The sequence below is a fragment of the Macaca nemestrina genome, chromosome 18 (assembly GCF_043159975.1).
Source record: "Macaca nemestrina isolate mMacNem1 chromosome 18, mMacNem.hap1, whole genome shotgun sequence".
Classification (NCBI taxonomy): domain Eukaryota; kingdom Metazoa; phylum Chordata; class Mammalia; order Primates; family Cercopithecidae; genus Macaca; species Macaca nemestrina.
In genome coordinates, this window is record NC_092142.1 from 21773769 (window position 1) to 21917947 (window position 144179).

Genomic DNA, 144179 nt, shown 5'->3' on the forward strand with positions numbered 1-144179 from the left:
TCATTGATGGACATTTGGGTTGATTCCTTGTCTCTGCTACTGTGAACAGTATAGCACATTTCTTAATTCATTCATTGGTAAGTGAACACTTGGATTGTTTCTTTTATGTACATATTTATTTTGGCTATTATGAATAGTGCTGCCATCTGTGCACAAGTTTTTGTTTGAACACGTTTCCAGTTCTCTTGGGTGTATCTAGGAGTGTAATTGCTGGGTTGTTTCATAACTCTATGTTTAACTTTTTGAGGAACTGCCAGGCTGTTTTCCAAAGCATCATTTTACATTTCCACCAACAGCGTATGAGGGTTCTAATTACTCCATATCCTCTCCAACCCTTGTTATTATCTGCCTTTTTAACTATTTTCATTCTAATGGGTGTGAAATGGTATCTCATTGTGCATTTAATTTGCATTTCCCTAATGGCTAATAATGTTGACATCTTTTCATCTGCTTTACTGGCCATGTGTATATCTTCTTTGGGGAACTGCCTATTCAGACTATTTATCCATTTTTAACTTGGGTTATTTGTCTTTGCAAAATTGGATTGTAAGAGTTGTTTATATAAGAGATAAAAATAGAACTACCATTCAATCCAGCAATCCTACTACTGGGTGTCAACCCAAAGAAAAAGAAATCTTCGTATAAAAAAGACACCTGCACTCGTATGTTTATCGCAGCACTATCCACAATAACAAAGTCATGGAATCAACCTAAGTGTCCATCAATCAATGATAGGATGAAGACAATGTAGTACATATATACACCATGGAATACTACTCAGCCATGAAAAAGAATAAAATCATGCCTTTTGCAGCAACATGGATGGAACTGGAGGCCATTATCCTAAGTGAAATAACTCAAATACCACATGTTCTCACTTATAAGTGGGAGAGACACCGGGTACACATGGACATACAGAGTGTAAGAACAGACACTGAAGACTCCAAAAGGAGTGGTAAGGGATGAAAAAATTACCTATTTGCTACAATGTACAGTATTGAGGTGATGATTACACCAAAAGCCCAGACTTTACCACTGTGCAATATATCCACGTAACAAAGCTTCACTGTACCCCCAAATGTATAAAGAGTTTTTTATATATGCCTATATATAAAGAGTTTTTCATATACAAGTTCTTTATTAGACATGTGACTTGCAAAAACTATGACTATCCCATTTTTGGGATTGCCTTTGCACTTTTTGATGATATCCTTTGAAGCACAAAAGTTGTTAATTTTGATGATTCTCTGATTTATCTGCTTTTTCTTCTGTTGTTTGTGCTTTCAGTGTCATATCTAAGAAACCATTGTCTACATCAAAGTCAAAACACATCTGTTTTCTTCTAAGACATTAATAGTCTTAGCACTTACATTTAGGTATTTAATCCATTCACATTTAATGTTCTTATGGATATAGCTGAAACTATTTTCTGAATATCATGTCTTCCCTTTGTTAAATTACTTGTCTTGATTTTTAGAATTTTTATGGAGAGGCACTTCAAGTAAATTTCTTATATATGGATGGTATCTTTTATGAATTCTTGATTGTCTAAAAATATTTTTTTATCCTTGTGCAAAAACAAAAGTTTGGGAGGGTATGGAATTCTGGGGTCATAGTCCATTTTCTTCAGAACTCTGTAAACCCTTTCCCATCGCCTTCTAACATTTCATGTTGCAGAACAATTCAATGCCAGTCTATTTTTTTTTCCTTTTTTAATAGTTACATTTATACTTATCTGATTTTAATATTTTCTTTTTATATTAGAATTTATTAAAATTCATAACATATGCCCAAGTGCAGTTCTTTTCTCAACTAATCTTGAAAATAGTCAGGGAGCCCTTTTGACATAAGGATTTAAGTATTCAGATTAAGAACATTTTCTTCTTCGATTATTTCTTCTCCTCTATTACTTCATTGTGTATTTCTATAACTCCTTTTACACAAATATTGAATCATTTGACCTAGTCTCATATTTGTCTTTTGTGACTTTTATGTCTTTTTTTACTAAGTTCTAGAAGAATTTCTTGATAAAGCCTTTCATTCATTTGATTATATGATTCAATTTTTTTCCAATAATACTTTGTGTCTCCAAAAATTCTTTTGCATCTCGGATAATACCATGGTCTCTTGCTTTTGCTTATATCATTGCCTTATCCTTTCAAATCTCACTGCAGTCACTTGGCTTTACAACATGTTACTTGTTTTCACAGTAGTTCCCTTCTTTTATTCTGATGGAGATTTTTCTCAGAAATAAGGTCAGGATAGTTCAATGCCAGTAGCTGAGAGTGTGCTTCATTAACAATTCTTCATGTTGATGAATTCTGAGACCAAAGAGAAGGGAATTCTGTGTTGTTTGATCTTTGAATTGTTTATCTAACTGACCTTAGTTGCAGAAAATTGAGATAAACATACTCCTCACTTTATGACATATTATTATCTTCAGTCTGTGAAAAGCCTCCTCCTCTTATTTCACTTATAGATGTATTTCGTTTTTCCCCTGCCGAGTGTTTTCATAACTTCTTCTCGACTGACTGCCTGGAAGGTCCTAATCCTAGCAGGACCCCCATTCTCTGCCTTTACAGCTTGAGTGCAGGTCTAGCTATCACTGTGGAATCCCCACTCCCCCTAGAGCCTCCATCTACTATTGGAAGCTCAGGACTTGTCCTGTTGGTCATTCTGCACTACTGATCCTTACTGATCGGACAGATGCTGTGGGGTTTAGAGAGGTTGGAGGTGAGGGAATCATTTTACCACTTTCTTGGCAAGTATTCAAGTATCTTCTCAAGGGAATGGGTTTCAGTGGGCCATTCCCTCCCCCACAATGAGCTTGCTACTGATGCCTTTTGTGGTTTTAGGCGTGGAAAGACTCCACTTCTATTTCTACTACTGGCTTAGAGCTTTTCCTTTTGTTTAAGCTAGGACACTTCAACGGGAGACTAAAAGAGAGGAAGAGTCAGGTGCATGGCTTGAAGTTATCATCTAGTCTGTAAAATCCTTTTTGCTAGCTTACTTCTTCACTATACCATCAGAGGGGAAAGCCTAAATCATAAAAATAAAAATGATACTAAAATTCCCTCCCCCCTCGTTAAGAGAAAGGCTGCTGATGGCTAATATTCCTCTCTTAGTTTTCTGATAGACCTGAGCAAAGTAGAAAAATACAAATGCTTCTCTGTGAATAATGTGGGTCTGTGGGGTTATTCAATTTATATATTTCTCTTCATCTGACTGTAAGCTACATAAAGGCAAAGAACATGTCAGTTTTTGCTCCACACTATAACATACTGTAGCTGACGCCTAGTAGGTGTTCATGAAATATTTGTTGGATGAATGAGCAAATCACCTTCAGCAAAACCATGGGCAGCCAGGTGAAATCGACAATGAAATGTATGGCATCTGCTGGAACTGCAGTTCCATGTTTTGTCCACAGGAACAGGGCATGGAGTCTGGCTACAAACTGTTTCCTAGAAGCACTGGGACAAAGGGGTCAAGGAATCATGTCCTTTTCCCCCTGCCCTGGCAGGCTTTGGACAACAAACCTAGAACCTGAGCCCACTGGAAGCACACCTGCAGGAGACACAGGGGCCAAAGAAGTGTGTGAGGTGGCAATTGTGATCAATGCTGTAAACCAGGGTGCAGGAAACAAAAAGGCATTTGATAGTGCGGTTGGAGCGGGGGGAATTGACCTGGTTTTTGAGTCAGGGAAAGTTTTCTTGGGACTTGGGATTCAGATCCAATAGGTGACAAAGGGAGGGAAAAGCCTTTCTACTCTTTCCTTCTGGCGTTATTCTCTTCTCTCTCCTCTTTCTACTTTTCCCACCCTCTTCCTAGAATTCGGGAGGGTGACACAATTAGTTCCAAATGGAGTTGGGTATTGACCCAATAATATGATAAATTGAATAAAATAATCGGCTTTTTTTTTTTTTTTTTTTCCTCTCACATGCCCAGACAGAGGTAGTCCAGACCTGGGAGACTGCACTCACCTCCCCAACATGTGGCTTCCATTTCTGGGTCCTGGGCAGCTGATCCAGGCATTGCCATTTCCCCCCAACAGCACGAATGGGGAAAGAGAGGGAGAGAAAGGCGCCCAGCTTCTTTTTAAAGATGTGATCTGGAAGTTGGACATATTAAGTCCTCTCACATCTTCCTGGCCAGAATGTAGTTACATGACCGTACCTATCCACAGCAAGGCTGGGAAATGTGGCCTCTAGCAGGGTAGAAAAGAAGGGATTATGGAGGAAAACCAGCAGTGTCTTCTGCAGTGGACAAGATCTTCAGCAAAACGTGTGTATATATATAATATATACATACACACACACATATATGTTATATATAATCATACATAAAACATTTATTTATATATAAATTATATATTTTACATATAACTAGTTTAGTTATATATATTTATGTTTTTATATGTTATATTTTATATGTACATATATATAATTAAACCAAAGAAACAAATTTATCTCTCAATGCCTCTGATATGGTTTGGCTGTGTCCCCACCCAAATCTTACCTTGAATTGTAATAATCTCCACGTGTGAAGGGTGGGGTCAGATGGAGATAACTGAATCATGGGAGTGGTTTCCCCCATACTGTTCTTGTGATAGTAAATAAGTCTCATGAGATTTGATGGTTTTATAAATGGGAATTCCCCTGCACACGCTCTCTTGCCTGCCACCATGTAAGACATGCCTTTGCTCCTCCTTTACCTTCCACCATGATTGTGAGGCCTCCCCAGCCATGTGGAATTGTGAGTCCATTAAAACTCTTTTCTTTATAAATTACCCAGTCTCAGGTATGTCTTTATTAGCAGTGTGAGAACAGACTCATACAGCCTCTTAACACTTGCCTAAATGTCCGCAGAACTTCCTATTTCTCAGGCTACAGCAGGAAAGCTGATGCCCTATCCAGCCCCAAAGCACAGTGAATGCTCTCCCCAAGTTTTCTCAAACCTCTGCCATTTTGAACCACTTTTGCCATTCCTACCACAGTTTCATCCACGTCCCACGCAAAATCACATCACAGCCCTTATACCAAAGGTGCACACATCCCTCCCGTCAGGCCCACACACCTCCTGCAGATTCTCCTCACTCATTCATTACCTCTTCCCTTGTGTAACAGAAAAAAAATGTATTCCAGAATTAAATATTGCAATAATCAGAGTACCTTAAACCAGAGGTTCTCAACCCCCTCTGAACATCAGAACCACTTGGGGAACCATAAAAATATACTACTATCCAGACCTCATCTTAGAGTAGTCATATCAGAATCTCTAGGTAAGTGTTCTAGACTTCAGCAATTTTTAAAAACTCCTCAGGGATCCTAATGTGCAAGAGGGAAGATATCCAGTGCATTAACATTCAGAAATAATACTACATTTCCACAAAGGGCAGAAAAGGTTTGTTCCTTTCTACTGCCTAAGAAGAGGGTGCCTTGCCTGGCCTGGCTTGTATGGAGGTGGTTCATCTCATAAACCTAACATCACTCTTATGCTGATCCTTGCTAGGGAAGGGAGGCAGGAGGTATCTCTTCTTCAACAGGTCAACAAGACAGAAGAGGATGTCGATTTTTCCCAAAGCCATCTGGCAAGTCAACAAGCTCCTAACTCACACTCCAAAACTCTAGCCACACGACGTTTTCTACATAGCCTAAGGCTAGGTCTCCGAGTCCCACAGCCCTTCCCCATCCACTCACCTTGGATGAAGATTAGGGAAATAATAACCACGAATTCAACTAATACCAAGCACCAAACATTTTTCTACACACTTTACACATATGAGGCTGAGGCACAAAGATGTGAAACAATTTGCCCAAGGTCACACAGTTGAGAAGTGGTGATGCTGGGATTTGAACCCAGGCAGTCTGGCTCCAGAATCCACAGTCTTTATCACTATACCCTTCCTGCTGCAGGAAGAAGGTGACTATTTCCACTGCTGTGACCATGTCAGAAAGAAGCCAGTATTGGATTCAGACTAAACCAAAATTTGTTGAGCATCTACATGTGCTGGGAAACTTCCAATCAATCTACCTCTCAAGAAGGTTCTTTTTTTGTTTTTTGAGATGGGAGTTTTGCTCTTGTTGCCCAGGCTGGAGCATAATGGCACGATCTCGGGTCGCTCACTGCAACCTCCACCTCCCGGGTTCAAGCGATTCTCCTGCCTCAGCCTCCCGAGTAGCTGGGACTACAGGCATGTGCCACCATGCCTGGCTAATTTTGTATTTTTAGCAGAGATGGGGTTTCACCATGTTGGCCAGGCTGGTCTTGAACTCCTGACCTCAGGTGATCCAACTGCCTCAGCCTCCTAAAGTGCTGGGATTACAGGCATGAGCCACTGCACCCGGCTGGCATCTCAAGAAGGTTCTGAAGCAACAGATGCTCAAGTCATCCCAGCCTCTTATCCACCTATCCCCCAGATAATTCTACACATCAGCCTCTCTAGAACATCTCTGCCCTTGCCTACTTTCTGAGAATCCTTGGGGCTGGGAAGGCTGCCTTCTTTCTCCTCTTCTGTGTCCAAGATGGCTCAGCAAAGACTGGTCACCCAACTCTGACCACAGTGACTTCTGCCCTCACTGGGTCGGGAGGCCAAGCAAACTCCTGAAACATGGCCTGAGCTACTGCCCAGAAACAGGCTCTCCACCTTCAGCCTACAGGAAGGGTCTGGCTGCTCCATCAGCCCCAACACGCAGGCTCAAGAGAAGGCATTCAGGGAACATGAGAGTGGCTGTTAAGTAGAAAGGACCATGCATGTTACCCTTTTGTTATTCCCTTTCTGCACTGTCACTCTGACAAGCTCGGCCTGACACGGGGCATTAATTTTTCATGCCACCCTGCTGCAGACACACAGATTTGTTTGGAGTGATGATAAATGAAATGCAAATGTGGCTGGAAGCCCCATGCTGAGATGCTGAAGCTACAGGTCACATCATGCTCCCACCTCATCCCCTGTCCCTGCGACACCTTCAGCCGCTGCTTTACATCTGCTCCCGTGGCTCCGCGAAGCAAAAGCGAATACAATATTCTCAGCTGGAAGCAGGAAAGTTGATGAAGAAAAATTCACTCCCCCAATACGGCTTCTGATCTCCTGTTTATCTTCATTTGAACCATCCTGGGTAGATGTGTTTTCATTGCCAGCCACTTTCATTCTTTTTCTGGAAGCAGGCAGGGCATACATTATAAAATAAATAAATGATTAAGAAACATCTAATTATTGTGATTAGTTTCTTACTTGAAGGTACTTCCAAGCTGCTTCTTATTAAAGTCATTCATCAAGGAGCCACCGTGCCCTTTCCAGAGGCGCCACTCCCGGGACCAGTGCAGGACTTGCTGCCTCACGTAATGTGCACGCTGCTTAATAAACATGGAGAATATTGATGGCTGCAAATTCCTCCCTCAGCCTAAATTCAAGCATGATGGATTGATGTTTCCTAAACATGGCGAATATTTCTCCAGCCATTCATCAGCCCTACCACAAATACAGGTGTCAGCCCAAGCAGACGTCAGACTCTAACTGCCTCCTCCAGAGCATACGTAGAGAAAAGCCCGCATTTCCCACACAGGGACATCAATTTTTCATGCACTGCAGTCCCTTGACTTATTAAATATTTATAACAATGTCATTATTTACCAAACAAGCTACCAGGCTGCGTCTGAGGTCCCCGGTGCAAGAGTCCTGAGTGTACAGAGACCTCCCTTCAGCTCCCCTGTTCCTCCAGGGAAACCTTTTTAGTGGAGAGGGTTGGGTCTAGCAAGCAGGTTCCTTCTAAGGATTTTTCAAGGCTTTGGCACAGGCAGCTTCCAGGCCAGAGGTGCCATGAAGCTAAGGGGGTCCTTGAGCCAGGAACTCTTCCAGGGACCCACCTCTATCACTCAGGGTTGTCACACTGACCTCACCACTCCTCTGATCCACTCTCCAAGTCATTCTCCTCTCTGGATTCCACATTCAAGAGCCCTGATGCTTGCAGGGAATGGCAGATTAGAAGCCTCTAGGCAGATTAGAAGCCTCTGACAACCTCATTCACTCCACAAAGATCTACTGAGTGTTGGCAGGTGCAGGGCACTGCCTCGGGGACTGGGGGTGACACAATGGGGCAGAGCCAGTAGACTGTGTCCCCATCACTCATTCTCTAGTGTCTTCTGGGCCAAAGCCTGTCCTCCACCCCCAGCACTGGCTAGAAATGCCAGATAGTTTGCTTTCCTTGCAACTTGGTCATGAGCAGGTGATCTGAGAGAAGATTTTCAGGGAGCAGAGTTGGTTCTGGGGATATTTTCCTTTCTGGACCTAGGTAGAGAAAGGTCCCATCTTCTTCAGCTGGATGTTGTCATGTTAACAGAATCATGGCAGCCACTGAAGGCCAAATGTGAGAACAAAAGGCCAACATGCTGAGAACAGCAGCAGGAAGGATAAGAGCCTGGGTCCTCGGTGACACTGCTGAAGGACGGAGCCAGCCCCTGCACCTGCCCTGCCTCTGGCCTCCTCATTAAGTGAGGCCTTTAAAATGTCTTTCTCTCACCATTAGAATCCCACAGTCATATAAATTGCTGCAGGCAAGGTCCACTGATGGATGCTAAAATTAGCAGGTCAATGTTTGGGGAGAAACAGGATATTTGTGTGGTCTAAAAATAGAATCTCTGTCAAGATATATATTAATGATGGGAAAAACAGTACCTTTACAGTGGGAAACCCACCTGAACCAAGTGATCAAGGTTAATATTATCAGTATAAGACATATTGATGCCTTGCTGCCTCCTTTGAAGCATGGAGAAGGGCACATTGCTTTCATGATATTCTCCCCCCAAAATGCAAAACTTCAATCTAATCGTGAGAAAACATGAGACAAACCCCAAATTGAGGGACATCCTATATAAGTGGCTAGTGCTCTTCAAAAGTGTCAAGGTTGGCCAGGTACAGCAGTGGCTCATGCCTATAATCCCAGAACTTTGGGAGGCCGAGGTGAACAGATTGCTTGAGCCCAGGAGTTCAAGATCAGCCTGGGCAACATGTGGAGACCCCATCTCTACCTAAAAAAAAAAAAAAATTAGCTGGGTATGGTGGTGCACACCTATGGACCCAGCTAATTAAGGAGGCTGAATTTGAGCCTGGGAGGTCAAGACTGCAGTGAGCTATGACTGCACTACTGTACTCCAACCTGGGCAACAGAGCTAGACCCTGTCTCTAAATAAATAAATAAATAGTCAAGGTCATGAAAAACTGAGCTGTCACAGATTGCGGAAACTGAGGAGACAGGCTAATTAAATGCAATGTGGAATCTGGGATCAACTTCTAGAACAACAAAAAAAATTAGTGGAAAAACTAGTGAAATCCAGATAAAATCTGTAGTTAATAGTATTATACCAATGTTAATTTCTGACTTTGATAATTTTACTACAGTTGTATGAGCTGTTGACATTAGGGGAAGTTGGCTGAAAGGTATATAGGAATTATCTCAACTATCTTTGCAACTCCTTCTATAAGTCTAAAATTATTTTTAAGTTGTAAAAAAACAACCCAAGGAGGCTCTCCTCAATTGTTACCAAAAAGTAGACATTGCATCACTTCCTGAATTTGCTGTAGTAAAAGTCACTCAGGGATTACAAAGAAAATGATATATCGATCTAGAAGAATTCCCCATCTAGTAATTGCATTACAAAATGCAACTGTATATGTTTATTATTAAGTTTTCCTATTTAATATAGTGTAGGGTATTGAAGGAATAAGTGGGAAAAAATAAAAGCTTTGAAATAAAACAGGCCTAGGTTAATATTCAAACCTACCAGTTATTTCCTGTGTGACTTTTAGACAGATTACTTACTCTGTTTGGGACTCAGTATGCAAAAGTATAAAATTAAAATAATAAAGCCTACATTGGTTGGAGATTCTGTTACTTATAGCTGAAAGTATCCAAAATGACCCAAATATCAGAGAAAAGGCAGGTAAACAATTTTTCTCTCATAGTAACTACATTCCAGTTGGGGGAAGACAGATGATAAACCAATGAACTAATAAATACGAATTTCAGAGACTGAGAAATACTATCAAGATAAAAGAGGGTCCTGAGATAGAGAATGACTGTAGAGTGAAAGGGTAACTGTGGTTATAGTGGTCCAAGGAGGCCTTTCTAAGGGTCCATTTGAGATGAGAAAGAATTTGCTCTGTGACCATCCAGGAGAAGAGCATTTCTGGAAGAGGAAAACAGCCAAGGCCCTGTGTTCAAGACACTAAAAGGTGGGTTCTGTGCCCAAAGTGGAATAAAAGTGACATAAGATGGTGCTATAATCTGAATGTTGGTGTCTCGCTCAAATTCACACATCAAATTGTGTTAAGAGGTGAGCCCCTTAGGAGGTGTTAGGTCATGAGGGCAGAGCCCTCATGAGTGGGATAAGTGCCCTTACAGGGAAGGTTCGAGGGAGCTTGTTTGCCCCTTCCACCATATGAGGACACAGCTGGAAGGTGCCATCTATGAGGAACAGGCCCTCCCCAGACACTGAATCTGCTGGCGGCTTGATCTTGGACTTCCCAGCCTCCAGAACCATGAGCAATACATTTTTATTGTTTACATATTACCCAGTCTAAGGTGTTTTGTTATGGGGGCAGGAACAGACTAAAGATGGAATTGAAGAAGTAGACAAATTTAAGAGGCAGATACAGGAGCCCAGTCTCGGTAGGGATCACGTGACTTGGACTTGGTGTTATCAGTGGAGAGAAAGAGAAGTGAGGCAGATTGAGAACATAATTGTGGAAGTAGGACTGGACAGGGCTTGTGAATGGATTCAATGTAAGGAGGGAGTTGAGGGGAAAAGCAGAGTCAAGGATAGATCCTTAGTTTCTGGACTGAGCAGCTGGACTGGATGTTGATGTCATTTACCAACATAGGAAGGCTGGGGTCTGGGAAGAGAGCAGAGAGTCATGTTTTGGTGTGTATTTCCACACTGTTTTAATACCAACTTACCTCCACATTTCTGTTCCTTCTGGAAGCTGGTCCCACTCAGCTAACGTCAATTATCATTATTATTATTAATAATTTCTGGACAGGTGAACTAGAAGATAAACTCCACTTGAGAAAGGGATTTTTTTTCCTGTCTGGTGTACTGATGTACCCCAAGCCCAGACCAGTGCTTGGCATAGCAGGTGATCCACAAATAATTGTTGAATGATTAAATGAATGCTCATTCTTGTTTAAGATGACCTGAAAGCAGCAGAGTCTTAGAACAACCACAGCCCAACTTTGAGTCCACTCAGTCCCTAGCTGCCGACCAGGAAATAGGGTGAATTCTCTCTGGAGGCAAATATCACCAGCCAGAGCCTACACATTTTTTCCTACACACTGCCTAGCATTAATCAAAAAGCACACCAAGAAGTAGAACAAAAGAAAAAAAAAAAAGACAATAGAAAGAAGTTCACATGTGACTAGATACTAGTGTTATCAGATCCAAGCTTTAAAATAACTAATATGTTTAAGAAAATAGACAATCAAATGAAGAATTTAACCAGAGACCTAGAGTCTCTGAAGAGCTAATGCAAATTCTAGAATTGAAAACACTGTAACCAAAATTAAGAATACAATTAGGTGGATTTAATAGCAGATTAGACTTAGCTAAGATGGACAGAACTGGCAAATAAAAACAGATGTCCAGTTAAATTAGAATTTTAGATTAACAACAAATAATTTTTCATATAAGTATGCTCATTCAAAATTTTGGACATGCACTAAAAAATTATTCACAATTTATCTAAAATTCAACTTTAATGAGATGTCCTTTATTTAATCTGGCAAGACTAGACAGAGCTGAAAAGATTCATTCAATAGAAACTATCCAGACTGAGGTATGGGGATCAAAAAGAATAGGAAATGCAAAAAACAGTGAAAGGAATATTTGAGACATGGTGGAAGTCTAAGATACATGAAATTGGAGTCTTAGGAGAGGGCAAAAAAAAAAAAAAAGGGTCAGAAGCAATATTTAAAGCAATAACACCTGAGAAGTTTCAAGTTTGATTTATGAAGTGAAGGATAAAAACAAAACAAAACACCATCCTAATAAAACTGATGGAAACCAATGAGAAGCATCTTGAAAGCAGTCAGAAAAACAACAACAACAACAACAACAAAACATATCTTCAAAGTAACAGCAATAAGACTGATAGCTGACTTATGAACATAAACAGTGAAAGGCAGAAGGCCATGGAGTGAAAATGAAAGAAAGTAATTTCCAACCTAGGATTCTGTTCCCAGTGAAAGCACCCTTCGAGAAGACCAAATAAAGGCATTTCCAATCAAATAAAACGGAGAGAATGCATCGCTGACACAGGCTTAACAAGAAATAAGGGAGTTCTTCAGGCTGAAGGAGAATGGTCTCAGACAGAAGCAATTAAACACTGGACTGAAGGAGTGATGAGCAATGGAAAGTAAATATGTCAGTAAATTTGAGTGAATATTGACTACTCAGCATTACTAATAAAGTTAGGGTAGATAAGCATAGAATTAGAATGCAAGACAAAAATAGCAAAAGGTGGAAATGGGTAAGTGGAATTGTGTCCTAAATAAAGGCCTTCAAGGGGTAAACAAATACAAATGTTTCCTAGAATCTTTTTTTTGGGGGGGCTGGCGGGGGCGGGGGACAGAGTCTCACTCTGTCACCCAGGCTGGAGTGCAGTAGCATGATCTCAGCTCACTGCAACCTCCGCCTCCTGGGTTCAAGCGATTCTCTTGCCTCAGCCTCCCAAGTAGCTAGGATTACAGGTGCCCGCCACCACACCCGGCTAATTTTTGTATTTTTAATAGAGACAGGGTTTCACCATGTTGGTCAGGCTGGTCGTGAACTCCTGACCTCAGGTGATCCACCTGCCTCAGCCTCCCAAAGTGCTGGGATTATAGCAGTGAGCCACCGCGCCTGGCCTTTTTCTTAGAATCTTATAAATCAAAAATGCATGTTGAAATTACAAGGATAACCACAAAAGAAGAGTAAAAAAATCAACAAACTGAAGAGAAAAATTAGAATAAAAAAAATGCTTTGTTCTGTGGGTTAAGAAGAAAAATTTTAAAAATTTAAATAAAAAATGCTTGATATATCTCAAAGAAAAGCTAGTAAGAAGAATAAATATAAAATAAGCAGGACAAATATCCAAGAAACAGTTAATATAGGCACTCCAGTTAAGCCTTGTGATGATCATGTAGACACCTTTATCCACATTTTACAGGTGTGAAGAATTTGAGCTGTAGAGTTGAGTAATCCGCCTAAGATTGTCTAGCTAGCAAGTCGTGGTACCAGGATTCGAACCCCACAGCCTGCTCCTGGACCCTGAGCACGGTGCCTTTCCAAGTGTCTCCCTGTTCTCCAGCCACCTAGCACTGCTTTTGGTCAGCCCTTTAGCACACTCTACCCAGACTCCCGCAACCAGCTCCAAACCAGCTCTCTCATGACACATCTTGTCATGGTGACCATGCGAAGGTGCAAACAGGATCTCTTCTCCCCTAAATTAAAATCTCTTCCTGGATTTTCATTTACTACAGGACAAATGGAGCAGTTCATAAGAGGTTCCTCTAGATGGGATCTCCTGCCCCCTTCATCCAACGCTTCCTGCTTTCCTGCCCTACATTCCAGGAAGATTGGACTCAGGGTTTCCAGAGAGTGCAAGCAGCTTCCCCTGCCCACAAAGTGTGAGTTATGACCCACTGCCCCCTCCTCCGACCCCAGGAGGGTCGGCCCCTCCTCCTCATCCTATTGTTATCTTTATAAAGGGCTTCATTCAGCCAGTGCTTTCTCTGTGCCAGGCACCGTGCTGAGGGCTTCATAGGCATCATTCCCATCTAACTCTCACCACTCTATGATGCAAGTACCAGTATCCTCCATCTTCTGGATAGACTCAGGCAGATTACTAATTCGGCTAGTATGTATTTACTAAGGAACTGCTATCAGCTTGGCACCCTCTTATATGCTGAGACAAAGAGCAGTGTATAGAACAGGCAAACCTCCCTGCTCTATGTAAGCTCACCAATCAGCTCACATATGCCCTATGGTAGTTGTGTAAGTGATATGCAGAAAATAAAATAGGGAGGACAGAGAGTGTGTGAAGCAGGTTGCAGTGTTCTAAAAGGGTAGTAAGGGAAGGTCTCAATAAGGTGATATTTGAGTAAAGATGTGGAGATGAGGGAATGAGCCGGGCGGGCATCTCAGAGAAGAGCATTCTAGGGACAATGGCTTGCGGGAAGAGCAGGAATAAGTGGCAAACTTGCTGAAACATTATCTATTGGCCAACCTGACCTCCTGACTGGCCAGTAAGCCCCTCCAAGTATGGTCACATCCCCGGCAGCTGGGCACACAGAAGACATTGCTAAATGAAGGAACCTGGACTCCGAATCTGAGTGAGACAGTAAAGGGTCACCTTTCTCACTGAAACTTTTGTGGACTTGGAACCCTGAGACTGGCACCATTCATCCTCAGTCCCCACTGCACAATCCCCACACACTGTCCACTCCACACTCTCAGAAAGGAAAGACATATTACACCCTTCTGTGTCTCTGGAACTGGATCTGCGCACTGTGGGCCTCTCTGGAGTCCTCCTAAACAAAGGGAAGGCGTGGGGGTGGTGTGCTGGATGAAAGATCCCTGAGACCCTACCAGGGGCAGGGAGGCCTGATTCCAACAAGGCACTGCAGTCTCACTTGCACCATCTTCTCACATTTCACAAGAAAAATGGAGCTGTTCGACATCCAAAGAGCAAGTCAAACTGATGTCGAATCCCTGAAAGCTCTAAGAAATGGGTGCAAGGCCACTGGGTTACATGACACAATGCAAAAATGTGCCACCAAGGGAGAGGAGAGCCCTGTCCTCTGTGTATAGCAGGTGTTGGCAGGGGGTGAAAAACGTAGCTAAGACCAGACCAAATCTACCTTGTAGACCCACGAATACCCAACCCACCCAGAAAGGTGAAATCTACCAGAAGACCCTCGTGGAGAGGCCTGAGAAGGGAGCAGGGTCGCAGAGAGGAAACCTGAAGCATCCACCTAGGAGAACCCAGGAAGGAGTGAAGAGCAATGGAAAGTAAATGTATTAGTAAATCAAAGTGAATATTAACCGTTCAACATGTTAGATGATGTATACAAAATTAGAATATATGACAGCCGGGAAAGAGAAAGGGGATACTGGGGTGGGGGAGGACCTCAAGCTACATCTCTAGAATCACCCACGGGGCAGTTTAACACACAGGAACATGCAGCCCCAGGCAAGCGGTATAATCACACCTCTACTTTCTTCAGGAAGATTTACAGGGACCCAAAAAGTATTCAGAGACATTGACCATTCAAGTATTGGAAGATAATCTTCCAAATCCTAAGGAGACAGGCAAAATGATCCTTAAATATCTGCATAACTATTAAATCTACATATTTTATGACATGTGAACACTTTGTGGCATAATGAAGCCTCTTGAATAATCAGTGTACTACATGGTTAAACTCTCTAACAGAACCTAAGCGAAATCTTACCATTTCAAATTAGAGAGCTTTAGAAGTGCTGTACCTAGCACGGCATGTGGTTCACACTTGTCAGGAACATCAACCCCCCCAACCCCAACCCTAAACCATAATGTTGTGCTTTAGGAAAACAAGATCTGCCCTGATTTGTATTCGACACTTTCTGGGAACAAATGATGGCTGGTGGCACTCCCCTTAACAGAAACCTCTGCTCACTGACACCGTACTCCCCAACTCATACTGAATAAACATTTCCACACTCAGAGGCTAATAACCTGCAGGCTGGACTTTTAAAATGCATAATAGTAATCTTTAGTGCCCCCACGTGGCCATCGGTGATGTGACATCCTCAGTAGGGAGTTCGTCCTGAAGGGTGGGAAAGACAGCTGGAAAAATGTTGTATCAAAGATACTAAATATCCAAGGTATGAGACAGCCCAGGAAGAATGGTCCCTTTTATATTGCTATTTCTTCCCATCATATAAGTTTGGTAAAAGAGGGAAAAATAATGCGAAATGCTGAAAATCTGTTGGATTGAACTGGAGAGTTTTTGTCCAGTTCCATGGCCCAGGACAAACTGTCTCTGATCCGTCATGGAGGAAATGGGAATAACCATCCTTGATTGTGAAAATTATACAAGCATGGATGTGATTTTTTGTTTTAAACTTTTACATAGAAAACATACGTATACATCTTTCTGTAACTTGTGTCTTAAACACTGCAAATTTTAAGGCATTTGTAAAGACAGATGCAGTACAATTATTATTTTTAGTCAACATCAAAAAGATACCAGTTGGCATGGGGGAGAAAGGAGGAATGTGGCTTGAAGAGGACATCATGTAATAAATTTATTATATTTTGTTACATTTTCCACTTTTCTCTTAATTCCAACTGTATACTATATAATCAACCGCTGTTTCAGAAATAAAATGTTTCAAACATAAAAATATAAATTCTGCTTCTTAAAAGTGCACACACTTTGAATAATAAAACATACAAATAAATAACAGAAATCAGTGACACATCTCATGCACTTGTTCTAAAATAAATTTAAAATGTACGATACACTTTTCTTCCAGCCTCTAGGAAAGACATCCTGCCTTCCGTGTTACTGTACAACAAAAAACAACACAGAAATCACTATCCACGGTGCATGAATAATACCAAAGCACTTTGTGTACAGTGATATGACATGCAGCTTTTAAGACAACTATAGAAATTCCAGTGTAAAAACTGAAGAGTTCAATCAAGAAACGATTTGTGTCAATGGGGCTTGAATTCAATTTTAACCAGTGGTGAGAGGCACAGTTGGTGAGCAAACCTCTATGAAACACAAACACGTATCTGAAAGGCCTACAAAGAGAACTTCAGCTTTGGAAATACTGTAACTGCTTTTGCATTTGGTATGACACCACACCGTTTATAATAGCACCTAGGAAATTTCATATTGCATTTGAACGATTGCAACAGATATCGCTATTCTGGGTGGCCTTTCTAAAGAAACGTTTCCAACTTGCATGTTTACTTGTATCTTTATTCCTTAAAATGTTGAAACCACCAGGTAAACTGTGGTGGTGTTTTGTAGGCAGCATGAGGGTCGACAGAATAAAACCATCTGAGATTACTTTGAAGGTGTTGTAGTGCATTCAGCTCACCACAGATTAAAACTAAATTTTATTTGCCTCCACAGTTAACACAGAGTGCCGAATTCTGGGATGTGTATTATTGATGGTAAAAAAATAAAAATAAAAATAAAAATAAATGAAGAAATAGCAACAAGGGTTTAAAAAAAAATAAGACTCCAAATAAAATGTTTCACATTCATTTTCAAACTGAAAAAAGAATTCCTGAAACTACATTCTGGATAAGAACTATCCTAGAGAACGAGCAAAAGTAGGAAATTCGGCGGCAGCCTGGGGTTTGCTACTGTAATTCCTACAAAAAGGCAATCATTCTATCAAAAGCAGGGACAGGTTTTCCAAGGCTAGGAAAGTTGTTTCTTATTTTCTTCTTCGACAATTTCTAGCTTGGAGTGACTTCCCTATTCCTCCATGGGGAAAAGGCCCTGGGAGACACTCAGCCTGCTCCGGCAACTAAGACCACCAATTCCCAGCAGACTGGCGAGTGCTAGGCCATTCACAACATGCTCCAAGCTCCCAAACTGGGCCTTGAATCAGAAAGGCCCTATTTCAAATGGGAGTTTGGTATCAGTATCTCTCAATTCTTTTTATTATTTTTTTGCCTCTCCTATGCAACTGAGGAATCGGAATCACTCCTGAGTAATTCAAATGGCAGTGATTCTTGCCATAATTCTCAGGAAAGGGATAACATATCATAGTGGTTCTCAATCTGACTGCAAATTAGAAAAACCCAGAAGCTTTTAAAATACATGCTAATTCCTGGAGCCCACCCCTACATGAATTAGATCAAAAGCTAGGGACTGGGACCCAGGCACTGTATTTTTAATAGTTCCCCAGTTGATTCTAGTCAATGTGGGTCTTCACTATCTCAGACAAGTCATTCAGAAGAGGCTTAAAACAATCTTGAGAATACATGTGTGAGATTCAAAATACCTCTTAAGTCTGCTGTGCACCCCTTCTCCCCAAAATTGAGAAACACTAGATTTAAATAAATGTAAGATGGATCTAGAACTGAATCCACTGCACAACACTACCAGAAATTCCATGGGCTTAGTCTAACTGTGATCAGTGGCTGGGAAGCCCCAAAGCTTTTCAAAATAGCTCTAAGTCTCTACAAAAGCATCTTTAAATTCTTAACACTATTAGAAGCCACATTCTTTCCTTGTGACCACAATAGAATCCTTGAAGATATAAAAAATTAAAATCTATAGAAAATGGCAGGTTATTTTTAGAACAAAATACTTTAAGAAAGTCTTCAGGCTAAATACAGTATGTACACCAACGATGTGTGTTCAACATATCCAATTCCACTTCTGCTTAAAAAACACTTTACAATCTCACCAATGATCAGAAAAACAGTAAAGGGAAATATATGCAGAGCAAAACAAGAAGTCACATTCATGCTCTTCCACACAATGACGAGTAACCCATATTTTGAAAATCACAAATTTAAAAATAGAGCTCCATAATCTAAGTGTTGCCTTTTTTTTTTAAGACTTAACATTTCGTGTCTATGTTTTATTGGTTGCTTGCATAGGTAGTAACAGCATGCTTTCTGAGTTATATGGAGGCCATGCACAATTGTTTTTATTACTTGTGGAAAAAAATGGTCACACTCAAAATGCGCCTGCAAAATACTTTGAAAGTTGATCAAAAGGCAGTGTGAGACAGTGTTCATTTAAATAAAAGCACTGGATTTCTCCCCAAAACATGTAGTAGAGTTTAACAATAATGTACCTTTTATGAAATGAAAGTTAAAGACAGCCTGCACAGTAACTACTTTTTGTGTTTATGATAGGCACTGGTTTGTCAGCAAAGTTTGCCTTTCTCAACTACAAATAATACAAAGTTCCACGCACCTCCAGAATACGTGTTTTATTGAAACTGTGCTTATGATTTGCATACTATTTCAAAAATCCAACCCAGAAACACTAGTTACTTTGTATCCAATAATTATAATAACCTACATAGGAAACAAATCACTTCAGCTGTTCAGCAATTTGTCCGAATGAAATGTAACGTCTGATGCTCCTCTATGTGAAATAAAGCAAGTTTATTTCAAATAAATGAACTTTGTTCGCAGCTCTTCTCTACTCCATTTTCCCTAAAGGCTGCCACTCTTGGTCCCTTTACATACTGTTGCTATTTTTCTCATGATAGTTATTTTAGAGGAATGACAATGTTAACCTCAAATCCCATATCCATCTCATACAAACACAGATGACCCAATGTTAACGTAAAGTGACTGTGTAATGGATTTTCAACCCCTAAATAGTAGAGACAGCTCAGTCTGAAAAAGTGGATGGAAGAGTAAAATGTCTCCAAAGATGAAGGGCACTTTTGGTTTCCAGACGGAACAGACTTGCTCAAGAGAACCACAAGCCTTAGCCGATTTGACCAGAATCCACGTGATCTCTTTTTCCAGGAGAACTGTCACTCCATTTAGGACACCATCACATCCCCTGCTTGATGGGCTGTGCTCCCAGGGCTCCTCAGCTACAGCAAATCCCTGAAGCTTTCAGTTTTGCCTCTGTGCTCAAAGCAGGCCCTCCATAAATGTTTGCAGAATGAATGATGAAAACAAGATTGCAAAAGGGTGTCAGGCAGCCTCAAAGATAATTACAATATTTTAGCACACCACAAATACTCCCACATCCGTTTCCACTGGTCCAGCATATTATTACTTACTTTCAGTTCAGCTGCTTTCAGGATGAGAAAATACAAAATGGATGGGAAATGGTCTAAGACGACTGGAGCCTAATGGTTTGAGTTTCCACATTATCTAAGGGATTACCAAGACAAGGTGTAGGGCTGTCTTAAGGAATGATATGGCCTCAGTGCAATGGATGTTTACAAGAAATCAAGAATAAAACTTTTTTAAAAAAGCAAACAAACATTACAGATACAACGTTACTGCTGGTGATTATTTTGTGCCTACTAGGAAATGACCGCTCTAATCAGGCCCATCTAGTTGTCAACCAGAAACCCAGGCCTATCATCCTTAGCAGATAATTCTTAACCCCAAAGCAAATACATGTTCATTGTGCTAAATACCACTGGGAAAATTTTAAAAACAAAAACAAAAACAAAAAAACCACCAAGTCTCCAACCCTACCAATGATCTAAATTGAATCAAGTAACTATTTTCCCACAAGATACTTCTCACCTCAAGGAGCACCTCCAAACTTTTGGGTCAAATAACCTTTTCTGTGGCCTAAAGTTGTACCTAGCAGTTGGAGATAATGAAATTTTCACTGTTTATCAACCACGGAAATAAAATAGCTTCAAGATGTCTAGACATTGCCATGATACTTCCTGATTTTTTCTATTAAACCTGAAACAAGGACTAAACTCCACAGACATATAGTTTATAGACACTGAAATTTTATTCTAGATCCCATGGAAAACCAAAGGGATTTGTAGAAACTTTTTTCCTTTTTTTAAGTCACTAGACATTGTGGAAAATCCATTCCTAGGTAACTCAAGAATAAATAAAAATATTTACCACTGTGAACATTAAACTAGTTTCTATTAATGTTTAATTGACTACAGCAAAAAAGAAGTGTTATTAAAAACCTTTGTCTAATCAAACTATAATTGTTTCAGAGATTCAGATAGGAGACTTCAAATGAAATCTACCTATTAAACAAATATAAGAGATTTGAGTTAGACATTCAATTCCTGATATGGATGATCTCATATTTGGTGCATCTTTTTCAGGTGATAAAAGCGATACAGAAAAACGAGAGTGGTGGCTAAACACTGATGGGGCTGTGATGTGCTGGGCTGAAAGCAATGATAGCATCGAAGGCAGCCAGTTGCCGCAGTTGTACTGAGCAGAAGAGAGTGGTGCTGCTTTGAGAACCCACCAAAATCTGAACAGTAAAACGAGGACAGCGAGTGAAGAGGCGAGTACAGGGCTGTGTGCAATGGACAACAGGCTCACGGTCAATGAATCATGTGGAGCACTGTGGTAACTTTCACGAGGCTGAATATCTAAATCTTAAATACTGCCAAGGGTCTAAAATTCCAGCTACCCTCAACATAAGTGGCCTCCAGACTTGCAAGTTACCAGCTAATGCTCAAATTAGCAGCAAAATAAAGTTAAGTAACCTACTAAAAACTTTTCAAACCCAAGAGATATTCCTGGGGCGGGGTGGGGGCGGGGGGGAAGGCAGTGCAGAATTCATAGCTATGCATGCATATGTCTTGTAGTTACTTCACACACAGCAATACTGAAAAGGGAGGTTATACATGGATCTGTGCACCAAGGGTTCAAGAATAACTTGAAGAGTCTGACGAAAAACGCTAATACTTAAAAGAACATAAAGTTAGCATGCTGTATTTAGCGGCAAAGTGACAAATGCTATGCAGAGAGAATCAAGACCCTCACACTCTTGACATTTAAAAAAAAAAAAGAAAAGCTAAAAATTAAGCAGGAAAGTATCGCCAGAAGACCTCGAAAAAGCTTGCAAAACTACATATTTTGCTTTTCTGTGAGCTTTTTGTGAGGTTCTCCTTTTTCTTAGTAAGAAATGCAATTTGCACTGACACGGCCAGATGGAACACACTCCAAAGCCTGCTTGTGAGTTCTGGGCATGAGATGAAATCTCAAGAACAAAGAAGAAATAATAAATGAGTTACTGAAAAGCAGCCCTAACAGAGACTGACAGACAGGATCTGAAGTGCATATGTAATACTCGATCACACATCGCTTCAACAAACCACCATTGGCTTTTGGCAGAAGGCAACTTCTTTCCTCTCCAAGCTACAAGATGGGGGAACATGAGCCCGCAGACACAGGGCATCGTGGAGCTTCCCACCTCTAACGGAAAAAAGCAACACCTGACAAGGAACATGATGTCCAGTCTTTCACCCAGTTTAGAATCCAGAAGTTTTTTCCAGGAATCTGTCAAAGGTGTTAACTGCTCTACTACAGTGCAAAATTCCAACGGCCTTAGCTAGTAATTTTAGAAGGAAAAAAAATGAAACAAGTGACTAGCTTTCTGGCTATGTGATCTGCCACCTCTTAGGACCTATCCCAAGACAGGTTTTGGTGCACACGTCACTGCAGATATGAAGGTGGTGAAAGGCTTCATTTCTACCTCAAAAACGTCTATCTGTGGCAGTAGGAGAAATGACACAGTCACCCACATGGCACCTTCCTCTTTAATCCATTTACTGGTGTGCATCCATCCTAGACTAGCTGAGTATATACCTGAGAAACATTAGTGTTAAAATATTGCCCTTTACAAAGACTGGTAGATGGGGCGAAAGTGCAGAAAGCAACAGTTTTTCCCTCGATTTGTTTCGTTGTTAGAGTCACAGTTTTTAGAGCTCCTGGTGCCACCCACAATCCACAGCAAGGACAAGTCCTGCTCAGAAGAAACACAAGTCAGCTCCTTCCTCCTTCCACGCACTAATGGTAGCTTTACTGGTTCCCAGGTTTCAAAACCCTCATATCCAAAGAAAGTCATTAGAGTTCTCTAGAAAGAAATATGTACAATTGCTAAAGGGACCGTCCTGGGTATCATCTACAATTATTCCAGTTAGCTTGGTGTCAATGTTTTGCCTATGGCTGTTATTTGGTTCAATGGCAGAATAAGGCGACGCTTTGAACAATTCGCAATTGAATTACACACACACACACACACACACACATACACTCACACACATACATAGAGTCGGGCATGTGACTCAAAAAAATACAAAACAAAAGCACACGGGACTTTGGTGGGAGGGGAGAGGTTCTAAATAAATAAACATCTTTACAGATAAAACACTTTGATTGCAGAAATATCACTGAGGTTTTTGAGAAGGCCGTGCAGAGGTTTGCATGCTAGAAGATAACTTTTTTGAGGATTTCTCTGCAGACTGCCTGCTACCAGGAGACGAGGGAACTCCAGAGTCCAGTTGGGAAGACTTGGATTTGCGAGCGGACAGCAGGGAATGTTTGGCAGAAGCAGGGTCCTTGGAGACAAGCTGCTCTTTTCCCGTTGCATTTGCATTTGGCTGCTGGGAAGCTGGAGGCTGGTGGCCTTTCTCCCCCTTGTCGTCCCCGGTGTTCTTACAGACGGACTTAACAGAGCTCCCACCAGCCTTTTTAGAGAGCAAGGCTGTCTTGCCAAGATCTGTCGAGCGCCGTGTTTCCTTCTGTCTCAAGGCTGACTTGAAGAAGGACAGCCCCTTGTCCTCAGACTTGCTGTCCCTCTTCAAACCAGACTTGATGCTTGCACTGGGGGAGCGCAGGCTGGCCATGGAGGAGCTCCGCACGTGCTTCCCGGCCCCCCTGCCCTCCCCTGCTCGGGCCTGGCTCACCCGAGGGGAGTTGGGTTTGGAGGCAGAGGTGGCGCTGGCTCTGTCGGAACCCAAGCTTTGTCTGGAGCCCTCTCTACTCAAGCTCCGGTCTGAAGTCCTGCTCTTCCCAGGTGGGAAGGGGCTCCTTGTGGCAGGGCCCGAGGCCTTTTTGGCAGACGTGGAGGAAGCAGTGTAGGTGAGGGCCGAGGCTGACTTCTGCTTCTGTGGCGAAGGAGACGACACGGAGTCCTGAGATTTCGGGGATGACTCCTTTCTGGGTTGGGCAGGGGCAGGGGCAGGGGATGAATGCCGTCCACTGCCCCTGGAAGAAGAATCTGCTTTGCTGCGGGAGCGGGAGGGTTTTAGAGAGACTTTTATAGGAAGAGGAGAAGAAGGGGATGTACTTGAAAGGGATGACTCCTGGCTTGCCAAGGCTGGTCTCCCCTTCCGCAAGCTTTTCTCTGGCTCAGAAGTGCCTTTGGAACTGGGGGATTTCTTGGTTGTGCTCTCTGGTTTCTTCGTGAGTGAGCCTGGGTGGCTGGGGGGTTTCACCTCTTTGACTGGAGAGTTGTCTACAGAGTCGCTCTGATCCACATAGGCAATCTGATTATTATTATCAAATGGATCAGAGACCGGGGGCAGGCGGTCCCCTTGTGCTGAATGTTTGCTCTGTGTATCTATGACACTGGAGTTCAATCTGCGGGTGTCCGATTCGTCTTTGAACACACCTTCCATGACAGCCAGAGGGGCCCGGCCCACAGCCTTGTGCTCACGGCGACTATGACTGTCGCTTGGTTCCTGGTAACTGTTAGAAAGGTTCCGCAAGCTACCAAAGCAAGAGATGGAGACCTTGTCATCTGCTGCCTCCCCAATCTTCTCCAAGGTGGAGGCAGAGCTGTGAATTGGCGAGTCCCCTGAAAATCGGGATGGAGAATTGGAGCGCATCTGCAGCTTAGCAGACAGGGACCATGAAGGTCTCATGCAATTTTCATTGACGGCCAAGGGGCTGGTGACAGAAGATCTAGATGACAAACTCTGACGCTGGACACTTCTCACAAATGGTCGAGTTGAAAAGCCTCCTGAACACAGCAAAGAGAATACTGTTAAGCTAAGCCAATGAAGATGTTCTAGCAACACTGTAAGACACTGAAGGTGAAATGAAGGTAAGCCTCATGGGATGAAAGGAGCATGACCTTCAGAGCCAGCCCATCTGGGATCAGGGAGTCCCAGTGTGGCTTTGACTTCTCTGAGCCCAGTTTCCTTATGTATAAAATAGGGACATTCTAACTCAGGATCATTCTAACACAGCAAACTTCTATTCGCCTCCTTGCCCTACATCAGGGCTTGCCATACCTTTTCCTGTGAAGGCCTAGACAGCAGATGTTAGGCTTTACAGGCCAAACATTTAACTCCGCCACTGCCACATGAAAGCAGCGACAGGTGACACAAAAGCAAATGTGTCAGACTGTGTTCCAAAAATCTTTACAAAGAAAGGCAGTAGGCTGTATTTGGCCTGTGGGGCTAGAGTTTGCTGACCTCTGGTCTAACTCACAGGGCAACTGTGAGAATTAAATACAATCTTAGAAGTCCTGTGCCCAACAGAGCACCTGGCACTCCATACATGCTGTGAGCTACTGACCCAACTTCATTACCTTCCTGAAGGTGACCTGGGGCTCACAGAAATGAAGTCCTTGACCAAGATTACACAACTCATTAAAGGAAGTGCTAATACCAGAACCCAGAACCCCTTGACCCCCCAACCCACCGCCGGCACCACTCAATTCCACATGTAAGCTGGCCTGTAACTGTTGACTACAGATGTGTATCAACGGAAAGAACTAAAAAGACTTGGATATCATATACTCTTATTTCCAGTGACTTAAAACTTCCAAAAAAATATTCATAATCAGAACCACATATTCCTATTTGGTGTGGCTCAAAACTTCCTAAGAAAATATTCTAAATTAAATTTTATATACAATGATACTACAGTTGTGATATTTACAAAATTCTGTCTTTATAGAGCCTAAGAAATAGGCTCTATTCTGTGGGCACCACCCAGCACCATTACACAATGATGATGCTTAAAAGGATATTGATTTCACCAACTGCACTGCTTAAAAATAGATCGAGGCAAACCTTATTGAGGCTTATTGTTAAAATGACAGTGAATTCTAAGTTTAAAGGCAGTAATGAAAATAACCTCTGCCTAAACAAGCAAAGGTTCACTAGTCCGTTTTCCATGATATGTGAGGAGCCGGAAGGAGTTTAGGAATTGCCGTCCAGTATTTTTATTTTACAAATAAAGAGGAAGAGGCAACAAGCCAGAGCTAGAGCTATGGTGCAGCTCTCTTCGCCTGGCATTCTTCCTCCAGACTCCTGCAATTTTAACTCAATTTCATTTTCTCAGAATTATCCATCACCACTAGAAGCAGATTACAGTGATCGAAATGCTGGCTGCAGACTGAGACTTGTTGGCAGATTGAGTCACCGTGCTCATTATAGAAGCTGTACTCACTCCTCCTTCCAGTTCCCGGTACTGTGGCTGCCCAGTCCTTCCCACACCACCTGGGTCCCTGTCGGAATTAAGGTCTACCCTGCCATTACTCAAGCAGAAAGTGAAAGTTTAAAAAGAAAAAAAAAAAAGTTCAATTTTTATCAGACTTTTTACTATCTCTATGCAAAGGCAACAACAGCTTTTGTTTTAGATGCTTCTGTACTAAAAAGAACATTCCACAGCTTCCTCCCCGGGGAGCAGCATGGTGGAAAGGTGAGGCACTCCTGGGGCCAAGACAGCAAGGGCCTCCGTGCCAAGCCTGGAGCCGACTCCCCACCAGGTGGCCTGGGCAAAGCAAAACGTCTCTGAGCCTCTTCCCGCTATTCTGCTTTTTAAAACACTTTGAAAAAAAAAAAAGAGTATACATTGGTATATAAAGCTCCAGCCTCCACAAGAGATCTTGAAAGTGGAAAATAATGAAGTGGAAGGAGAAAGTACTGGGACACAGGAAAAGCAAATGACTGTGTTAATACAAAATGCTTCTTAGGATCATAACCCACAGCTACACAGCTCCACTCCCTGTAGCTTCCTTTGCGTTCTCCTACCACCTCCTTCCTAGGAAAAACACGAGGGACTCTGCTGTGTCTATGAGTTACCATTCTGGAAATCTGTCACCAAAACCCACACCCACCATCATCTTCACTCCTTTCTCCAGTCATCTCCACGGACTCAGAGAGCGAGGCCAAGGAAGTGCGTCTGGAGGAAGCTGCAGAGGTCACGCTGGCTGGCTTGCTGCCCGGGAGCCGGCTCACCCAGTGTTCGCACAGGGAAGAACTCGTGGAGCCTGCAGAGAAGAAAACAGGCATGGAGGTCAGGTTGGGGTCCCTCGGCCAGCCTGAGCCACACACACCCTCATGAAGGTGCTACGAGCTGAGCTGGGTGGGTGCTGATGTCCTCACCCCGAGGTCAGCATCAATTCCCAGACCCTGTGTCATGTCGTGCCTGCCTGAATATCCCCAGTTAAGAAGAAAAGATGGAAGGCAGACTTCCGGACACATGAAATTTGTAGTAATAAAACGCAAGGATAGGGATGAATACTTTATAATGTAAGTCTGAGTCTTAAGAATTGGCAAGAGAATGGAAGAGACAAGCATTCATACATTCACTCTACAAATATTTATTAAGCATCCACATGCCAGGCACTGTTCTAAGCAATTGCAGTAATATTTTTTACACAAAGAAAAGAGAGTAAGCGGCAGTGTCCTCTTTTTCTCTCAGCCTCATTGTTTTATGGAAATTTGTAACCATTTCATAATATTAATAATATCCACACACATAGCTATATGTCAATCTGCGCTGTCTGTTCCAGGGATGCCCTTAAATATTTATTAGGGCAAGAGAAATTGCTCTTGAAATGGAGTACATGAAGCAGCATGACTGTCTCAAGTAGACCTCAAGAAGGTGTCATTTCTGAGCACATCTGAGACTGGTGAAAGAGCACTGGAGTTACCGCTCTGTTAAGTGAGTGAGTGGCTGTACACTGGGTGGGCTTGGCCCCCAGCAGTGGGTCACTCTGTTTGGGAGATGCCTTGTTTTCGATGCTTTGAACTCACCCCCTGCAACCTTCAAGAGAAGCAAGGATTCATAGCCCCTAACCTGACTGCACATTACCACATTCCAATCCTCTGTCATGCTCTCTTGAAGTCAAACTCTGCATTCAGGAACGTGTGTCCCACTTGCTTGGATTATGTGTGGCTACATTCATATTGTGTGTGGGTACTGGTCCCTGTGTTTATTAAACACAACAGGCTGGATGTCATCCAGCTAACCCCAAACTATCTAATATTATCACAGCCATCAATCCTTCTCCTAACAGAATAGGCCAATCTTCTCACTGGAAAAGTGGACTATTTGTAATGGTCCTTTACCCTTTACAAAATGTTTTAACACACATTTGCCTAACTGGATGCTACCATGAGGTAGGCATTATTATTACACCTATATTACAGATGACTGCTATGTGGCCCCGATGGGACAGGCTCCAGATAACCCCAGGACAGAGAGGGTAGTATGCCACGCTGCTTTTCAGCTCATCCATGCATTTATCCAAAAGTACACATCATGAACTTTCTTTGCACCAAGTCCAACCCACTGCCCCTGGTGAACTCCGCTGGGCCACAGCTGCTGTTACATTCCTCCCCAACTTCCTTGACTGCAATCATTTTAGTTTCCAGATTAAATGGAAATGTAAGGATTCATCTGATCAAACTAACAGAGTCATGAGACCCTCCAGAGAGGTCCTCTAGACCATTCATTACAATCTTTTGCTCTGAAAAAAACTGCCCAAGAACAAGAGTGGACCTCACCTGCCACTGAGCTGTTGGCTGACCATGACGGGATGGCTGTCCGCCTCTGGTAGAAGAGGATGTATGCTGTCTGCGTGCAGACCTCATCTTCTGATAGCTGCTGCACATCACTGTCGTCGAAGCAGTACCAGAGGCCGTCCACAGAGTTCTTACAGTATGCTGCCAAAGAGAGCCCGCCATCAGCACCAGGGGAGGCTGCACCAGCCACTTCATACGACCCACAGACACCATCTCTTTGGCTCATCTAATTAACTCAAGAACGTTTTAAGGCTGCATGTAGCAACACAGAAAGAGGCTAAAAAAAATTCTAAATTCTATATCACACTCGAGCAAACTGTCTTGAGAAATTCCAAACTATTCCAAGTAGATGCAGTTGTAGTTCATCTTAGAAAACACACACTTATCTAAACCAATGAGTCTGAACCAGGGACCTGTGTGTGTGGTGGGGGGAGTGGGATTTGGCAATGAATGGAGACATTTTTGATTGTCACAACTCAAGGGAGAGGTGTTACTGGCATCTAGTGGGTAGAGGCCATGAATGCTGCTAAACATTCCATAATGCACAGGACAGCCCCCCGCAACACAAAATTGTCTGGTCAAAATGTTAACGATGCTAGGGTGAAGAAACCCTGAGTTCAGTGTGTTGCAACATTTTAGGTCTATTACAAATAGAAAATAATATGAATAGAAATAACAATATAATGATATGACAGCAGATAATATTTAACACTTATTATGTGCCAAGCATCTTATTTAATCCTAAGATTTGTTCTCTTATTACTCCCAATTTCCAGAGGTTGAAAAAGATTAACCTGCTTGCCCAAGGTCGTGCAGCTGGTGAAAGGCAGGAGCCCAGCTCATTTCAGGTTTATCAAGTCCTTGGCTTGCACTTAAAGCCCTACCCTGCCCTGCTTCCCTCAGGGAGGAGCACAAACCATGCTCCATCGAAGTTCCTTGGCAGACTAAGAACACACGAGCTCATGAATGCAGGAGGACTTCTTTCCAGTCCAAATTCTAAGCCTGAGCTGGAAATAAAGAACATTCAAGTAGCAGCAAGAACAGACAAAAACTTAAAGAGTTCACAAAGCCACTCATCCTGCAAGGATATATCAAAGGGTTGGATCAAGTTTATATATCAATATAAGCTTGATCCAGAAAAGTACATTATGATCACATTTTCTAAAAATATGCATTTATTTGGGGTGAGATGAAATGAGTGCTACAATATTTAGCTGAATGCTGGAACAGACTCAGGATGGCCCCAGGGATGTGCCAGATAAGGTCCTGAGAGGTACCAAGAGTGACTCCCTCAATGGGCCGTAACCATTTCCACAAATATGGAGCCTTAAGAGATAAAAGGGACTCAGGTGAGAAAGGGCTACACCAAACAAGTCCCCCAAAAGGAGAGCATGAGTAAGAATCTATGAATGGAGGGAGGGAAGTTATTTGCAGCTGAGAACTTGCCGGAACCAGAAGGGAGAGAAATTAAAATGTAAGCAGCAAATGGAGCTCTAAGAAAACAGCAATTGTTTGGCCAATGGTGTCTGGTCAGGCTTGATGCACACATGACCCAACAGGGGAGCAGCTGCTCTTCTGGAGTGGTGAGTGGGAGCAGAGCTGTGAGGGACATGACCAGGAAGAGGACACAGAACAGGCTTGCACTCCTTTCAGTCTGCTCCTCTTCAGGATGGTCTCTTCTCAGTAACAGTGTGGAAACTGAGGCAGCACAGCAAACTCATTAATTACAAAATAATTCTACTTGCTTTTCTTCCTAGAACTATTTTCTTAAGTATTTTCTAGGCCAGTGCTACTAGAATTACGGCTCAGGGACTGACACAAGCCCACATGAGAGAAGCACCAAAAAGGAGAAAAGCATTTAAAAACTTTTGTAGCAATCTGATACTGCTGTGATGATTTTATTGTATTTTTACAAATGCACTAGGTTCATAAAAGATTGGAAATTTTAAAGTAGAAAAAGACCAAGTTCTTCATCACAGATGGTGTGAGAGGCACTGTTCTAGAATCCTTATACAATCGTTTATATCATTATACCATCAATTATAGCTAGAACCAGTGCAAAATAAAGATTACATCAAAATAAACATTCCAGGCTGGGCATGGTGGCTCATGCCTATAATCCCAACACTTTGGGAGGCTGAGGCAGAGGACTGCTTGAGATCTGGAGTTCAAGACCAGCCTGGACAACACAGTAGGCCATGACTCTACAAAAAAAATTAAAAAATTAGGCCAGCATGGTGGCACACACCTGTAGTCCCAGCTACTTGGGAAGCTGAGGTGGGAGGATCTTGAGCCCAGGAGGTCGGGGCTGCAGTGAGCCATGATCACACCACTGCACTCCAGCCTGGGTGACAAAGTGAGACCCTGTCTCAAAAAATAAAATAAACATTTCAAATGGAAACTTAAAAATGGGGGTGGGGGTGGGAGAGCATCAGGAAGAATAGCTTAATGGATGCTGGGCTTAATACCTAGGTGATGGGATGATCTGTGAAGCAAACCACCATGGCACACATTTACCTAAGTAACCAACCTGCACATCCTGCACACGTACACCTGAACTTAAAAGTTGATGTTAAAAAAAAAAAAGAAAAAACTGAAAAACAGAGTATCTTTAATTCAACAACACTAAGAATATTTAAAACGTTCTCTAAACTAAGACTCTAAACATCTCATATATTAGAAAAGTGGTGGTATGGCCTCAGCATGAGAAAGGGGAAAGAATACAGAAAACATCTGAGCACATCCTGGGTAATGGGTCCCCTGAGGTCAGCACGACCACTTTCTGGCTCACTAACGTGGTAGCCAAGTTAGTGGACAGTTACCTGCCTCAGGACACAGAGCTAGAAAGATGCGTCTGGCTTTTAACCCAAGTTCCTTCCACCAAACTGTACTGCCTCTGAGGTAGTTGGGGGTTTCCAGGCATCTTCCCAAGGTCTGTTCTATTATATAAAGAGCAACATGATGCTAAAGTCTAGGCTGTCTTATTCTTCCCAACAATTTCTTCCTAGAAACTATGTAACAAGTCAGTCCGTATTTTCTTGAGAAACAGTGTTATAAATGGAAAATGCATTCTTTACCAAAGCTGAGCTGGGTGAATGTCAATCCAGGATGCTGGCAAAGGTGTTAAAACACCCGGTGAGTTGTGAAGTTAAATGACCTCCACGTCCACAAGTATAGAATTCCATCACTCAGTACCAAAGAACACAGACATGACTGGTAATGCCACAAAAGCAAAAATCCAACGAGACACAGTATTTGTACACATGGCCCCCATAAAATAGAAATCTAAAATATGTAAGATACCAAATATACTATTATCATCATTGAAATATGGCTTAAACCAAAGTACAAGGCAAAATATATCTAAACACTTAATTCATATTAACTTGTGTCTTCTACGAAGTGAGAGCATCTTTTAAACTTCTCTAGCTTCTTTCTCCCCTTGAAAGTGCTTCCTAGAGCAGGCAGAGGCAATCCAAGCCATTCCATTAGGAGATGCACTCAAAGTTGGGATCATTCCTCTCACCAACAATTGCTGCCTGCAACATTTAAATATTTAAAGAACTTCTGGCAGTAAAATGAGTTTGAAAAAAAGAAAAATACCTATTTAAAGAACTTGAACTAAAAGGGTTTCAAAAGTAAAAGATTATTGTGTCCAGTAATCTTCCCAACCCCTGCCCTCTTGGAAGAGAACAGAGCAGACTGAAAGAGTGAGTGTGAAAGGTAGCAAGGCCACGGACTCCTCTGCCTTGGCTGATGGGGAGGGAGGTTCATGGCTAAATACTAGAGAAAAGAGTCCCAGAGATTTAATAGTACCCAGGACTGGGCAGACCCCACCCCTCCTCCACCTCTCCCTATCTTTATAAATCAATGGTCAGCACTAGCACTCGGGGTCTTGTTGCAGAAACCACTGAATTAATAAAGAAAGTCCCTGAGAAGTATGCATGTATAACACACTGAGTGTGAAGGATGCAGAAATCCAAATCCTAACCACTCACATGGAAAATCAAATTAATCACATCAACCCTCACATCAACAAATAAAGCCCTGAAATCTGCCTGGCTCCCAAAAGGCTCATACAGGCCCGTAGCCCAATGATTCCATTTCTGAGACTCAATCTCAAGGAAATACAGAATTAAAATTCAGAAAAAGTGAAAGAGCATAAAGATATTCATCAGTGTTACATGAAAAGTTAAAAACCAGAAACAATATAGATGTTCAGCAATGGGTAAGGGTTACATAACATTAGAGGTCTATCAACAGAATATTCTGTGGTCATTAAAAAGTATTTAAGGCCGGGCACGGTGGCTCACGCCTGTAATCCCAGCACTTTGGGAGGCCGAGGTGGGCAGATCACGAGGTCAGGAGATCGAGACCATACTGGCTAACACGGTGAAACCCCGTCTCTACTAAAAGTACAAAAAATTAGCCGGGCGTGGTGGCAGGTGCCTGTAGTCCCAGCTACTCGGGAGGCTGAGGCAGGAGAACTGCGTGAACCTGGGAGGCAGAGCTTGCAGTGAGCCAAAATGGCGCCACTGCACTCCAGCATGGGCAACAGAGCAAGACTGCGTCTCCAAAAAAAAAAAAAAAAAAAAAAAAAGTATTCATAGGCCGGGCACAGTGGCTCATGCCTGTAATCCCAGCATGTTAGGAGGCCAAGGCGGGCAGATCACCAGGTCAGGAGATCAAGACCATCCTGGCCAACATGGTGAAACCCTGTCTCTACTAAAAATACAAAAATTAACTGGGTGTGGTGGTGGGTGCCTGTAGTCCCAGCTACTCGGGAGGCTGAGGCAGGAGAATTGCTTGAACCTGGGAGGCGGAGCTTGCAGTGAGCCGAGATTGTGCCACCGCACTCCAGTCTGGTGAAAGAGCGAGACTATGTCACACACACACACAAAAAAAAGTATTTATAAAAAATTAAGTGTCCACATCAAGCTACTTCTGTTACAATACTAGGCGTGAAGATGAGGATGCAGAAGCGCATGTGCCACTCACCCCTCACTGTGCTGCTGTGCTTCTGAATTTGTGACCTGTCTATCCACCCCGCTGGCCCATGAGGTTAGGCAGCAGGTTCCTTTCCCCAACAGCTGACCCTGCCCCTCCAGCACACTATGACCAGTCTATCCTCTGGCTCCGACCTCTGCCCACTGCTCACACCTCCACCACAGAACCCATGATGTGGGACTCCTCTTTTTAAATCATATCTGTACCCACGTTTCCCCCTACTTGATTACACTCTCGGAAGACAGAGGCTGGGGACCTATTGATTTCTGCTGTGATAGAACCCAGGGCAAGCAGGATGTGAGGGGCTCAATAAATGTTCACTTGAACAACAATAACAAAATGCCGGTATAATCCCAACGGTGGAAAATAATGGCAAAAACGTAGAGAAAAACATGCCAAGTATATACTACATACCAAAATATTACCGACATACAGTGGAACATTATTCAGCCCTAAAAAGGCAGGAAATTCTGATACCTGCTACAACGTGGATGAACCTTACAGACATTAAGCTACATAAAATAAGCCAGTCACAAAAGAACGAATATTGAATGATTCAATTTAAAAGGAGGTACCAAGAGTAGTCAAATTCATAGACACAGAAAGTATAGTGCTTGTCACGGCTGAGGGGAGAGAAAACGGGAATTAGTGTTCATTAGGTACAGAGTTTAAGTTTGGGAAGATTAAAAAACTTGTAGAGATGGATAGTGATAATGGTTACACAACAATGTGAGTGTACTTAATGTCACTGAACTGTACACTTAAAAATGTTTAAAATGGTACATTTTGTTATGTATATTTTATCTCAATTAAAAAAATACCAATGGTTATCTCAGTGATAAGCCCATGGATAATGGTATTCTTTCCACCTCTAGCCTCTAAATTTCATGATGAACATAGTTGCTTTTATAAATGACAAGGTCAATTTAACCTTAAAACAAAAAGAAAAACCCTTCTAAGTCACTTTAAAGACACTATAAAAGTGTCATGCACTTGTATCCCAGCTACTCTGGAGAATGAGGCAGGAGAATTGCTTGAGCCCCGAAGTTCAAGGCTGTGGTGTATGATAATCACATCTGCGAATAGCTACTGTACTCCAGCCTGGGCAACACAGCAACAGCTCATCTTTAATTAAAAAAAAAAAAAAAAAAGGAGTTCACAATCATTTAAAATAAGAGAGAAGCTAGAACCTCAAGGAACTCTATCTAGCAAAACCTTAAATGGGGAGTGCAGGTTAGGTAAACAAAGAGCAAATCCTCAGTTCACCAGACTGCTACCTGCACATACCACTCCCCAGTCAGTCAGCTACCTACTGGATGACCCCACTCAGGAAGAGGAGGAAGAATGTTCATTTATTTGCTCTTGGGCAGAGAGCCAGAGGATGGAAACTGCCCTCACAGTTGGCACACTGCCTACCGGAGGGGAAATGAGGCTCTCAAGTCAAGTCATCCTGTCACAAGCAAACCCGTCTGAAGGACTCGCCAGCACAGACACGCGGCCTCTCACACTGCAGACCTGTGTAGTGCCCCCCTTGCATGGTGCCATGGTGATTGCACACAGCATACAGGTCATAGATGTAGTCCTCAGGGTCCCTCCCGAGTCCATAGGGCCGTCTCCACGGGGACCAATGGGATGGCAAACTCCAGCTGCTCTGGCTCCTCTTAACCACATGAGGTGTCATGTCCAGGCCAGTCAAGGGGAACTTGACCATGTTCTGAAGTTTCATGCGCCTGTCTCCTTCCTGTTGCAAGAAGAAAAACAAGTTCTGGTGATATTTTAATGCAAGCAGATGGCAGATCACTTTAGGGGGACAATGTGGATCCTATCAGATAAAGCAGTGTGAGTTACCTATCTGACGTTTCCCAAGACATACAAAACAGGGAAACAGATCATAGTTTTAGCTATCTAGAGGAACAGGTTTTAGTATCAGCTAAGGTGGAACCAGTGAGGATCCATATGGGGGGGTAAATGAGTCTTCCTCTATGAGTCTTCCTTTCCTTATCTGTTAAAGGGCTTTAAAGCGTTTGACTTACAAAAAAATGACAATATCAGGTGGCTCTTCCTGATACCTCTGTCAAAGAGGTATAAAAACTAATGATGTGATGGCTCCGTGAAGGGCAAACCACAGTGCCTGGCTCAGAAGAGCCTCTCGATAAGCAGCGCCTATTCCCCTCCACCTCCTCCAACAGGCACATCACAAGGCAACACTGACTCAGCTTAACATATTCACTCAGTGGCAATCTTTGGTAATCTGTATTTTCCATTAAACCTATAAGGAAATGCTTTGAAATCCATCCATGAGTTGAATAGATATTCACTGCGTGTTTCCTGTGTCTATGGGAACTTTAAAAAATTAACCAGGCATAGATATGCCCACCGTAAGGAGCTACATAAGGGTCTGTGAAGGGAAGAAAAACGTTCATGAGAGGAAGGGACGACGGGTCCTGGGTGGTCAGGAAGGCCAGCCTGAAGAATCTGGATCGTATCCTCTGAGGCTTTTATGGAAAAGGTGATGTCACCAGAGTTGTGGGTGAAGAACTGTGTAAGCAGTGCACAGAACATGTTAGAAATAGGAGTAATGGAGGTGAAGAAATCACTTAAAAGTCATTGCAACAGTGACCAGCTGAAAAGCCACAAAATGTCTAAATCAGCACAGTGACAGCAAGAATGGGGATGGGACACACAAGAGTCGATGAAGAGGCATGGCCATGCCTAGATGAGAGGGACAAGAAACAAGTCAAAGAGGACACTGCAGGTTTATGCCTGGGTTGCTGGAAGGGTGGTGACATGCCTTCAAAAGAAAACAGAAAGCCCAGGAAATTACTCTATGTCTGGGGAAGGAGACACAGCAGGCTGGGATCCAAACCCTCAGTCAGTTTTACACCTGCAAATCCCAACAGAATATACACTGGGTGCCAAATGCCCACTCTTCACTCCCATAGGAGCTGAACCTCGAACCTCTGTGTGAAAGCCCCAGACCTGGGGACCATGTGTGTGTCGCCCGATACCTCCACCTCCTCAGACAGTCCTGAACATCTCTCCATCTCTACTGCCACAACCCATCCCATCCACTAGCAGCCCACCCTGGATGATGGCAAGGGCTTCCTTCAGGTCTCCCCATCTTCATTCTTGTAGCCTCTAATCTGTTATCTACAAAATATCCAGAATAGTATTTTCAAAATACAGATTTGGTAAGGTTGCTTCTCTGCTTATAACCCTTCATCAGAATCCTACTCTGCCCACAAAGGGTTCCTTGGACAACCAGCATCCACCCACGTCTTCCATCAACTCCCACCACTGCCCACCCCTCTAGAGTGCCTGCCCACCTGGCCTGCTGCAGGCTGTGCTTTCCCCACTGCTGGGCTTTGCACACACTGCTCCCTCTGCCCCCGTGTGGGAGATCCCTGCTTCCACCTCACCTAGTAAAAGCTTGCTCATCTTTCAGATACAAACTTAGAGCCAGGCCTCGTGGAGTCCATTAATGTTCACTTCCCATTTACCTCTTACACTGAGACTGTCTAGACAATCCTAACCTCAGGGAATAGACAGCCTTTTTGGAAAAACTGACTCACAAAGCAATACAATTCAAAGCAGATTTTCTTTGTATTTATTTATGACTCATCTCCCCAACCATACAACAGCTCCTCAGGAGCAGAACACCCATTATTACATTAGGTAGAAATAGAATTCTACCTCCCCCAGAAAGGATCTCTACTTAGTTCTTTTTAAATCCCAGAGTACACTTTACAAAATTTAAGCACAACATTTACAAGTCAAGAACAAAGTAAAATATCTGCAATATGAACTAAAATCAAATTTTGCCTTGGGAAAGAACAAAACATTACCCTAAACACAGGGGCAAAAAAAGTGTGTCTATAACATACACAGACAGGACTCACTGGATCAAACAGGTATACCAAAGAGCCCCCACAGAGCCCATCAGCAAGTGTCATAAGAAACTTGTCACAGCTTGTTTGTTCCTGAGGATAGACAATTTCCGTACCTGCCGAAATCTCTTTAGATGTATAATAAGCACATCAGGCAGAGTCCAGAGGCTTAATGTAATGCTTCCCTGCTGCAGCTGCTTACAGTGTGGGCAACGCCAGGCATCATCGGGCGCAAGCTGAAAACAGAAGCATGACTCCCGTTAGGCACCACTTAATGCAAGACTGTGTTACGGCTGGACTAATGCCTTAGCCAGGGCATGGGGCAACTCAAAATCTCTCTGGAAACTACAGATGCTGGGCATCAATGGAATAACACAATCAAAAGTGGCCAGAGCTGGCACCCAAACTCTAAACAGATTCTGGTTTGTTAAATAGATTATCCCTCAAAGAGGAACGACTAAATCAGTAAATACTGTATAAACGTTAAATATGTTACTTTCTTTCTTTCTTTCTTTTTTTGAAACAGAGTCTCACTCTATCACCCAGGTTGGAGTACACTGGCGTGATCTTGGCTCACTGCAACCTCCATCCCTCAGGCTCAAGTGATTCTTCCACCTCAGCCTCTTGAGTAGCTGAGACCACAGGCACACACCACCACGCCCAGCTAATTTTTGTATTTTTGGTAGAGATCGGGTTTTGCCATGTTGCCCAGGTGCTCTTGAACTCCTGGGCTCAGGCGATCCGTCCACCTCAGCCTCCCAAAGTGCTGGGATTACAAGCATGAGCCACTGCGCCTGGCCAGATGTCACTTTCTATGTGCCATGTACTGCTCTGGATACTGGAATTATTTAGTGATCAAGACAGATGGAGTATTTGCTCTCATGGAGCATATACTGTGTCAATTCTGTCCCTCACCTCCTGTCCTCCAGCCATACTGGCTTCATTTCTGTTTGACAGTCTTGCCAAAGGGCCTTTGCTTCCTATTCCAGGACCTCTGCTTCCTTTATTTACTTGTTCCAGTAGACTATAAACAGCATGAAGGCAAAAACGTTGTTTATGTTGCCCCCTGCTACTTCTCCAGTACCAGTATGATACCTAACATGGTATGTACTCAACAAACACCTACTGAATGAATGAGCCCCTGTTAAAAGGTATCTTGCTAGCATTCTAGATCAGTGAGATGTTTTGTGGAATACCAGTGATGCCATCTAGTCGATCTGCTCATCCATTATCTTTGTGCCATTATCAAACATCTCCAAAGTCATTTAAAAAAAAAAAAAAAGCTAAACAGGGCAAGGTGCCATAGAGAACCTATAGTCAACCAATTCCAAAGCCAACTATTTCATAATTGAGTGCAAAACTGGGGGAAATAAAAAAGGAAAAAAACCAAACATGTCTTATGAAAAACTATTATTAAAGGAACTAGCTAAAAACAGTGTGGGGGAGAGAAGACTCAGTGGAAATACAAAAGCTATTTTCAAATATTCGAATAACAGACAAAAATAAAATTAGGACTTCTGAGTCATAACGAATTTAAGAGACAGAACAATTATTAGCTGTAGTAACCAGCAGACATATTTCAGGTTAACTTCAGTTACCATCAGAGCTATCCAGAGAAAACACAGTTTATCGGTCTTAAGGAGGCAAACACCTCATAACAAAAGATATTCAAACTCAGGCTAAGCAATCACCTATTTGAAATTAAGTAGAAGAAGAACCCAATCACTAGAATAAAGGAGTTTTAAAGTCCCCTTCAATCCTGAAATTGCATGACTCCCTCTATTTAAGAGTGAAGAGTTACAACTAGTAGTCATAATTATGATCCTAGATATCAATGCAAGGTTAGATGAACTCCAAGTACTCTGGTCAATGTTTATAAGGTGCATAAAAATCACACAGGCCTGGGCCCCACCCATAGAGGCTTATTTATCCATCTCTCTGTCCATCCATTCATTAAACACTTACTGGGTCCCTACTACCTGCAAAGCCTTGCTGTCTACTTTCTGGTCTATATCTACGCTGTTCAATATGGGAGCCACTAATCACCATGTGTCTGCCGAGCACTTGAAACATGACTAATGCAGTGAAGGAACTGAATTATTTAATTATTTACTTCACTTAATTTTAATTAATTTAAATTTAAATAGGTCCTGGCACCTATGTTCTTAGTATCAAAAAGTCAAGAATCACTGTTTAAGTTACTAAGGAAAAGATCTTGAAACTTCTAAATTGAGAAAGAAAATCATCAAAACTTGATCATTAACCATGAAAAAGAACTAACTATGAAGGTTCATTTCCAGAGTATTTCAATTAATCAAGGTTTTCTAGAAACTTACGACTTGTTGTTGAAGTCCTAAAAGCAATAGCACTAAGATGCTCATTACATGTGCAGACTTACATATATGCAAAATCCTGCGGCGACTTCTGGGGCATGATTTGTTTCTCCACTGTCATCTTGCCATGCCCCACTCCCCACTGCCCTGAGCAACCAAGAAATGCTGCCCAGCCTCTTACCCGCTCCTCTTTGGTGTAGAGTTGGAAACACTGGGATAAAGTACAGGTTTGAGGCTGATGATGACGCTCCCTTTGCAGACGAACACTTTCTGCATCAGGGATATACTCATCTTCAGTATTTGCAAACAAGCTGCAATTAGGGGGAGAAGCATCTATCAGAGAATGTATTGCAAAACAGAAGGAAAAATACAATTATGGCTTCCTGAAGTGACTACAAACTTATAACTAAAGGGAAAAAAAAAAATCAATGTGTAAGAAAACAAAAGTAGTGACCAAATTTTTCTATATTCCAAAATGTTCTTGAAAAGTTCTCTGTATACAAAGTTATTTCCAGAACTAACTTGATTTTTCTGGGTTTGGCCATGAACTGTACTGGTTAAATCACATATTCCTGTCCTTTACATCTAAGAACATGCATCTAACATCGCTTCCTAGAATTAATGGGCCTGTAATAAAAAATCAAAGTAAATTGAACCTATATAGTAATGAGTATACAGTTTCTCTTTCAGCAGTGAACAAATGTTCTAAGGTTCTGGGATTGAGAAGAGAGAATGTACAGGAAAGGAATAATAAACTGCTTAAATAAAGGGTTAACAACGCACCTGGATACTTAGCTAAAGAGAAGAGAGATTTAGGTTTCGGCTCATTTAACATATCAAAGGTGTGCTATAAAAATGATAATTAAAACAATGTTTCTATAAATACTAACTTTAAAAATACTCACAAATCTCTTGTTTCCTTGTCCCACTCGACTACTAATTTCACATGAGCGGTGCCACCTGGTCCACAAGATTTTAATGCCCTGTAGAACCGGGGAAGTGAAGAGGGAAGCCACATATTATTTTCTAAACAAATGATTTTACTTAATGTGATTATGTCCTACCTGAAATCATAATGTGATTAATGAAAATCTTCATCATAGTTCCCCATCAGAAAAAAGTTTTTGGCAAGACCGCTATAACCACTGATTTAGTAACTACATGACAACTAAACTGAAAAACCCTTAAATTAAAAAGCCCAATATACTATTAATAATAAAGAGGTGGGAGAAATTTAGTGTCATTTATGAGGCTGCTGCTGATCACACTCAGATAGTCATTGTGACCTTCCCAACTTCTTGCCCAATTTTTTACCCACCCAAATAGACACTGGACGGTAGTCCCCCGGGAACAAAGTTGCCCCTTGCACCTTTCCACCTCTCCACCAACATGCCACGCCTGCTCTAGACTGCACCCTTCTTCCTCCTTCCTCCAAATCTACCCCCCTCGCAAGTTCACTGGCTCCTTGCCATCTCCTGGGAAATCCAGAACTCAGTTATTACCCATCTTATCTTGTTTATGTTGTGCAATATTTTGGATTGTTGTCTAATCTATTAACTCTCATCTCTAAACCCAAACAGTGAGCTTTCAAGCAGGACCATGTTGTATGCTTTTTTAGAATGCTGAAATACAGGCACTACAATATTTGTTGAAAAAATCATTTTATTATAATAATTTTTATTATAAAAAATGTGTTTTCATATGTATATTATATATTCATAGACACACAGTGTGTATAGATGTATATTATTTTATTAATACAATAGAGTATTATAAATATAACAGATTTAGCCAGCACAGAGGTAGCAGAGTAGAGTGTCTAATTCTGCGGGGCAGGTTGCGGGGGTGAGAGGAGGAAGAGTATAAAAAAGGGCTTAAAGGAAAGGGATTACAGACAGAAGAAACCACACATGCAAAGCACGCGTATAAAATAGTATCGCCTGTTCAAACAATCGTCAGTACTTTAATGCTGCTGAAAGTTTGGGATAGTGGGGAGAGGAAGAGCAAGGCCTGACAAAAGTGAAGTAAGCGGAATTCAAACTGTGAAGAACTTCTTACATTGTGGAACACGGGGTTTATCTTTTATGCCACAAGTTGCCATATAAGGGTTTTAAGGAAGAATGTAGCCTGATTAGAACGTTACTTTACAAAACTTCATTCCTGGTGAATATGAAAGCGTCATTTATCTGCAGTCCTAGGACATACGTTAATTTGCTTTCCTAACGCAAGTCCTCCAGGGCTTTTCTTATTTCAAGAAAGATCACTAAACATATACCCAAGCATGAATCAAAAGTAAAATAAGTACTTAATTTCAAAATGAGCCTAAAGAACCTTGCACACTTATGTGGAAATTATATCAGACATCACTTGAAATCACAAATGAACATGTGTGAGATTCTAAAAGGTAATTAAAAAAAATTTTTTTTTTTACCTTTCTACTGTCGGGTGGCACAAGGGCTGCTCCTCCTGGGGCAGCAAGTATGTTATTCCAACAACACTGACCACACGCAAGCTGAATGGACACACCTGCATCAGATGTTAGATGAGAATTAAGCCAAATTTTTCTTCAAGGGCATCTGTTTCACAGTGGCATTTCCAAAACAGATTAGAGTTTCAGTAAACTGTTTATTCTGCAAAATGCTTCTCTATAAGATTCTATAAGGTTGTTGAGCCACTCTAATACACTTTAAATATGATTTACCCAAATGCGATTTACATATCAAATAAGTCATGCAAGACAAGTAACACATTGCTTTTACTAAACATCAGCTTAATGGTCTTCCACGGATACCTTAACATAGTAATAATTTTTAAAATATACAGATAGACATTCTACTAAACCCTTCCAAGCTGATCATGTATTAACGTTTTTAGATAAATATTATAAAGGAATACACGGCAGTTCAAGGAAAACCTTGCAGTGACTAGCTCTTTCATAAAATGAGGGATAAATTCTCAGTCCTGGAAATCCAAACACAAGAAACTCAAATTTCATTGTAATGCTTGTTTCTTCACTGAGTATACACCCATGCTATGCTGGAATATCAAAATGCTTACAAACCTGAATGCAAGCCGTGGGCCTCAAGAAATACTTCATCTTCTCCAAGATTTCCTTCTGCAGAAGGTCCCAAGCTATTGTCTTCTCTAAGTGCAGCACAAAAGGCAGTCCAAATCTAACATACATCAACAATGTAATGACCTTAAAAGTACGGTAATTCCTTTAACACTGTTATCTTTTGTTCTTGATCTCTTAAAATGGAATCACGATATAATTGGCTTTAGGACAGTTCTCAAAATAAAACAAACAGGAAATGTAATGGTAACTCTTCATAATGAGATGAACAGCTTAGATTTCTAAATTAAATTTAATAGCCAATACACCAAAATGGCTTCTAGGGGCATATGGTACTAGGACAGCAGGTGGCAATGGGGCAGGATCAGTGAAGATGGGGAGCAGAGGGGGTGGGAGTGGACATGAGCCTGGCAAACAGCACACGTCAAACCCATAAGGGGTTGGGTGCCAGAGGACTAGATAGGGCTGGAAGGTCTCACAGACAGGCAGCCACATTCTTGAGTCTCTGACAACAAGGGAGGCACTGGCAAGCAAGTGACAGTGAAAGTCAGTTCCAGAGCTGTCTATGTCCCACAGAGTCCAAGCAGTACTGTGGTTCTTGGCCTCAGCTGCATAGACCGAAGACCAAAATCACCAGAGGAGCTTTAGAAAATAATGATGCCCAAGTCCAGCCCCCAGAGATTCTGATGAAATCAGTTCGGAATGTGATCTGAACACTGAGATGTTTTTAGGGGCTCCCTGGGTGGTTCTAATATGCAGCCAATGTTGAAGACCACTAGCCTACCCTCAACTCTCATCCATGCCCAGTCATTCAAACCCGAATTCCCTGAATGTGTCCTACTCTCACACATGCATGTCTTTTTGTCAGGGAACTCGCTCTGCTTGGAATACCCTCCCCATCCTTCTGAGTCTAGGCTGTCACCTGCTCACTCATGTGAAGACCCAGTGGAGGTATTCTTTTCCAGGAGGCACCCTGTTGGCTTGTTTCCTGTGTATACTGTGCTATAAACAATGCCTGCTTATTGTTCTGCCTCCACCAATAGGCTGTGAGTTATTTGATAGCAAGCACTGTGATGTATTTATCTTAGTAGCACAGACAGACAATGTCTAGAAAATAGAAGATGAATGAATGAATGAACAAATGATCTAACAGATTAACTCTGACTCAGGCCCAGAGGGAAGTAGAGGTGCTAAGATCACCAAGAAACCAGTTTCCAAGAACTATCAAACTATTTGCTTGTAGTGGTGCTTAACAGTGAACCAATCTGCCTAAAAACTACTGTGATGCGAAATGAGTTACAAGCACATGTAAATCACCCAACCATATTTTTTAAAAATAATGACTTCCCTCTTTGAGAGACTAGCATCATGAAGGGAATTCCACAGGTTCTTTACTTCATTCCTTCTGTGCCTGACACACACCAACCTCCTCCTAGTCTTGTGTGCATGTACTGGGTGTTCCCTCTGCATGGGATCCTTTCTCCTCATGTTCACACAGCTCACTGGGGCTCAGCTTGGCTGCAGTCTCTACAGGGACGCCTTCCCTGACCTCCCTTCCTAATGTAGTCTTGCCAGCCTCCCACCATCAAACTCTATCATTCTAGTCTGTTTTAATGCCTTCAACATGGTACAGACTGTCTGAAGTTAATGATGTCTGCTTGTTCATAGCCGGTCTGTCCTAGCTAGGACGGAAGCTTCATGAGGACACAGACCCTGCCTGTCTTGTTCCCTGCTGAATCCCCAGTGTTTAGAACCATGCCCAACACACTGTAAACACTAAAATACCTGTCAATGAATAGCATAAATATGCATATCAACACATTTTACATTTATGTTATTTACTATGCAAGGAACTTATTTCAAAGCAAAAATTTCAAAGGCTAACATAAAGGTTCCCCTAACAAATGTTAAGAAACACCAAGTCATTTCTCCTTGAAACATATCTGTCTTTTGTTAATACTCAGGTTACGTTCCTACTGTGACACAGTTACTTTAAAAGATAGTATAAAACACCCATACACTCTTACAGAGGGCATTAGACAAATTTCTGACTTACAAAGCTGAATGAATGTGTGGTGCCATTTCTCAAGATGGGGGGGAGAAATACTGGAGAGCCAGTTTTAAAAGGAAAGAAAATGAGTTCAATTTGGGACATAAGACTGAGGGACATGCACCATCCAAGTAGACATGTTAAGAATTAAAAAAATAAAAATAAAAAAGCTGTCAGGAAAGCAGCTGGAAATGGGTCTAGAGTCCCAAGAGGAGCCTGAACTGAAAATACACATATGAAATGGGCCTTTAAAAACTAGATTCCTGGCCAGATGCGGTGGCTCACGCCTATAATCCTAGCACTTTGGGAGGCCAAGGCGGGTGGGATTGTCTGAGGTCAGGAGTTTGAGACCAGCCTGACCAACATGGTGAAACCTCGTTTCTACTAAAAATATTAAAAATCTGCTGGGTGTGGTGGCTGGTGCCTACAATCCCAGCTACTCAGGAGGCTGAGGCAAGAGAATCGCTTAAACCTGGGAGGCGGAGGTTGCAGTGAACCGAGACCACACAACTGCGCTCCAGCCTGGGTGACAGAACGAAACTCTGTATCAAAAAAAAAAAAAAAAACACACACACACACACACAAACAACAACAAAAAGAAATCCAGATTCCTAACTTTACTCTCCCGCAACCAATGCCCCAAATCAGGTCAACTTGTACATGTATTCTTTCTAAATATCAGAATAAAAAATTAAGTACTAAAAGTAAGAACTTTTTGCCCATGCTTTTAAAAATGTTTGAAAATACTGAACTTTTCCAGTCTAGCTACTTACTGGGAAATAATCTGGTTCTCACCTTTTCCCTTGTTGCCCAGTGCAGGCTCGGTTACACACCAACAGGACAATCTTGTCGCTGCCTGCTCTTGAGGTGGACGAATCCATTTTCCCTTGCTTTGCTGCTGTTTGTGTAGGAGAAGACAGTCTATGATAATCCAAGCCAAATTTCAAGTGGTTTAGGTTGTTGTTTAAATGAATTCCTGAAATAGAATAAAAACAACTCATTTTATCTCTTCAAAATTATTTTTATTCACTCATTACGAAGAAATTTACCCAACAGAGAAAATTTTTTTTAAAATTGTCATTATGTAAATTAAACCGCAATCAAAAAAAGAAACATCCTACTTAGATTACTCATCTAGCCGTGAGAGAATTTCTTTAGCATCCATTATTATTTCCTTTAAACTAGTCTTACCTACCTTAAAAACTGAAAACTAAAACTGCACTTCAGTGAATGTTAGATACAGTTTTAGAAGCGCATGTGTGCTGAGATGATTCACCAAGAAAATTTAGTGAGGTCATGCAACCAGTAATCAAACAAATTTTTAAAAAATAAAGATGAGAATATGTGGAATGCTCTTCAATATTCAATAGATCAATAGATTCAATGATTAAAGAGTCAGACTTACAAGAAATAAAAGGTAAATTACACACTACACCTACTAGACTCAGAGCCATCAGGAGAATCTTCCAACTTGGAATACAATCTACTAGACTGGATCAATCCACATTAAAGTTAACAAAAATATATGTTTGACAGGCACAGTACTGATCCTCCCAAATGCCCCAAAGCAGAGCTCCCTGTCAATCCAAGTACCCAGCAATTCAGCACCCAGCACAACCTCAATAAATGCCTGACTAAATACCTGTCCCTTCCTCTAATCCTTTGGAAGTACAGCCTAGGGAAATGACACCCCAGCTAGAGAATAAAAGAAACCCCTCCTACCACCACCATAAATAATAACACCACCAGAAAGAGAATAAAATACAAATGGCCTACACAAAAGTATTTATAGCAGAATGCTGGCAATAACCTCAATACTCAGCAATCTAAGACTCACTGAACCTATTAAGATACCTCAACATTATAACAATTTAAAATGACAAGTACACAGTTAATACCAATATAAATTCCAGATAGAGTTTAAAAAAACAACACACACAAACTAGAAATGAGAAAAAAGCTGACTCTTTGTCAAGCCATTAGAGGGAAGAAGACTTTTTAAGCTTAAACACCATAAAGAAATCAAAAGGAACAGGAGTAGATCTCACTTCATAACCATTTTAAACTCTGGTATGAGAAAATAAAAATAATAGATATCTGAAGTTGAGATAATAAACTCGTTTCCCAGGTTCTTGGCAGAGGTAAGGGTAGGAAGACCTGTTCTCCTAGAATTGATGAGGACTCCTGACAAGATGAGGGGATGCCACGTTGTCAACTGCACAGAAATCAAGCTCTGTGTTCAAATTGTGGACCCGTTTACTGCCAGCTGTGTGAGCTGGGAGTGGTTACTTCATCTCTAAGTCTCAGCTTCCTCGCTGGTAATGTGGGGAAAGCAGTAGCCTCATTACGTATTGAACAAAACATCTGAGAAGGCCTTAGGATAGAGGCTAACGCACACTCAATAAGGCAGTCTCTGGCTAGAATACAAATAACCTTTGAATTCACCGAATTCACTTATAAATAGAAGCTCAGTGTTAACTCTAAGCAACTAGAGTGGGAACAGGATTTTGAGAAACTTTCAGTTGAACAAACATTACCTGGGCTCTTGCTGCATATTAAGAACTATACTGCACTGCTTGGTATAGTAAGATAAAGCAAAATGTGGTCCCAGCTCCAGAGAACTTCACAGTGTGGTGGGAAGGACAGAAAGGAAAATAGATCATTTCCACATTACATGCTGGTATGAGAGATTAACAGAAGTTACTATAATTGAAGCCCAGAAGAGCAGGAGTTTGCCAGCCAGCCTGCAGGTAAAGGGAGTGAGGAAAGGCTCTCTGGACAAGATAATAGGTATTTTTTACTATAATGCAATAAAATTAGGAAACAATCCAAACAAAAACACATACAGGGAAACGCAACAACTGGAAAAGAAAGAAAAACAAGCACCTGAGTCAAAGAAGAATAAGTGAAATAATAGACTATCTAGAAAATATTGTAAATATGAGTAGACCAGAGAAAACTGAATTGTAAGCTGGCATTGTAGAAAGCTGGCCAACCCAATATACAGGATCACCAAAAGAATCAGAAACTGGAGCTGCCAGAGGCCTCTGGAAGTAAAGGGTGAAGTAAAAGAGGAATTAAAATAAGGACTTTCAACAAGAGCACCAAGATCATTCAATGAGGACAGTACAATCTCTTCATCAAATGGTGCTGGGACAAGTAAATATTTACTTGCCCCAGAATGGAGTTTGGTCCCTACCTCATACAATTTATAAAAATTAACTTAAAATGTATCAACAACCTAAATGTAAGAGCTAAAACTACACAACTCAGAAGAAAACACAAGGGTAAATCTTTATGACCTTGGATGTGGTGACGGATTCTTAGATATGACAACAAAATTATGAGCAATAGAAGAAAAAATAGATTTCATCAAAATGAAAAACTTTTGAACATCAAAAAACACTATCAAGAAAGAGAAAAAACCCAGAGAATGGAATAAAATACTTGCAAGTCATATATCCCATAAGGGTCTAGTATTATACAACCTTACAAAGAATTCTTACAACTCAACAAAAAGTGCAATTTAAAATGGGAAAAAGACTTGAATAGACATTTCTCCAGAATATATAAATGGCCAACAAGCACATGACAAGATGTTCATCATCATTTACTACTAGAGAAATGCAAGCCAAAATCTTAATGAAGTAACACTTCACATCCACCAGGATGGCTAAAATCAAAAAGATGAAAAATAAATGTTGGCAAAGATGTGGAGAAATTAGAACTCTCATCTATTGCTGGTGGAAATGTAAAACAATCCAGCTCCTATGGAAAACAGTTTGGCAATTCCCAAAAAAGATAACCATAGAATTATGATATGATCCATCAATTCCATATACCCAAAAGAACTGAAAACAGGTATTCAAACAAATACTTGTACACAAATGTTCATAGTAGGACTATTCATAATAGACAAAAGGTAGGGAAAAAACAAAAGCCCATCAATGGATTAATGGATAAAGAAAACGTGGTACATGCATATGTATGTATGGAATAATGTTCAGCCATTAAAAAGGAATGAAGTGGATCCGTTCCAAGATGGTCAAAGAGGAACAGCTCTGGTCTGCAGCTCGCAGCATGATGGATGCAGAAGATGGGTGATTTCTGCAATTCCAACTGAGGTACCTGGTTCATCTCATTGGGACAGTTGGACAGTGGGTACAGCCCACGGAGGGCAAGCTGAAGCAGGGCAGGGTGTCACCTCACCCAGGAAGTTCAAGGGGTTGGGGGATTTCCCTTTCCTAGCCAAGGGAAGCTGTGACAGACTCTACCTGGAAAAACAGGACACTTCCACCCAAATACTGCACTTTTCCCAAGGTCTCAGCAACCAGCAGACAAGGAGATTTGGGTCCCACGCCCATGGAGCCTTGCTCACTGCTAGTGCAGCAGTCTGACAATGAACTGTGTGGCAGCAGCCTGGCTGGGGGAGGGGCATCCACTATTGCTGAGGCTTGAGTAGGTAAACAAAGCAGCCAGGAAGCTTGAACTGGGCAGAGCTCCCCACAGCTCAGCAAGGCCTGCTGCCTCTATAGACTCCACCTCTGTGGGTAGGGCATAGCTGAACAAAAGGCAGCAGACAGTTTCTGCAGACTTAAAGGTCCTTGTCTGACAGCTCTGAAGACAGCAGTGGTTCTCCATCCACAGCGTTTGAGCTCTGAGAACGGACAGATTGCCTCCTCAAGTGGGTCCCTGACTCCCATGTAGCCTAACTGGGAGATACCTCCCAGGAGGAGGCAACAGACACCTCATGCAGGCGGGTGCCCGTCTGGGACGAAGGTTTCAGAGGAAGGATCAGGCTGCAATATCTGCTGTTCTGCAGCCTCTGCTGGTGATACCAGGCAAACAGGGTCTGGAGTGGACCTCCAGCAAACTCCAACAAACCTGCAGCTGAGGGACCTGACTGTTACAAGGAAAACTAACAAACAGAAAGGAATAGCACGAACATCAACAAAAAGGACATCTACACCAAAACCCCACCTGTAGGTCACCAACATCAAACACCAAAGGTAGACAAAACCACAAAGAGGGGGAGAAATCAGAGCAGAAAGACTGAAAATTCTAAAAACCAGAGCACCTCTTCTCCTCCAAAGGATCACAGCTCCTCACCAGCAATGGAACGAAGCTGGATGGAGAATGACTTTGATGAGATGACAGAAGTAGGCTTCAGAAGGTTGGTAATAACAAACTTCTCTGAGCTAAAGAAGCATGTTTGAACACATCGCAAGGAAGCTAAAACCCTTGAGAAAAAGGTTAGACAAATGGCTAACTAGAACAAACAGTGTAAAGAAGAGCTTAAATGACCTGATGGAGCTGAAAACCATGGCATGAAAACTTTGTGATGCATGCACAAACTTCAACAGCCGATTTGATCAAGTAGAAGAAAGGGTATCGGTGATTGAAGTAAAGCAAGAAGACAAGGTTAGAGAAAAAAGAGTAAAAAGAAATGAACAAAGCCTCCAAGAAATATGGGGCTATGTGAAAAGACCAAATCTACGTTTGATTGGTGTACCTGAAAGCGATGGGAAGAATGAAACCAAGTTGGAAAACACTCTTCAGGATTATCCAGGAGAACTTCCCCAACCTAGCAAGGCAGGCCAACATTCAAATTCAGGAAATACAGAGAATACCACAAAGATATTCCTCGAGAAGAGCAACCCCAAGACACATAATTGTCAGATTCAGCAAGGTTGAAATGAAGGAAAAAATGGTAAAGTCAGCCAGAGAGAAAGGTCAGGTTACCCACAAAGGGAAGTCCATCAGACTAACAGCAGATCTCTCGGCAGAAACCTTACAAGCCAGAAGAGAGTGGGGGCCAATATTCAGCATTCTTAAAGAAAAGAATTTTCAGCCCAGAATTTATAGCCAGCCAAACTAAGCTTCATAAGTGAAGGAGAAATAAAATCCTTTACAAACAAGCAAATGCTTGTCACTACCAGGCTGCCTTATAAGAGGTCCTGAAGGAAGCACTAAACATGGAAAGAAACAACTGGTACCAGCCACTGCAAAAACATGCCAAATTACAAAGACCATCAATGCTAGGAAGAAACTGCATCAATTAACGGGCAGAATAACCAACTAACATCATAATGACAGGATCAAATTCACACATAACAATATTAACCTTAAATGTAAATGGGTTAAATGCCCCAATTAAAAGACACAGACTGGCAAATTGGATAAAGAGTCAAGACCCATCAGTGTGCTGTATTCAGGAGACCCATCTCACGTGCAGAGACACACATAGGCTCAAAATAAAGGCATGGAGGAAGATCTACCAAGCAAATGGAAAGCAAAAAAAAGCAGGGGCTGCAATCCTAGTCTCTGATAAAACAGACTTTAAACCAACAAAGATCAAAAGAGACAAAGAAGGCCATTACTTAATGGTATAGGGATCAATTCAACAAGAAGAGCTAACTATCCTAAATATATATGCACCCAATACAGGAGCACCCAGATTCATAAAGCAAGTCCTTAGAGACCTACAAAGACACTTAGACTCCCACACAATAATAATGGGAGACATTAACACCCCACTGTCAATATTAGACAGATCAACGAGACAGAAGGTTAACAAGGATATCCAGGACTTGAACTCAGCTCTGCACCAAGCAGACGTAATAGACATCTACAGAACTCTCCACCCACAATCAACAGAATGTATATTCTTCTCAGTACCACATCGCACTTATTCTAAAACTGACCACATAGTTAGAAGCACTCCTCAGCAAATGTAAAAGAACAGAGATCACAACAAACTATCTCTCAGACCACAGTGCAATCAAATTAGAACTCAGGATTAAGAAACTCACTCAAAATTGCACAACTACATGGAAACTGAAGAACCTGCTCCTGAATGACTACTGGGTAAATAACGAAATGAAGGCAGAAATAAAGATGTTCTTTGAAACCAATGAGAACAAAAACACAACGTACCAGAATCTCTGGGACACATTTAAAGCAGTGTGTAGAGGGAAATTTATAGCACTAAATGCCCACAAGAGAAAGCAGGAAAAATCTAAAATCAACACCCTAACATCACAATTAAAAGAACTAGAGAAGCAAGAGCAAACAAATTCAAAAGCTAGCAGAAGGCAAGAAATAACTAAAATCAGAGCAGAACTGAAAGAGATAGAGACACAAAAAAACCTTCAAAAAAATAAAAGAATCCAGGAGCTGGTTTTTTGAAAAGATCAACAAAATTGATAGACTGCTAGCAAGACTAATGAAGAAAAGAGAGAAGAATCAAAGAGACGCAATAAAAAATGATAAAGGAGATATCACCACTGATGCCACAGAAATACAAACTACCATCAGAGAATACTATAAACGCCTCTACACAAATAAACTAGAAAATCCAGAAGAAATGGATAAATTCCTGGACACATACACCTTTCCAAGACTAAACCAGGAAGAAGTTGAATCTCTGAATAGACCAATAACAGGCTCTGAAATTGAGGCAATAATTAATAGCCTACTAACCAAAAAGAGTCCAGGACCAGATGGATTCACAGCCGAATTCTAGGAGCTGGTACCATTCCTCTGAAACCATCCCAATCAATAGAAAAAGAGGGAATCCTCCCTAAGTCATTTTATGAGGCCAGCATCACCCTGATACCAAAGCCTGGCAGAGACACAACAAATAAAAGAATTTTAGACCAATATCCCTGGTGAACATCGATGTGAAAATCCTCAATAAAATACTGGCGAACCGAATCCAGCAGCACATCAAAAAGCTTATCCACCACGATCAAGTTGGCTTCATCCCTAGGATGCAAGGCTGGTTCAACATACGCAAATCAATAAACATAATCCATCACAAAAACAGAACCAATGACAAAAACCATATGATTATCTCAATAGATGCAGAAAAGGCCGTTGACAAAATTCAAGCTAAAAATTCAAGTTTTTAGCCCTTCATGCTAAAAACTCTCAATAAACTAGGCATTGAAGGGACGTAACTCTAAATAGTAAGAGCTATTTATGACAAACCTACAGCAATATCATACTGAATGGGCAAAACATGGAAGCATTCCCTTTGAAAACCGGCACAAGACAAGGATGCCCTCTCTCACCACTCCTATTAAATATAGTGTTGGAAGCTCTGGCCAGGGCAATCAGGCAAGAGAAAGAAATAAAGGGTATTCAATTAGGAAAAGAAGAAATCAAATTGTCTCTGTTTGCAGATGACATGATTGTATATTTAGAAAACTCCATCGTCTCAGCCCAAAATCTCCTTAAGCTGATAAGCGACTTCAGCAAAGTCTCAGGATACAATGTGCAAAAAAATCACAAGCATTCCTATACACCAATAACAGACAAACAGCTAAATCATGAGTGAACTCCCATTCACAACTGCTTCAAACAGAATAAAATACCTAGGAATTCAACTTACAAGGGATGTGCAGGACCTCTTCAAGGAGAACTACAAACCATTGTTCAATGAAATAAAAGAGGACACAAACAAATGGAACATTCCATGCTCATGGATAGGAAGAATCAATATCATAAAAATGGCCATACTGCCCAGGGAAATTTACAGATTCAATGTCATCCCCATGAAGCTACCAATGACTTTCTTCACAGAATTGGAAAAAACGACTTTAAAGTTCAGATGGAACCAAAAAAGAGCCCGCACTGCCAAGACAATCCTAAGCAAAAAGAACAAAGTTGGAGGCATCACGCTACCTAACTTCAAACTATACTACAAGGCTACAGTAACCAAAACAGCATGGTACTGGTACCAAAACAGATATATAGACCAATGGAACAGAACAGAGGCCTCAGAAATAACACCACACATCTACAACCATCTGATCTTTGACAAACCTGACAAAAACAAGAAATGGGAAAAGGATTCCCTATTTAATAAACGGTACTGGGAAAACTGGCTAGCCATATGTAGAAAGCTGAAACTGGATACCTTCCTTATGCCTTATTCAAAAATTAATTCAAGGTGGATTAAAGACTTATATCTTAGACCTAGAACCATAAAAACCCTAGAAGAAAACCTAAGCAATACCCTTAGGGACATAGGCATGAGCAAGGACTTCACGACTAAAACACCAAAAGCAAAGGCAACAAAAGCCAAAATTGACAAATGGGATCTAATTAAACTAAAGAGTTTCTGCATGGCAAAAGAAATACCATCAGAGTGAACAGCAACCTACAGAATGGGAGAAAATTTTTGCAATCTATCCATCTGACAAAGGGCTAATATCCAGAATCTACAAAGAACTCAAACAAATTTACAAGAAAAAAACAAACAACCCCATCACAAAGTGGGCAAAGGATATGAACAGACATTTCTCAAAAGAAGACATTTATGCAGCCAACAGACACATGAAAAAATGCTCATCATCACTGGTCATCAGAGAAATGCAAATCAAAACCACAATGAGATACCATCTCACACCAATTAGAATGGCAATCATTAAAAAGTCAGGAAACAACAGATGCTGGAGAGGCTGTGGAGAAACAGGAACACTTTTACACTGCTGGTGGGAATGTACATTAGTTTAACCATTGTGGAAGACAGTGTAGCAATTCCTCAAGGATCTAGAACTAGAATTACCATTTGACCCAGCAATCCCATTGCTGAGTATACACCCAAAGGATTATAAATCATGCTGCTATAAAGACACATGCACATGTATGTTTATTGTGGCACTATTCACAATAGCAAAGACTTGGAACCAACCTAAATGTCCATCAATGATAGACTGGATTAAGAAAATGTGGCACATATATACCATGGAATACTATGCAGCCATAAAAAAGGATGAGTTCATAACCTTTGCAGAGACAGGGATGAAGCTGGAAACCATCATTCTCAGCAAACTATTACAAAGGCAGAAAACCAAACACTGCATGTTCTCATTCATAGCTGGGAATCAAACAGTAAGAACACTTGGACACAGGGTGGGGAACATCACACACTGGGGCCTATCGGGGGATGGGGGGATGGGGGAGGGATAGCATTAGGAGAAATACCTAATCTAAATGACAAGTTGATGGGTGCAGCAAACCAACATGGCATATGTATACCTATGTATCAAACCTGCACACTGCGTGCACATTTACCCTAGAACTTAGAGTATAATAATAAATAAAGAAAAGGAATGAAGTACTGTCTCATGCTACAACATGGATGAACATTGAAACATTATGCTAAGTGAAAGAAGCCAGACATAAAAGGTCCCATATTGTATTTTATTTATATGATTTTATTTATTGATTTTATTTATATGAAATAGCTAGAATAGGTCAACCCAGAGAAAAGAATGCAGATTAGTGGCTGTCAGGGCCTGGCGGGAGGGGAGAATGAGAAGCAACTGCTTAATGGTCATGGGGTTTTCTTTTGGTGTGATGGAACTGTTTTAGAACTACATAGAGGTAGTATTTGCCTGACACTGTTAATGTACTAATACCATGGAAGTGACCACTTAAAAGTGGTTATTATGTTAAGTAAATTTCACTGAAATTTTTTAAAAACGAGAAAATGACTACCAACATGATACGCCAAAATACCCCTCCCACTCCAGCAAAGACAGGGATGTCTGGACAGGGAGGCAATCCAGGAGAAGGTGAGGGCACTGTATTAAAACAAAGGGGTAAGCGAACATCTCAGCTCTTTCCCATCACTCAGCACCTAGGGTGCTGGCAACCAGGCCCCACCTTCCAACAAGGAGTGTAGAAAGGTCTCCTTCAGGAATTTAACCTGCCCCAGAAGAATATATGAGGCCAGGAGTTCAAGACCAGCCTAGACAACATAGCTAGACCCTGTCTCCACAAAAAAATTAGCCAGGCAGATGGCACACACCTGTAGTCCCAGCTACTCGAGAAATTGAGGCAGGAGAATCACCTGAGCCCAGGAGATGGAGACTGAAGTAAGTTATGATTGTGCCATTGCACTCCAGCCTGGGTGACAGAGTGAGACCGTCTCTAAAAATCAAAAACAAAATACATAATGGGAGTGGGAAGGGGGTCACTACTCACAACAGCAATAAAACACCTAGGAATAACTTTGAAATAGGTGCAGAAAATCACAACTTTCCCAGGAATAAAAAAGGCGAGTAAATGCAGATATCACGTTCCTGAGTAAGCAAGTGCAATCCTGTAAAAATGCCACCCTCTCCCAGTTAATTCTATACATTTACCCCAACCTTAAAATTATGATTATAGGAACTTGACAAAACTATTATCAAATGTATCTTAAAAGTATAAGTAAACAAGGGGAGCCATAAAACATCAAAAACTGAATAATGAAGAAGAGGACTGCACTGACAGTAATGTTTTTCTGCTCTCCCCTAAACCAGTGGTTAACAGTCCTGGTAGCACATTAAAATCACCAGGAAGGCCGGGCACAGTGGCTCACACCTGTAATCCCAGCACTTTGGGAGGCCAAGGTGGGAGGATCACCCGAGGTCAGGAGTTTAAGACAAGCCTGGCAAACATGGTGAAACCCCATCTCTACTAAAAACACAAAAAATTAGCCAGACGTGGTGGCAGGTGCCTGTAATCCCAGCTACTCAGGAGGATGAGGCAGGAGAATTGCTTGAACCCGAGAGGTGAAGGTTGCAGTGAGCTGAGATTGCACTGCTACACTCCAGCCTGCGCAAGGCGAGACTCCATTTAAAAAAAAAAGAAGTTTGAGAAAAGACAGGATATTTACATATTGTCAAAGTGTCTCACCACAAGATGCTTATTAATTACAAGGGGAAAACAGTAGCTTAGTACTAGGGGAAACCTGGCAGACATCACCTTAGTTATCAAAGTTACTGACAGCAATAGGACACATAGGTGTCACGTACCTCCTGCTATGATGCCATGAGAAGGACAAAACAACACTTCATGGTATTCCTGCCAGAAATACATAACCGGAATCTACCGATGACGAAATGTCAGTCAAACCCAAAATAAGGATGTTCTACAAAACAAAGGGCCCATACTCTTCAAAAATGCCAAAGTCATGAAAGACTAAAGAACTGTTCCTGACACATGAAATCAAAGAGAAACGACAACCAAGCAAACCATGATATTCGATCCTGCATAAGAATTTTTTTTTAATTTTGCTATGAAGTACAATAGTGAGACAAATGGCAAAATTTCAATAAAGTCTGTAGGTAAAATGATAGTATTTCAAATCTGGAATTCGGGAGAGAAGTCCAAGATAATATAATCAATATGCCTCGTATGTTTCTGATGCTCACTCCATCTGGAAGTGGATCATGCAGTAACAACTTGACAACTAGTAAAAAATTGTCAGGCTAAAAAAATTGTAGTATTGTACCAGTCTTAATTTCCTGATTTTCATAACTATACTTAGATTATGTAAGATAATATCCTTGTTTTTAGGAAATACATAAGGTATTTGGGCACAAAGAGTTAATATATCTGCAATTCACTCTCAAATGGTTCAGAAAAAGATTATAAACACACACATATTACAGAGAGAGAACAAATGTGATAAAACAGTAAAACGTTAACACATTGAGGCATCTGGGTGAAGGATATATGGAAATTCTTGGTACTATTTTTGCAACTTTTCTCTAAGTCTGAAATTATTTCAAAATGAAAAGTTAACAATAGGCATCAGTTTTTTCAAGAAGCACTGTTTTTCTTCTTTGCTTCTTTAATAGGAAGAACTGTGCTTGAATTCTGTCATTCACTGATCTCTTTGGCCCAAACCATCATTCACTTATCCAATCAACATTCATTAAGTCCCTACCATATGACAGGTATTAAGGAGGCTAATGAAAGGCAGATGAAAGATAACCCATAGCCTTCTCAGTCTAGTAGGGGACACACACATACAAATAAATATTAGGAACTATGTGATGTCATAATATTCGTATGCACAGAAGGTCTGTGTCAGCTGATGAAGCCAAGTCTGTTAGTAGAGGTCACAGAAGATTCCGGGGCTCCAGATAAGATTGAAAGGAGTTCCTCAGGCCAAAAGGGATGAGGAGTACATTTCAGAAAGAGTAACCAGTATGTACCCCAAAAGCCCCACAGGTGTGAAAACACATGCATTATTGCTTTAAATCCTCCTAACACCTATGGAACAGGCACAACTCCTCCCCAGACTGTACCTGTGCCCTTAATCATGAGGGTTTGATAGCAGACACATGATGGACTGGCAGAGGGACCGAAATAAGGGCAGACAGGAGACTCTGCTCTAAGAAAGAATGATGGTCTAAAATAAGAACAACAGGGCAAGTGGAGCAGAAGAAATGAGTATAAAATATTTAGGAGGCAAAATGAACAATAAGGGTTCAGGTGTGAACAGGGTGAGGTTGAAAGAGAAGTTTGATTCTCAAGCATCTGTCTTGGGAGACTAGATGGATCACGGTGTCATTCACTACAATAAGGATGTGAGAAAGGAGCCAGTCTGAAAAGAAAAAACAGAACCCTATGTTTTAAAATTTGAGGAGTCTGTGGACAATCGAGGTGAAAGTAGTAAGCATCTGGACGTGAAGTGAGATTTCGCATCACTTCTGGATATGAAAGTAATAAGTAAAGATAGATGGTATACAAGAATGGCAGTTCAAACCGTGAGTGCTCAACAGACAGGCCAAAGAGAGGGTCAAGACCAAGACAAAGGATGACAGCAGGACCCTTGCGAACTCCAAACTTTAAGGGTGGCCAGAAGAAAGGCCCCAGCAAAAACACCAAGGAGGGAGGGTCAGGTGGGTCCTTGAACACAGGTGGTGTTGTGTTCAAGGTCAAGCCCAGGCTCAGCGCAGCAGCTGCACTCCTCCCTGATCCACACGCCTCCGTTCTGTTCAAGTGCCCAAACTCATCAGCCACTCTGTCGACCTTGCCTCCTCCTTTGCTGGGATGAAGTCTTCCTGATCCAAATCACTTTGCCTTCCCTCTGCTCCACCTTGAATGTCTCCATCTTCACCCACAGTCCCCCTTCTTCCTGTCTCAGAAAAAAATGCCCCTTCACCTCTTAAAGGTTGAGCACAATCTACGACCTGCGTTTTACACTAAGGTCAAAAGAGGAAAACACACCCTGACTCCCTGTCTGGCCTTCTGCTTATTCCTTAGCCCATCTCACTCTCGCCTCTGCCCCTCCCTCCTACTGAAACTGCAAGCCCTTTCTTCCACACTTCTTTGCCTTGGATAGCCCACCCATCCTTTACATTCAAATCTGTCCCCTCCCCTGTGGCACCACCCTGATCCAGCCCAAGCAGTCTAGTGGCTCCCTCTAACATTTTCCAATACTTCCATTTATACTTTACTTGGAACATGGATAATACTCCTACATAAACTGACCAAGGCTAAACTATTACTAAGAGGTCACTAAATGGTGAAATTTTTGAAGGCCAGAGTTTGGTCTTAGTCTTTTTTGTGGTCATCAGTACCTCCCACATTATCTTCACTAAATAACTTCAATAAATCTCTGTTTGGATAGTACCAAAAACCTAAAATACACTTATTTTATATTTACCACTCATGCTAATTACAGCAGAAGTTATCTACAGGTGCACAAAAATATTTGTAATTGACTGATTCATTTATTGCTGGAGCAAAGACGGTCACCTCAACGTTGGCTTACCAGTAACGAACACTGGAAGCAATAACCAGAAATATGAAAGTAGCTTTCATTTATTGAAGACTTAGTATAGTCAGTCCCTGTGGAATGTCTGACGTGCCTGATCTCATACAGTCTTGACATCAACACTATAGTGATTATTCCTCTGCACTTCATGTAAAGAAACTAAAATTTTAAAAAACTGGGTAAGCTAGGAAGCAGCAGTCTCCCCAGGTCTGACACAAAGCCCAGGTGCTAGTCTCCCTTACGCTAACACAACTACTAAGGTGAACACGGTTCTGGTTTGGACCCTTACAGAAAAATCCAATGAGGCTTCTACCATTTCTATTACTCTATTCATGGAAGTTTACCCATCTGCTCGAAAAGTCTGTTAACTGGAACAACTTGACAGCCACCATGAAAGAATAATGTTGGGCCCTTACCTTACACAACACAAAAAATTAACTCAAAATAGTTCAAAAAACTATAATATAAGAGCTAAAACTAAAAAACTCTTAAAAGAAATTATGGGGTAAATCTTTATGACTTTGGATTTGATAAAGTGTTAGATATGACAACAAAAGCACAAGCAACAACAACAAAAAAAGATAAACTGGACTTCAACAAAACTAAGAACTTTTGTGTTTCAAAGGACATCAGGTAGTTAAAAGATCACTCACAGAATGGGAGAAAATATTTGCAAATCATATATCTGATAAGGGTCTAGTATTCAGCACATGTGAAAATTCCTAAAACTCAACAACAAAAAGCAAACAATGCAATTTTAAAATGGGCAAAATATTTGAATAGACATTTTCCCAAATATGATATACAAACGGCCAACAAGCACAAGAAAAGATGCTCAACATCATGTCAGTCACAAACACAAATCAAAACCATAATGAGATACCACTTCATATCCACTACGACGGTTAAAACTAAAGAGTCAGATAATAATCAAGTATTGGCGAGGATGTAGAGAAACTGGACCCTCAAACACTACTGATAAAAATGTAACACGGCGCAGCACTTTGGAAAACAGTCTGTAAGTTCCCCCAAATGATTAAACATAGAGTTACCACACGACACAGCAGTTCTATTCCCAGGTATGAAGAGAAATGAAAACATAAGTCCACACAAAAACTTGTGTGGAATGGTTCACAGGAGCATTATTCATACTAGCCAGAAGGTGGAAACAACCCAAATGTTCATGAACAATGAATAAACAAAATGTGATCTATTCAAACAATAAAATATTATTTGGCCATAAAAAGGAATTAAGTGTGATATATGCTACAACATGAATGAATCTTGAAAACATCACACTAAGTAAAGCCAGTCACAAAATATCATATTATTTTATGATTCCATTTATATAGAAGTCTAGACTCAGGGAATCTGTAGAAACAGAAAGCAGAATAGTGGGCCGGATGTGGTGGCTCATGCCTGTAATCCCAGCACTTTGGGAGGCTGAGGCAGGCGGATCACTTGAGGTCAGGAGTTCAAGACCAGCCTGGCCAACATGGTGAAACCCCATCTCTACTAAAAATATAAAAATTAGCCAGGCTTTGTGGCATGTGCCTGTGATCCCAGCTACTCGGGAGGCTAAGGCTGCAGTGAGCTGAGATCGCACCACTGCACTCCAGCCTGAGCGACAGAGCAAGACTCTGTCTGAAAAATGAAAAACAAAAAACATACAACTACGGCATAGTATATCTTCCTGAATGCCATAAGATGCCAAAAAGGCTACTTAAAGGAGGTCACAGTCAGTCCTGAATCTCAATATAAGGTTTTCCCAACTAAACTATGAACATATCTTTGCCTAAAACAGTAAGAGTTGCCTTCTTCTAGGAAAATATTACTATAAGAGTTTTACCATTATACCATCAAAAAAATACATATGTGCATTTTACCACAATTTTTAAAAAATGTGTATCATTATATAATAGACATCTAAAAAGGTAGACTATAGTTAAACCTGCAAACCCAGGTGGCATTATGAAAACAGGAGCTCACTTACCTCTTTGACTGAGAATTCCTTCAGGCCTAAATATTTCGGGAGTCTCAAAGGCAAAAATGCAGTCGCTTTCATGGACTGTTTCCAGGTCGTCTGTATCACAAAAGGAACGATGGAACCCATCATAGTACATTTCTGTTAACACAATCTAAAAATAGGAAAAATGTAAACAGTTGGGTAACTGGAAATTCAATACTAATTGATCTCCCAATTCTAGGAACTTCTCCAGACCATCAGGACTGGCAGTGGTCTGAGAGAGCTCTGAAACATCTCGCAGAGCCCACTTTATTTGCCTTTAATGAGAGAATCTTGGAAGCACAATATCCTCTGTAACTATATTAACAATATACAGTCACCCCTCCATATCTGTAGGTGCTACATATGTGGATTCAACTAATTGCAGATCAAAAATATTCAGAAGAAAAAAAAAGGATGATTGAATGTATACTGAACAGTCTTTTACTTGTCATTATTCCCTAAACAATATAGCAGAACAACTATTTACATAACATTTACACTGCATTAAATATTATAAGTTATCTGGAGATGATTTAAAGTATATTGGAGGTACAACTATTATGTATCCATAAAATAAAAAGTAAAAATAAAGTATACAGGATGATATGCTTAGGCTCTATGCAAATACTGTGCCATGTTATAAAAGGGATTAAAGCACCGTGGATTTTGGTATCCTAATGCAAGGGTTCCTACAACCAATCCCATGGACACTGAGGGACACCTGTACTCTGATGTCAGAACTCTATGACTCTAACTCCAGGGTTCCTCTAAGTTTTGGTATAGAAGAGAACCAGGAGATCATAACGTCTAACCCCCATTTTCACTGAAAGGAGAGAAGTCAAGAGACTTGCCTCAAGTTCTACAACGATTCAGCCTCATGTCGAGGACGGAGTCCACATCTGACTCTGAGGCTTTCTCCTATATCATTTTATTTTCTATTTTTCAAGCCTAAACCATGGATATTTGTATTGAAAAAAAAATCAACTCAAATGTCAAAAATACTAACTAGTTAAATATAGTATAGCCTTACTGGAATTATAAAGCTACTAAAAAGAATGAACTATATATATTTGCACTAACATGCAAAGATCTAAGTAAATACAAAGCAAGGTAAAAACAGTAAGTGTAAATGATTCTTATATAAAATCATTAATGTATATATGCATGGAAAAAATCTAAATGAATACTATATAACATAGTATTAAAGTTAGTAACCCTTAGCATTAAGATACCTAGTATGAGATACTTTCTCTTTCTGTTATATTTCTGAAATGGTTGAATATTTTACAATAAAACAGAAAAACAGGACAGGCATGGTAGCTCAAGCCTGTAATCCCAGCACTTTGGGAGGCCAAGACAGAAGGACTGCTTGAGGCCAGGAGTTCAAGACCAGCCTGGGCAACATGCCAAAACCTCGTCTCTATGAAAAATACAAAACTCAGCTGGGCGTGGTGGCATGCGCCCGTATTCCCCACTATTTGGGAGGCTGAGGTGGGAGGATCGCTTGAGTCTACAAGGTTGAGGCTACAGTGAGCCATGATTGCACCAATGCACTCCAGCCTGGGCAACAGAGTGAGACCCTGTCTCAATCAATCAATACATACATACGTACATATATACATACATACAAACAAACAAATGAACAAAAGAAACAAAAGATGGAGAGGAGAACACTGGAGACATTTAAAGACTTTATTACATGCTCAGCCACGCTGTCTACTGAAAAAGCACTGGACTGGGCATGCAGGTTCCAGTCCAGCCTATCACCAACCAGCCCTGCAAACCTGAACAAGTCACACGTCTTCTCTGAGCCTCTTTCAAATAAGAGAGTTGGACTGGACCCCTGAGGTCCCCTCTACCAGCACTAACATTCTGCAGATCTACCAGGTAAAAGAGGTTGGTGGCATATTCCACAAATAGTCCAGCAAAAATGTTCCTGGCACATTTTCCTTTTAATGAATTTAATGACCATGTTTTTTTTCTGCCAGTGAACATGCAAGTAAAATTCACTCTATTCAGCAAACTGAGGTCAACAGCAAACTTGTAATTATTTCACCAATTTAAACCACATGCAAAAGGAGCCAGACGGTGCTGGAAGCTGTAAAGATGCAACCAGATTTGCCCTGGACACCACCAAAGCCTCGCTCCCTCTCTTTCTGCCTTTCCCTCATCCTGAGAGGAAGAAAGAGCCAATGGGCTTTTCAGAGTAGGAAAGAATATGAACATTTTATCAACATGCCAGGACTTGGCCTACAAAAATATGAGATATTTGCCATATTAGGGTAACACTGCTGGTTGTATCTGTTTTACTGTGGTAACTTCCCAAATAAGGCCACATAAGGCCAAAGTACAAAACACCTTTATTATTCCAGGGATTACATAGTAGCTTCCAGAAGCTACTATCTAGGGAAAGCAATTTAGCTACTGAGTCATCTTTCCTTAATAAATCTTAAATAAGGAATGTTTTTCCAAATAAAATAATAATAGCAAATTGAGTAAAAGCTATATGCAGAAACATGTCAAGTCCAAACAGGTCAAAAGTATTTTTGGTCAATTTCAACATAACTGCTTATCAAACATGCATCCCAAAAGGGAAGCGGCATGGGCACAACTTTCCTTTCTCTTCTCTAAACAAGGTAAGAGACTCTGATCCAGCCATAATGAGAAAACAAAACATATTGAGCATCTATTACGTATAGAACACTGTACTAGCAAGATATCCACTCTTATCACCACAAGGGGTTTTCTAGCGTCACTGCTCAAGTTTTCAAAGCCTCTTTGACTATCAAACGCTGCGAGGACGCTCCACTGCCCACATACACATCCATGGGAATGATTTAAGAAGGGTTAAGTAATTATACCTTATGAACGAAGCTACAAGAAGGTCCTGGTACACAGCTTCTCCTTTTCTTTTTTGAGAAGAGTCTCGCTCTGTTGCCCAGGCTGGAGTGCAGTGGCGCGATCTCAGCTCACAGCAAGCTCCACCTCCGGGTTCACACTATTCTCCTGCCTCAGCCTCCTGAATAGCTGGGACTATAGGCACCCGCCACCACACCCAGCTAATTTTTTGTATTTTTAGTAGAGACAGGGTTTCGCCGTGTTAGCCAGGATGGTCTTGATCTCCTGACCTCGTGATCCACCTGCCTCGGCCTCTCAAAATGGTGGGATTACAGGCGTGAGCCACCGTGCCCAGCCTCCTTTTAAAATTATATATACAATTACATGAAACATGAAAAGTTTCTCTATATATTTTACTCTTTGGGGTCTTGATTTTTTTTCCCCTCAACTCTAAATGCAACTGGTTTTAAATCTCTAATCATACTCGGCAAAGAACTATAAAAAATTCTAAGAGAACAGAAAGCAATACTTTTGTGGCTCATGTGTAACTTGCCTTAGCAGACTTATTACCTGATCAGTGGGGATCTTTGTTTCCATAGACACTGCTTCCCGAAGTCTGGCAACAGTCCCAGACAGAGGCACGGCCACACCAATCCTCATGCAGTGAGAACATTTCCCTTGATACACTACAGTGACATAGAGAGGCCTGTACAGATCAAAGTCAGATCTTCTCATTAGTCACTTATTTCAACTAAAACATAGAAATGCAAAATAAACCTGAGTTGAAATCAACAAAAATCTAAAGCTAACCCACAGTGTTACTCTGAAGCCAAATGGAAAAATTTCACTTGGCTCTAAGCAGAACTATCAAACAATCATCAAGATCTTTGGAAAAGGCAATCGTCACAAAATGAACACTTTATGAAGCAAACAAAAATATATCTACACTTGATTCTGTGCTTTGTATTTTCTTTAGAACAGCATAACTCCTGGAAATGTTGAGAAATTATTCAAAATAAAGCAACTAAGAAACAAGAAATGTAAAGTAAGGTCTCTAGAGAATCCTGAAGCCACTCAACAGCCCTCCCCCTCCCCCGATACTATGTGAGGATGACAAACCGGGTCAGACTAAACAGCCCCTGCTTGCCTCATGTGCCTGCTTACCCTGCAAACTCAGGAGGGCATTTATTCTTGTAAGGTTGTAGCAATGACTGTATTCAATCCCATTATTAATCCCATTACCTGTCTAAATAAGTAAGAAGATCTAATAGGAGCCTACAGAGGAAAAGGAATACAGTAAGAAAATACAGTCTTCATTTTACTAAATCCATTCTTACCTTGTGTGGGGTAGAGGAATTGGCAAAGAAATGCAAAGGAAAGGATCAAAAGTGTTGCTCTGTTTCTGACAATGAGGACACGTCAAAGAAGATCTTTAAAACAAAAGGTAAGACACTCAACATTAAAATCACCCAGAACTATGTCAGGTAAACAAAATAAGTGGGAACATCTGATTTGCTCATACCGGTATTGGGCTTGAAAGAGTTCTTGTACAAAAGTGCTACAGACAGGAAAAGGTCCCTCAGGCATCATATCAGTCTCTGACGGTGGCTAAAAAAAAAAGAAAGTACAATTTCACAGACTGGGAAGACCAATTCTTGGCTGAAGATGAAGTCAGAGAATCACAAATGTCCTTGACTTCCTTTACAAGCTATGCATCAAGTGCAGATACTTCAGTGACGGGCACCTGCTAAAGGAGCCAGAACACAGCAGGCAGGATGTGGGTCACGTGGACTCATCCCCTCACACAGACTCTGCCAGCGATCGTCTCTGCATGGCACTCAGCCAGGCAGCTCCCCTTCCCCAGGATGCTCCAGTTTCCCTCCAATTCTCCAAACTCCTCTAAGAAGTAATCCTCAACCACTTTAAAAGTACTAATGGTAGCCGGGCACGGTGGGTCATGCCTGTAATCCCAGCACTTTGAGAGGCCGAGGCGGGTGGATCACTTGAGCTCGGGAGTTCGAGATCAGCCTGATCAACATGGAGAAACCTCGTCTCTACTAAAAATACAAAATTAGCTGGCTGTGGTGGCGCATGCCTGTAATCCCAGTTACTCAGGAGGCTGAGGCAGGAGAATCACTTGAACCCAGGAGGCAGAGGTTGTGGTGAGCCGAGATTGCGCCATTGCACTCCAGCCTGGGCAACAAGAGTGAAAGTCCATCTCAAAAAAAAAGTACCTATTAGCTGTGCTGTGTATGTTAGTGCCTAATCACACTCTACTTCATGTTGTATTTAACTTTTCATGTCCCTCCACCTAACAATTAATTACTAAGCACCATATGCAGAGAGAACTGTACAGAACGTTAGGATACAAAGATAATAAGATCCAGTGCCTGACCTTGAGGATGTCTCAATTTGGTGGGAGAATCAGCCACATGCATATAGTCATATGACAGAAGAGAGTGTTCAGGCACAAAAGGATCTTGAATTAGAATAATTTAACAACTTACCAAACCTAGAAATTTAAAATTTGAAGTACAGAGCAGAATCATCAAAAACTTTAAAAACTGCCCAAGGGAAGCAACTCTTTAGTCTTAATTTTTTCCATTATATAAGTCATTTTATCCATATTTGTAAGACTACATGTATACAATTAAAAATTAATCATTATGTTTCTCAATGAGAACATTCTGGGGCTTCTATAGTCAAATCCAATCCTAACAGCAGAGAAAATCCATGTTTCCTTTGTGATTGTGTATTCATTCGAGTGAACTACAGAGTATGTGTCTTACTAGAATAGAAAGCAAACACATTCTGCTTTAAAAACAGTTTAGTGAAATGGAATCACTTTTTTTAATCTGAAGTTCATCATACATGCAAATGTTTCCCCTCTCATTAGACTATAAATTCCTTGGGGACAACAGTTCTTGTATCTCACACTGCCAGCACAGTAGCAAACAAAATGAAATGTCCTTTAAGTAGCCATTGAATCTTCTACTCACTCAGAGCTTATTCAATTTCATTGTATTAATGCAATGCAACAAGTCCTCAGTAGAAGAATCTACACGCTCTCATGACTAGCTGACTGCCCTAGGGGAGCGTGCGTCCTTACCTTCAGAGGCGGCTGGCCACTCTGCTTCACTGAATGGTTGAGGTCTTCGTGAACTCGGTCCAAAAGCCACAGTAGAAACTCCTGAGCATCATGCTGGGAATTTCCCCGGTACTGCAGTGCATTCTTTGACACAATAGTCTATGCAGGTAAATAAATCAGCATGAACAGTTGTGAGTTCCTGGCTTTAAAGAAAAACTATTTAGTCATAATCCCAAAAGGGATGCAAGACCTCAAGCATGTTAGAGAGTACTTCCCAGAAGGAGTGCAAAGTAAAAACAGATGCTGGTGTAAAAACCTCACCCCTAGAAACATGTACCAGAACCCTTAAAATACACTTAATCCAGCAATTCTACTTTTAGGAGTGTATCTAAGGAAATTATCAGAACAGCCTGTCAAGACTTCTAAGAAAATATTAATCAGGGTTTATGAAAGCAAATAATTGGTAATAACTTGGACATCTTAAAAAAGAGAATTGGTTAAGAATAGGAGGAGATGAAACAGTAAAGACAGTTAAATTAGGATACAACTACATGACATCCTTAAGAAATACTATATTAAGTGAAAAAAGTTATAAATAACTCGTGTGAAATGTGAATGTATTCTTGTAAAAATTGTTTGGGGGGGGTGTAGACATGTACATACAAAGAAAAGTTCTAAAATAACACATACCTACATATTAAGTATTATCTCTGGGTGATAGAATTACAGGTGCTTTTTTTCCTTCTCACTTTTCATATTTTCTACAATGAGCATGTTACATAACAAAGCAGGTAAAAGTTTTGTTTCAAACTTTACGAGATTGATTTACATTGCTTTTGCTAAAATGTTGGACTTTTATTATGTAAGATACATAACAGCTTCAAGATTCATCACTCATCAACAGAGATTTAATAAGTGTCTAAGATACAAACAGCCTAGTGAAGGGGACAGGGGGAAAGTCCATCTTACAGTGTAGCATGATGGGATAGTGGTAATGGATGCCAAGTTTCTCACAGAGAGGGAAGTTACAGATAAGCAAGGAGGGAAGGCAATGAATCAGCTGAAGTCAGTATAAACTCCTATTTAGCTTAATATAAAGTGAACAGATAAATAAATACAGATATTTATATAAACTTGGGTTCATATCCATATATGTACACTGAAAGGCAAAGAAGTAGTGACACCCCAGTAACAATGTGCACATCCAGTGCCCATATCTTGGTTTCTAATACCATTTTCCACTATAAAACTAGGGCTCCTTGGAGAAATGCCGATTCTAGGGTTGGGACAGGAGACATATCAAAAAGACACAGGAACCAACCTAAAAGAACTCCCAACAGCCAAAGCTAGAACAATCTGATCAAAAGAATAAATAATATTAGGTTATAACCCAATGTATAAAAAAGTATAAATTGATATAATGACTGAATGAATAAATGAGGGAGAAGAGGTAAATCTTCCTTACAGAGGAATTCCAAATAAGTTATATCAATAATCCCCCCTCCAGGAGGTAGAGCTTACCACCCCTACACCTTGAGTGTGGGTTGTGATAATGACTTACTTCCAAAGACAGGAGATTGGAAAGAGGAGTAGAAAGTAACTTACAGTTACTAACACAGTAACTAACACTGCTTTAGAGAGCTGGGCAAGGTTGACATCATCAGTAGTAAGTCATGTTGCTAGCATGTGCACTTGATATGTGACAAAAAGAACATTTTACCTCTGGTCTTCCTCCCAAAAACCCATGGCCTCAGTCTAATCATAAGGAAAACATCAAACAAAACCCAAACTGAGGAACATTCTGCAAAAAAAAAAAAAAAAAAAAAATGTGACTGGTGCTTCCCAAAACTATCAAGGTCATCAAGGATAAGGAAAGTCTGAGAAATAATCACAGACCAGAAGAGACTAAGACGACGTGACGACTAAATGTAATGTGTGATTCCATGGGAGCCTGGAACAGAAAAAAGGCACAAGAGAATAACTGGGGATATCTGAATAAAGTGTCAGATTTAGTCAATAGTAACGTACCAATGTTAGCTTCTTAGTTATAACAAATGCACTATGGTGACATAGGATATTAACAAAAGGGAAACTGAGTATGGGCTTCGTGGAAACTCTATGCTACCTTTGCCACTTTTCTGTAAATCTAAAACTATCCTAAAATTAAAAGTTTATTTAAAGGCGAATATATATATTTACAAACTTTCTATAAATATAAATATGGCAGTTGTATATAGGCATATCATGGGAAAAGAATAGAAGCTAATTAAGAAGTAGGAGGATAGTGGTGTTAACTAATAGACAAGAAACCCTTTCAGGAGATGTCATTTGAGCTGGACCTTGAAGATAAAGAGGCAGGGATTCAAGGCTGAGGAAGCAACATGCACAAACACACAAAGGTACAGTATGACACCTTCAAGGAAGACCAAAAAGGTCAACAGGCCTGAAATTCCAGGTCTATTAGACAGAATGGAAGGAGATGAAACAGTAGACAGATTAGGCAGAGTAGGAGGAGATGAAACAGTAAAGTCAGAGGCCAGTTCAGGAAAGACATTCAAGACCACTCAAACATGGCAAAGGGAGCTGTAAGTGAACTGGTAAATTAAGATCATGGGCTCTGGAGCATACAGCCTGAGATCAGATCCCCATTCCCCGACTTCCTATTTGTGAGGCCTGGGACTACTCTCCTCCAAAGCAAAATGGATAATAATGACTCAGTATGATGATTAGATTTTGAGAATGCATGCCAAACATTTCACATGTAAATGAGATATAATCAGCACTCAAATTTTAGCCATATTATATATGGGAGTAAAGAAAAAGCAGGGGGCCGGGTGCAGTGGCTCACGCCTGTAATCCCAGCACCTTGGGAAGCCAAGGTGGGTGGATCACGAGGTCAGGAGATCGAGACCATCCTGGCTAACACAGTGAAACCCCGTCTCTACTAAAAATACAAAAAATTAGCCAGGCGTGGTGGTGGGAGCCTGTAGTCCCAGCAACTTGGGAGGCTGAGGCAGGAGAATGGCGTGAACCTGGGAGGCGGAGCTTGCAGTGAGCCGAGATCACACCAGTGCACTCCAGCCTGGATGACAGAGCGAGACTCCATCTCAAATAAATAAATAAATAAATAAGAAAGCAGGGGAGATAACTGCACAATGGGAGAGTAGTTAGGAAACAAACTAAAGAGGCAAGAAATAATGACAGTTTAAGCTAAAGCAGTGAGGACAGAATGGGAAGGCAGATTTAGGAGAGATTTAGGAATTTGAGTGGTAGAATCATTAGGATTTGTGATCTAATGAATGTGGAGAGGGAGGAAGGAGGCATTAATGTCACTCACTCAGGGGTCTTACCTAGATGATGAGCAACTGGTATCATCAAGACAGAAAATAAAAAAGGAAGAAGTCTGGGAAAGAGTTCCCAGAATTGGTCCCCACTTTCGAATCCATTGTAGCTAAAGTTCTATGGAACCTCTGAATGGAAGTTATCTGGTAAACAACTGGAAACTACAGATCTGTGGGTTCACTGCAGGAGTCTGTGCTAAGGACAAAGATTTGGAATTCAACAGATGGGTGGTGGTAGAAACCTCAACTAAGGCTGAGAGTGCCCAGACATCATCTATGGGAGATTGAGTCAGAGGACAGAATGCAGAGGTAATCTATATTTAGGTGGGGGGCTCAAAGAAGACCAAGAAAAAAACCATCAAAGATGTAGTGAGAAAATCAGGAGAATGGTGTCCAAGAGTCAAATGAAGAGAGCTTCATGAAGAAAAGGTTGATTGACAGTGTGAAATGTTGAAGAATGATAAAGGAGGCCAGAGAACTAAAAAGTGTCTGCTATATTGCAATTAAGACAACAATAACAGAGGTGAAAAGAAGGAAGAGATTTGCAATTTGCATCACAATCTGATGATCAGTTTGATGTGAATCAACAAGAAAATGTTCATTTATAGATCTTGAGATTCAGATTTGGGAGGAAAATAACAGGGATATTACAGAGAATATGGAGGTGTCACTGACACAACTTACTGAATAAAATGAGCACAGGAGAAGGATCCTGATAACGACAAAGTTTCAAATACCTGGAAGGGACCACTGAATGCCATCTCAGAAACAGGTACACAAGGAGGAACAGGCATGATAGGAAGTCTTCACCACACTACAAAACCTCCCCACTAAATCATCAAATCCAAGGGCTTTTTTCTCAGTCTTCACATCTGTCTCCCTTTAGCATTTTGTATATATATAAACGTCCTGTACGTGGTGGCTCATGCCTGTAATCCCAGCACTTTAGGAGGCTGAGACAGGTGGATCACCTGAGGTCGAGTTCAAAACCAGCCTGACCAACAGTAGTTAGCCCATCTCTACTAACACAGAATTAGTCAGGCGTGGTGGCACATGCCTGTAATCCCAGCTACTTGGGAGGCTGAAGCAGGAGAAATGCTTGAAGCTGGGAGGCGGAGGCTGCAGTGAGCTGAGAATGCGCCATTGCACTCCAGCTTGGGCGAGAAGAGCAAAACTCCGTCTCAATAAAAAGAAGAATAATAATTTTTTTTTAAAAAAAACCCTTATTCCATCTTGAAATGGTTTGGCTTGTGGCCTTATGTTCCCCTCATTTAGAAGAATCAAAACCAAAGGCATTAGTATGTATAACGGAAGAATGTGAGCTACAGAAGAGAAGATTTCCTAATTTAAAAAAAAAAAAAATGAATAGCCAGGCGCAGTAGCTCACACCTGTAATCCCAGCACTTTGGGAGGTTGAGGCGGGTGGATCACCTGAGGTCGGGAGTTCAAGACCAGTCTGACCAACATGGAGAAACCCCGTCTCTACTAAAAATACAAAAAATTAGCCAGGCGCGGTGGCAGGCACCTGTAGTCCCAGCTACTCAGGAGGCTGAGGCAGGAGAATTACTTGAACCCGGGAGGAGGAGGTTGCAGTGAGCCGAGATCATGCCATTGCACTCCAGGCTAGGCAACAAGAGCGAAACTCCGCCTCAAAAAAAAACACAAAAAAGAATGGATTAAAAACATCATTAGCACTAATGAAACCTTGGTTGACTCGGGATGGAAGACAAACATGTAGATGTCACTATACTGACGGATTGAAAGAGGAAAGCAGATGACACAAGGTCTCCCACTTCTGACTTAGGTAGATAATGAAACCAAGAACAGAGGAAGAGATTAGGGGACCACAGTTTTGAACAAGCTGCATTTGAGGTATAAACATGATCCCAAGTGAGGTTAAATCTGGTGCTCAGGAAAGAGATCTAAGCTGGAAATCTGAATCAGAGCAGCACACGCCTATCATATAAGACAGAACCCAGAGAACATCTGGTGAGAAAAGGAAGCAGCTGGGACAGAATCTTGAACACTGGAAAAGGTCACAGAAAAGCTGCCTGTGAAGAAGCAAAGAGGTGGCAGCCAGGAGAGAGAGAGTGGCATCACAAGTGAGGACAGACAAACCTCCACGGAGGCAGAAGCCACAATGAAAACTACCGCAGAAAAGGCAAGTCAGACAGGCTCTGAGGCAGATCCTCTGGAATAGCAAATTAAGAGGTTGCATGCTCATGTAATCTCAATGAAGCAGAATATTTATCAGAGAGGGTTAAAAGAAACAAGGTAAGGATTTGAATGACTGCCAGAGACCATTCTTCATCACCAACGAGCTCAGTTATAAAAGGATGGAGGAAAGATGCTGTGACCATCTGGAGGGGACCTTCAGGAGCAGAGGGACCCACATCCTAAGGGAAGGAGCTAACAGAAAGGAGATATCTGAATAAAGATGATTCTTCAGGCTGGGTGCAGTGGCTCACACCTGTAATCCCAGCACTTTGGGAGGCTGAGGCGGGCAGATGACCTGAGGTCGGGAGTTCAAGATCAGCCTGGCCAACATGGCAAAACCCCATCTCTACTAAAAATACAGAAATTAGCCAGCCGTGGTGGTGGGCATCTGTAATCCCAGCTACTCAGGAAACTGAGGCAGGAGAGTTGCTTGAATCTGGGAGGTGGAGACTGCAGTGAGTCAAGATCGCATTACTGCACTCCAGCCTGGGCAACAGAGCAAGACTCTTACTCAAAAAAAAAAAAAAAAAAGGTGATTCTTTGGTAAGGGGAAAAGGAGAGATTGATTTAACAGAGGCTGTAGAGGTACTGGCCTTAAACAGAAGATAGGTAGGAGAGATGGAAGAGCAGGGGGTAAAGATAGTCCTGGATGCAGATAAGCTAAAGACAGGAAGGCAGGGAACCTGGTTGAGTTTGTTTTGTAAAAAAAGTAGACGACAACTGCTAAGAGGAGCTCTTAGGTGTAACAGGGGTAATGACAATCTCATGGCATATGGTTGGGCCACAGAAACTGTCAGAAGTACAGCAAGCTTCTCTTCCGAATCCTCTCTCTTATGGACTCCCAATGGGGAAATAAAAGGAAAAAAAAAAAGTTTTCAACATAGACATTCCAAACAAATTAACTGAAATCAAACTCTTCATTATGTTTCAAAGCAGATAATTTATACACAGCATCCATTCAGATTTCAGGGTGGAGATGACATTCAATTATCAAGACTGCATTAAATTTATTTATGCTTCTGTCCACTATCACTTCAACTCATCCACACTTATCCACCAGTTGCTGTGTTCTAATGCAGACTGCCAAGGCTGCTCAACAACATGTTTGTTGGGCATGACCAAACAGGTAACAGGACGTCCACAACCCTCGTAACTACGGCAAAAACCATTCTGGGTCAACTCCACCCTAAATCACTACATCACACCCTAAAGGAAATTTAAGGAAAAGAAAATCTCAATACACAAACACAAAAGGTCCTCTTTCTGCCTTTTTACCCCTCACAATGGTAACTTATTCCCACTGCAGATACCCAGGGGACTATTTATCTTACCTCTTCCCCAGACAAAACAAAACATAGAAGAATCTAATGGCCAATCCTTTAGTATGTGTCAAAGAAAAAAGAAAAATAGCAGGAGTCAGGAATCCTAAGTTCAAGCTCTGGCTCTGCCACAAACCACTGGTTATCAGAGGCAACTCACTGAACCTGTGATTCGAATCCTCGTTTATCAAATGAGCAGATGAGACCCCTGCATCCCAAATCTTCACCCAAGCTCTTCCCTAGGAGTCCTAGAAAGTGATCTGGTTTACATTTTTGGTCACATCTGATGCTGCTTTGATTTGTCTTTACAATTTTTTTTTCATAATTAAACCTTAGTTTATTTGATGTCAAATTAATCTTTCTGTATGTTTGCAGTTTTGAAAAAGTGGATTATCAATGTCCTCTGTAAACAGAAGCATTGCTACAATCTGAGAAATCATTTAAGTATGTCATTTCTATAGAAAATAGAATGTGGGCCGGGTGTGTTGGCTTATGCCTATAATCTCAGCTCTTCGGAAGGCCAAGGCAGGAGGATGGCTTGAGCCCAGTTCAAGACCAACCTGGGCAACATATCAAGATCCCATCTCTACTTAAAATAAATAAAAATAAAATAGAAAAGAAAAAATAGAACATGGTCCTTCTTAAAATTAGTCTTACATATTTGTGTCTATTTTACAGAATTTGGGTACAGTGCTTCTGTTTGGAAAAAATATTAAACTGAGTCTCTTGATCTCCTGGCTTAAACCCTATACATCCTACTATAAACAAGTTTGACCACTGCTTCAATTTTCCCCTCATTTGGGATGATCCTTAGCATATAGTTACTAAAAAATAAAGTAAAAGGCAAAACACTTAGCAAGTTTTCAAGTTTCACAAAATTTCTCCTTACCCTTCAAAGAGAGAATGTTTTTATTTTTTTCCCTTAAAGAAAAAAAAAAAAATGAGTTGGAAACATGGGTCAGAAAAGCAAAGAGCCATAAAATTAGACATGAGGGTCTTTCCTTCTGTAGAGCCCTAGTAAAGAGGCCGAAGCATCCCAGGCTCCAGGGAAAAGGTACTGACTGGTCCAAGACATCCTTCACCTAACACCAGGAAGAAGAAGAAAAAGCAATAGTCGGTCACTGGTGATTTCCACCCATGGGAAACGGATGTGGCAATACTGGTCTGACATGAATGATCGGGAACTGGGCTCCTCTTTTGGGAAGAAGGGTAGCTTGCAAGACTCATCAAACCCAATCATTGCCCACTTTCTTTGATTATATGCCAGAAGAAACACAAAATTTGTTTCCAGTGATCAGGGACAAAAAAAAAAACAAAAACAACAACAACAAAAAAAACCCACACACAGAAGAACTCAGGAGGACAATAGTATTTACATTTTTAGAAAAAGAAATAGACAAAATGCAAACAGCTGGGTTTATAGATGGTATTTAAAAGTGAAATCTGGTTTCTGGGCTGCTGCTAGAAATAAAATAATAAGCAGTTGTCTTAAGAAAAGTTCCATCTTTTGAATTTTACTTTCAGGACACCTACTAAGTTGATGAAGAATAATTAGCTAAAACATGAGGGATAAAATTTGTACAAATAAATGAACACTGTAAAAACAGATATGAGCCATGAAAAAATGGTAATATAGTGTCCATGCAATAGTATGACATACTAGGACACAGAATAAATAGGGCCTTCTGTGCCCCTCATCCATTCTTCCTCCATATCTTCTCCTCTGAGGGAAGGTCTTTTAACAGAAGGCACAAATAAGACTGAGAGACTCCTACTATTTGCTGGCTGGGGCAAAAGGCCCTTGAAAGGGACCCTAAGGCCTCTAGGTTTTCATATGTACTTCCCCTAGGGCTGGAATGCCCTCCACCACACTCCTCAAACCACTCTCCCTCCTCAGAAGGATAAGCAGGGGACTCTGGTGGGAGAGGAGAGAGAGATAAATGAGGCACAGGGAAAGGGGGCTTCCACGCAGGATGGAAAGACAACCTGATGAGGACAAGAGCAAATGCCACACACATTCTTTGGACTCTGTTCACATTTGGTCACAGAGCAAAGCATGTTATTCCTGGTACAGGTTGAGTATCCCTCATCCAAAATGCTCAGAACCAGAGGTATTTTCAAGTTCATATTTTTTTTCAGATTTCTGATTATTTGCATTATATTTACCAGCTGAGCATCCCAAATTCGAAAAGTCAAAATCCAAAATGCTCCCATGAGCATTTCTTCTGAACATCATGTGAGTGCTCACAAAGTTTCAAATTTTGGAGCATTTCAGATTTCAGATGTCAGATTTAGGATGCTCAACCTGTACAGAGCTCCTGATCCTTCCAGGCATAAGGGCCAAGCATAGGATAACTCAAGAATCGGTGTCCCTCATATCCAAGTTCTCAGGATCCAAACTCAGGAACCAAACAGATTTGGATAGCAAAGAATATCTGCACTGCTATAAGATTAGTGTCAGATTTTAGGCCGGGTGCGGTGGCTCACGCCTGTAATCCCAGCACTTTGGGAGGCTGAGGCGGGCGGATCACAAGGTCAGGAGATCGAGACCACGGTGAAACCCCATCTCTACTAAAAATACAAAAAATTAGCCGGGCACGGTGGTGGGCACCTGTAGTCCCAGCTACTCAGGAGGCTGAGGCAGGAGAATGGCGTGAACCCAGGAGGCGGAGCTTGCAGTGAGCCGAGATCGCACCACTGCACTCCAGCCTGGGCGACAGAGCGAGACTCCGTCTCAAAAAAAAAAAAAAAAAAAAAAAAAGATTAGTATCAGATTTTAAGCAAATTCATATGTACCAGAAAGACCCGGTGGCAAGGACTCACTGCTGAATAATGACTAGTAAAGTATACATTCCTCACCTAAAAGAAAAGGCTATAATAAAGGGGTTGAGAAATGGTTACTGCATTTCAAGAAATTATAACTGACTCGTGAAACCACAAAACTAAGGGTTGAAGTATGGTCAATAGCCAGGATAAAAGGGAGAAAAAGTGAAGTGGATTCAGCCAGATGAACAAGAAGCAACAGCTGTCCCAACAGATTATACAAGTAACAAGAGAAGACCTCCAAGTAAGTATTTACACAATGGCTAAAACTTTCTGCTAGAAATGCAGTAGAAAAAGGCTGGATTATGAATACCAGGGTTCAAGTTCTCTTCCTACTACTTCTGATTTCTTTTTCTTTTCTTTTCTTTTTTTTTTTGTTATTGTTGTTGTTGAGATGGAGTCTCTCTCTGTTATTGTTGTTGTCGTTGAGATGGAGTCTCTCTCTGTCTGCCCAGGCTCGGGTACAGTAGTGCAATCTCAGCTCACTGTAACCTCCGCCTCCTGGATTCAAGCGATTCTCCTGCCTCAGCCTCCAAGTAGCTGGGACTACAGGTGCACGCCATCACATCCTGCTAATTTTTGTATTTTTAGTAGAGATGGGGTTTCACCATGTTGCCCAGGCTGGTCTTGAACTCCTGACTTCAAGTGATCCTCCCATTTCAGCCTCCCAAAGTGCTGGGATTATAGGTGTCAGTCACTGTGCCTGAACTTTCTACCATTTTTTACTTAACATGTGTTTTCTCTGAGCCTCAGTCATCTTTTCTGCAAAATGGAAATGGTGAGAGTAATGCTTTTCTAAAAGGATTACTGTAAGGCTTTAATGAGATCATAAAAGCATTGTATAAAGTTTAAAACTCTGTACCGATGCTATTATGCAGTTTTGAAAAAAAAAAAAAAAAAGAATAGAATCACCCTATAATACTACATGATCCTTAAAAATGCCAAAGAGAAGGAGAAAACATCTAAAGCACTGGTTCTCAATCCTGGCTGCATATTAGAATTACCTGGGGAAAGTTAAAAATAAAAACCACATCCTGGCAGCAGCCCACTGCTAATTTTTTCTCAAGTGTGACGTATTTTTAATGACTATTTCTAATGTGAAGCCAAGTCTGAGAATGAACACAGCCACACTGGAAAAGCTCTGGAGTTTCACTTCCAAAAGCACCAAAACTTACAGGAGGCTCCTTTGTCATAAGTGCATTATATGACCTCTTACATTATGTTTTATTCATATCTCCAGGACATACCATCTCACATGCATCCCTAGACAGTGAACAGGAATAATGTCTTACTCAATATTACTTCCCCAATACCTGGCAAATACAATGCTTGGTGCAAAGGGTAACAGTAACAGTTAATATTTATTGAGCGCTTATACTGTATCAGGCATTACGCTTATTGCTTATAGACGTTGTTTTCTATAAAATTCACCCTTAACGGCTAGGTGCAGTGGCTCATGCCTGTAATCCCAGCTACTCTAGAGGCTGAGGCAGGAGGATCGCTTGAACCTAGGAGGCGGAGGTTGCAGTCAACTGAGATCGCACCACTGCACTCCAGTCTGGGCGACACTGTGAGGCTCTGTCTCAAAAAAATAATAAAATAAAATAAATAAATTCACTCTTGGGAAATTCCCTATGCTGTATTCTTATTTATAGATGAAAAAACTTAGCCTCAGAGAAACAAAGTAACTGTTCCAAGTTATCACTCTTCTTTTTATTTTGAGACAGTCTCGCTTTGTCCCCCAGGCTGGATCGCAGTGGCGGGATCTCGGCTCACTGCAACCTCTGCCTCCCGAGTTCAAGCGATTCTCCTGCATCAGCCACCCAAGTAGCTGGGATTACAGGCGCATATCACCACGCCCAGCTAATTTTTGTATTTTTTGTAGAGAAGGGGTTTCACCATGTTGGCCAGGCTGGTCTCAAACTCCTGACCTCAAGTGATCCACCTGCCTTGGCCTCCCAAAGTGCTGTGATTATAGGCATGAGCCACTGTGCCCGGCCAGTAACCACTATTCTTCAACCTCATCTGATTAAAATAAAATATTTTTGCCTATAATCCTTTTTCAACAAAGTCCCTTAAAATGCTTTGTCCCCATATAGGATTCAGCATCACACAGGGCTCAGGTTCTTCATTCTAAATGTCAATTTTCAATTAGACATAAAGCATGACTGAACTACAGCTGCACCAACCCTGAGGCTTCGGGGAATTTATTTGCTTTTAAATAAATCCTTGTTAAGCAATTTTTGTTTTGTTGCAATTTGTATTTCCTCCTATGACTGAAATATGGCCCAGAAACAAAAATGCAGTTTATCTAATTGGGATGTTATTATTTGAGGAGTAAGGAGGAATGCAGATGATGTAGAAAGATCAAGTTGCAGCATGTGAAGAACTACGTCCTGCCCAAGTGTCCCAGGATGCTAGAGAAAGCAAACACACCAGCGACAAAGATCTGGCTTTGGGGAACTCCATCTGTCTCTCATCAGTAACGTAAAGGGGGTGTTCTTCACCTTACAATGCTCAAGCTGCTCTTCTGGTGGAGATTAATTCCACCAACAGTCCATCCTTCCCCGTACAACTTAAGTGGCCAAACATTGCTGACTTCAAGTTTAGAGTCAGCTCAGGTCACCAAAATGTATTTAACTACCCAATTAACTAACTCAAGTAACTCAAGATACTTTTGAAAGCATCTTCTTTCTGGACTCTTTTTGTCATTTTCCAACACAATCTACAATTATTTTCAACCATAGTAAAACAAACCCTTTTTTTAAGGAGGAAGGGGGGAAATTTTGACTTACAATCAACACAAAAAAGCAAACGTGCAGTCCCAATGCAACTTGGTCATCATACAGAAAGAATGGTAATCTGAAAGAGTTAAAAGTTAAAACTGGGCCGGGGACGGCAGCTCACACCTGTAATCTCAGCACTTTGGGAGGCCAAGGCAGGCGGATCACGATGTCAGGAGATCGAGACCACAGGGAAACCCCATCTCTACTAAAAATACAAAAAATTAGCCAGGCACAGTGGCGGGCGCCTGTAGTCCCAGCTACTCAGGAGGCTGAAGCAGGAGAATGGCGTGAACCGGCAGGTGGAGTTTGCAGTGAGCTGAGATCGCACCAGTGCACTCCAGCCTGGGCAACAGAGCGAGACTCCATCTCAAAAAAAAAAAAAAAAGTTAAAACTGAAAAGTCATCTAAATATCTAATAATTATTATATGTTCCTATCATGAAACATTATAAATGGTTAAGGGTTTAAAAAGCACCAAGTTGTACACTTTAAATACACACAATTTTTATATGCCAATGATATCTCAGGCTGTTTAAAAACAAGAGAGACCTATGGAGCTTTAAACAAAAGTTTTCCACTTATAGTAACTCTAAACCCAAAGCCCAGACCAACCTCTGGATCTTAACCACTGGGGAAAGAGACAAGAGCCAGCATCAAAGAAAAATGAGAGAAAGAGGGAAAAAGAATGTATCCCTACGGCTATATCCAGGGGCCTTTTCAGGCCATCCTGGCTTGCCAGGTGGTGGGAGATGAATGCTTAACCCTATGAAGAGAAAAAAGGAATGGCAGTGGCAGCTTTTTGAGCAAGTAAAAGAAAGTACAGGAAGAACATACAGACTTACGAACTCAGCACAATGGCCCTGCACACAGCACAAGAGCCAATCAACGTTCTTTGCTGAGTGGCGCTCCTCTCCGAAGTGGAAGTAAAGCGACCTATACATCCCAGGAGGCAGAATAAGGTGGGAAAGGCAAGGAGTAGAGGAAAAATGAAATAAGGCCTTGAACTACCCCTAAGCCAAACATGAATATATTTCTTCTATAAACACAGACAGATTATATATACACACACAAGAGGCAAAATCCTCTTGATTTTGAATATATTGACATTTGATTATAACAGACCTAAAATGTTTTTGACTGAACAGCCGATTTTATAAGGGGATCCAAAAATATTCTGGAAATAACCTTGCATTGACTCATTGTTCTGCTATTGCATCTTTATAACTGCAACATCACTTAGTAGTAACTAAGGGAGATTATTCATAAGCAGATCCAGCAAGTTTCACTATAAATTATGCATTCACATCACCATAAACTCAGAGTACTCCCAGTAAATTTTAACTGCCTGAGATACTTGCAAGTCATAGACCTGCTGTGGTACTCTACACAGCCAAGCCTATGGATACTTGACAGGCAAACCAGGCTGACTCTTAGGCCTCCAATCAATCACAGCCTCCACCCATTCTTTCAATCCTGGCCACAAGAATTAGATCTCCTAAAAACCAACAAAGACACCTCCAGCTCATCCTGGCTCCAGTCTTCTCCTAGCAAAGTAAAATTTAGAACCTTCCCAGCCTAGGCCTGGCCTGGCCCAATCTTGACCAATTCTAGTCAGTCCAGGCCTTGGTCATCTGCCTGTCTTATGTGGATGCTAAATGGATGTGTGTGTGTGAACATACGGACAGTAAAAAAAAAGACAACGGTGTGAAATAAAAATAGGGCAATTCCCTAGTATCAAAATGTTACTATCATATAGTAACTTCAAAGAATAGATCAAGCTGTTCTCCCTCACTACTAACCAAAGAAATGCAAATTAAAACAATGAAATGCTATTTTCTACTTAGCAACTTAAAGATTTCTTTTCTAATTGCAACAGTGGGGTACCACACATTCTTAATAATGCTAGTGGTAAAATCCTTCTGTAAATAAGGTAATAATATGATTTAAGAGCCTTTGAAATATATAACTACTGAAAGGAATTTCCTCATTTTATATAGCCTCAAGAAATAATCAAAAGTGAAAGGTTTATAGCAGATCCAAAAACTGAAAAGTTTTTATGATGAAAATTACTGATAAGACCATACGAAATAAAGATCACATGATGAAAATCTGGATATATGGTTTGATATCAATTATGTTATACACACACAGGGGAGGGGAAGGCAAGTAAGTCAATTTTATTATTTCAACTTGCATATATTTTCCATGTTTTCTACAATAATTTAGGCACTACTCTTACAGAAATAGATGTTATCTCATATCAAATTTTAGCAAAAGAACCCAGACACAAAAGAATATAAACTTACTGCAAACCAAAACCACAATGAGATACCACTTCACGCCTACTCAAATGGCTATAACGAAAAAGACAGACGTTAACAAGTGTTGATGAGGATATGGAAAAACTGGAACCCTCACACAGTGCTCGTGGGAATAAAATGGTGTAGCAACATTGGAAAAGAGCCTGACAGCTCCTCAAACAATTAAACACAGTTACCATATAACCCAGCAATTACATCTCTAAAATATACCCAAGAGGAACAAAAACATATGTCCACATAAAAATCTGTATGTGAATGTTCACAGCAGCATTATTTATAATAGCCAAAGTAGAAACAACTCAAATGTCCATCAGCAGATGAATGGATAAACAAACTGTGAAATATTCATATAACATTTTGCAGCTATAAAAAGGAATGTAGTATGATATATACTACAACATGATTAATCTTGAAAATATGCTAAGTGAAAAAGGCCAGATGCAAAAGGCCACATATATGATTCCTTTTATCTGAAATGTCCAGACTAGATAGAGACACAATGTAGCTTAGTGTTCATGCAGGGCTGGAACGTTACAGGGAAATAGGGAGTGACTGCTAATGAGTATGGGGTTTCTTTGGGGGATAATTAAAAATACTCTAAAATGGATTGTGATGATGTTTGCACAACTCCAAGAATATAACCTAACTGTACACTAAATGGGTGAATTAAATGGTAGGTGAACTGTATCTCAATAAAGCTGTTTTCAAAAAAACATATACTTATTTCACTCCTAATAAAGTCCAGCAACAGACAAAACTAATCAATGGTGTTAGAAGACAGTCTAACTGTCTGTTTAATCAATGGTGTTAGAAGACGGTCTAATCGATGGTGTCTGGAGTGTTAGAGATGTCCTATTTCTTGATCTGGGTGACGAATTATCACTTTAAGATAATACATCAAGTTGTACACTAACAACATATATATTTTTCTGTATGTACGCTATACTTCATTTAAAAAGTTGACATCAGGCTAGGCACGGCAGCTCACGCCTGTAATCCTAGCACTCTGGGAGGCCGAGGTGGGTGGATCACCTGAGGTCAGGAGTTTGAGACCAGCCTGGCCAACATGGTGAAACCCTGTCTCTACTAAAAATACAAAAATCAGCCAGGTGTGGTGGCACATGCCTGTAATTCCAGCTACTTATGAGGCTGAAGCAGGAGAATCACTTGAACTGTAGCAGGACAAGCCGCAGACAAAACTCCTCAGACATTGAGTTAAAGAAGGAAGGGGTTTACTCGGCCGGGGGCATCAGCAAGACTCCTGTCTCAAGAGCCGAGTTCCCCGAGTGAGCAATTCCTGTCCCTTTTAAGGGTTCACAACCCTAAGGCGGTGAGCGTGAGAGGGTCGTGATCTATTGAGCAAGCAGGGCGTACGTGACTGGGGGCTGCATGCACCGGTAATTAGATCGCAACAAAACAGGATAGGGATGTTCACAGTGCTTTTCTAATACAATGTCTGTAATCTATAGATAACACAACCGATTAGGTCAGGGGTTGATCTTTAACTACCAGGCCCAGGGTGTGGAGCCGGGCTGTCTGCTTGTGGATTTCATTTCTGCCTTTTAGTTTATACTTTTTCTCTCTTTGGAGGCAGAAATTGGGCATAAGACAATATGAGGGAGGGTCTCCTCCCTTATTCCCCACCTTTGAGACTCTCACTCAAAAGTGGGAGTTCTCACTTTCATTTTTACTACCCATGTCTTCTTGCAAGACAGACTGACAGTGATTCATACAGTACACTTGTGCTGAAGCATTCTGGTGAACTAAGGTAGTGATGAAGTTTTTTATCATTTGAAGAAATACAGGTAGCAAACAAGGGAGCAGTAAGTAGGTTCCTATTACTATTATAACTCTTATTAATAGTTTTAAATCCTCCTAGCACTGGGAACCATTTTCTAAACATGGCCCCAGGATCAAATCCATGTCACACTTGCACGGGCACATGTGCCAGTTTTATCATATCTCTAACTGTCTTCAACTACTTGCCCTTGATACTCTATGTGTAGGCAGCAATTAGTAAAGTTAAATTTCCTACAGCCCTCTCCTTCAGCTGATAGCAAGTAGTCAAGAGCTAATCTATTTTGATAGATAGCATTTCTCATCTGAGTTTCTTGCCAGGCCAGAATAGTCAAGGTTCTGCCAGTTTTATTAGTGATTATGTTTAAGACAGCTTGTAACCGTATGATTCGGTTGATCATGTAAATGGCGGTCTGGTATGCCCACAAGTCGTCTTGTGCCTAAGTAGCAGGCCTATAATATTGTATGATTCTCTCAGGGGGCCATTTATCATTTTTTTAATTTCCTATAGCTATGCTTCTCTTTTCGTGGGAAGCATAGACAGGGAAGCCCAGGAGTTCGCCTATTTTTATGGGCAGTAGGAAGAAAGATGGTTTAATAGTGCCAATAACACAACTACTTGTCTGCTGGTCAGGCAGCTTAGCGTAGGCTCTATGTCCAGATATCCAATATAGCCCAGTGGGGGGCCATCCAGACCCGGTGGGACTCTGGGTGGGCCTGAAATGTCTGCAACTTTGGAAATTTACTGAATGGATTTTTCCCTGTGTGGTTTGAACTCCACCATGTAGTCTTCCTACAGGAAGGGTGAAGTCCTTCTCCACTCTTGCTATGCAGTATTGTCTAATGATTGAGGCTTTTAGGACCTAGAAGTGATCAGGGTGATTCTTTTGGGCCGGGAATTCATCAGGAACTGGGTCTGTAGGTACTAATTATCGGGCTTCCTATGGCCATTGATCTCCTATTACAGTTCCTCCACATACATAACATGAAGTGACATTGAGAGACTGGGCTACATGCTCAGCTAATTGCAAAAACAAATATCTTGTTTTACCTGGAATTTCTGGTACTGGCACATTTAGTTTATCACAGAAGGTTTGAAATACTGGCTCAGGACAGCGTTTATAAACTTTTTCTCAAACCATGATATTTACTTGAAGATCCAGTCCAGCTCCATCAATTTTTAGGGTTACACGTTCCCCTTTTTTCCAGCGAGGTTCAAGGGGATTGGTTATTACTAGCTCCAAGAGGTTACATTGTACCTTAGTACAGGAAGGGTCATTTTTTCCTTTCTGAAGGTGGACTGGATCCTTTTCATTTTTTTTTTTTTAATCCAAGTAGCCTAAATGACACAAGACCGGTATTTACATTTATTTCCACACAGTCCTAATTTACGACAGATGTACTTATTTTCTGCCATATAGCCTCTTTTCTAATTAAGAGAACTACACCTTATTCCTAACTTAATACTATTCATTTGATTACTATTAATTTGATGCACAGGCATCAAATTTTAAGGTGACTTGTTTGGGCACCCCTTTTTTTCTGTTTTGGCTAACACTTTACTCGTATCATTTATGAACCCCTACCAGTCTTCAGTTCTTAATCTTATTTTAAAAACTGTGGTCATGGGAGGCTCAGATGGGTCATAACATACATCAGGTTGGTCATTTCCTGGGCTACATATCTTGTATAGAATAACATTATACAAACAAGTTCTTTTTAGAGTTCCAGTACACTTAAAATAACTATAAAATAATAGGATCATAGCAACCTTTTGTCCTACCTCACTGACTTGATGTATACACTGCGAACAGCCCTCAGTTGAGGAAGGTCAGTTGAAGTCCTTACTGTACAAGTCCAAATTTTAAGGAAAATGAGTCCCACGATGAATTTCCTTATGCTTCTGCCATGCGTGGACCAGTCAGTCAGCTTCCGGGTGTGACTGGAGCAGGGCTTGTCGTCTTCTTTAGAGTCACTTTGCAGGGGTTGGTGAAGCTGCTCCCATCCATGTACTGCTGTCTACTGATGTTTAAGGATGGTCTCAGAGGTTGGGCCTGCTAGAATAAACTGAGTCCAACAGCTCTACACAGTATGTTCAACTGGGCTCTCTGATACCAGGAGCAAGGTGGTGGGTTTTAGGGTGTTGCAAACTTCAACAGTTATGTGGGGATTTTCACATAGCAAGCTTTGGTACTTGGTTAATCTAGCATTTGTTAACCAATGCTGACTTTGGTATTTATTAAAGTTACCATGCACGGGTGGCCTTTATATTCAGGTTTTGCCTAAGGGTTTGTTTATCTGCTTTTTGTGCTACCAGTGCTGTTGCTGCTAGGGCCCTTAGACCTGGGGGCCAGCCTTTGGAAATCCTGTCTAGTTGTTTTGAGAGATAGGCCACTGGCCTTGGCCAGGTCCCCACAGTCTGGGTTAAAACTCCAACTGCCAATTTTTCTCTTTCTGACACATAGAGTGGAAGGAGTTTTGTCAGGTCAGGTAGCCTCAGCGCTGGGGACTGACATGAGTTTTTCTTTTAACTCATGAAAAGCTCATTGCTGTTGGTTGTAACAGATGTAGTTTATCTAATCTATATTTTTATTAACTGTCACCCCCAAAATATTGACTTAAAGCCTGCAGCTATTTGATTTCAAGCTTTAAATTGATCTAGTATTCCTTGTGGGACTCCAATTATGTCTCAATAGACATGAGAGTCAAAGGACCCATAAGGGGCTTCTCTCGCTTTATGATGTCTTATTTTTTTTCCTTCTTGTTGATGAAATGCCAAGGTGAAAGGCATAGCCAACTGGACTAAAGTACAAGTGCCACTCCAGTTATTCAGCAGAGTGCCCAGTAAAGGTCCACCACAATACCACCACACATCCGCTCAGAGATGAACAAGGGCTGACTGATAAGCTCTTGAAAATTCTTAAGCTCATCGCATCCCTTCAGGTCTCCAAGGAATGCTAAGTTTCCTCCCTGTCGTGAGAGACACGAAGTGAACTTAGTGTTGGGAGACGGAAGCTGGATGGCCCTCGGGGGCTGAACCGCAGGGTGCCGGACTTCCGGATATAGCAGAGAGAGCTTGGCATGACTTATTACTCCAGGCTGCAGAATCCCGTGAAAGAGCTACCATGCAGCCTACGCCTGGTCGACTGGAGGACCACCTTAGTGGAAGGGGGACAATCAGGGCCTCTGGCCTGCCATGTACACAAGCATAACAACTGCTTTTGTTTAACGTGCAGATGGAATATTTGATCCATTTTAACCAGGCATTTGCATCTTGGTATCCTGTCTTAATTGCTAAAGTTTAAGTCTTTAACTTCTATGGTCCTGTAGTAAAATGAATGTATGGTTTTAGGAAATTACAAAAACTGGTTGGGGCAGTCCATCCTTGCTCTTTAGTGGTCCACAGAACGGTGGACCAACCATGGCATGAAAGCTCTACGTCGGGGGGCAAGACTCCTCGTTGGCACTGGGGTCTTTATCGAAATCTCCCCAGATTAAATGGTCCTAGTTTACTAATGCCCAGGCTGAGGAGAGTCAGGAGGAACAGAAATACTTTTCTGAAGTAGAAAGCTGTCTTTGACTTGGCAAGTCCTCACAGGGTATAAAAAGGCAAGCATTAAATGCAATAGTTTGAGGCGAAATTGACTTGGTTATGTTAATAACTAGTGGTCAGCAATAAAGCGTGGAACGAAGAAAGGGTAATAGAATAGATGAAAAGAGATTTTTCTTAGCTTTAGTTTGGTAGGATTTTCCTCTGGGACTATGGCCCATAGCTCTGGAGCGGGTGGCGCTTTCTTGACTTGGGTGTGATGAGTCCATCCTTTTTTGCTGTACGAACAGCAGTCTTGGTGGTTAGCAGCACAAGGTAGGGTCCTTCCCAGGCTGGCTCGAGTTTCCGGTTAGGGAAACTCACTTTCCGGTTAGGGAACCAAGAAATGTAACAGGATGTGCCGCAGACAAAACTCCTCAGACGCTGACTTAAAGAAGGAAGGGGTTTATTCGGCTGGGAGCATCGGCAAGACTCCTGTCTCAAGAGCCGAGTTCCCTGAGCGAGCAATTCCTGTCCCTTTTAAGGGCTCACAACTCTACGAAGGTAAGCATGAGAGGGTTGTGATCCACTGAGGAAGCAGGGGGTACGTGACTGGGGGCTATATGCACTGGTAATTAGATGGGACCGAAACAGGATAGGGATTTTCACAGTGCTTTTCTATACAATGTCTATAATCTATAGATAACATAACCAATTAGGTCAGGGGTCAATCTTTAACTACCAGGCCAAGGGTGTGACGCCGGGCTGTCTGCTTGTGGATTTCATTTCTGCCTTTTAGTTTTTACTTTTTCTTTCTTTGGAGGCAGAAATTGGGCATAAGACAATATGAGGGGTGGTCTCCTCCCTAAGAACCTGGAAGGCAGAGGTTGCAGTGAGCCGAGATCATGCCACTGCACTCCAGCCTGGACAACAGAACAAGACTCCATCTCAAAAAAAAAAAAAAAAAAATGTTGATATTAAAAAGGAAAAACACTAAAGTTTCTTAATTTAGTCAGACTCTCAGGCCCTAACTCAGTTTAGTTAGTCTTATTTAGAGTCGATTCTATTTATCTAGTTACTTAACTAAAAAGCAGATTAGAAACTGCAAAAGAGTAGGGCATGGTATCTCATGCCTATAATCCCAACACTTTGGGAGGCCAAGGCAGAAAGATCGCTTGTGGCCAAGAGTTTGAGACCAGCCCAGGTAACAAAGAGAGACCTGGTTTCTACCAAAATTTTAAAAATTAGCCAGGCATGGTGGTGCACACCTGTGGTCCCAGCTACTGGGGAGCTGAGGTGAGAAGATCACTTGAGCCGGGGAGATCAAGGCTACAGTGAGCCATGATCACACCACTGCACTCCAGGCTGGGAGACAGAGTGAGATTCTGTCTCAAAAAAAAGAAGAAAACTACAGGAGGAAGTAGGAGGTACAGGATCCCAGAAATAGGATAAAGCAAGAGAAAACTAGCATGAAGGAAGACAGTAGGGAGCAATGAAAGGAAATATCATAACAGAAATAAGAATTCGAACAACATAGCAATCCAGAATCACTCAATAGGGCCTATGTAGTCCCACTAGCCCCAAAAGAAACCTCCATATTACCTAAGAGGAGATCAATCAATGATGTTCACAACAACCCTAAATTGCCAAGGAACAACTGAGTATGTCTGGGATTCTCACCCTGGCAATGAGTCCAGGATAATATGATGAAGCCATCTAATCAAAAGAAAAGGTTAAAATTGTAAGGATCTGATGTTCAAATAAGTAATTACTTCAGAAGTCACTTACGTAAAAGACTCATTCCCCAAAATGCCAGGCACATGGGTTATCATTGTGTTATTCAATGATGATACAATGGCACAGAATGTATCATACTGAGAAGTGAGTGCCCTCTCGGGGACAGACTCCTCAGTGAGTCATCTGGCACTACGACACTGGAGATATAAATAAATACCACCTCTTCAAAAACAGTCTGAAATTCAAGGGGTCATAACCTAGAGCATCATGGCCGGGCACAGTGGCTCACGCCTTTAATCCCAGCACGAGGCTGAGGCAGGTGGATCACCTGAGGTCAGGAGTTCAAGACCAGCCTAGCCAACATGGTGAAACTCTGTCTCTGCTAAAAATACAAGTTACTTGGGAGGCTGAGGCAGAAGAATTGCTTGAACCCAGGAGGTGGAGGTTGCAATGAGCCAAGATCATGCCACTGCACTCCAACCTGGGTGACAGAGCAAGACTCTGTCTCACACACACACACCAAAAAAAAAAAAACCTACAGCATCTACGCATCAAGGGTAAGCTATAAAACAATCAGACTTGCAAAGCTAGACCCACAGAAAGTGTGGAGGTGGAGCATACTTCTCTTCAGCACTTAACTACGGTGATATTTTGCAATCTCCTCTCTACACCTCCGTCCTACCAGCATCCCTTTCCTATGTCCCAGAACTGCTGTCACAGGCTGGGTTGGTTGGTGTGCTGGTTGGTTGTTCTTGCTAAAATGTTTTCACCACTCAAGTGTAAAGGAGCCAATGGTTGTTAAACACCATGATCTGTGAGGCTGGTATTACTATGTGGCAATGAAAAGGAAAATATGGAAACTGAGGCTCAGTGACCTGTCCAAGATCTCAGCTGCACCAGGAGTCTCACTACATTCAAAACTCATAGGCTCACAGATTTTCAACAGGAAAGGAGTAGCCTCTGACCCTGGCTGCCCTCCTCCTCCCCCAGCTCTACCCTCTGAAGCTTGAGAGAATCCAGGAAGGGGTGGGGACAGCTACAACAGCTTAACCAGCTGCCTGACATCACAATAGAGCCTGAAGGGTAACTAACCCCTTCCTCCAGCTGGATATAAAATAAAAAGCAGCCAAATACTCCTTTCTTTCCCATCTGTAGGGAAATGAAGCTACTGTCCTTTCTTCCTGTCACTATTAAAATTGTGAAATCATTAACTAGTAGGTATTTTCCATGAGCTGTTGCTTTTAAAGGAGTCTGTCCTTTTCCTTAGCTACCCTAGTTTATTATAACTTCCATGACACAAAGACTCTAAAATGAGGAAGATTTACCAAGTTGTCACTGTACTGTTAAAAAGGAACTCTTATTTTAGAAGATTAAAGAACTTTCCAACTTAATGTATCTGTGCAACTACTGGGAGCAACTCTGGTCAAGGAACAAGTTCTTACTATTATTCTCTTCCAGCTACAGAGAGCCATAACCTTCAAATAAAGAAAGCGTTGAATTTCCTTCTCTAGAGTTTGGAAACAGCCTTTCTCTGCTCCCATTCATTGCTCAAAGTAAAGTAAATAGAGAAGTTCATTCCCTGCTCACTCATTTGCTCATGAATATGCACACGACGGACACGACTAGTTACTATCGGGGTTAAAGGGAATCATAACAACCACACACAGTGCCTCATGCCTATAATCTCAGCACTTGGGGAGGCTGAGACAAGAGGATAAGTTGAGGCCAGGAATTCAAGACCAGCCTAGGCCATATACCACGAATCTATCTCTACAAGAAAAAAAAAGGCCGGGCGCGGTGGCTCAAGCCTGTAATCCCAGCACTTTGGGAGGCCGAGACGGGCGGATCACGAGGCCAGGAGATTGAGACCATCCTGGCTAACACGGTGAAACCCCGTCTCTACTAAAAAATACAAAAAACTAGCCGGGCGCGGTGGCAGGCGCCTGTAGTCCCAACTACTTGGGAGGCTGAGGCAGGAGAATGGCGTGAACCCGGGAGGCGGAGCTTGCAGTGAGCTGAGATCCGGCCACTGCACTCCAGCCTGGGCGGCAGAGCGAGACTCCGTCTCAAAAAAAAAAAAAGAAAAAAGAAAAAAGAAAAAAAAAAAGTTTTAATTAGCTGAGAGTGGTGGCAGGCACCTGTCGTCCCAGCTACTCCAGAGGCTGAGGTGGGAGGACTGCTTGAGCCCAAGTTTGAGGCTGCAGTAAGCTATGACTGCACCCCTAAACTGTAACCTGGGTGCAGAGTGACACTGTCTCCTTTAAAAAAAAAAAAAAAAAAAAAAGGCTGGGCATGGTAGCTCACGCCTATAATCCTAGCACTTTGGGAAGCTGAGGTGGGTGGATCACGAGGTCAGGAGATGGAGACCATCCTGGCTAACACAGTGAAACCTCGTCTCTACTTAAAAAAAAAAAAAAAAATTAGCTGGGCATGGTGGTGGGCACCTGTAGTCCCAGCTACTTGGGTGGCTGAGGCAGGAGAATGGTGTGAACCCGGGAAGTGGTACTTGCAGTGAACCAAGATCACGCCACTGCATTCCAGCCTGGGCAGTAGAGCAAGACTTCATCTTAAATAAATAAATAAATAAATAAGGGACTCAGAGAAGTAAAGGTCTACACAGAAATACCTCTGTCTCCAACTATAAAACAGAAATTGTAACACATGCATCTTACATTATAAGCAGCAAATAAAATAATCCACGGTGCAGGGCATGTGATAAGCACTCGTACATCAGCGATATGAAAAAACCAAGAGGATAAAATTATCCATAGTGTGCTACAACTTATCTAACTAAGAGAGAACATGAATACACACCCATATATGAATACACACATATATTAATATATACCTACACATACTGCCTTGTATTTAAATACTGAAAGAATAAATCATAAAATTTAGGCAGAAAGGCAACAGAGTGGAAGGATCAGAGACAGAGCTAGATTTCCAAATAGATGTTGTTTTGCAGATTTGACTTGAGGCCATATATTGCATTTTTTAACATAATTATGATGCAACAAAACCAAATTTCAAGAACCAATCTATCAAAATGAAAAGCAAAAAAAGAAACAAATGGGCCAGTGTGGTGGCTCACTCCTGTAATCTCAGCACCTTGGGAGGCCAAGGCAGGAGGACTGCTTGAGCCCAGGAGTTCGAGACCAGCCTGGGCAACATAGTGAAACAGTATCTCTACAAAAAATAAAAAATTAGCTTGGCATGGTGGTGAGCACCTGTGGTCCCAGCTACTCCAGGGACTGAGGATCACTTGAGCATGGGAGGTAGGCTGCAGTGAGCTATGATCGCATCACTGAACTCCAGCCTGGGCAACACAGCAAAATTCTGTCTCAAAGGAAAAAAAAAAAGAAAACCTTATTTTTAAAAAAAAGATTAAAAAAGAAACAACTGAATTTTTTTTTTTTTAGATGGAGTCTCACTCTGTCGCCCAGGCTGGAGTGTAGTGGCGTGATCTCAGCTCACTGCAACCTCTGCCGCCTGGGTTCATGTGATTCTCCTGCCTCAGCCTCCCAAGTAGCTGGGATTACAGGCACTTATCACTGCGCCCAACTAGTTTTTGTAGCTTTTTTTTTTTTTTTTCCCAGTAGAGACGGGGTTTCACCATGTTAGCCAGGTTGGTCTCAAACTCCTGACCTCGTGATCCAGCTGCCTTGGCCTCCCAAAGTGCTGGGATTACAGGCATGAGCCAATGCACCTGGTCAAAACGACTGATATTAACTACATATCCTGTTGACAACAAAACCACACAGAGAACTATTCCAAGTAACTTTAAAACACAGTAATTTGTACTATACAGTCCTAGTAGAATATATGCTATGGACAAAAAACTACCAAATAAGTCTTAAGCCATTTTCAAATACTAACCCTGCTGGTGGTAGTATTGGGATTATTATTCTAAGACTTAGGAGCATACTGTGGGATAAGGCAAACAAGAATTTACGCTGGTGTTACAAATAGGATTTTCAGCATGGGAGGAAGGAGCCACAGATATAAGACCAATGAGGGTCAATAAAACCCCGAAACCCTGTATTGGAACAATTAGTGTGAATTCGTGATTTAGCTTTAAAAGAAATCACCCCTTTCTTAGAAACCATGTGCATTCCTTATGCCTCAACTGTGGTCTCTCAATATCACTGTACCAAAGAAACCTGATTCCAGTATCTGGAAACCACTGATTCCCAATCTGGCACAAGAAATGATGAGCCTGGAACATCTTAACATCCTTGCATTCTCATTTGACATCCCAGGCTACTAGTACAGCGTCAAAAGGACTTGACGGTCAACTTGTCCCACTGGCCAAAAATGGGACAACTTTGAGCATCAATAAGTATAACTGACTGAACACATCAAATATGCTTAAACCCATGAGTTCATAAGGTTACAAAAATTCACTAAACACAACTGGAAATCAAGTATTTTGAAAACTGGAAAATAAAGGAGGGGGAAGAAATCAAGCTTTTATCTAGCCTTTCTTCTGCAAAATTTACTTCAGGGAAACCAAATAACTGGACAAAAGTCTCTGCAGAAGTGTTCCAGCTAACAAGTAAAAAAGGAATGTCAGAATTATAATTTCACCATTTTAAACCCTTAACAAATTAATGTACCAGGGAACAATCATCAGTGACTCTTGGCACCACAAGAGATAGAACCAAACAGCGCAGACTTTCTGATGGAAGTTTGTAACACTGCGCACAGAAAGTTTTGCCAAAAAGAGGAGAAAAAAAACCTCAAATGTGAGTCTCTAAACCTCTGGCTCTAACCACCATTTTACAGGAAATACATGGACAGAGGAACATCTTATTTGACGCTACTGGAATATAATACAAAACATCAAGACTATGAAGTTTTTGTTGCCAGTCCATGATGACATTATAGAAGTTGAGAATAAGCATTTAGAAGTATTTACAAATTAAACCATAACTTTATGTCTACTGATTTTAACAATTTTTTAATGGGGCTGGTCTTACATACACCTTTTTTATGTCACTTTTCTATTAATTCATTTGTATTGTATTTTACAAACAGTCCACAATAGATTGGAAATTTTAAAAATTAGTCCTAAATCACAAATAATATGAAAAGTTTTGCTCTACCAGACAAACATGCATTCAACAAATAAACTGCCAGAGGAAAAATAAATAAGAGACAGAACGTGAGAGACAACAGATTCATCAATCCATTGAAACTTTGGAAACTTACCTGGATTCTTATACAAAGTGTAGGAAATACATATGCACAGTTGTACACATATATGTGTATGTACACGTGTGTGAGAGACAGAGAAACAATATCAGAGAAATATGAACACTGGTGGATATCTGATGATATTAAGGAATATTAGTTTTCCTTAGGCAGATAATGGCATTATGATTTTTCTAAAGCATCCTTATCTTTTAGAGATATATACTTAAATATTTATGGATGAAATGCATTTGGAATTTGCTTCAAAAGTTTGGGGGAAGTACAGGCAAAGGTTATACAGATGAAATAAGATTGTCCACAAATTGGTAGTTGTTGAAGCTGGGTGACAGGGAAATGCAGGTTCATCGTACTGATCTCCCCTCTCAGTTATATAGTTGAAATGTTCACAAAGAAAGGTTTTCTGAACATTTGGCTATTACTACTATTAAACATAACTAAGAGGGAAGTGTATAAGTACTTTAACACGGTTCCATGTAAAATGTGATCTGCTTTCAAATGAGGGAGCCATAACGTTCAAATATAGGGGTGAGAGGAACTTTAATGTAGTAAGAGTAACTTCTAAAACGAGTAATTTTGGGGGTATGCTCTGGACCCAGGAAGGAGAAAACAGAAAAAACATGACAGGTGGGAGAGTATAGGGCACAAACAATAGCCAGCAAGGTAGTCAGGGGACTGTGAAATAATAATGCTAACAGATTTCTCTATACCAGGTACTGTATTAGGCACTTTACAGACATTTCTCACCTATTCCTGGTTATCAATCCTATGAAGAATGCATCACTTGCCTCAGGTCTCAGAATCTGAACCAAAGTCTCTGATGCTACAACTCTTTCCCTATGTTCCTCTGCCTTTCCAGGACAGGGGGAAGATAAGGTTTCATCATGGGGAAGCTTAAATACCAAGCTAAGAAATTTACATGGTACTTTGTGTATAAAAAAGCAATGGTAATTTTTGAAAAGAAAAATACTGTAATTTCAAGTAAACTTTAATAAGATTCATCTGGCAGCAATCAAAACTATCAATTAGGCCAGGCATGGTGGCTCAATCCCATAATCCCAGCATTTGGGGAGGCCAAGATGGGAGTATCACTTGAGGCCGGGAGTTCGAGTCCAGCCTGGTCAACAAAGTGACACCCCATCTCTAATATTTTTTAATGTAATAAATAAAATTTTAACAAAGAAAAACTACCAACCAGAAAGGACAGAATTTAGCAATAGCAGGGGGGCTAGAAGGCTACTGCAATTGTGTGACTGAGACATAATGAGGGCCGGAATTACAAGAGTTGAAATTATGTGCAAAGACAAATGCTTTCTCTCACAGTAATCCCCTCTCTCTGCTGACAGACTCCCCAGGGAGTCTTCCACCACCAACTCTAGACACACTACAGTTTGTCAGCCCAGAAATTACATGATAGCCTAGGTTTCCAGAATGACACATAAACATAAAATCCTAGGTGTGGTCTGACAGGAACAGCACTATCACCCACTACCCCAGATCAAGATACTTCTCCGAAGGCAGCATAAAAACCTTAAACATTTTTGGCAGACACATGAGCATAAGTCACATGCTAGTAACACACCCAGGTCCTTTCACATAGGTGCTATGGGGTAGTTACTTCATTTTTGGATCCAAATGCAAGATGCAGGATTCTATTCCATGTTAGCTGTTAATTTTAATTAAAGATCTTAATGGACCTGCATTTTCTAACTTGGAGTATATGCTATATCCGTCAAGACATTTACAAATTCAGCTGGGTGCTGTGGCTCATGCTTGTAATCCCAGCACTTTAGAAGGGCAAGGTGGGAGGATCACTCAAGGCCAGGAATTCGAGACCAGTCTGGGCAACATACCCCATCTCACAAAAAAATACAAAAATTATCCAGGCATGGTAGTGTGCACCTGCAGTCCTAGCTACTCAGGAGGGTGAGGCAAGAGGATCTCAAGCCCTGCAATTCAAGGCTGCAGTGAGCTATGATCATGCCACTGCACTCCAGCCTGGGCAACAGAGCAAGACTCTCTAAAAATAATAACAATTTAAAGTTGTATTTTATTTTAGTTTTGTAGACACAGGATCTTGTTATGGTGCCCTGGCTGGTCTTGAATTCCTGGGCTCAAGCAATCCTCCACCCTCAGCCTCCCAAAGTGCTGGGATTACTATCATAAGCCACTATGCCCAGCCGAATTTTTTTAGAAGACATTTATAAATTCAATTAATATACCTAGGTTAAGTCCTCATCCAACTCACTGGCAAAAATGTTGTTGGACACAGGATCAAACACAGAAACCTGTTGTGTCACTAGAGTACTAAAGGACTGAAATGTGCAAGCAATAAAATGAGTGTAGCAATGAATGGGAGGGCATTTGATGCTGAAGAACTCTATTTTTATTTATTTATTTATTTATTTTTTTTTGAGACGGAGTCTCGCTCTGTCGCCCAGGCTGGAGTGCAGTGGCGCAATCTCGTCTCACTGCAAGCTCCGCCTCCCGGGTTCACGCCATTCTCCGGCCTCAGCCTCCCGAGTAGCTGGGACTACAGGCGCCCGCCACTGCGCCCGGCTAATTTTTTTCTATTTTTAGTAGAGACGGGGTTTCACCATGGTCTCGATCTCCTGACCTTGTGATCCGCCCGCCTCGGCCTTCCAAAGTGCTGGGATTACAGGCGTGAGCCACCGCGCCCGGCCTTGAAGAACTCTAATGAACCATAAAAGGCACATAGAACGTGCCATCATCAGCTTGCTTTTCTCTCTGGGCTTGAGAAAGCCAGAAAGAATGGATGATGAATTCATCCATTGCACATGAATTCACTTTGTAAATGATATGGCCCTACACAAATAAGCGGCATTTTCATTACTGTAATTATTATTGTTTCTTAAATCTCCTGACAAGCAGATGGCTCTCTGCCTTGCTCTTCAAGATTAGAAGAATACCAAGAATTAAAGCCAAAACATGTACTGAGCTGGTGATGGGTTTACAAAGAAGGGTTCTTTCCAGTAGAAGCAGATACCAACAAAGGCATTTCCTGACCAGTCCTACGAAATCTTCTAAAGCGTGAACTGTTTGTTTGTGGACACATTGTTTGCTACCATCCGAACCCAACAGCTGGAGGGAAGAAGCAACAGATGTTCAGTGACTGGCCAATTGCTCTAGGAACTGCCACAGTCCATGGTTTAAAACAATGATTTCTAAATAGAGAAAGATCACAATCAAATCAAAGACAAGAGATCCCCATGTGCTCCACTGCAAAAATGTTTGTTACACATAAAAGGTCATCTGAGGAACAGCCAATGAACAATTAATTAGCAGAGCAAACAAGAATATTTTTGAAGGAAGAAGCAACAGAGGACAGAACTTTAAATTACTGAATTTTGAATGATTTATTTTCCCCTACTAAATATAAAAGGGTTTTTTTTGCGGAAACTATGAGGTCATTGTTTTCCAGAGTCTTTACTATAGGAAACAGCTGTGGGGACTACACAAACAGAGAACACTGCCCTATTTAGTAGCCCCTCATTGTGACCAGTGTATAGATGGGGACAGGAAAAATCCATCAAGCCGCACACAAATAAAACAAAAGTAGCAGAGTCAAACTAAAAACTTTAAGTCACACAAAGGAAGATGTAAAACAACTAACCTAGGAAAAGCATCTATATGATTACAATTGTATCTTGATTTAAGAGACAGTTCCATGTTTAGACTAGATCAGTTCCTTTCTACATGGGTCACCAAAAACTTACATGATTCACATTGCACAGTACCTGAAAATGGTAATATTCAATAAATATAGCTTTTAAAAAAGTTTTCTTGGGATTCTTATGTTCAAATACTATATGACCCAATCAAAATGAAACTTATCCACCCACATCCAGAATGGCTTTCCATTTTATTTTTCCAGTCGTCAAGAGTGCCATCCCCAAACACCCTGTTTCAAAACCTCTATGTTATTTTCATCTCCTCCTCCTTATCCACTCTTCACACACCCATAAAGCTGCCAAACACTGTCAACACTGCTTCTAACATACATTTTACATAAGCTCAAAAGTCAGAAGAAAGGAGCAAGAGACAAAGAGAAGAAAGTAAGTGATCTTACAGAGCCAAACCATATCATTCCACCCTGGCCCCTCCCAAATCTCATGTCCTTTTCACATTTCAAAATCAAAAAAAAAAAGAAAGTAAGTAAGGTGAATCCAGCCCAGTCCACTAGGAGGCATGTGACTGCCCTCCTACAGTATCACCCAAGACTCTGCTTAAGCTTGTGCAGTGATAGGAAAAATACTATTATGTGAGGCAGCTCATCCTATTTTCAGACAATCTGCTCATAAATCCTATATACAAGGCCCGCCATTCCCTTTTCTAATTTCTCCTCTCCCCTCTCAAAGCTTCAAGCCCAAGAGTAATCACAGTCCTCAAGTGAGGTCTGACCCAAGCCCACAACAGAACTGGCCCACCACCAGCACATCTACATTTATAACATCAGAGGCTGGGGCTGGCTGCTCTGCAAGCTGTCTTTGGTTGTGGCATGTTCCTCTCAGATTAACCAACACGTTGTGCACCTCCTACAAACCAGGCACAGAGATTCGATGTTGAATAAGACATAAGCACTGCACGGGAGGGAGTGGAGGGGAGATGGCAATGGATTTAGGAAACAGAATCCTTTTGCCTCTGAGAGTGATTTTTCTATGTTTTTAAACAGTTCATACAACATGGGGATTATCTGATCCTTGGAAGAATGTATGAATAAATCCATCAAATCCTGCTACCCTTTAAGGGAACAGGCAGTTCTTTAAGAGCCTTCCATTTCTTCCTCAGTTATCAGTCAATTCAGGCTCTCCTACTGTAACATTTTTAGTTGATATTTTGTGAAGAGTTACTGATTGTATCAGTGACAGGCAGGCATTCAGTAAACATGGTTACCTGCCCCAAATTAATACACATATTTAACATTAAAATTCACACAGATTGGCCAGGCGCAGTGGCTCATGCCTATAATCTCAGCACTTTAGGAGGAACAGATGGGCAAATCACTCAAGCCCAGAAGTTCAAGGCCAGCCTGGACAACATGGGAAAACCTATCTCTACAAAAAAATACAAAAGTTAGCCAGGCATGGTGGTATGCACCTGTAGTCCAAGCTACTCAGGAGGCTGAGGTGGGAGGACCACTTGAGCCCAGGAGGTCAAGGCTGCACTGAGCCAATATCATGCCACTGCACTCCAGCCTGGCCAACACAGTGAAACCCTGTCTCACAAAAAAAAAAAAAAAAAAAAAAAAAAAAAAAAATTGAACAGATGACTGTTTTTGAAACTTGACAAAACGATTCTAAAATTTGAAGGAACTTTAAATAGCATGAGAAAGAAGACTAAGCAACAATAACACTATACAGCACCAGCAAAAGAATTGATGAAACAGAATACAAAATTCAGGAATAAACTAAAACTCTAAATATACAGAGAAACCTTTCGTAAATAAGCAGGATGATCGTAAGGTCGGAGTAACCAATGGTAACAACATCAGTTAGCTCTCAGTGAGCCCTGGCGGTATGCCAGACCCCCTGCCAAGTTTTTCTCTCATTTGTTTTCAAAACAGCCTTATGAAATAGATATACTCTTATCTAAACTTTACAGATGACGAAATTAAGCCCAAAGAGTTAAGTGCCAAATGTCCCGAGGCTAGCAAGTGGTGCAGCCAGGATTTGAACGCAGGCAGTCTGGACCCCCAGTCAAGCTCTTAACTACTCACTATACTACACAAGAACACAAGATGGAAAATACCAAACCTTAAAATAAATCCTCACTGTATGCATGCACCAAAGTAAACTCCATATTCTGAAGAGATAAATATTTTAGAACACAATAGAAAAAAAGCTAAAAAAAAAAAAGAAAGAAAGAAAAATTATCCTATATGCAAGAACACCATTTTCAGCTATATAATAACAAAAGCAATAAGGGAAAAGGTCAGGTTAAAAAATATAAATTAAAACTTTCTGTAATATACAAAAGTACCAAACTAAAAGAGCAAGAAAATGAAGAAAATATTTTTATCAAATATACCAAACGTTTAAAGTTGTTACCTTATATAAACATACACACACACATACACATATATTCTATAGAAAGCTCTTATAAAGTTTAAAAATCAAAAACAGTCTTCAGAATCTAAATAGACACCATAACCAAATGGGATTTATTTCTGGAATGAAAGGAGGTTCAACATATGAAAATTGATTAACAACAACATTAACAAAATAATGAGAAAAAAGCAAACCATGATCATCTGACGCAGAAGAAAGCATTTGACAAAATTCAACACTCTTTCATGATAAAAAATACTCAACAAATTGGGAATAGAAGGAAACTTCCTCAACATGATAGAAGCACCATATTAAAAAGCCCTCAGCTAACATCATACTCAATGGTCAAAGACTAAAAGCTTTTCCTCTAAGTTCAAGAAACAAGACAAGGATGCCTACTTTTACGACTTCTATTCAACATAGTATGAGAAGTTCTAGGCAGAGCAATTAGGCAAGAAAAAGAAACAAAAGCCATTGAAAATGAAAAGGAAGAAGAAAAATGATCTCTTTTCACAAATGACATGATCTTGTATGTAGAAACACCTAAAGATTCCATACCAAAATCTGTTAGCACTAATAAATAAATTCAGCAAAGTTGCAGGATACAAAATCAACATGCAAAAATCAATTGCATTTTTATATACTAGTAATGAACAATACAAAAATAAAATAATTCCATTTACAATAGTATCAATAAGAAAAAAATACTTAGGAATAAATTTAACCAAGGAAGGAAAAAAACAGTACACTGAAAACCACAAAACACAGTTGAAAGGAATTAAAGACATAAATACATGGAAAGACATCCCATCTTCAAGGCTTTGAAGACTTAATATTGTTAAGATGGCAATATTACCCAAATCGATCTACATATTCAAGGCAATCTCTGTCAAAATCCTAACAGTGTCTTTTTGAAGAAATAGAAAAGTCCGTCCCAAAATTAATATGGAATAATCTCAAGACACTGAAGCAAAACAATCTCGAAAAAGACAAAATTGAAGGACTCACACTTCTGATTTCAAAACTTACTACTGTACACAGCTACAGTAATGAGAACAGTGAGGTAAAGATACATAAAGATAAAGCCTAATAAAAACAGACATATAAATCAATGGAATAGAACACAGAGTCAAGAAATAAACCCTCACATATATGATCAATTGATTTTCAACAAGGGTACCAAGATCATTCAATAGGGAAAGGATAATTTTGTTAACCATGGTATGGTCCTGGGAAAACTGGACAGCCACATGCAAAAGAATAAAGTTGGACCCTTACCTAAAAATTTAATTCAAAATGGATGAAAAACCTAAACATAAGAACTAAAACTATAAAACTTTCAGAAGAAAACAGAGGCTTTATGACACTGGATTTGGCAATGATTTCTTGAATATGACCAAAAGCACAGGCAACAAAAGAAAAACTAGAAAAAGTGGATGTCATCAAAATTAAAAACTTGGCTGGGCACGGCGGCTCACACCTGTAATCCCAGCACTCTGGGAGGCCGAGGTGGGCAGATCACTTGAGGTCAGGAGTTCGAGACCAGTCTGGCCAACACGGTGAAACCCCGTCTCTTCTAAAAATACAAAACACTAGTCAGGCGTGGTGGCGGATGCCTGTAATCCTAGTTACCCAGGAGGCTGAAGCAGGAAAATTGCCTGAGCCTGGGAGCCGGAAGCTGCAGTGAGCCGAGATCGTGCCACTGCACTCCAGCCTGGGCAACAACAAAGCAAAACTCCATCTCAAAAAAAAAACAAAAAACAAAAAAACACTTTTGTGCCTGAAAAGGCACTACCAAGGGATTGAATGACAGAATGGAAGGTAATAGCTGCTATTCATATATCTGATAAGAAATTAACATCTAGAATATATAAAGAACTCTCACAATTCATCACCACCACTAACAAAAAACTAATTCAAAAATTAGCAAAGACCTGAATAGACATTTCTCCAAAGATATACAAATGACCAAGATGCACTTGAAAAGGTGCTCATCATTAGTCATTAGGAGAATGTAAAACAAAACCACAATGAGGCCTGGTGTGGTGGCTCATGCCTATAATCCCAGCATTTTGGAGGCCAAGGCGGGTGGATCAGTTGAGCCCAGGAGTTCAAGACCAGCCTAGGAAACATGGTAAAACCCCATCTCTACAAAAACACAAAAATTAGCCAGGCATAGTGGCATGCACCTGTAGTCTGAGCTACTCAGAGGAACTCAGGCAGGAGGATCCCTTGATCCCAGGAGGTTGAGGCTGCAGTGAGCCATGACTGAACCACTGCACTCCAACCTGAGTGACAGAGCAAGACCCTGTTTCAAAAAGTAAAAAAAAAAAAAACACACACACACACAATAAGATACCACTTTACACCCACTAGGATGGCTATAATCAAAAGCAAATGGAAACTAACGAATGTTGGTGAAGATGCAGAAAAATCAGAACCCTCATCCATTATCGGTGAGAATGTAAAATGGTGCAGTTAGTGGAAGACAGTTTGACAGTCCCTCAAAAAGTTAAACATAGAATTACATGATCTGAAAAAACTGAAAACAAGAACTCAAACAGATACTAGTACATCAATATTCACAGAATCATTATTCACAATAACCTAAAGGGGGAAACGATCCAAGTGTCTACTGACAGATAAAAGAATAAAAACCTGTTACATACAAATGATGGAACAGTATTCAGCCATAAAAAGAAATGAAATTCTGATACATGCTATAACATGCATGTATAGAGCCTTGAAAACATTATGTTAAGTGAAACAAGCCAGACAAAAAATTTTTGCATACTATAGAATTCCCTTTTTATACGGTACCTAGAATAGGCAAATTCATAGAAACAGAAGAAAAATAGAGGTTACTGAGGACTAGAGAAGAGTTACTGTTTAATGCATACAAAGTTTCTGTTTGGGATGATGAAAAAGTTTTTGAAATGGAAAGATGGTTGTACCACACTGTCTGTACTTAACGCCACTGGATTGTGGTTTTTTTCGTTTTTTGTTTTTGTTTTTGTTTTGAGACAGAGTTTCACTCTTGTTGCCCAGGCTGGAGTGTAATGGCTCAATCTCAGCTCACTGCAACCTCCGCCTCCCAGGTTCAAGAGATTCTCCTGCTTTAACCTCCCTAGTAGCTGGGATTACAGGCATGTGCCACCACGCCTAGCTAATTTTGTATTTTTAGTAGAGACGGGGTTTCTCCATGTTGGTCAGGAGGCTGGTCTCAAACTCCCAACGTCAGGTGATCCACCCTCCTCGGCCTCCCAAAGTGCTGGGATTACAGGCATGAACCACTGCACCCAGTCCAATTATATACATAAAATGGTACATTTTATGTTGTGTATATTTTACTACAATAAAAAAAGTTTTTAAATGCTAAGAGATAAATGAGCAAAGAAAGGACATAACAAATTTAAATTACAAAACCAAACTCATTCTACAAGTGGCTTCTGGGTACCCAACATGTACCATTTACTGTGCTGGGTGAAGTTTATTATCAACTAGCAGCACTGTAATTTTTGTAATTTCTTTTCTTTGCAATGTAATATAACACATGAGAAATCAAAAAGATGTCCATACGTTTTTGATGTTCTAAGGATATGTCTGGAAATGTATCCTAAAGAAATAACCCAACAAAGCAAAAAGCTATTAACACAATTCATGTTCATTATAGTTAAAAAAAAAAAAAAAAAGAGTAGGGAAGAAAATGTACAAAGGAAGAGGACAGGATAAGCAAATTATCACTTAGCAATGTGATGATACCACATAAATCATTAAACACTAAACAGTATTACAAATGTTCTTTAGAAACATTAAAAAATGTTTTACAGCCGGGCGCGGTGGCTCAAGCCTGTAATCCCAGCACTTTGGGAGGCCAAGACGGGTGGATCACGAGGTCAGGAGATCGAGACTATCCTGGCTAACACGGTGAAACCCCGTCTCTACTAAAAAATACAAAAAACTAGCCGGGCGAGGTGGCGGGCGCCTGTAGTCCCAGCTACTCGGGAGGCTGAGGCAGGAGAATGGCGTGAACCCGGGAGGCGGAGCTTGCAGTGAGCTGAGATCCGGCCACTGCACTCCAGCCCAGGCGACAGAGCGAGACTCCGTCTCAAAAAAAAAAAAAAAAAAAAAAAATGTTTTACAAGTTGCATTTATTTTATTTTATTTTTTTTTTTTGAGACGGAGTCTTGTTCTGTCGCCCAGGCTGGAGCGCAGTGGCCGGATCTCAGCTCACTGCAAGCTCCGCCTCCCGGGTTCACGCCATTCTCCTGCCTCAGCCTCCCGAGCAGCTGGGACTACAGGCGACTGCCACCACGCCCGGCTAGTTTTTTGTATTTTTTAGTAGAGACGGGGTTTCACCGTGTTAGCCAGGATAGTCTCAATCTCCTGACCTCGTGATCCGCCCGTCTCGGCCTCCCAAAGTGCTGGGATTACAGGCTTGAGCCACCGTGCCCGGCCTACAAGTTGCATTTAAAACTCATAATCCGAAGTGGTCTGACCAGAATAACAACTATATAAAATATCTTAAGTGGACAAGAAGTACAAAAATGTAAATCAATGGCACCTTAGGGCAGTGCGTTCCACAGAGTAAGAGCATGTATGTCACACTGCCCTAAGTTCAAGTTGAAGCTCTGCCCCTGCAAACGTGTAAAGAACCAAACTAGGTCAAATCAGAATGACAGATTCAGTGCTAGTTTACATCGTTGGTTGGGAAGACATTTTTTAAAAACCTCAGAATTGGAGTTTAATAACAAATAGAAATATCTAGCCAAAACTCTATCTTAAACTACCAAATATTTCCCCTCATGAATTACCATGGGACCACAAATATAACATGTCTAAAATAGAATTTATCATCTTTGAAAAGTTCTAAATTGCTTCAGTTTCCCAAATGTTACCAGTTTCAAAGAGGCTAAAGTATATATATATACTGTTTGTCCTGAATCAGTTTCTGTCCTTTCCCCTCTTTCATCATCACTCAACCCATCCTCAATGCACCTAGCCTCATGAGTGAACATTCTTTTAAAAATAAAAGAAAAAAGACAATCATACCACAAGCTTGTCTAAAATTATTTGGTTTCTGCCTTTGCAGAATGCCATTCTGCAACATGGCACCCAAGGACTTCCAGAGCCAGCCCTGCTCAAACCATCACTCAGTGGGCCTCCTCCCATTCTACCTTGTCAACCACTACCCTTCTGCTACAACCACCCTAGACCTTGACATTTTCTGAAGAAGCCATGTTGTTTGAGGTTCCAAACCTTTGCACTTACGGGCTTTGCTACCCTGCAAAGGACTTTCCCACCCTTCCCCTATCTACCTAGAAAATTCCTACCAAATCCTTCAAGACACGGAGCAGGTATTGTTTCTTCAGTCACCCCGCAGGCCCCATTCCTCCCTCAGGTGACCTCACCCCTAGGTTTGCACAGCACTTTTGTACGTAACTCTGTCCCAGTACTCGTCCTGTCCTATTGCAATTATTTTTATACCCATTTGTCTTCCCTTCTAAACCCTGAATTCCTTGAGGACATGGGCCACTTCACTCATTGCCATATCTCCAGTGCCTTCTAATGCAGGACCACCACAGTATATGTGCTCAATAAATCTGTGGACTTAATAAATCTATACCCTGTCTGCAAAATACCAACCTGATTTGTTTCTTAATGGGCATAAATTGATATTTCAGGCTAGGCGCGGTGGCTCACGCCTGTTAATCCCAGAACTTTGGGAGGCTGAAGTGGGTGGACCACCTGAGGTCAGGAGTTCGAGACCAGCCTGGCCAACATGGTGAAACCCCATCTCTACTAAAATACAAAAATGAGCTGGCCACAGTGATGTGCACCTGTAATCCCAGTTACTCGGGAGGCTGAGGCAGGAGAATTGCTTGAACCCGGGAGGCAGAAGTTGCAGTGAGCTGAGATCACACTGATCATGCCACTGCACTGCAGCCTGGGCAACAGAGCAAGACTCCATCTCGAAATAAAAAATAAAATAAAATAAATTGATATTTCTGCAGCTCTACACTGTATTCAGCGCTAAGAGCAGGTCGTCAAACTGTAAAGCAAACCAGGTGTCATGACTCTGCCTTCCTGGTTTTGCTGCTACCTCTCTGACTGCCCCTTAAGAGGTCCTCTTTCTCCTCCTGTCCTCTCAGTTTTAGTTTCCCTCAAAGGCTTTGTCATGTGCCTCAGACCTTCTAAATATGCTCCTGGCTTCAATTATCACCTCTATGCAGCTGAATCCAAGTCTATACAGCTAGTCCTAAATTGCACCTGATTTCCAACTGTCTATTAAGACTTCATCTCTTAAGTGGGAAGGTCATATCCTATGACTCCCAACCCCACATATTCAAATTAAATGCACAATCTTTCTGCTCCTCATGCTCCACAAACCACTTCCCTTTCTAAGTGCTCAATTTTTATCAGCTATTAAATTTATATCAAATATCCCTATTATTTCTTTATCACCTTGGCCTGAAATCTCAGTATTCCCTTTACCACTCCGCGTCTTGTAGTTTCCTTAATAATGTCCAATGTCCTCCAAAATGTCTCTTGGATTCACCTTTCCTCCCCCTTTTCCTCACTTCATTCCTGTGATTGTTTTCTCCCTGTATTTATTTTCTCCTCCATTTGATTCATTTTCGCTCACCATGAGACCCATTTTTCTAAAATAGTTTTCATCAAATCAATCTCTCTGCACAACTCAAGAAGCCTCAGTTGAATCACTACTGATTGCAGCCTCAAGGCTAAACTGTTGTGACAGACTCTCAAAGTCATCCATAATGTGCCCCCTCTCCTCTCCCCAGTCATCTAAATTTATCTCCCCTTCATTCCAAATCAGTGGTTCTCAATTTTGCTGCCCAGGGACATTTGGCAGTATCTGGAGACATTTTTAATTGCCATGCCTTGGAGTAGCGGGGAGGGAGTACAATCACATCTAGTGGGTGAAGGCCAGGGATTCTGCTAAACATCCTACAGTGCCAGGACAGCCCCCAACAACAAAGAATTATCCAGCCCAAAATAGCAACAGTGCCAAGGCCGAGAATCTGCTCCAAATCAAGGCTCTCTGTCCCCAGACCATGCTATATCTGTATCTCTGCTCAGAATATTTCCTTAGCAACCTAGAATGTCGTCTCTCTTCCCCTTAACTATCAATGTTTTATTTATCTTCAAATCCCATTCTAAGTCTATAGCCCATGGCTTTAAATACGTCATCTACTGGGGACGACTCCAAAATGTTTATCTTATCTTCTGAGTTCCTTACTGCCTACTAGACATCTCATGAGTGTACTATTTAACATATCTGAACCTGAATTCCTGACTCCCCCAAAACTGCTTCTCCTCAAATAGGTACACAGTCCCAGTTGCTCAGGAAAACAGGTGGGAGTTATTCTGGATGCTCTCCTCGATGTCCTCTGCTCCAGTGTCTGGCCACAAATCAATCCATTAGCAAGTTCTGTCAAAAGTCTACCTCCAGACACATCTTAAATCCATCCACTTCTCCACCTCCCTCCATCATCCCTTTTACCTAGTTCATCACAAAAGCCTCCTGACTGGTCTCTGCCTCCATTCTACTCACTATTCAGTGCCCGGAATGGCCACTTCACATTTTCCCAAAATCATACCAGGACTCTGTTTAAAGCCTACAACAGCCCCCATGTGTCTTGGAATAAAATCTAAAACCCCTTACCTTGGTCTATAAGACACTATAGCTACACAAGGCAGACTCGGCCTCTGCCTACCTGGCCCCTGCCTCTCTTTCGACCTCCTCCACCCCACTTTCTCCTGGCTCTCTAGCCGCAAATAAGATCCGTCAGACTTTTAAGTGTACCCTCAGCTCTTTCCAACTATAGCGCATTCTGCATTTTATTCCTCCTGCCTGGTCACACCCACTACTCCCTCTCATACACCTATTTCTCTTTAGCACTTATACAATATTTTTTTTTTTAATTTTTATCTTTTGGACACAGGGTCTCACTCTGTAGCCCAGGCCAGAGGGCAGTGGTGCAATCTCAGCTCACTACAGCCTTGACCTCCCAGGCTCAGGTGATCTTCCCACCTCAGCCTCCAAAGTAGCTGGAACCACAGGTGTGTGCCACCACACCCAGCTGATTTTTGTACTTTTTGGAGAGACAGGGTTTCACCTGTTGCCCAGGCTGGTCTCGAACTCCTGGGCTCAAGCTATCTGCCTGCCTCAGCCTCCCAAAGTGCTGGGATTACAGGCGCATGCCACCATGTCTGGCCTACTGTAATTCTTAATTTCATATTTACCAGTGTTTATTGAATAATATCTGCCTCCTCTGTAGCAATAAAAGTTCCATGAAGGAAGGGACCACACAGTCTTTTACAGTTTTTTTACCATTATCATATCACCTTGTTTTCCACTATATAACAAATGACCTGTACAATATGTGGCATGGAGTTAGAAACTCAAATTTGTAGATGCTTAATTGCTGACAACAAATAAAAGGATGAATAGGCCGGGCGCGGTGGCTCAAGCCTGTAATCCCAGCACTTTGGGAGGCCGAGACGGGCGGATCACGAGGTCAGGAGATCGAGACCATCCTGGTTAACACGGTGAAACCCCGTCTCTACTAAAAAATACAAAAAATTAGCCGGGCGCGGTGGTGGGCGCCTGTAGTCCCAGCTACTCGGGAGGCTGAGGCAGGAGAATGGCGTAAACCCGGGGGGCGGAGCTTGCAGTGAGCTGAGATCCGGCCACTGCACTCCAGCCCGGGCGACAGAGCCAGACTCCGTCTCAAAAAAAAAAAATAAAAATAAATAAATAAATAAATAAAAGGATGAATAAATCAATCTTTCTACTTACACTTTCGTACACAATGATCTCACCTCTCTCTGAGCTCCCAGTGAACTTTCCTCACCAGTACAACTTGAAACAGCTTCTCTATAAGCAGCTAAGTTCTCTGAGGGCATGAACGTAGTCCTATAACCTTTGTACTTAATCCTCTATTCCCAGCCCAACACCTAAACTAACAATAACTGCGCAGCAAATGTGATTCAGGTCCACAAATATGGAGTTCATAATTATCACATGTATTTTTATTCCTCAATTAGTCCTCTTGGAAAATTTACTGTAATTCTTAACACTTTACTTTTACCAAACTTGGTAAGATGTGGCAAACATCAGCTTAAAGCTTACTGGAGAGAGATCCACACGTGTTGATATATGTGTTGAAACAGTCTGAAAGGAATGTGTTTTAAGAAAGACTTCCAAAAACACCTAAGCCTGAGGAGCAATCGCACAAACGTGAAGCCAGCTGCAGATGACCTTATTTTCACTCCAATTCAGCACCACAGTCTCAGAGGAAAAAATGTTACACGTTTCAGCATGTCCCCTCTGCCCGTGTATGTGTTATGTTGAGACCTGTCGTTTCATTGCTTGTACTGATAAGGTCACCCCAGGCCCAGGACCATTTGTGCACCAGCAGCGCAGGGGTACACAGAGTTGACAGTCAGTGGAAGTCAGAACTCTGGTTCTGCTCCCTCAACATCTAGCCAGCAGGTGAACTCAGTTCCCTCATCCTGAAAGGCTACGGACTACTCACACCACATGAGTCTCCTTCCGAGTCTAAAATTTCATGATTCTATCAACTTTCTCCCTCAGAGATTTGGAGCTTTGCTAAAACTCAAGTGATGGCATTTGATGGACCAGAGAACTGACCAGGAAGGGATGTAGTTTCTATTTTATACTCTGTCACAAAACTAAATGTGACCTACACAATTTCATTTTTTCCCCCAAGGGACACCCTGAAGTCAGTGTGCTTTGTGGAAAACACTGAAATAACAGTATACTAAAAGAGCTTGACACAAACCAGAAAAAAACTGTGTACCATGGGTGTGCAGCATAGCACCAGAACCCCCAGCATGGGTGCATGGAAAAGCAGGCTGGGAAACTCAGCAAGTGTGAGCCTCCAATTGCCAGGTTGTTCCCCACTAGTCTCTTATGCATGTTTATTCCTTTAGTGACTTGAGAATTCTCACTAATAAATAAGCACTACAAGGCACCAAAGTTCAAGGAAAAAAAAATATGTGAGAGAGAATTCTATTCATCAATTACTATTTGTTTCACTGCAAATTTGGAAGGAGTCCCCACAATTCTTTTATCAATAGATCACTCTGTTCTAGCTGTTCTTCGCCAGCACAATTTAAAAACTGCTGCCATAAAATTTATCTTTCTTGCTTGAAAGATGACCATCCATCTTTTTACTTGTTGCAAAACGGCTCTGAACACTAAAACTCAGAAAGCATTAGTGAGAATCTGGGGCACCCATGCTCCTATGAAAGCAATAAGCTGATTTCCCTTTAAAACAGCATATTATGTATTCAAAGTGATTTATTTACTCTCACTATTTTACTAAGAAAGTGATGCAAGGGTCCTGCCAGTGAAGTCTAAGTTTTACCCTAGTGCTGCTGCAAACACATATACACACTCAGAGACAGGGGAGACAGAGAAGGAGAAAGAGAGAGGGAGAGGTTGCGGGGAAGAGAGTGAGACAGAGCAAGAGACAGTGAGAGAGAGCGAGAACACAGAGACAGAAAGAGAGAGAGAGAGAGAGACAACAAGGTAACCATTTTAAAGGTTAGGGAAGTAAGGGGAAACTTGTGCTGAGTCTCCAAACATTCCTCCAAAGTTTCTCAGCCTCAGCAATATTGACACTTGGGGGTGAAAATCCTTTATTAAGGGGGGCTGTCCTGCACATTGTGTGACATTTAGCAGCATCCCTGGAATCTACCCACCACATGCCAGTAGCATCCTGATCCCAGCTGTGACAACCAAGTAGGGTTCCAGACATTGACAAATGTCCCAGGGGGTGGGAGCAGGGTGGGGTGAGGACAGGCAAAAGTGCCCGTGTTGAAAACCAGTGGTCTAAGAGTAGGAAACAAACAAACAAAAAAGTGTAAAAAGAGAAAGGATAAAGGTAATGACTAGAGACGTTTTTTAAAGCGTATCAAGTTTCAGCTAGTCAATTCATTTCATCCTGGGAAACGAAAACCCAACTTTAACAACCATCTAGCCCATCCAAAACCAAAAACCATCTACTGGGCAGGCTCCTAAAACTCAAATCAATATGGTTAGAAAGGAAGAAAGAATTCTAATTGAAAAACTTACAAGAAAAACATTAGTAACTTAAAGTTTTAAGATAATAAAAGCACAAAGACGTAGTAAGTGCTTTTCTAACCTCAAGGCAAACCATCTCAAGATGGCAAATTGGTTTTATCTCCTCTGCCAACTTCAACCAACTGATGGTGGCTGCCTAGAGCCCTTCTAGAACTGAGCAGGATTCTACGGCTGAATATGTACGATCTGAGAGTGAAGGACATCTGAATGAAATAACAATGTCCACCCCAAGCAGGCGAAGCAAGAGTGAGCCCTCAGGTCCATCTTCTGGTGTTTAACTTTGTTTTGTTTTGTTTTGGCGGGGGCGGGGGGGACAGAGCCTTGCTCTGTCACCCAGACTGGAGCGCAGTGGCGTGGTCTCTGCTCACTGCAACCTCCACCTCCTGCGTTCAAGAGATTTTCGTGCCTCAAACTCCCGAGTAGCTGGGATTACAGGTGTGCGCCACCATGCTCGGCTACTTTTTGTATTTTTTTTAGTAGGGACGTGATTTCACCATGTTGTCCAGGCTGGTCTGGAACTCTTGGTCTCAAGTGATCCACCCACCCTGGCCTCCCAAAGGGATTACACCTCCCACCTGGGATTACAGACATGAGCCACTGTGTCCTGCCTTAGCATTCAACTTTCTTTATACTCAAAATAATATCCATCAAATTTAGCTAAAATAAAACATTTTTTAAAAAAGTAATCAATTTGCCAGAGTTACCTAACTTGGGGGAATAAAAAGGGGAAAAGAATCTAATTATACCACTTCCTTGCTTAAAAATCAGCTCTGGATTCTCAACTTGCAGAGGATGAAATCCAAACCAGCATAGATCACGAAGCCCTTCACAGTGCGTTTCCAACACACTTCTCCCAGGCTTCCTGCACCCCCACTGCTCTCAGTGGTGCAGCCAGCCACTAAGTGTCTATTCCCCAAAACCACACGCCCTTTCATGCCACTCTGCTACTTCCTCGCCCTGCAAATTTCTATTCATCTTCCAGAACACTGCTCAGGAGCCACCTTTTCGGTAATGCTTTCCTTGTTCCTTGGTGCCTGCTACACACAGGATGGTCCTTGAGCCAAAAGCACCAGCATCACCAGGGAGTTTGTTAGAAATGCAGAATTTTGGGCACCACTCCAGCTCTACCGAATCTCCATTTGCTTTGTAGCAAGATCCCCAGGTGAATTATGTGCACACTGACGCGTGAGAAGCGCTGTCTCTGGGAACTTCCTAGATCCCACTAGACTCAGCACTTCATAGCTGCCTGGGAGGTAAACCCCTCCTTTACTCATCTCCTCTATGGAGACAAGAAAACCCAAATACCCACCCTCCAGCCGCCATGACAGCCAACTGACATGGTTATAGCCACTGAGATGTCAGCAGAAGCCTGCTGAGGGGGCTTCTGGAAGAATTTTTATTTCCCTAATGACTTCCTGCCCTCCTGGGTAGAATGCTAGGTGCTGTGGCTGCCATCATTGGACAACCATGAGGTGACAAACATAGGAACAAAAAGTCAATGATAGCTAAAAAGACAACAGGGTGGAAATACAGAAATGGTCTGGATTCTTGTTGGGCCCAACAAGCCACTGAACCATAGAACCATTCAACTCCGGAATCACTGTGTGTGCCAACTGCAACGTTTTTATTGCTTAAGGCACTATCATTAGGGCTTTTCCTTTCTTGGGCTGAAGGCATTCCTAACTGATTAAGTAAGCCTTCAATAAATGGGAGGTGAATGAATGAATGTAGAGTGAAACCTACTAAAGGTTCAGGAGATTACATTTTTTAAAAAGTCAGGCCTCTAAGAATCTTTCATGTCTGCCAAAACATGCCTATAAATCAGTCTCTGCACTTCTAGAATTATTGACCCATTTCTGTTCACAGCTTAATGGATAAAAAAGTGAACACAAACTCATAAAAAGCAATGGAAATGTTCACATACAAAGATGCTGTAGAAATTGATTTTCACATTTTGGAAAAGAGGAGAAAACCGAACTTAAATACTAGGCTCTGACCTCGAAAAGTTTACAAATGCTGTGGCTACTTACAGGCAATTGTAAGCAAAGAGAGGCAGGATGGGGGGTGGGGGGTGGACCTACAGTAGCCAGTTCTCCTGATCATTCTCCCTTTCTAATTTTGAGATCTCAGCTGGGCACGGTGGCTCACACCTGTAATCTCAGCACTTGGGGAGGCCGAGGAAAGTGGATCAAAAATTAACTGGGCATGAGGTGGGCGCCTGTAGTCCCAGCAACTCGGGAGGCTGAGACAGGAGAATTGCTTGATTGAACACAGGAGGCAGAGGCTGCAGTGGGCTGAGATTAGGCCACTGCCCTCCAGCCTGGGCGATAGAGCGAGACTCCATCTCAATAATAATAATAATAATAATAATAATTATTATTTTGAGATCTCTGACATAGATCTCATTTTTTTCCAGTCCCTATCTCATTCAAGTACTTCCATTCAAGTCAAGATCAAACAGCAACGATTTTTTTCCAAGAAAAACAGCACTGAGCAGCATAAACTATAAGGAAAAGGTATTAAACGGGGAGAGATGCACACTGGCCATGTAGTTCGTCAGCAAGAAAGCAGGATCTTAACCAAGTGCAGATCCTCGGCTAGTTCACCTTTTTATATTTTAACAAAATCATCTCCTTTTACTTAAATAAATGTATGTTATAAAGAAGTTTTATAGCACCAATGGGAAACCAGTACCTTTTGCCAAGAATTGAAGACAAATGGAAACCCAATAAAAGCATAACCTTATTAAATTCTAGCTACTGTTGCCTGCCAACGCTTCTAGACTTGAAGCTTGTTCTCTCTGTTTAAAAAAAAATGGGTGGGGGGTGAACAAGAGGTGTTAAAAACAGGCTAACATCAAGCTGAGACTTTGTCCTGGGCAAGATCAGGATAGGAAAAAAAAAGGAATTAACTTTTTCCCTGTGTGATTTCACACTGTTTTTTGTTTTGTTTTGTTTTCTTTTTAGAGACAGAGTTTCTTGTTGCCCAGGCTGGAGAGCAATGGCGCGATCTCGGCTCACCGCAACCTCCGCCTCCAGGGTTCAAGCGATTCTCCTGCGTCGGCCTCCTGAGTAGCCAGGATAACAGGCATGCACCACCACGCCCGTCTAATTTTGTATTTTTAGTAGAGATGGAGTTTCTCCATGTTGGTCAGGCTGGTCTCGAACTCCTGACCTCATGATCTGCCCGCCGTGGCCTCCCAAAGTGCTGGGATTACAGGCATGAGCCACTGCGCCCGGCCCGATTTCACGCTGTTTAATACCATATTCACGTCCCACCTAAAAGTATCCCTTACACAATCTCACATCATGTTCCCCCTCTGCTTAGAGTAACAGCCCAATTTCTTAGTGCATCCTAAATGGTCCCATACCATCCAGCCCCAGCCCACCACGCGGCTCTCAAATCTCACCCTCTCATTACACTTGCAGCCCCACCAGCAGACAGCAAAGGAGGGCTTGGTCAAGGGCCATACATATCCCTCATGGATGTAGAGCTCACCCTTGTAATCTCAGCACTTTGGGAGGCCAAAGCTGGGAGGGTGGCTTGAGGACAAGAGTTCAAGACCAGCGTGGGCAACACAGCAAAACCCTGGTCTCTACAAAAGTGTTTTAAAAATAAAAAATAGCCAGGTATGGTGGTGTGTGTCTGCAGTCCCAGCTATTAAATACTCAGGAGGCTGAGGCAGGAGGATCGCTTGAGCCCAGGAGTTTGAGGCTATGTGAGCACTGCACTCCAGCCTGGGCAACAGAGCAAGATCCTGTCTCTACAAATAAAATAAAAATAAAAAGTAGCCTGTCAGCACATCAATCACATCAGCAGGTTTTTCTTTCTTCAAACCACTATCTGATATTATCTCGTTAACTTCTTCAAATGTTTAATAACAAAAATAATAACAACAAATACACATGATATTGCAGTATTTTACTTATCAGGTCGAACCCTATAAAAGTGCCAATCTGTAAATAAAAAACGGTGAAATATGGGTAATTCCACTGTGTTCGACCTAATATATCAACTTGTTTGCAGCTCACAACCACCTTATGAAGTAGGTCCCAGATGAAGAAACGGTAAGCACAGACAGGCTGCTTAACTTGCCCGAGGTCACACTGCTAGTAAGTGGCAGAACCAGGATTTGAACCCATGCTCAACACTCCCATCCCACAAAAATGCAAGTTCCATGAAGGCAAACAGTTGTTCATTGCAACGTCACTCCCACTGCCTTATATCACAGAGTACAGGCACGTATGTAGCAAGCTCTCAATAAATACATGTTGAGTGAGTGAGTGCGTGAGTGAGTGCATGAATGAATGAATGAATGAATGAATGAATGAATGAATGAATCTCCTTACAATCACTGGTAGATTGCCCAGACCACTCAGAGCAACCAATGCAGAAGCCTGCCGGGCCAAGAGGAACAGAGGGAAGGAAGACATGAGCGGGCAGGTGCCCCAGGGACTCGGGGTGCAGTTGGGGCGTGGCGGCACGCAGGCTCACCTTAAAGTCGCGGCTATGCTGCGGGGTGTACTCCAGGGTCCAGAGGGCCCGCACCAGGTGCGCCAGCTGCTCGGTGACCTCGCCCTGGCCCTGCGCGCCGCGGCCCGCAGGCTGCTCGGGGTCAGGCGAGGGCTCGGGTCGCCCCGCCCGGTACTGGCCCAGCGCCAGGTACTCGGCGAAGAGCTCGGTGTTGCTGAGGCACTGCAGCGTGGCGTTCATGAAGCACGTGTTGCCATGGTTGCGGAGTCCCGCCACGCCGGGCACTGGCTCGGCGGCGCAAGCCGGCGGCGCGGGAGAGGCGGGCGGCGGCGGGCACGGCGGCGGCGTGGGCGCGGCGGCCGGCCCGGGCGGGAAGCAGCTGCGGAGGCCGCCGCGGTCCGGGGCGGCGCCCTCAGAGCTAAGGTGCGAAAGCGTGGACAGCGTCTTGAGAACGCGGCTCATGAAGCTGCCCACCGAGCGTGCCGAGGAGGGCGAGGAGGGCGAGGAGGGCGAGGAGGGCGCGGCCGGCCCAGACGCCCCGGGGCCCCCGGCGCCGCCGCCAGCGCGGCCGCTCCGGAATAGCCGCTTGCTGAAGGAGCGCTTCTCCTTCCCGCCCGCCGCCGCCGGCGGCCCGGACCCGGGCGCCGTTACCTTGGACATGGCGGCGGCCGCAGACACTCATCACCGCGCCCGCCCGCCCGGCCCGCGGCCCCGCCACGGCCGCCGCCGCATCCCGCAGCGCCGCGCCTCACCGGGCCCGGGGGCTCGACGCCCCACACACCTCAGAGCGCCGCCGAGCCAGCGAGCGAGCGGCGGCCGGCGGGGCGAGCGGGCGCGCGCGCGGTCCGCCCAGCTGGGCCACTCACGTGACGCGCCTCCCAGCGCCGCCCGCCCCGCGCTGAAGCCGCCTCGACCGCCATATTCACTGTGGGAAGGTAGTTGCCTCCCCAGCTGGACGGGATGCCTGCCGGCTGCGGGCGCGGTCCTGCTGCGTGAAGCCCGAGGGAGGCCATGTCTAGTGTGGGCGCGGTCCAGGCTTGGAGGAAAAGGCTGGGCTCGCGCTAGAAGGTGGATCCCATGGGTGGGTCTCCGTCTTTGCTGATCAGATGGCAGAGGCGGGAACGTGCAGGAATCAGGATGCTGTCAGTTGCCAGACCGTGCAAGAGCTGGTGGACATGGCCCCGACAGGTACCGGGCAAGTCAGCCCCGCCTGGCTCCCAAGGGACGTTGCAGATGCCTACCGTCTGTGTGCCACCGGAGCGCGGTCACAGAGCCTGGCACGTCCCAGCGGGCTTTTCTTCCCGGCTGCACCTTGGAGTCCCAGCGAAACGATGTTATCATAACTACTTTCCTTTTCATTCCAGCCTTTAAAACCCCGCCGGGCTCTCCCATCATTCATCCATCCATTCATTCATTCACTCACTCATTCATTCAACAATTACTGGGGATATTATAAAGAATTAAATCTATTAAATTAGAATTAAATGTCATATCCCCAGCGGATCAAACTAACACGGTTTCTACCTGCCCTCTTGCAGCTTACATTCCTAGTGGATGTTTACAATAGCTGTTGTGTTCCACACATTATGCCAAGCATGCAATATTTTCTTTAATCTTTAATTCACCGTCTTTGAGCGTGGTACAATTCTTACCTGATTCAAATCCAAGTTTTATTCACAACCCTATACTTGACCTCTAAACCAAAGGTCACGAATCCACAAATATCACAGGTCACAAACCTACAAATGAGTGAAGAACCTGGTGTTTGAATCATCATATTGACTTTCAAGTGACTTGGCTCTCAGTGTTGGGGGAAATACAGGGAATGATGGGGACTATAGTAAACTTCAAATTAACATCTTTCTAAAGAGGTGGCTGCCACTCAGCTACAGCCGGTTGTTCCCATGTGAGAACAGGAGCTCAGCGTTACCAGATCATCTGATGTTTTAAGAGAAGGCAGAAATCCTATTTTTAAACGTTGGTTCTATTAAAAAAAAAAAAAATAGTGCAGGGAGCAAAAAATAGTACATCTTTGGGATGTCTTTAGTCCAAAATCAACTAGTATATGACCTCCTCTCTGTAGGCTCCCCTCTGCTAAAAGGGCTAGTCTGAGTCCTGAGGCAGAAGAGAGAAATCAGGGAAGAGAGAGCCCTTCCTCCTTTTTAAAACATGAAGGCCACCTTACACCACGTTTCAAAGTAAATGGTTTTTACCTCTGACCTCCCTCCCCATTGTAAGTAGGGCTCTACGATGACATCTCCAGGGTGCTCTGCACTGTCCCTAATCGCCTCCACTCTCCTCTTAGTCAAAATTCTTATCTGGACACCAGGAAGAAAGCCATCTGATTATTCATACTAAAATGTGAAGGCAATGGCTCTCAACTTTTTTGATCCAGACTCAAGTTTGATCCAGACTCAAGTTTGATCCAGACTCAAGTTTGATCCAGACTCAAAGGCCTTTGCCAGAGCTGTTCCCTCTCCTTTGAACCTTTCCTTAGCTAACTTAGAATCTTTCTACTTAGCTAACTTCCCTTCATCCTTAAAGTCTCACCTTAGATATCACCCCCTTCAGGAGATGTTCCTTCCACAGGCTCTCTTGGCACCTCTCATTCATGACACTGAGTTGACGATACTGCAATTCAGTTTACAATCATCACTTTCACTAATATGTGGGCTTCAACCCAGCAGAGACCCATCTTACTCATTATTGGGTACCCAATAAGGTAGCCATCATATAACAGGTTATTTGGCAACTTTATACCTAAACAATGTTGTGTGTGTGCGTGTGCCTGTGTGTGTGTGTATCTGTGATGGAGTCTCACTCTATCACCCAGGCTGGAATGCAGTGACAGGATCTCGGCTCACTGCAACCTCCATCTCCTGGGTTCAAGCAATTCTCCTGCCTCAGCCTCCTGAGTAGCTGGGATTACAGGCGTGAGGCACCGCACCTGGCTTCTAAACAATATCTGAACTCTCTGGTGAGATACCTAAGAACTGCCTTTCTAATCTGGGCCCCTCCCACTATTCTAAGCTTACAGGTCTCCACCGAGCCTCAAAGCTTGATGCAGGCTTGAAAAAATTTCTCGTTGGAATGTTCAGATGATCATTCTTAAAGACTCACCTTGAACATTCTGTAGTGAATCTTTCATTGCCCCTCTCTGTACCACCCCTTACCCCCAAGCTCGGGAAACATAAATTAGAAACAACAGTGCAGTGAATATCATCATGACCTATACCTTGTCCATCCTGCAGCTATCTCCTTAGGCTGAAACCTTGGATCAAAGGGTATGCGTATTCCATATTTGACACCTATTGTCAAGCTGACGCCCAGAAAGGTTTTATCCTGCCAGCAATGAATGGGAAACACACATTTCCTAATCCCAAGATACTGTTGAGTTTTCCAGTCTTTTTCACATTGACAAGTTTGATGAACAAAAGATGGCATATCAATGCCCTTTTTGTTTGTATGAGTGAGCTTGAACATCTTGTGCCAGTCTCTCTGCTATCCAACATCTAAACCAACTTCCTTTCTGCAAGGGATGCCAAATTAGGCAGGAAAACTCAAATTCCCATTATGAAAACTGGGTAAGGTGGTGGGGAGCAGGTATTCCCCTTCCTACCCCTGGAAGCTAGAGCCCAGGAAAATGATCTGAAAAAGACCACCGCTGGGTGCAGTGGCTCATGTCTGTAATCTCATCACAGGCAGACAGAGAAAGGAAGAGTTTGAGACCGGGCTGGGCAACATCGCGAGATCCCGTCTCTAAAAAAAATAAATAAATAAGCCTGCTGTGGTGGTGCACTTCTGTAGTCCCAGCTACTCAGGAGGCTGAGGTGCACTTCTTTTTTTTTTTTTTTTTTTTTTTTTTTTTTTTTTTTGAGACGGAGTCTTGCTCTGTCACCCAGGCTGGAGTGCAGTGGCCGGATCTCAGCTCACTGCAAGCTCCACCTCCCGGGTTCACGCCATTCTCCTGCCTCAGCCTCCCAAGTAGCTGGGACTACAGACGCCCGCCACCTCGCCCGGCTAGTTTTTTTTTGTATTTTTTAGTAGAGACGGGGTTTCACCGTGTTAGCCAGGATGGTCTCGATCTCCTGACCTCGTGATCCGCCCGTCTCGGCCTCCCAAAGTGCTGGGATTACAGGCTTGAGCCACCGCGCCCGGCCTGAGGTGCACTTCTGTATGCATTTCTGGGTGAACTTCTGTAGTCCCAGCTACTGAGGAGGCTGAGGCGGGAGGATTACTTGAGCCTAGGAGGTGGAGGCTGCAATGAGCTATAATCGTGCCACTGCCCTCCAGCCTGGGTAACAGAGCAAGACCAACTATATGTTCCTACCTAGACTTTGGCTTTAGAAGTATTGATACAAGGTTCGTTGGAGATAATGCAGTGAATTAATGAATCTAGCAGCTATATATTTAGCAGTGTGACAGTACGGTGGTGTACAGTATGGGAGTGGTAGCAGCAAGTGTCCAGCTGCTACTCTAGTGGCAAGTTCTTACTGGTGTCTCCCTCCCTGGGTTTCTGCCCAAGCCTGTTTCTCTGGCTCTGTTCTTTCTGTGAGCTAACCTGATAGGTTTCCTGTAAATTCCTTTATTGGTGAAACAACCAGTGTCAGTTTCTGCTGTTTGCAATCAAGAAAACAACTAGGAATACCTTTTAATTAGCGATTTTATTTTTACTGGTGTGATTTACCTGCACACACCATTTGCCCATTATCCTTTTTCGTGTATTCCTTTATAGATGTTATCTCATAAAGTTTTTTGTTTGTTTTGTTTTGTTTAGTTTTGTTTTTGAGACAGCGTCTCACTCCATCGCCCAGGCTAGAGTGCAGTGGTGCGCTCTCAGTTTACTGTAACCTCTGCCTCTCGGGTTCAGGCCATTCTCATGCCTCAGCCTCCCAAGTAGCTGGGATTACAGGCATATACCACCACGCCAGGCTAATTTTGTATTATTATTATCATCATTATTATTATTTTGAGACAAAGTCTTGTTCTGTTGCCAGGCTGGAGTGCGGTGGTACGATCTCAGCTCACTGCAACCTCTGCCTCCCAGGTTCAAGCGATTCTCCTGCCTCAGCCTCCCGAGTAGCTGCGACTACAGGCACGTGCCACCACGCCCAGCTAATTTTTGTATTTTTACTAGAGACAGAGTTTCACCATGTTGGCCAGGATGGTCTCGATCTCTTGACCTCGTGATCCGCCCACCTCGGCCTCCCAAAGTGCTGGGATTACAGTTGTGAGCCACTGCGCCTGGCCAAATTTTTGTATTTTTAATAGAGACAGGGTTTCACCATTTTGACCAGGCTGGTCTCGAGCTCCTGACCTCATATGATCCGCCCGCCTTGGCCTCCGAAAGTGCTGGGATTACAGGCATGAGCCACCATACCAGGTCCATAACATTATTTTCTATACAAATTATTTATCAGTCTATACCATTCCCTGCTTTCAACCATGTTTACAGTGTTTTCATATCATATAGAGAACCTGAATTATTATTATTTTTATTTTATTATTATTTTTGAGACAGGGTCTCACTCCCTCATCCAGACTGGAGTGCAATGGTGCGATCATGGCTCACTGCAGCCTTGACTTCCTGGGCTCAAGCAATCCTCCCACCTGAGCCTCCTCAGTAGCTGGGCTTACAGGTGCATGCCACTATGCCCAGCTAACTTTTTGTATTTTTAGCAGAGATGGGGTTTCACCACATTCCCTAGGCTGGTTGCAAACTCCTAGGCTCAAGCCATCCACCTGCCTCAGCCTCCCAAAGTGCTAGGATTACAGGTGTAAGCCACTAAGCCCAGCCTAAATTATTTTATATAGTGAAATAGATGAGTCCTTTTCATAAAGATTTACAATCTTTTTGACATACTTAGCCTTCTCCCACTTTGAGATCATAAGAATATTCATCTGAGGCCGGGCGCGGTGGCTCAAGCCTGTAATCCCAGCACTTTGGGAGGCCGAGACGGGTGGATCACGAGGTCAGGAGATCGAGACCATCCTGGATAACACGGTGAAACCCCGTCTCTACTAAGAAATACAAAAAACTAGCCGGGCGAGGTGGCGGGCGCCTGTAGTCCCAGCTACTCGGGAGGCTGAGGCAGGAGAATGGCGTGAACCCGGGAGGCGGAGCTTGCAGTGAGCTGAGATCCGGCCACTGCACTCCAGCCTGGGCTACAGAGCGAGACTCCGTCTCAAAAAAAAAAAAAAAAAAAAGAATATTCATCTGTATTTTAGTTCAGTGCAGTTCTTGTTTTTTTTTTTCTTATTAATATGCTCTCCATCTGGAATTTATTTTTGCATGAGAAATGAGATAGGGATCTTGCCTCTTCCCCACCCTACATGGCTAGCCAATTGTCTCAGCACTATTTTTAAATATAATTTTCCTACTACTTTAAAATGTTGCTTTTATCACCTATTAAATGCCCCATACATTTAAGATTTTTAAAAATTCTGTTGTATTCCATTGATAAGTCTCTGTATTCCAGGATAACATAGGTTTAGAATATGCTGAAATGTTTGATAGAGCATTATCTCCTAGTATTTTATTATCTATCTGTTTGCTTAATCTCTCAAATGAATTTAATCTTTTAGGGGTGTTAATTTGTATAGATTAAGTTAGGGAAAACTGGCATCACCAGAATATTTATCTTCTTATCCGAGAAAAAAGTATGTCTCCAAAAAATTATACAAGGGCTTTTAGTGCCCCTCTGAGTACTACAGTTTCCTCCCGGAGGTCTTGCATAATACTAAGTTTATTCCTATTGGTTGCTATTATGAATGGGATATTTTATGTCATTACATTTTCTGTTGTTTGTTTGTCTACAGGAAAAAAGTTATTTTTGTAACCAGTCACCTTGATGTACTTTAGTTCTTTCTCATAATTTTCAGTTGATTCTGTTGAGTTTTTCAGGAATTTATATCAACATATGAGATAAAAACCTTGCCACTTTGTTTATAATACTTGTACCTCATCTTTTTTTTCTCTTGTTTAATTGCCCTTCCAGAATTTTGTCTGTAATAATAAGGAGAGTAGGAAAGCCTGCATTGTTTCTGCCATTAATCACATTTCATCCAGTGCTTTACCATCAAGCATGCTTGCTTTTGGCTTGAGATATATATTATTTATTGCATCAAAGTGGTATCCATTTATTCCTACTTCAGGAAGGGTTATTATCAGGAATTGGTCTTGAATTTTATCAGATGCCTTCTGGACATCAACAGAGATGAGCCTTTGCATTTTTCTTCTTTGACTTTTATATCCATCGTAATTTCTTAGTTGCAAACAACACAAATGACTTTTGCTAACTTAAGCAGAAAAGGAGATCATTAGAAGGATATCAACAGCTCACATAACTGTTAGAAAAGCTTCAGAATCAGACTTAGGAAACCAAGGAAGCCAGTACATAGCCAGAACTCTGCTCCAGAAAATACTGCTTAAGATGTCACCACTGGCGCCATCGGTGAAGCTGGCACCACCTTCAGACAGTGGTAGCTGCACCACTTGCCTCTTAGTTCTGCTGTAGCCACTATGCAACCTTGAAGAACTTCCAAATGTCTCTGAACTTTTGCTTTCCTACCTGATATAGTTTAGATATTTTTCCCCTCCAAATCTTATGTTAAAATGTGATCCCTGGCCGGGTGCGGTGGCAGACGCCTGTAATCCCAACACTTTGGAGACCAAAGGTGGGAAGATTGCTTGAGCCCAGGAATTTAAGACCGGCCTGGGCAACATAGAGGGACCCCATCTGTACAAAAAAATAAAAAATAAAAAATAGCCAGGCATGGTGGTGCACACCTGTAGTCCCAGCTACTTGGGAGGCTGAGGTGGGAGAATCACCTGAGCTCAGGTAGTCAAGGCTGCAGTGAACAGTGATCATGCTGCTGTACTCCAGCCTGGGTGACAGAGCAAGACCCTGTCTCAAAAAAGAAGAGAATCGAAGAGATGAGAAGGGAAGGGAAGATGGGAAGGGAAAGGAAGGAAAAGGAAAGGGGGGGAGGGGGAGGGGGAGGGGAGGGGGAGGGGAAGGGAAGGGCAGAGGGAAGGGGAGGAGAGGGAAAAGAGAAGAGAAGAGAAAAGGAAAGAAAGAAAAGAAAAGAAAAAAGAAAAGAAAAGAAAGGAAAGGCGAGGAAAGAAAGGGAAAAGAAAGGAGAGATGAGGAGAGGAGAGGAGAGGAGAGGAGAGGAGAGGAGAGGAGAGGAGAGGAGAGGAGAGGAGAGGAGAGGAGAGAAGAGAAGAGAAGAGAAGAGAAGAGAAGAGAAGAGATCCAGGAAAGGAAAGGAGAGGAGTGAGGAGGGGAAGGGAGAGGAGAGGAAGGGAGGGGAGGGGAGGGGAGGGGAAGGAGGGGAGGGGAAGGGAAGGGAGGGGAGGGGAGGGGAAGGGAGGGGAGGGGAGGGGAGGGGAGGGTCCCTGATGTTGAAGGTGGGTCCTAGTGGGAGGTGTTTGGGTCGTGGGAGCAGACCCTCATGAATGGCTTGGTGCAGTCCTCGAAGTAATAAGTGAGTTCTCCCTCTGTTGGTTCACAGGAGATCCAATTGTAAAAAGAGGCTGGCACCTCCTCCCTTCCTTCTTGCTCCCTCTCTCGCCATGTGACACGGCTGAGTCCCTTTAACTTCAGCCATAAGTGGAAGCACCAGACTGGCGTGGTGCTTCTTGTACAGCCTGCAGAACCATGAGCCAAAAGAAACTATTTTCTTTGTAAATTACCCAGTTTTGGGTATTCCTTTATAACAATGCAAAATGGGCCAATATAATACCTTCAGCGTTCTAAGTTCAAAATGAAGCATCCATTTGGTTGGGCTAGGTCCTAGGTCTGTCACCAGCAGCTGGAAGGTAGGGAAGGAACCACCATCTTCCTCCAGCTCCCATAGTGGGAGACAAAGCTGCCTCTCATCTATCTTGAGGTTCCCCCAAAACGGGAGATTACTCAATGCAGGACAGTCAAAATAGACAAACGTCCACTACATCTCATTAATGTGGTATGTCATATTGATAACATTAAATTGTTGCTTTATCTATTTACTAAAGTTATGTTTTGAAACAGGGTCTTGTTCTATTGCCCAAGCTGGAGTGCAGTGGCACAATCATAGCTCATAATAACCTCAAACTCCTCCTGGGCTCAAGTGATCCTGCCATCTCAGCCTCCCAAATAGCTGGGACTACAGGTGTGTACCAGCCTGGGCAACATGGCCAAACCCTGCCTCTATTAAAAATAAAAAATAAAAATTAGCTGGGTATAGTGGTGCATGCCTATAATCCTAGGTACTCAGGAGGCTGAGGCATGAAAATTGCCTGAACCTGGGAGGTGAAGCTTACAGTGAGCCAAGATCATGTCACTATACTCCAGCCTGGGCAGCAGAGTGAGATTCCGTCCCAAAATAAATAAATAAATAAAAATAAATGAATAAATTTTGGAGGAACACAATTCAGTCTGTAACACTGACATGTTAGGGACTCTGTGAAGAGTTAAAGAAAGAGGAAAGAGTGGCCGGGCGCGGTGGCTCAAGCCTGTAATCCCAGCACTTTGGGAGGCCGAGACGGGCGGATCACAAGGTCAGGAGATCGAGACCATCCTGGCTAACACAATGAAACCCCGTCTCCACTAAAAATACAAAAAAATTAGCCGGGCGTGGTGGCGGCGCCTGTAGTCCCAGCTACTCGGGAGGCTGAGGCAGGAGAATGGCGGGAACCCGGGAGGCGGAGCTTGCAGTGAGCCAAGATCGCGCCACTGCACTCCAGCCTGGGCGACAGAGCGAGACTCCGCCTCAAAAAAAAAAAAAAAAAAAAAAAGAAAGAGGAAAGAAACACGAAAAGTGGCTCAACAAAGACAGGTTTATTTTGGAGAATAAATCTAAGAGGGGCTTCTGGTTGATTTCTGTCAGGAGCGCTCTCTCTTACAGACTAAGAGTATTTTTCGGTTTTAGGGTGAGAGAGCTTATTACAGGTTTGCAGGGCAGAAGTTTATGGTGGGGTTGGAATGTCTCTGGTTGGGGGGAGGTTATCTTGGGGCTAACATCTCTCTGGTCAGAGGGGAGGTTATCTCGGGGCTGGCATGTCTCCGGTCGAGGAGGGGTTTGGAATGTTTCTGGTCAGAGATGTCATTTGTGGTTTATGTTCATGCTGACCTTAGCCATTAGGTTGATGCCCTTTAGAATAAGGCAGTTTTTGATCAAGGGGAACTATAGAATGGCAGTGCTTATCCAAGATGGTGATGTTCCTGCTCTGTCAATGTGCATGCTGCTGGCTTCCTCTCTGCAAGTATTTGAGAGCTACAGTTCTCAATACTGCTAATATCTTCACCTGACTTCCAGCTTTTTGAAACCTCTTGACATCTCTCTGCTGGATTGTCTGTTATTAACCTGACAGCATTCCCTCCCTCTTCTACAGTGTTCTCTGCATCACAGAATTACATTTTCAAGAATCTCTTTCTTAGAGATTGCCAATGAGAGGTACTTGCAAAGATTTGGAAGACAAAAGAAAAAGCTGTTCTTTGGCAGCAGCTGTGGGCAGACTGGATGAATAGAACTGCAGACCTGAGGTCTTATTGGCTTCCAGGTACGCTGTTGCAAATGACGCATCTCAGGGCTGTGGGTCGCCAAGAAGACAGTAACTTAGTCCTCACAGAGCTCTTGAGCAGAGATGAGATGAGGGAGACGTGAGTGAGAGAGGGTTGTGCAAGTGCAGGATTGGATGTTGTTTTTTTTAAAAATTCAGACATTTTGTTGATCATGGGGTTTTTTTTTCACATTGTTTGTTTTTAAAAAATATTGCATTGAAATGTTAATTAGCTGGATTGGTTCTTTCTGCAATGCGTGCATAGATCAAAACATCACATGGTACTCCGTAAACACATAATTATTCCTTGTCAATGAAAAAAAATTTTTGTTTGATGGGCATGGTGGCTTGAGCCTACAGTCCCAGCTACTTGGGAGGTTAAAGTGGGAGGATTGCTTAAGGCCAGGAGTTGGAGACCAGCTTGGGCAACATAGCAAGACCCCTCACCTCTATAAATAAATAAATAATGCTTAAAAATATACTCCATGGCTGGATGCAGTGGTTCATGCCTGTAATCCTAGCACTTTGGGAGGCCGAGATGGGTGGATCACTTGAGGTCAGAAGTTCGAGACCAGCCTGGCCAACATGGTGAGACCCTGACTCTACTAAAAATGCAAAAATTAGCTAGGTGTGGTGGTGGGTGCCTGTAATTCCAGCTACTTGGGAGGCTTAGGCAGGAGAATCACTTGAATTCGAGAGGCGGAGGTTGCAGTGAGCCAAGATCATGCCACTGCACTCCAACCTGGGGGACAGAGTAAGACTCTGTCTCCAAAAAATATACACATATATATATTTTACATATATATATGTATGTGTATATATATTGCACTAAAATATTCTTTGATGCCCCCTTCAAACTTGTACCTGAGAAGACTGCCTCACTAGTCCTACTCCAGTCCCAGCCCAGCCCTTAAAAGATCCACAGAGTTTCCATGGGAGGTGGTGAGATTCACTCACTTCAGTGCTATCGTCTAAGACTGGTGGCAGTGGCTTGCCTGCCCTTCATTTCCCCAGCCTTCCAATGGTGGGGTAAGCCTGAAATTCCCCATATTCAAACCTTTCCTACTTGAAATATACAAGTTGGTTTCTGCTTTTCCAACGGAACCTTGACTTACACAATCCCTCATTGACTGGGTTCTCCTCTTCTGAGCTCTCTGTTGTGGATCTACATCTTTTTTACTCTTTTACTCTGATTTTAGTAAACTTCTGGTGTGGAGCAGAAGAAAACTGATATGTTTAACTGACACCAGCTTTCTAAAAATCCCTCCTCTACCCTCAAATTTCGTTTCTAAAGTTTTGAATTCAATTACACATTATCCATTGCATTATAAACATGATCACTGACAGCATCTTCTAAATTTTTGTTTTTGTCCAGGTAATCTTCAGCACTCTATACCAAGTCCCCATGAGGTCCTTTTATTTATTTATTTATTTTTTTTTTTTAAGACAGAGTCTCACCCTGTCGACCAGGCTGGAGTGCAACGTAATGATCTCGGCTCACTGCAACTTCTACCTCCCAGGTTCAAGCTATTCTTCTGTCTCAGCCCCCCAAGTAACTGGGATTACAGGTGTGTGCCACCATGCCTGGCTAATTTTTTGTATTGTTAGTAGAGACGGGGTTTGCCATGTTGACCAGACTGGTCTTGAACTCCTGAGCCCAGGCTCAGGTGATCCGCCTGTCTTGGCCTCCCCAAGTGCTTGGATTACAGGCATGAGCCACCGTGCCCAGACTAAAGATTTGATAGAAGAAGTTTAAATTGAAGAGTTGGAAAATAAACTTGTAGAAATCTCCTAAAAAGTAGAATAAAAAAGCAAACAGATGCAAAGAAAAGAGAAAATCATAATAAAATTAGACAATTAATTCATTGAACGTTAATAATCACCTGACAGGAGTTATGCAAGAAGAGCGGTAATCTCCATCAGAAAATAATAGAAAAAAATGTCCAGAACTGAAGAACATGAGTGTCCAGATTAAAAGCATCCAGCACAATGTGTTTTTGAAAGACCCATGCCAAAGCATGTCATTGTTAGGTTGGTGCTATAGTAATGGCAAAACCGCAATTCATTTTGCACCAACATAATAGGAAATTTTAGATCACCAAAAACAGATATATCTTTGAAATGTCTATAATGAAAAAGCACAGGCCACAGAGTTACATTAAAAAGTAACATTGGGAGGCTGAGGTAGGTGGATCACTTGAGGCCAGGAGTTTGAGACCAGCCTAGCCAACATGGTGAAACCCTGTCTTTACAAAAATAAACAAAAAATCAGCCGGGCATGGTGGCACGCCTGTAGTCCCAGCTGCTTAGGAAACTGAAGCATGAGAATCACTTGAACCCGGAAAGCAGAGGTTGCTGTGAGCCGAGATGGCTCCACTGCACTCTAACTCAGAGTAAGACTGTCTCAAAATAAATAAATAAGTAAATAAATAAATAAATAAATAAATAAATAAATAAATAAATGTGACAATCAGAAAAAAGACAATCAGAATGTCCTCAGACTTTTAAAAGCAACACAAGAAGCAAAACACAATGAAGTAATGCTTTCAAAATAAGAAGGAAATATTATTTCCAATACGGAATTCTATTCCCAAACTATCAATCAAGTGTGAGGGTGGAATAAAGGCATTTTCATGCATTGTCTCAAAAAATGTACTTCTTATGACTTCTTTGTCAGGAAGCTATTGGAAAATATGGTCAACCAAAATGAAAGATTAAGCCATAAAGATTGGCAGGAGAGCCAGGATACAGAAAACATAACACAGAGAGAGGCCACAGAAAATTCCAGAATGCTTGGAGAACAACCAGTTCAGACTGAGTAAACTTATAGGAGGCCCTAGGAGAGATATGTCCAGGGAGGGAATTAAAAGAGAAATTTGATGTGCCTGACCACATGAAAAAAATATTTTTAGCAGAATTTTGCAATTCTGTTGGAGAGCTTAGAAAAAATTAGAGACAGCAGCCAGGCACGGTGGCTCACGCCTGTAATCCCAGCACTCTGGGAGGCTGAGATGGGCAGATCACCTGAGGTCAGGAGTTCGAGACCAGCCTGACCAACATGGAGAAATCCCGTCTCCACTAAAAATACAAAATTAATCAGGCTTGGTGGCACATGCCTGTAATCCCAGCTACTTGAGGTGGAGGCAGAATTGCTTGAACCTGGGAGGTGAAGGTTGCGGTGAGCCAAGATTATGCCATTGCACTCCAGCCTGTGCAACAAGAGCAAAATTTCATCTCAAAAAAAAAAAAAAAAAAAAAAGAAAAAGAAAAAGAAAAAGAAAAGAAAAGAAAAGAAAGAATTAGAGATAGTGACAGAGAAAACTGAGCATACAAAAACAAGAAGCCGTAATTCCAAGGAAAATACAGAAGCTGACCAAAAGAGAAAATGTAATCATAGTACTTGGCACGGATCAGTAGGGAATAATATTTGCATAGTCATAATAACGTAGAACATTAAATAAAAACTGTGCTTTAACCATATTGAGAGAATGGTAGGAGTACATGGTGCCATGAAACTGCTAAATCCTTTTCTATGTTGTGGCTGACATTGCTGGTTTCCCACCTAATATCTTTTCTCCTCTTATGATTTACCAATAGAACGTTGATTCTGTTTGGAGCAGCAATGTACCTAATTTTAAAATCTCATTTTCAGCCAGGCACAGTGGCTCACACCTGTAATTCCAGTACTCTGGGAACCCCAAGCAGGAAGATGACTGGAGGCCAGGAATTCAGGACCAGCCTAGGCAACATAGTGAGACCCTGTCTCTATTTAAAAAAAAAAAAAAAAAAAAAAAGCTGGGTGTGGTGGCACATGCCTGTAGTTCCAGCTACTTAGGAGGCCGAGGCAAGAGGATCACTTGAATCCCAGAGTTAGAGGCTGCAGTGAGCCAGTCACTCAAACCCAGTGATTGCACCACTGCACTCCAGCCTGAATGATGGAGTGAGCCCCTGTCTAAAAATTAAATTAAATTAAATTAAAAATTTAAAAATCCCAGTTTGCCTTCTAATGACTGAAATAGAACAGAAATCTGTAGTGACTTCTGAGAAAGTTTTTCTTTCTTGATCTCAGTGCTATCTTTTCCACCTTGTCACTTGCTGCTTCTTCCTCTTGGGAAAGGGTATTCCAGGCTTGGGGATGCAGTAGTCATTTTGTGACCCTGACGATGAAAACCACATGCTGAAGATGGAGAAGCCACGGAAAACAAGAGGCTGATTCTTGATGACATCCTTGAACAGCTGCACTAATTCCAATGTATTAGTAACACACAAGTAGAAAATAAAATTAAAGACTGGGTGTGATAAGTCACACCTGAAATTCCAATAATTTGGGAGTCCAGAGAGGGAGGACTGCTTGAGGCCAGGAGTTCGAGACCAGCCTGGGCAACATAGCGAGACTCCTATCTCAACAACAACAACAACAAAAATTAAAAATCAGTGAGGCGTGGTGGCTGGTGCCTGTAATCCCAGCTACTTGAGAGGCTGAGATGGGAGGATCATCTGAGCCCAGGAATTCAAGGCTGCAATGAGCCATGATTGTGCCACCACACTCCAGCATGGGTGACAGGGCAAGATCCCATCTCTAAAAGAAAAAGAAAAAGAAAAAGAAATGGAAAGCACAATCATTTGTAACAATAGCAAAACTCATCAAATACCTAGAAATAAATCTGACAGGAAACATGTAAGACTCTTGCACTGAAAACTACAAAACATTGCTGATAGAAATTAAGAAGCCCTAAATAAATGGAAAGATATACCATGTTCATGGTTAGATGACTCAATATTGTAAAAATGTCGGTTCTCACAAAATTGATCTGTAGATTCAGCACATTCTCTATCAAAATAGCAGCAAGCTCATTTTTTATGTATGGAATTTGACAAGCTAATTCTAAATTTTATGAGGACATGCAAGATACCTAGAATAGACAAAATAATCTTGAAGAATGAGAACTTACACTACCAGAGATCAAAACTTTATATTAAAAAACTTATCTTCATTACTTTGTTGATCTCTACTCTTTATTATTTTCTTCATTCCAACTGATTTGGGTTTAATTTACTGTTCTTGTTCTAGCTTGAGATGGAAGCTTAGATCATTGGTTTTCAATTTTTTTAAATGTACCGTTTTATTTAGAAATAATTATAAGAAGTTATAAAATTAGTACATAGAGTTTCTTTTCTTGGTGTGTTTTTGTTTTGTTTTGTTTTGTTTGTTTGAGACAGGGTCTCACTCTGTCACCCAGGCTGGAGTTCAGTGGCCCCAATCTTGGCTCACTGCAGCCTCAACCTCTCTAGATCAAGCAATCCTCTTGCCTCAGACCACTGAGTTGATGGAACTACAGGTGCACACCACCATGCCTGGCTAGCTTTTGTACTGTTTTGTAGAGATGGATCTCTCTATGTTGCCCAGGCTGGTCTTGAACTCCTAGGCTCAAACGATTCACCCACCTTGGCCTCCCAAAGTGCTGGAATTACAGGTATGAGCCACTGTGCCTGGCCCTCATAGAGTTTCTTGAGCCCTTCACTCAGCTTCTACTTATGGTGACATCTTACATAACTAAAGCAAAATGTCAAAACTAGGAAATTGACATTAGTACACAATTATTGACTAGACTACAGATTTTATTTCACCAATTTTAACATGCATTCATTTATGTGTGGGGTGGGGAGGGGTGTCTGTGCAATCCAAACTCATGTATAGATTAATGTAACCATACCACAATCAAGATACAGAACTGGTCTATCATCATAAAGCAACTCCCTCCTGCTGCCCCTCTATATTTCCGTCCATATGCTTTTATCCCAGTCCCTGTCCCTTAGCCACCACCAGTCTGTTCTCCATCTCTATAGTTTTGTCAGTTTGAGAATGTTATGTAAAGGGAGACGTGGTACATAACCTCTTAACATTGACATTTTTTCACCAAGCACAATGAAAAAGTTCGTCCAAGTCATTGCATGTATCAATATTTCATTCTTTTTTATTGCTGAGTAGTATTCATTGTATGAATGAACCAGAGTTTGTTTAATCATTCACCCACTGAAGGACATTCCTTTTATTCCCAGTTTGTGTCTATTAAAATAAAGCTGTTATGAACATTGATGTACAGGTATTTAACATGCACTCATTTATGTATGCGTTAAATAGACAGATATTTGTCTGAACATAAGTTTCTGTTTTTATGGGGAAAATGCCCAAGAATGCAATTGCTAGGTTTTGTGGTAAGTATATGTTTAGTTTTACAAGAAACTCCCAAACTATTTTCCAGAGTGGCCATGCCATATGACGTTCCCACCAATCTCTCAATATATAAGAGATGTAGTTTCCCTGCATCCTTGCCAGGAAATATTCTTTTAAAATATATCCATCAAGGCCAAGTGCAACGGCTCACACTTGTAATCCCCCCACTGTGGGAGGACAGGGTGGGAGGATCACCTGAGGTCAGTAGTTCAAGACCAGCCTGGCCAACATGGTGAAACCCCATCTCTACTAAAAATACAAAATTAGCCAGGTGTGGTGGCACATGCCTGTAATCCCAGCTACTTGGGAGGCTGAGGCAGGAGAATCGCTTGAACCTGGGAGATAGAGGTTCCAGAGAGCCAAGATTATGCCACTGCACTCCAGCCTGGGCAACAAGAGTGAAACTCCATCTAAAACACAAACAAACAAATAAACAAACAAACAAAAAAATATATGCATTAGAGTTATAAATTTCCACCTGAGCCTACTTAGTTGTTTAAGTCACGATTAATCTGGGCTCCTAATACTCAGAGCTGACTGTAATCTTAATTGATTGCAGCCTGTCCAACCCCAGAGGGTCACCAATAACATCATGATCTAGTGCTTTAGAAAATACAATTTGAAGGCTTCTATTAAATATCTTGAATTAAATTGCAGGGGTAAACCTGATTAGCATGGTCTGGAGAAAACCTGGAATCTCTTCAAAGATGCTCTTTTCACTTTAAACTTTAAACATTTTTTTTTGCATAATTATATCATATTTTCATGAAAACTTGCCATCTAAATGGGATAAGGAAAAATATCTATAGACCAAAAAGTATTGGAAATATTGTGAGACCGTTAAAAAGAATAAGATACCTCTTTATGGATTTATAGGGAAAGATTACCATAATTTATAGTTACATGAAAAAAAATTACAGAAAAATATAAGCCCACTTAGGTCATATATGTAGTTTTCTATATTTGTATAACAATTTTTAAGCCTAAAAGAATACACAAAATTGTTAACAATGAGGTGAGATTTTTGTGTCTGAGGTGAGTGATTATTGAGCAAAATTTTAATATTTAAATATTGCTTACTATGTTATTAAGCAAAATTTAAGTACATTTCAAAGTTTTGAAAAAGAGACAGTCCTTAAACCATTAATACCTTTTCAAATAGCAGAATTCCCTCCTGCTAGTTTAAGTTGATTATTTACCAAAAGATGCTTAAAAACATTGAAAAAGGTCAATCAATCATTGGGTAAGCTATTGATCAGACCATGGAGCAACAGATTATCTTCATCTGTAAATGAATAAAAAACCTAGAAATGTACATATTATGTCATTGATACTGCCACATGGCATATTTTATACAGTATAGATATTTATATTACACATATTACCATATATGTTATTCTACTTCTTTCTAAACTTTTTATTATGAAGTTTTTTAAGTATACGAAAAAGCTGGCAGGGTGTGCTGGCTCATGTCTGAAATCCCAGCACTTTGGGAGGCCAAGGCAGGCAACTGCTTGATCCCAGGAGTTCTAGAGCAGCCTGGGCAACATGGAGAAAACTTCCCTCTACAAAATATACAAAAATTAACTGGGCGTGATGGCATGCACCTGTAGTCCCAGCTACTCAGGAGGCTGAGGCAGGAGGATCACTTGAACCTGGGAGGCAGAGGTTGTAGTGAGCTGTGATCATGCCACTGTACTCCAGACTGGGCAACAGAGCACAACTCTGTCTCCAAAAAAAAAGGAAACAAAAAGGAAGGAAGGAAGGAAGAAAAGAAAGAAAGAGAAAGAAAGAAAGAGGGAGAGAAAGAAAGAGGGAGAGAGAGAGAGAGAGAGAAAGAAAGAAAGAAAGAAAGAAAGAAAGAAAGAAAGAAAGAAAGAAAGAAAGAAAGAAAGAAAGAAAGAGAGAGAGGAAAGAAAGAAAGAAAGAAGGAAAGAAAGAAAGAAAGAAAGAAAAGAAAGAAAGAAAACTGAAAGAATCGTATGTTGAACATCCATTCTTCTTTTTTTAATCCAATACAAACAGACAAAATCTCTGCTCTCGTAGAGCTTAAATTTAGTGAATGTTAGCTTACAGCTTACTTTTTTTTCCTCCAGAGCCTAAACTCACTAGCCCATGTTTTCAACCTGAGTACTGGCTCTCTTCCTGCTAGAAAAGCTCCAAGTTCAATTGGATTCTATAAGGTTTGCTCTAGCAATTATCCACCTTTATCAATGTTTTTCAGTGTTTTTGTTTTTGTTTTGTTTTGTTTTTATTTTTGAGATGGGGTCGCACTCTGTTGCCCAGGCTGTAGTGCAGGCGTGCAACCTTTATCAATGTTTTTCAGTGTTTTTGTTTTTGTGTTGTTTTGTTTGTTTACTGTTTTTGAGATAGGGTCACACTCTGTTGCCCAGGCTGGAGTGCAGGGGTGCAATCACAGCTCATTGCAATCTCCACCTCTCAGCCTCCCAAAGTGCTAGGACAACAGTGCCTGGCCTGTCAGTGTTCTTAAATGCAAGGAATCTGCATACCCAGGACCCAGTAAAAATGAAATAAAATGAAGGAGCCGAGCCCGTTGTTCAAAAATTTCTAAAAATTTCAAGACAGTAAAGCATCAAACCAAGCCCAAGGTCCTTCTAAGCATGGGGCCTTGGACAACTGCACAAGTCACATACCCATGAAGCTGGTCCTGTGCCTATCATTCATAACCAAATTCTAGCCCACGTAGAATATACAAATTGTAATATAACTGTCTCTGACTGGCCCATTCAACCCTCCAGCCTGCATTTCCATTGTCTGAGACAACCTCTTTCTCAAGCATAGTCTTCTGGAGACAGAAGAGACAACCGTAACCCAAATCAGAACTGGTTCTGTTATTTTACTCACTTGTTCACTCACAAAATGTATGTTGAGCTCCCATTGTGTGCCAGGCACTGTTCTTCACATTGAGGATAGAGCAGTGAACAAAAGACAGAAATGCCTGCTCTGGAGGAGCCTGCATTCTAATGCAAAAAGACAGATGACAAACAAGTAATAGACACAGTATATCAGACAGAAATTGATGCTATGCGGAAAGACAAACATCACATGTTCTCGCTTATTTGTGGAATCCAAAAATTAGAACAATTGAACTCATGGACATAGAGAGTAGAAGGATGGTTACCAGAGACTGGGAAGTGTGGTGGGGTGCGATGGTTAATGGGTACAAAAAAAAATAGAAAGAATGAATAAGACCTATTATTTGATTGCACCACAGGGTGGCTAAAGTCAAGAATAATTTTTTTTGTTGGGACAGGGTCTCACTCTTGCCCAGGCCGGAGTGCAATGGCACAATCTCGACTCACTGTAACCTCTGCCTCCCAGGCTCAAGGGGTCCTCCTGCTTCAGCCTCCTAAGTAGGTGGGATGACAGGTGTGTGTCACCACACCTGGCTAATTTTTGTATTTTTAATAGAGACAGGATTTTTCCATGTTGCCCAGGCTGGTCTTATACTCCTGAGCTCAAGCGATCCACCTGCCTCTGCCTCCCAAAGTGCTGAGATTAGAGGTCTGAGCCACTGCACCCGGCCTAAAGTCAATAATAATTTAACTGTACATTTAAAAATAAAGAGTGTCATTGGATTGTTTGTAACTCAAATGATAAATGCTTGAAGGGATGGATACTCCATTCTCCATGATGTGTTTATCTCACATTTCATGCCTGTATCTAAACATCTCATGTACCCCATAAATATATGCACCTGCTATGTACCAACAAAATTAAAAATTACATAAAAATAAAAAAGAAGTGTTAGAAAATAAAGAAACCTATCCCATAGATGTAAATTATTAGAAAAATATATATATACTTAAAAGCAAAAAAAAATTTTAAAGAAAGAAAATTGGCATTATGGAGAAAATAAAGCTGAAAAGGGGAACAAAAGACAATGTACATGGGGTTGAAATTTTAAATAGCGTGGTCGTGAATAAATAGCAATGGTCCCTTGCTGGGAGGGTGACTGTTGAGCAAAGATCTGAGGGAGCTGAAATAGGGAGCCAGGCAAAAATCAGGAGGGACAGCATTACCGTCAGAGCAGAGCCAACGCCAAAGGCTTTGAGAAAGGAACTTACCTGGATGAGTATGTAAAACACCAAGGAGACTAGAGTGACTAGAGGGGAATAAACACGGGGTGAATAGTGGGATGCAAGGTTTGAGTGGCAACGGGTTTAGTAGTACCAAGATAGGAACAGCACTGGGTGGTCACAGGAGGATGGAAAAACCCAAACAACAGCTCAAACAAGAACTAGGCAAAGAAACCACAGGATAACCGAAAACCCAAAAGAAGGGAGAGAAAATGGCCAAAACCCCGATCAGGATGACGTGCCCATGACTCTTCCAGGCAAACACATAGGCAGTAATTGGGGTCCCTGAAATTCCCTCCTTTTGCAGAATACCTACTGATTATTCCAGCCCCTAATTGAAGAGATACGCATAGAATTAGAAACCCAAACTCCATCATGTGAGATTCATTCTCCCAAGCACGCCTGCCCTTCTCTCTTAAGTGTGTGTTCCCACTTTGCAATAAAAGCTTCTTGCTTCATTTTGACTCATCGCTGAATTTTTTCTTCTGACAGTGTAAAGAATCTGGCCAGTGGCTGGGACTGAGGCCTCACCGGCATCAGGTGACCTTCCTGAGCCTTCTGGCAACGTTGCTGAATCATGCAAGTCTCCAGGATAGACCATATGACAGGCCACAAAACAAGCCCAACCAAGTACATTTAAAAGACTGAAGCCATGCAATGCTGGAGGTCTGTAATGGGATGCTCATCTCCCATGAAATGCCATTCACAATTTTGGAGTGAATACGGTAAGAAGGATGAAGGAGTGAAAGGGACATTCTCCAGCCAGCCTATTCAGTCTGCATGGATGAGCGATATCATGGTCACATTACCTTTAGAACTGGACATGTAAAATGTTTTTCTTTTTTCTTTTTTTTTTTTTTTTTTTGAGATAGAGTGTAGCTCTGTCACCCAGGCTGGAGTTCAGTGGCACCATGTCGGCTCACAGCAACCTCTGCGTCCTGGGTTCAAGTGATTCTCCTGCCTCAGCCTCGCGAGTAGCTGAGACTACAGGCACTCACCACCATGCCAGGTTAATTTTTGTAGTTTTAATAGAGGTGGGGTTTCACCATATTGGTCAAACTGGTCTTGAACTCCTGACCTCGGGTGATCTGCCTGTCTCAGCTTCTCAAAGTGCTGGGATTACTGGCATGAGCCACTGCGCCCAGCCAATTCTTGCTGTTATGGATAGCTATGTTCTATAAAGTTGCCACAAACACTGACTTAGTGAGTACTGAACCATTCCTTGTTCTTCTTCTTTTTTTTTATTTTTTGGCCAGGTTTCAAAAACTCGCTTTATTTCAATGTGAAATGAAGACGCAACGGTATAAAACCAAGAAAAGTTATTGATCAACTGTTGTGGGGAAAAGAAAGAGAGATCAGCCTCTTACTGTGTCTATATAGAAAGAAGTAGACATAAGAGACTCCATTTTGTTCTGTATTTGAGATGCTGTTAATCTGTGACCCTACCCCCAACCTTGTCCTTACTAGAGACAGGTGCTGTGGTGACTCAAGGTTTAATGGATTTTGGGCTATGTAGGATGTGTCTTTGTTAAACAAGTGCCTGAAGGCAACTTGCTGGTTAAAAATCCTGCCCGTCCCTGGGCAATGGAACATCTCGGTGTGAGACCCGATTGTATGCTCTGTTTACTGAGATAGGAGAAAACCGCCTTACCGCGTAAGGTGGGACTTGCTGACAGGACTTGCTGGAGCAATGCGGCTAAGAGGTTTCTGGAGATGTTTGCATAGGTATATCAAGGCACAGCATTTTCCTTTGAACTTACCCATGTCACAGATATCTTTATCCATATGTCTTACTGCTAATTTTCTCCCTAAAGTGATCCTGTTGTCCTGCCACTCCCTTGTCTTTAAGATGGTAAAGATAATTATCAATAAATACTAAGGGAACTCAGAGACCGGTGGCCGGTGTGGGTCCTCTGTAAGCTGAGCGCCGGTCCCCTGGGCCCACTTTTTCTTTCTCTATACTTTGTCTCTGTGTCTCATTTCTTTTCTCAAGTCTCTCGTTCCACCTAACGAGAAACGCCCACAGGTGTGGAGGGGCAGGCCACCCCTTCAAACTGTGAGGATGCTTTGCTTGCTAGCTCGCGCCCACCGCTTTTGAAACAACATGTCTGGACAGACCACACCCATAAGCTGCTCTCCGAAGAGACCCAGGCAGATGCCCCAGCCCCTCAAGCTCACAAGGCAGCCATCTACTCCCCCAATCAGAGCTCCAACAGCAGGCTTGGAGAAGCAGCATGGGCAGCGGGGAGGGGAAGCAGTGGGGCATGTGGGGGTCCCCGCCACCCACAGAGCTAGTCTCTGTAGAAGGTGCTATGTGGCAAGGACCAGGAACGGAACTGCGCTACAGAAAGCTGACACCACTTCTGCATCTTTAACTTTCCCCAGAATCCAAGATTCAGCCCTGCTTCCCCAGCCCCGCCCCAGCCCCACTGTGCATTAGGCAGCTCAGGTTAAAATGGGGAGAAGGTCGACCATTGCTTCTAGACAAAATACAGAGTTAGGTTTCCGAGAGCCTCTGGTCACAACATTTTCATCAACTGATCAATATGTAACTTTGCTTTATGTGAGTTTCCATTTAAGGTCACCTTATTTAATATGTAGTTGATGCAATAACTTTGACATCATGGCCAACAGCACTATAATTCATGCCTTAATAAAGTCTATCTAACACACGCCTTTCTCAGTAAGGCACATACAGCCTTCCTGTGCTTAGGAATACTAGGTAGCACTTCTCACTACACTCGGGAGCCATTGTACTCTGAGCACAATTGAGTGGAATTGTAAATCAGTGACAGAAAGAAATTTGGGAAATTCACATATATGTGACAATTAAGACACTCCCGAATAAATATTGGATCAAAAAAGAAACCACCGTCTGGGCACGGTGGCTCATGCCTGTAATCCCAGCACTTTGGGAGGCTGAAGAGGGTGGATCATGAGGTTAGGAGTTCAAGACCAGCCTGGCCAACATAGTGAAATCTCGTCTCTACTAAAAATACAAAAAATAGTAGAACGTGGTGGCAGGAGCCTGTAATACCAGCTACTTGGGAGGCTGAGGCAGAATTGCTTGAACCCGGGAGGTGGAAGTTGCAGTGAACAGAGATTGCATCATTGCATTCCAGCCTGGGTGACAGTGCAAGACTCCATCTCAAAAAAAATAAAAAAACAAAAAATAAAAAAACCCAACAGGGAAATTAGAAAATATTTTGAGATGAGTAAAAATGACACAACATATAAAAATTATGGAATGTAGCTTAAGCAGTTATTAGGGGGAAATTTACACCTGTGGACACCTACATTAAAAAAGAAGAAAGATCTCAAATCAATAACCTAACTCTACACCCTCAGACTCAAGAAAAGGGAGAATGAATGAAATCATGTAGGGCCTTATGGGGCACTGTAAGAACATCAGCTTCCATAACCTCTGAGTATCTTTTGTATTCTGAGACCTGGAGAAAAATCCAAAAGATGAAGAACCAACCCACGGGTTTAAAGAAAACTAAAAAAAAAAAAAAAAAAAAAAAAAAAAAAAAGTCAATTCTCATTATTCATGGATTTCATATTTGCAAATTCGCCTACTTACTAGAATTTATTTGTAACCCTAAAATCAATACTTGCAATGCCTTCAGGGACATGTGCCAAGCAGCAGCAAATTTAATCACCCACTGTGCTTGTTCTCAGCTGAGGTCAAATAAGGCAACACTCTACCCTCTTGTTTCAGCTCTTACACTGTAAACACATGTCCTTTTTTGCAGTCTATTTAGTGCCACAATTTTCACATTTTTGTTTTGTTGGTGAGTTTGCTCCCTAGTGCTGAAGTGCTATCTAGTATTCCTAAGCACAGGAAGGCTGTATGTGCCTTACTGGAAAAATTTATGTGTTAGATAAGCTTTATTCAGGCATGAGTTATATAGTGCTGTTGGCCATTATTTCAGTGTTATTGAATCAACTATATATTAAATAAGGTGACTTTAAACAGGAACACACGTAAAACAAAGTTACGTGTCGATCAGTTGATGAAAATGTTGTGACCAGAGGCTCTCAGGAACCGAACTCTATATTTCGTCTAGAAGCAATGGTTCAGTATTCACTAGTTCAGTGTTTGTGGCAGCTTTATAGAACATAGCTACCCCAAATAGCAAGAATTGATTGTACATGTCCAGTTCTAAAGGTAATCTGACCATGATATCTCTCATCCACACAAACTGAAGAGGCTGGTTGGAGAATGTCCCTTTTACTCCTTCATCTATTCATTCTAAAATTGTGAATCGCATGTCATGGGAGATGAGCCTTCCACTGGAGACCCCCCGCGTAAAAGGAGAAACTATGGCTGCTGTCCGCAGTGCTGATATCTAAAGCCAGCTTCTCTCAAGAGAAGCAACATCAAAAAAATCATTGAAATCCACACAACTGAATCTGAGAACTCTGGTTCCTACTCCCCAAAGGTCAAAGACAGTAGGTTGCTCCAAAAGACTAAGTCAGTAAGAATGCATGAAGAGACAGCATTGATCCCATCTTGGTAGAGCAAGATAACATCCACAAGAACTGAGGGACATCATTCTAGATTTGTAGGAATCCTGGAAACAGTCAAACTTGGGAGCAAGATTACTTATCTCCTCTGGGTCCCACGTTTAGCCAACCCTGTGCCACAGATGCCTAAGCCTTAGTAGCAGCTTAATCAAGTTTTCTAAGCCACTTTATATATCTTTATATCTCCTCTGACTCTATGGAAGATTTAAGATCTCCTGCTATCTCTTGTGACTAGCCTCCTGAGACCCTGGACCCCAGCACTGATCCTCTAAGGACCAGAAACTCGACAGAGGTATTGCAAAAATGTTCCAAGGCTGGGTGCAGTGGCTTACGCAGCTCTTTGGGAGCAGCACTTTGGGAGGCCGAAGAGGGTGGATCACGAGGCCAGGAGTTTGAGACCAGCCTGACCAACATGGTAAAACCCCGTCTCTACTAAAAACAAACAAACAAACAAACAAAAATTAGCCAGGTGTGGCGGCACATGCTTATAATCCCAGCTACTCAGGAGGCTGAGGCAGGAGAATCACTTGAACCTGGGAGGTGGAGGTTGCAGTGAGCCAAGATCACACCACTGCACTCCGCCTTGGGTGACAGAGTGAGACTCTGTCTCAAAACAAAAACAAAAACAAAACCCAAACATTCCAAAGGAGTATAAATAGAATTTCAGAGAAAGCGATGCATTGGGGAAGCCAAGAGAAGAGTGTGTTTCACTGAGACAATGATCGTTTGCAAGTGCCAAAGAAGGCAACAGTAGAGAAACTATGCAATATGAGATGTTTTTGCAATCCAGAATTTATTCTGATTTTGCTTGGAAAGAACCACTTCTTCCCCATTCTCAGCCTTTGTGTTTTGCGTGAAGCTGAATCTACCCAGAGATGGAGCATATAATCCAAGCCTGAGCCAATCAACGCATCCCATTCTTCTAATCATGGTGTTCAACTAGAACTTGAAACAGCCAGGCATGGTGGCTTGCACCTTTAATCCCAGCTACTCAGGAGGCTTAAGCTTAGAAATTCAAGGCTGCAGTGAACTATGATTACACCACTGCCCTCCAGCCTGGGCAACAGAATGAGACCCTGTCTCTAATAAGTAAAAAAAGGAGTTGAAACATGCCTCAAACAAGGCAATAAAGCCCAATCAAGATTGTCCTACAATATGTGCTTAAGCTATCAGTCCATCTGGACTCAGCATTATGTATATGTAGGGGCTAGAGCTAGAGTAGCCATCTTGCAACAACACTGGACAGAGAATGGTGTGAACACTAATGAATTAGAACTAAGACTCAAAGGCAGAAAAACCAGGACCTGGTGACATCTTTTGAATTCAAGTGTAAGCTGAGCCTGAAGCCAGACTCCCTTATACATAAGCCAATTTGTTTCATTCTTTTTTTTTTTTTTTTTTTTTTTTTGAGACGGAGTCTCGCTGTGTCTCCCAGGCTGGAGTGCAGTGGCGTGATCTCGGCTCACTGCAAGCTCCGCCTCCCGGGTTCACGCCATTCTCCTGCCTCAGCCTCCCAAGTAGCTGAGACTACAGGCGCCCGCCACCACGCCCGGCTAGTTTTTTGTATTTTTAGTAGAGACGGGGTTTCACCATGTTAGCCAGGATAGTCTCGATCTCCTGACCTCGTGATCCACCCGCCTCGGCCTCCCAAAGTGCTGGGATTACAGGCTTGAGCCACCGCGCCCGGCCTGTTTCATTCTTTAGCCTAAGTTAGTTCATGGTTGTTTGATTCTGATATTTGCAATATACACAGTTTTACCTGAATTAGAAATAAGCACTGGATGCAGAATGTTTCAAGTGATGCATGATAAAATGTGGAACTGACAAGGGTGAAATAGGTGGGGTATATGGCAATAAAAGCCCCTCTGACACTGTTGGAAAGCTGTGCATTCAATGAACCCCCATCACCATAGGTAATCTGTGCATTCTCTTGACCCATAAAAGAGTCTAATTAATAAAAGAATGTTTCTTCACTCTGAAAGGCCAAGGCAGGCGGATCACTTGCACTCAGGAGTTCGAGACCAGTCTGGGCAACATGACGAAATCCCATCTCTACCAAAAAAAAAAAAAGTGTCTTACACTAGAAAAATGATGCTAACTTTTGCCAGAAACATATGTGTACCCTTTGGGGAAAAAGGGTCCTAGAAAATTAACGTAACCAACTTTATATTTCTCTATTTCAACAACTGATGCTATTGGCTTAAGCTAAGACTATACACAGAAATAGCATCCAGGTCATTGAATTAGGGTCCAATTAATAAATAAGAATGGTCTTCTAGCATGCCACTACCCTTCATCAGCCCAGCAAGAAAGACTTTCCTTGTCTTCAACAAGGAAGACTTTGTTGATTGCTTCTTAGAATCCTCCCATCCTACTACATAATATAAATGTGATCCTGGAAATGTGAGTCCCATTCACCCCACACCTGACTCATATTAGCCTTAGATCCTATGAAGATAATTTGGTAAACTTTGGGTCTTATTGAGATAGCTGGCCGGGTGTGGTGATGTACACCTGTAATCCTAGCACTTTGGGAGGCTGAGGTAGGTGGATCATTTGAGGTCAGGAGTTCGAGACCAGCCTGGCCGACATGGTGAAACCCTGTCTCTACTAAAAATACAAAAAAAAAAAATAGCCAGGCGTGTTGGAGCACACCTATAATCCCAGCTACTCAGGAGGCTGAAGCGCGATAATTACTTGAACCCAGGAGGCAGAGGTTGCAGTGAGCTGAAATTACGCCACTGCACTCCAGCCTGGGTGACAGAGTGAGACGTCATCTAAAAAAAAAGAGAGAGAGAGAGAGAGAGATCTAGGATCAAGGGCAATCTATTTCCCTGTCAGAGTTCTAATTACCTACTATCCCT

At 41.9% G+C, this 144179-nt stretch overlaps 1 protein-coding gene across 1 annotated transcript; it reads right to left on the reverse strand.

The window, feature by feature from the left end:
* Positions 1 to 18972: 18972 nt before the first annotated feature.
* LOC105485014 (ubiquitin specific peptidase 31) lies at positions 18973 to 116746 on the reverse strand. The gene is made up of 16 exons (XM_011747166.3): positions 115926 to 116746; positions 67165 to 67302; positions 65578 to 65663; positions 65393 to 65485; positions 64626 to 64761; positions 61203 to 61347; positions 45436 to 45616; positions 42579 to 42690; positions 41949 to 42043; positions 40423 to 40500; positions 39699 to 39828; positions 37301 to 37420; positions 34813 to 35038; positions 28273 to 28431; positions 26598 to 26750; positions 18973 to 24488 (listed from the first exon to the last, which is right to left on the reverse strand). The coding sequence occupies exons 1-16, from the start codon at positions 116562 to 116564 to the stop codon at positions 22912 to 22914; spliced, it is 4068 nt and encodes a 1355-aa protein (XP_011745468.2). The 5' UTR covers positions 116565 to 116746; the 3' UTR covers positions 18973 to 22911.
* Positions 116747 to 144179: the final 27433 nt, after the last annotated feature.

Bases quoted from the DNA above. Each gene is read 5' to 3' on its own strand.
- LOC105485014 (XM_011747166.3), bottom strand. From the start codon at position 116,564: ATGTCCAAGGTAACGGCGCCCGGGTCCGGGCCGCCGGCGGCGGCGGGC. The intron at 65,664-67,164 runs GTAAGGACGCAC...TTTTTTTTTTAG, and splicing joins GTGGCCAGCCGCCTCTGAAG to CCACCGTCAGAGACTGATAT. The intron at 35,039-37,300 runs GTACGGAAATTG...TTCTTGCAACAG, and splicing joins ATCTAAAGAGATTTCGGCAG to GAAGGAGACAGGCGCATGAA.